General features: G+C 40.6%; 4 protein-coding genes across 4 annotated transcripts; 1 reads left to right on the forward strand and 3 right to left on the reverse strand.

Annotated features, from left to right (window-relative positions):
* Positions 1 to 14,547: 14,547 nt before the first annotated feature.
* Positions 14,548 to 41,472, reverse strand: LOC134500496 (lysosomal acid lipase/cholesteryl ester hydrolase-like). The gene is made up of 9 exons (XM_063307832.1): positions 41,371 to 41,472; positions 40,048 to 40,165; positions 32,144 to 32,342; positions 30,427 to 30,536; positions 27,321 to 27,457; positions 25,798 to 25,944; positions 18,772 to 18,843; positions 18,026 to 18,091; positions 14,548 to 14,781 (listed from the first exon to the last, which is right to left on the reverse strand). Exons 1-9 carry the CDS (start codon positions 41,470 to 41,472, stop codon positions 14,548 to 14,550), a joined length of 1,185 nt encoding a protein of 394 aa, XP_063163902.1.
* Positions 41,473 to 67,735: 26,263 nt separating this feature from the next.
* On the forward strand, positions 67,736 to 77,385 carry LOC134500498 (lipase member M-like). The gene is made up of 6 exons (XM_063307833.1): positions 67,736 to 67,837; positions 68,692 to 68,809; positions 70,425 to 70,623; positions 71,547 to 71,656; positions 73,021 to 73,157; positions 77,194 to 77,385. The coding sequence occupies exons 1-6, from the start codon at positions 67,736 to 67,738 to the stop codon at positions 77,383 to 77,385; spliced, it is 858 nt and encodes a 285-aa protein (XP_063163903.1).
* Positions 77,386 to 84,605: 7,220 nt separating this feature from the next.
* Positions 84,606 to 99,207, reverse strand: LOC134500266 (lipase member M-like). The gene is made up of 9 exons (XM_063307466.1): positions 99,103 to 99,207; positions 97,375 to 97,492; positions 96,555 to 96,753; positions 95,838 to 95,947; positions 94,461 to 94,597; positions 89,887 to 90,036; positions 89,715 to 89,786; positions 85,579 to 85,644; positions 84,606 to 84,839 (listed from the first exon to the last, which is right to left on the reverse strand). Exons 1-9 carry the CDS (start codon positions 99,205 to 99,207, stop codon positions 84,606 to 84,608), a joined length of 1,191 nt encoding a protein of 396 aa, XP_063163536.1.
* A 16,136-nt stretch (positions 99,208 to 115,343) lies between these two features.
* Positions 115,344 to 121,643, reverse strand: LOC134500499 (lipase member M-like). Its single transcript, XM_063307834.1, has 5 exons — positions 121,505 to 121,643; positions 120,509 to 120,707; positions 118,197 to 118,306; positions 116,798 to 116,934; positions 115,344 to 115,355 (listed from the first exon to the last, which is right to left on the reverse strand). The coding sequence occupies exons 1-5, from the start codon at positions 121,641 to 121,643 to the stop codon at positions 115,344 to 115,346; spliced, it is 597 nt and encodes a 198-aa protein (XP_063163904.1).
* Positions 121,644 to 125,925: the final 4,282 nt, after the last annotated feature.

Here is a 125,925-nt window from a genome sequence, read left to right on the forward strand (position 1 = left end):
AATAACAACCTATCCCCTACGAGAGGTCCCCATGGAAGGGGGTGGAATTGGTTATGTAGATGCACCCCTTAATAGTGGAGACATACGAAGTTTTAAAAAGGAAATGAAATCTTTGATAGAAGACCCTATTGGCCTAGCAATACAGTTAGATCAGTTCCTTGGCCCAAATATCTATACTTGGACTGAGATGATGGCCATATTGAATATATTATTTAGTGGAGAAGAAAGGGGAATGATCAGAAGAGCAGCTGTGATGGAATGGGAGAAAAAGCATCCCCCAGCCCCTGGTGTAGCACCAGCTGAGAAAAAGTTTCCCAATGTAAATCCGAATTGGGATCACAATAATGCTGCTCATAGAACTAATATGACTGATTTGAGGGACTTGATCATAGAAGGAATTAGACAGGCTGTACCAAAGTCCCAAAATTTCCAGAAAGCTTTTGAAGTACAGCAGGAAAAAGAGGAAACACCCTCAGCGTTTTTACAACGCCTGAGAGAGCAAATGCGAAAATACTCTGGAATGAATCCAGACGATCCAGTCGCACAAGGACTGTTAAAAGTCCATTTTGTGACTAGAGCTTGGCCAGAAATCCAAAAGAAGTTGCAGAAGGGCCCTATCGTCTGGTACAAGATTTAAGAAGCCTGAATAAAATAGTACAAGTGCGCCACCCAGTGGTACCAAATCCTTACACTTTGATGAGTAAAATACCGCATGAACACGGGTGGTTTAGTGTGATAGATTTGAAGGATGCATTTTGGTCTTGTCCTTCAGATAAAAATGGTAGAGACATGTTTGCTTTCGAGTGGGAGCACCCAGACACCGGACACAAACAGCAGCTAAGATGGACAGTGCTGCCCCAGGGATTTACAGAATCTCCTAATTTGTTTGGGGAAGTGCTGGAACAAGTCCTGGAAAAATTTAAAGTACCACTAGGCACCAAATTATTGTAATATGTAGATAATTTGTTGATTACTGGGGAAGAAGAAAGGAGAAGTGACTCAAGCCACAAACAGTCTATTAAACTTTCTAGGGGCTAAAGGCTTGAGAGTGTCAAAGAATAAGTTACAATATGTAGAAAAGGAAGTGAAATATTTAGGACATCTGATAAGTGAGGGAAAAAGAAGAATAAACCCTGAAAGGATAAAAGGGATAGTTGACTTACCTGTGCCCAGAACTAAGTGACAGCTAAGAAAATTTTTAGGCTTGATGGGATATTGCCACTTATGGATAGAGTCTTATGCCACCAAAACTAAGGAACTATATGCCAAGTTGTTAGATGAAGAACCAGATCACATACAGTGGGGAAGGAGCAGGAATTGATACAGCAGTTAAAACAAGATTTGATAACGGCCCCGGTCCTGGCCCTGCCATCATTGACTAAGCCCTTCCACTTGTTTGTAACAACAGACAAGGGAACTGCTTTGGGGGTATTGACACAAAATTGGGGAGGAAAGACATAGCCCGTAGCCTATTTATCTAAGCTATTGGACCCAGTGTCTAGAGGCTGGCCTGAACGTGTACAGGCAGTTGCTGCTACTGCCCTGCTAGTAGAGGAGACTAGAAAATTAACATTTGGGGAAGCATTAGTAGTTAGTACCCCTCATCAGGTAAGAACCATCCTGATGCAAAAGGCTGGAATATGGTTGACTGACTCTAGGATTTTGAAATATGAGGCCATATTGTTAGAAAAGGATGACTTGGTTCTGACAACCGAAAACTGCTTAAATCCTGCCAGCTTCCTGTGGAAAGGAGAAGAGGCAGGTAGCGATCAGATTGAACATAATTGTTTGGATATAATTAATTATCAAACCAAGATTAGGGAGGATTTGAGCCATGTTCCCCTACACCAAGGGGAAAGCCTGTTTATAGATGGGTCATCAAGTGTAATAGAAGGCAAAAGACACAACAGGTATGCAGTAATAGATGGAAAAACCCTACAAACCTTAAAGGCTGAAAGGCTGCCCAACAACTGGTCAGCCCAAACATGTGAATTGTATGCTTTAAGCCAAGCTCTGAAACTACTACAAAATAAAGAAGGTACAATATATACAGATTCAAAATATACATTTGGAGTGGTGCATACTTTTGGAAAAATCTGGCATGAAAGGGGAATGATAAACAGGGGAAGGAATTAACACATGAAGCATTACTTAAACAAGTGTTGGAGGACTTAATGTTGCCTATAGAAATTGCTGTGGTACATGTGGGTGGACACCAAAGGGGATTTTCTTTTGAAGTAAAAGGTGACCATTTGGCTGATAAGGTGGCCAAGGAAGCTGGGATGCAAAGTGAAGTTAAATGTTTTCATCTAACTCCAAGAGTACCCAGCGTAACAAACTTTCCTGTGTTCACACCAGAGCAGGAAAAAGAGTTAGAGCAAGTGGGAGCTATCAAAATGGAAGAAAGGAGGTGGGTTCTTCCAGATGGAAGGGAAATGGTGAATAAACAAATAATGAGAGAGTTGATGGCTATATTACACCAAGGAAGCCACTGGGGAACTCAAGCAATGTGTGACTTGATACTAAGAAAATAGGGGTGTATAGGAATCTATACTGTAGCCAAGCAAATTTGTGAAAGATGTGTGGTGTGTAAGAAGGTAAACAAGAAAACATTGAAGAAACAACCCTTAGGGGGGAGACCAGTAAGTCTGAGACCATTGCAAAGCATTCAGGCAGACTTTACAGAGTTGCCACCAGTAGGAAAACTGAAATACCTGCTGGTGCTAGTCGATCATTTAACTGGATGGGTGGAGGCCTATCCCATGTACTCAGCCACTGCTGCACTGGTCTCTAAGGTACCCCTAGAACAAATAATTCCTAGATATGGGATGGTGGAACATGTGGACTCAGACCAAGGATCCCAGTTTACCTCTAAAGTATTCCAACATATCATGAGAAGGGTGGGAATAGCTTGGGATTTTCACATGCCATGGCATCCACCTTCATCGGGAAAAGTAGAATGGATGAACCAAACCCTAAAGAAACAACTGTCCAAACTTGTCTTAGAAACTAAGTTATGCTGGGTTAAGTGTCTACCTTTAGCCTTGTTGAGAATTAGGACAAACCCTAGAAAAGATGTGGGTATATCACCATATGAAATGTTGTTTGGCTTGCCTTATCTTGCAGATCCTGGAAAAATGCCACAGCTGAAGAGTAAGGATGTGTTTCTAAAGAAATATATACTGGGGTTGTCCTCTGTTTTGTCTTCTCCCAGGCACAAAGGATTGTTGGCACAAATGCCACCGTTGGAGTTTGCAGTCCATAAAATACAACCAGGAAAGTGGGTCCTGATAAAGTCCTGGAAGGAGTCAAAGCTGCAACCAGAGTGGGAGGGTCCGTTCCAGGTGTTACAACAGAAACCGCTGTACGAACAGCCGAAAAAGGCTGGACTCACTATACCAGGATAAAAGGACCAGTGGATGAACCCACTCCAGAGTGGGAGACAAAGCCATCTGAGGAGCCGCTTAAAATAAAACTATACAAAAAGTAGTGATGTTTATGCTTGAGTGGGGGTTGATAGGAATTTTGGGGTTTTCTCTTTTTGTCCTGTGGGGTCTGTTTATTTCCTGTATTGTGGAACATCAGTTCTTTTGTGGGGAGACGAAACCTGAGTAGGACACTGTTGCCATACCTGATATATTATCAACCAATGTGTAAGTTTTGTGATTGCAATTGCATTATTGAATGTTGCTGTTGTGCTCATTGTATAGATTGTTGTGTAGTACACATAGATTGTAAGAGAAAGTGTGACAGCATAGATTTGAGTACTGTAGTTTTGGAAAGAAATGATAACTGGAATAATGTGGATATGTCTGATATTACTTCTGGGAGAGATGGGAATGAGTCAAGAGTAAGGAGAAGCTTATCATTAACCTTCCAGAAAAGGGAGAGTCGCAAACAGTTAAATTTGATGCATGCCACATCATAAATTGCAGGACCTTAGAAATTCAAAGAAAATATGCAAAGATATCGAAAAATATGTGGATGGTGGGGGGTGACCAGACCCGTGGTGCCCGGTGGACTACTAACCAAAGGGGCCTAGGACCTGCAACCTTTCGGGTATCAGGTTCCCCCTCGTTATTTGGAAGGTCTGGGAGATTATGGAGACCAGCATCCTCCACATTGATGGAAACCAAAATAAGTTTCTTCAGGTTACACTCCAATACCCAGAAATGTAAGGATAAAACTTGTAACCCAGTTCTGATGTCTGTAAAGGCAACCTCTTGGGAGTCAAAGGAAAAGGGACTCCCCTCTAGTGTAAACAACACTAGAATTGGAATAAAAATAGATGAAGAAAAAGGCCCTTCTGGTTGCTGTCTCCTGCTAAGGGTAATCAAAGAGAGGAAAGAACAGCAGGAGACACCGACCCCAACCCAACATCTCTAAAAGAGGAGTGGAAGGGGATTGACAATGAACTAAGGGAGATACAGATCATAGAGGTAACTAATTTACAACAAACTCTTGAGATAGAGACTGGATATGGGGACACCAATACCTGGTTAGAATGGGTGAGATATACAGCAAGTAGTCTAAATAAAAGCAACCGTTATGCCTGCGCTACCAGTCGCCCAACGGCTCAAGTGGTCTCCTTCCCTTTGGGTTGGGACACAGGCTCGGGTGGCACGCAGTGCATGATGGCCTTATTCCAAAATGAGACAGCTTGGGGGAATGAGAGTTGTAAGTCCTTAGCACTCTTATTCCCTCTAAAGAACCATGGTAAACTCCCAGCCTTTTCTATAACTCAGGGAAGTTATTCAGCCTGTAAAGAGAGAAGTGGAACCAGTTTCACCAAAGAAGTAGGGAGAGTGAAAAATTGTGTAAGCCTTCTCAATATTACAGCTAGAGAAGATTCAGGAAACTATTCTAACATTAAAATAGCCAGGGCAGCCTTATGGTGGTATTGTGGAGAGAAGATGATTAGAACTACACTTCCTTCCCTGTGGACAAGTACTTGTGCTTTGGTGCAACTGGCCATTCCATTTACCCTGGCTTTTGAAAAAGGTACCCTAACAACTAGAAAGACTAAGAGGAATGCACCGGGAGGATCGTTTGACAATACAGTGTATATAGATGAGATAGGAGTACCTAGGGGAGTGCCGGATGAATTTAAGGCTAGAAATCAGATTTTAGCAGGATTTGAATCATTTCTATTTTGGTGCGTAACAATCAATAAGAATGTGGATTGGATCAACTACATCTATTATAACCAACAAAGGTTCATAAACTATACCAGAGATGCTGTAAAAGGTATTGCAGAACAATTAGATGCTACTAGTAGAGTAGCCTGGGAAAATAGAATGGCATTGGATATGCTGTTAGCTGAAAAGGGGGGGGGGGTCTGCGTAATGCTAGGAGGAAGTTGTACCTTTATTCCAAGCAACACTGCCCCCGATAGAACCATTACTGTCTGAAGCGTTGGCTGAAAATGCAGGAGTAGACACTTCCCTTACAGGGCTGTTGGATCCTTGGTTCGGTAAATGGAAAGGGGTAATAATATCTCTCCTCACCTCACCGGGCGTGGTGGTGGGAGTATTGGTGGCTCTGGGATGCTGTGTAATTCCTTGTGTTAGGGGATTAATGCAAAGACTAATAGAAACTGCAATCTCTAAACAGATGCCTTTAAAACCTCCACCTTACAGTGAAACTCTGATGTTAATGAAAGAAGAAGGTGAGAGTGGTCTAGGTGATAAAGAGGAATGTGGCAGGAATTGTGAGGACTTACTCCAACAATTAAAAAATTCAGATGAGACCGAATTATAAAGTTGCAAAAAGCAACAGGATGTTAAAAAGAAAAGGGGGGGGGGGTTGTGAGAAAAAGGGGGAGGGTCACAATGTTGTTTTTGCAATAGCTATTTCTATAAGATTGCTTTCCCAGTAGCTTGCAAAACTCAGCTTGCAAAATATTGAGGATGTGGGATATATGTGGTTGGGCAAGCAGGAGACTGTTCCTCCATAAGGGCAGGTATAAAGGAAGTAGGCTGTCTACCCAAGCTGAAAATATGCTCCAAACCAGTACTAGCAAGCTTTGTGGTCAGACAAGACCCTGACCTCGCTCCAAGGGGGTCGGCTGCCTTATAAGGAAAAGAATAAATAGGGGACTAGGGGAGATAAAAAGTGAGGAATGGGAGATACAAACAAAGGCGGGACTTCCTGCAGAATTTTAGGTGTCTCAGATAGGCTGTAAACTCCTAAGTACCTATCCAATGGGGAAAAGGAGGAGGGATTCCACCGGCTGGGATAGAGAAAAAAACTGCATGTTTGGTGTGAAGGGGTGTGCCTATCTTGACTGGGCACCCGTCCTTGCAAGAACGCTAATAGAAATCTTTTTGCTGCTTCTCAAAATTTATTCAGTGAGTACGTTTCTCACAAATGCTTTCCACAGATATGGAATTCAAATTTGGTTGCTGAATGCTATGAGAGCTGTATGTGAGAGAAGTGAAGCGTATCGGGGAATACATGACAAGCTTACTGAATAGTTCAGCCTTGACCAGAGATTAAGACAAGGATTTGTGACATCCCCTTTGTTGTTTAATGCACATATGGATAAATATGTAAGGAATGCTTGTAATGATATGACAAGTGAGTTGGTTGGGGATGTGAATATAAATGTACTTTTGTATGCAGACAATGCCCTGTTGGCTGATTTGCAGTGAATGTTAGATAGATTGCATGATGCAATGAAAAGAATGGTTCTGAAAATTAATGAGTCAATGATTCATTAACCATTGTTGTGTTTGGCAAGGAAAATAGAATGAATGATTGCAACTCATACACAAACAGAATAAAATTAGAGCAAATGGTAGATAAATTTGTGGAACCTGGCAGAATGTTTACTAAAGATGAAAATAGATAGAAATGTTTAAGACATGGATAGAAAAGTATGGAGAGGTCTAATGTAAACTAGAGTTAGGGAGATTTTCTTTTCTTTTATCTCCTGTCTTTGCTTGCTACTTTCTACTCTTTACCTGTGATTTGCAAATAGGACCTATCCCCAAAGGAATATTATGATGGGTATGAACGAATGTGTCCATGTATGTTTCTACTTGGTTGTGAGAATGAATTCTCCAGGGCTTCTAAGCATTTCTCAGAGGAAGAAAAACATATCAAAACTGGAACTGTATTTGTCCTTAACAGTTGAGCTGGTCCTCCCATCCCCAAATCATAGGACCAAGGTAGTACCAATGGGCACCAATTGTGGCCACCAGCGGGCACCAATTGTGTGAACAAAAAAACTAAGATAAAGGTCAAATGCACACTTTCAAATGCAAGAGAAGAATAACTGATTGCTAAACGAGGGATTAATCAGGATTGGATGATCTTTTTTGTAAAGTGATTGATGTCGATTTTCCATATGCAACCACAAAATCAAGGTCAACCAAAGAGGATATCATATATCTGATTTGTGTGGTTACCCACTGTATAATATGCATAATTATTGTGCAAACATATTGTGTTTTCCGGCCTTAGGCTGGTGTGCAATATCTGATCATACAGGTTCAGCTAGTGCTTTGCTCAGTGAATATCAGCATTTACATTTGCCAGGACATTGTATTTCTTTTTAGGATGTGAATTAAAATTAATTGGGCTTTCTTAATTAGTGAATGAATTTTAAAAGGTATAAAGGAAGATAATTAAGTCAAGCCTTGCCAGGAAAATGTAAAGCATATGTATGACTCACATAAAAACAGACGGAGCTTCATTAGCATCACTGTGGCCACCATCTTGACTTCTTTGACTATACCTGCAGACACGCCTGCTGACACCCATATTGGATACTAGGTGAAAAAGAAACATAAGAATTTTCCAAACAATGAATCAGCAATTTATAATGGTCATTAATTCTTGGGGGTTCAAATGCCTTCTGACTATGAATTGTTCTGAAACCATAATGGCTGCATGAATGACCAACCTCATTTCATACCTGTCAGTTTTGGGTGGGGGGGGGGGTTGTTTTTAAATGTTAGTGGCTTTAAATGAAATGGAATATTAGTGGTGTCTGCAAGGGGGTGGAAGTCAAAACGGCAAGATGGCAGATGTATCTTTGCGATCAAGCCCCACTCCATTTATACATGCATGACATCACACAGACTGTACATACGAAAGGGGTAGGGTTGGCATTGCAACACCACATCTGCCATCTTGCCTTTTGGTCCCTCGGTTTTCCCAAAAGCTCTGGGTTTGTGGCCTGACATGCAATTTTGCCCAATACAATATACCAAGGGTGGAGATAATCAAATATTTATTCTGCACAGAAGGTGCAAGGGGAATAATATTCCAAAGCCAAGCACAAAGGCTCTCAGATTAACAAACTTTTTATACATTTCTGCAATGAAATATGAAGTAAAATTCTTGCAACAAAATATGAAGTGAAAAGCAGCTTTTCAGCCCTGAAGCAATAAACTATGCAAACTGTGGAATTCTCAGTCTAGGATCTGCCAGCATTGCTTTACTATCTTAACATGCTTATGTGTTTTGCAAATACCTATGCATACCATCTTGATCAGTTACCTAGCTACTAATCTGCATCAACTAACTCCTGATTCTTGCTCATGCGCATTGTCACATTTTGCACATGTCCCTATTCTTGCTCATGTGTGCTGTTAACTTTTTGCACACATCCCTACTATGCTGAGTCTTCACCTAGGGGTGTTGCAAGCTCTTGAAATTTAGTGAACTCTTTCAGAGGTGTCTTCAATGTGAAGCTGTCAGAAACTGTTTTCTGCTTATTGCCTCATCACCTCCCCCCATGGAAGGTGCTAGGAGGTCATTTGGATTGAACATCTTAGAAAAACAATGAAGAGAAAAATCTTGAGGAAACAAGATGGAAGTTATGAAAGGGATGTACAAGGCTATAGAGATAAAGATGCTTCCACCCCAATCCTAAGCAAAATAGACTGTAAATCCAAATTGCTGATTTGTGGTTTGGAAACTGGGTTATCCATCTCAAACTTCAAGATGATCAGATAATGCTGGACTTAATTCTCTTTTTTAACTATTTAGACAAAGGCTTAGCCACACTGCCCTGTCACCAGAATGGGCCAGCAGCCATTTTTGGAGGGAAGAAATGGTGACCTTTCCTTCAATTAATTCCCCACTCCCCATCAAGGAGACCTTAGGGCATGTTTTTCTACTCCACCTTTGAAGTACAGTATACTTTTCCATGTTATCTCACCTCAGGTGTTCCTGTCTGTTTGGGATGGCATCCTTCAGTTTGTTGCAGGCTAAACTCAGTAATTCATGGACTACTTCACAAAGGCAGAAACACTCTTGTCAGTTGAGTCAGTACTTACCATATGTCTTGTTCTAGGCCAACCATGTGCACACATGCACAACCCTACACCAAAGTTAGGCTGCTAAGGCTTTACTTCTGGTTAAAGCAAGTGCAAGCAATGGCTTGAAGTTGTAAGCAACTTCAGCAAAAGGTAACAACTCCACCCAATCATCCTGATGGTAGTTAATGTATGCTCTAAGAAACTGTTCAAGAGTGGAGTTTAAAATCTCAGTAGAACCTTCAGTCTGTGGATGGGATGATGTGGACAGTGCTTGTTTAGTGCCAATCAATTTTAAAAATGATTTCCAAAATTGGGAAGTAAACTGTGTGCCACGGTCAGAGATTAAATGGGAGGGGCTACCGTGGAGGCGGTAGATGTGGATGAGAAATAGGCATGCTAATTGGGCTGACGGCATGGATGCACATGGAATGAAAAGAGCTTGTTTAGAGAAAAAATCTTTCACAACCCAAATGATAGTTTTCTTCTGACTGGGAGGTAGGTCCACAATAAAATCCATAGAAATCTCATCCCAGGGACGGGATGGGCTGGCCACTGGCTGTAGAAGCCCCTGTGGTTTCCCTCCTTTTCGTTGTGACATGGCACAAACAGGACAGGAAGCAACATAGTCTTTTACATCACGTCTTAAGGTTGGCCACCAAAATTGACGGTGAACCAAATGCAAGGTTTTGACAAAACCAAAGTGTCCAGCAAGTTTATCATCATGGGAACACTGCAAAACATCAACTCTTAAAGTTTCAGGCACATAAAGGCAGTGTTCCACCCACGCCAGACCGTTTTCAAAAGAAACATTGTCTCTATTAGCTAGCAACCTCTTTCAGCACCTGGAGAAAGTCCTTCTGTAACTGACAAGGAACTTGCACTTTCCGCTTCCCAGACTGGGCTGGGGGCGGGGTTGCCTGCACATGGGTCTGGCTCTGAGTGACAGCAACCAAGTCCAGTTGTGGTTCAGTGAGAACAGTCCCAACCACATCTGCCACCTGGTCAAGGTCCTGAGGTAACTGTGATGAAGCATCAGCCAGAAAGTTTTTCTTTCCTGGAATAAATTTTAGCTGGAAGTTAAAGCAACTGAAAAATTGAGCCCAGCGAATCTGTTTAGGACTGAGACGTCATGGGGTGTGGAGGGCTTCCAAATTCCTGTGATCGGTCCAAACATCGAAAGGGCATTTAGCTCTTTCAAGGAGATGGCACCAGGTTTCTAAAGCTGCTTTCACAGCAAACGCCTCCTTTTCCCAAACATGCCAATGGCATTGTTTCAGAAAATTTCCTGGATAGATAAGCACAGGGTTTTAAGTGATTTTCTGAATCCCTTTGTAACAAAATAGCCCGAATAGAGGAGTCAGAAGCATCAACTTGGACCACAAAGGGGCGTTCAGGATCAGGGTGCTGTAGAATAGGCTCAGCAGTGAAGAGGGTTTTTAACTTCTCGAATGCTGCCTGGCATTCAGGCGTCCAATTCAGCACTGCCCCAGGGTTTTTTACTTTGCATGTCTCCCCCAAGCCCTTGGTACGGAGTAAATCAGTGAGGGGAAGAGCAATCTCACTGAACCCCTGGATAAATTGCCGATAGTAATTACTGAACCCTAGGAAACTTTGTAATTGCCTCTGGGTGCAGGGACGTTCCCAATTTAGAATCACCTGAATTTTTGCAGGGTCCATTTCTATACCTCTGTCAGACACTTGATAGTCCAGATAGTCAAGTTGGATTTTGTGAAACTCACATTTGGAAAGTTTGGCATAAAGCTTGGCATCTCTAAGTTTGCGTAACACCTGTCTGAGGAGGTGTTTGTGTTCCTCCTTGGTTTCAGTGTAAATGAGAACATCATCTAAATAAACCAGGACCCCTTTAAACAAATGATCATGTAATACTTCATTAATCAACTGTATGCAGACTCCAGGTGTCCCTGCTAACCCAAAAGGGAGGACTTTGTACTGAAAAGACCCTAGTGGGCAATTAAAAGCACTTTTCCACTCATCCCCAGCTTTTATGTGAATGCGGAAATAGGCCTCGCGAAGATCGAGCTTGGAGAAAATCTCGCCCTTTGACAAATGAGCTAACATGTCCTTCATGAGAGGTAGAGGGTGTTGTTGTTTATACGTTTAGTCGCTTCCGACTCTTCGTGACTTCATGGACCAGCCCACGCCAGAGCTTCCTGTCGGTCGTCAACACTCCCAGCTCCCCCAGGGACGAGTCCGTCACCTCTAGAATATCATCCATCCATCTTGCCCTTGGGCGGCCCTTCTTCCTTTTGCCTTCCACTCTCCCTAGCATCAGCATCTTCTCCAGCGTGTCCTGTCTTCTCATTATGTGGCCAAAGTATTTCAGTTTGGCCTTTAATATCATTCCCTCAAGTGAGCAGTCTGGCTTTATTTCCTGGAGGATGGACTGGTTTGATCTTCTTGCAGTCCAAAGCACTCTCAGAATTTTCCTCCAACACCACAGTTCAAAAGCATCGATCTTCCTTCTCTCAGCCTTCCTTATGGTCCAGCTCTCGCAGCCATATGTTACTACAGGGAACACCATTGCTTTAACTATGCGGGCCTTTGTTGTCAGTGTGATGTCTCTGCTCTTAACTATTTTATCGAGATTTGTCATTGCTCTTCTCCCAAGGATTAAGTGTCTTCTGATTTCCTGACTGCAGTCAGCATCTGCAGTAATCTTTGCACCTAGGAATACAAAGTCTTTCACTGCTTCTACATTTTCTCCCTCTATTTGCCAGTTATCAATCAAGCTGGTTGCCATAATCTTGGTTTTTTTGAGGTTTAGCTGCAAACCAGCTTTTGCACTTTCTTCTTTCACATTCATCATAAGGCTCCTCAGTTCCTCTTCACTTTCAGCCATCAAAGTGGTATCATCTGCATATCTGAGATTGTTAATGTTTCTTCCAGAGATTTTAACTCCAGCCTTGGATTCCTCAAGCCCAGCTTGTCGCATGATGTGTTCTGCATACAAGTTGAATAGGTAGGGTGAGAGTATACAGCCCTGCCATACTCCTTTCCCAATCTTAAACCAGTCCGTTGTTCCGTGGTCTGTCCTTACTGTTGCTACTTGGTCGTTATACAGATTCTTCAGGAGGTATACAAGATGACTTGGTATCCCCATACCACTAAGAACTTGCCACAATTTGTTATGGTCCACACAGTCAAAGGCTTTAGAATAGTCCATAAAACAGAAATAGATGTTTTTCTGAAACTCCCTGGCTTTTTCCATTATCCAGCGGATATTGGCAATTTGGTCTCCAGTTCCTCTGCCTTTTCTAAACCCAGCTTGTACATCTGGCAATTCTCGCTCCATGAACTGCTGAAGTCTACCTTGCAGGATCTTGAGCATTACCTTACTGGCATGTGAAATGAGTGCCACTGTTCGATAGTTTGAACATTCTTTAGTGTTTCCCTTTTTTGGTATGGGGATATAAGTTGATTTTTTCCAATCTGATGGCCATTCTTGTGTTTTCCAAATTTGCTGGCATATAGCATGCATTACCTTGACAGCATCATCTTGCAAGATTTTGAACAGTTCAGCTGGGATGCCGTCGTCTCCTGCTGCCTTGTTATTAGCAATGCTTCTTAAGGCCCACTCAACCTCACTCTTCAGGATGTCTGGCTCTAGCTCACTGACCACACCGTCAAAGCTATCCCCGATATTGTTATCCTTCCTATACAGGTCTTCTGTATATTGCCACCTTTTCTTGATCTCTTCTTCTTCTGTTAGGTCCTTGCCATCTTTGTTTTTGATCATACCCATTTTGGCCTGGAATTTACCTCCAATGTTTCTAATTTTCTGGAAGAGGTCTCTTGTCCTTCCTATTCTATTGTCTTCTTCCACTTCCGCGCATTGCTTGTTTAAAAATAATTCCTTATGTCTTCTGGCTAACCTCTGGAATTCTGCATTTAATTGGGCATATCTCCCCCTATCACTGTTGCCTTTTGCTTTCCTTCTTTCTTGGGCTACTTCTAGTGTCTCAGCAGACAGCCATTTTGCCTTCTTGGTTTTCTCTTTCTTTGGGATGTATTTTGTTGCCGCCTCCTGAACAATGCTGCCAACTTCTGTCCAGAGTTCTTCCAGGACCCTATCTACTAAGTCCAGTCCCTTAAATCTATTCTTCACCTCCACTGCATATTCCTTAGGAATATTAGTGAGCTCATATCTAGCTGATCTGTGGGTCTTCCCTAATCTCTTTAGTCTGATCCTAAATTGTGCAAGAAGAAGTTCGTGATCTGAACTACAGTCAGCTCCAGGCCTTGTTTTTACCGACTGTACAGATGTCCGCCACATTTGGCTGCAAAGGATGTAATCAATCTGATTTCGGTGTTGTCCATCTGGTGAAGTCCATGTATAAAGCCGTCTCTTAGGTTGTTGGAAGACAGTGTTTGTTATGCAGAGTGAATTGTCTTGGCAAAATTCTATCAGCCTATGTCCTGCTTCATTTTGTTCCCTTGACAGGTCTCAGGATTCTGAAGGTTCTAGGGTGAGATTCAGTTCTCTGCTCTTGACCATTGACTCAGGCATCAAGCTAGCCGTCTCCTCGAGTCCCCCGGTCGTGGATTTTGACTCCACCATTGTTAACTATTTTCCCTCACAAGAGACTGATCTTGGTAGGAGCTAATGGTACAACTTTGGGATTCTCAGCTTTATGTAATGGTTGCCTATTCTAAAACACCATCAGACTCATGAGCAGGAATTCAAAGATATCTGATTTATTAAAGAATAGTATGCAGGATCACAGAGAAAGCTGAGAATGATGAAAGCACACCAAATCAAACTAAAAACCCTCAGTGCAAATGAAATCCCTCCCCCCGCAGAGTCTTCTCAAGTTCACAATCCCAGGTGCTCCTAACAGTTTCTGATGGTCTGCGGGAAAAGGCCTTGAACAGATAACATAACCCAAACACATTCCATTGTACTGATTTCACATACTGAGCTTGGTACAAGGTTTCACAGCAGCTCCCTCCCAAACAGAAATGCGCATCAGCGCCAGGGCATGTGAAACGTTACGATGTATAAACTACATTGAATCAGTGAACATGACAATATCATAAACGATATATTAATCTTCAAAGATTAGTTCATATTCTGTAGCAAGAATAAGCAGTCTATCTCTGCAACAACAAAGATGATGATGATGCAGAAACATATGCCAATTAACATAAAGAAACACAAATCAATTACAGAATAGAGCATAAAGACAAATTTGTAAAGACAAAATTTAGAAATGTCCAAAAGCAATTTCTACATTAACATAGAACAGTTAATTATTTATTTATACTTCTGCATCAAATCCAATATTTCAGGGTAGAGTTGCTCTGGGGCATCAAGACCAACAATAAAATCTAGATGTTTCCAGTCGGGAATTTCCTTATGGAACACTAAATTTTTAATTCGAGGAAGCAGCAGTCTTATGTCAGTCCGAGTTACCACCTGGTCGTGTCCAGCATTCCACACAGCTGTTGGCACAACCATGTCTTCTATTCTGTAAAATGGAGGGGATGTCTGTTGAGGCAAAGAATGGAGTTATACCAAAGGTTGTTACCTTCTTGCATGATCAGGGTAGAAAATATTTTGGGATGGTGGGCATGCTTAGAACTTCAGAGGCATATTAGGGACACTCTAAAAATGCCTGCCTTGTGGGGAGCATTCTTAGTCCAAATTCATTGCCACTGTATAGGTGACCACACTAATTTATCATCATTCCTCTATCTCCTCCCCATGGGACTTTCTTATCATTTCTGCTCATCTTTATCTTTTATTTTTCGGAAAAGGTTGACAGCACTGAGCTGCAGCCTCCAATTCTATGTTATGCCTAGAGGCAGTCTTATAAACCAGCACTTTTATATTCAATCCATATTCATTCACCTCCCATTCATTCTTGGCCTTGTCTCTTCTTGTTTCGCCATAGACACTTCTTCAGTAACATGTGAAAGTGAAAGTTCCCCTGTGCAAGCACCAAGTTACATCTGACCCTTTTGGGGGATGCCACTTTCATGACATTTTCTTGGCAGACTATAGGCGGGTTGGTTTGCTATTGCCTTCCCCAGTTGTCACCTTCCCCAGCAATCTGGGTGCTCATTTTACCGACCTCAGAAGGATGGAAGGCTGAGTCAACCTGAGCAGGCTACCCAAGAATCCAGCTTCCGCTGGGATCGAACTCAGGTTGTAAGGAGAGTTTTTGGTTGCAATACTGCTGCCTACCGCTCTGCGCCACATGAGGCTGTGCCTTCAGTAACATATTATGTAATAAAGAGATTTAAGTGACATATTATTCTAGAATCTCTATTGAGAATCCCCTAAAAAGAATAGAACAATTGATGATAACGGTGGGATCCTGCAATGCCACCTAAGCATTGGCCTCTCTGGTCTTCCTGCTCCCTAGCCTCTGAATATACAGAGTATAAGCTGTGGTTGGACACTTTTGCCATATATGAAATCCTATAGAGCCGGACAAGGAGAAAGATGCAATGTGAAGGGTTGTCCTGCTGCACTACTTGGGAGTTCCAGTGCAATGGATTTTAAAAAAAAATTAAGTATCTTTTCACCAGCTAAAGTTGCTTTGGATAAACATTTTGTTCCCTGTAGAAATGTGATGGAATGGTTTAAATTCGGACACAGAGTACAAGCAACTAAGGAATCTATAGGTCCACGTGTTAGGGAATTAACTAAATCATAGAAGTATGGAAACTTCGAAGCAGCCATGATAAAACACCAAGGGGTGGGAAAATGCATGATAAATATCTGCAGCAGGAAGAATTAACATTGGATAAAGTAGTTATCACTGCTAGATTATACAAAAAAGATCAAGAAGTCATCTAATGGGAGTAATGACAAGGTATCTCTATAGATCCAGACTCATTAGCGAAAGATGGTGAAAAGGCCAAGTTCTAAAGATGTTTAGGAACACAGTGTTCCAAGATTCAAATAAGTCACAGGCAAAAATTACTTGTTATCATTGTGGATTATTGCATCATTACAGAGAACAATGTAATGCACTGAACACTACCTATTTATATTACCAAAATATAGGACATTTAGCTCAAATTTGTTATAAGCAAGCCTGTTAACCAAAACATAAAACAACCACATGCAAGAAGAAAGTCTGGAGAGGCTCTTAGGACAACAGAAAGTAAAGATGAGAAGGAGGAAGAGTTTGTTTACTTTGTGAATTCTGAAGAAAAATAAATGATCAGCCACTACAGCTGGTGAATGTTAGTTGGAATCTGCAGTATTTTACTTGCAGCAAAATTTATTATGCAGAATCTTCAAACAAGGAATTAAAGTTGTTACCAACAACTACAATTTTTTTTCTAACATTAGCCCCACCCATTCATGTGTTTGGATTAATTTATAATATAACTTGCTTGGAACAATTAAGTGGCTGATAATTTTATATTTTGTGCTGCGGGTTAAACTGCTGAGCTGCCGATCGGAAGGTCAGCGGTTCGAAACCGCGCAGCGGGGTGAGCTCCCATTGCTAGTCCCAGCTCCTGCACACCAAGCAGTTCAAAAACATGCAAATGTGAGTAGATTAATTGGTACCGCTTCGGCAGGAAGGTAACGGCGTTCCGTGAGTCATGCTGGCCACATGACCCGGAAAGCGTCCTACGGACAACGCCGGCTCTAAGGCTTAGAAACGGAGATGAGCACCGCCCCCTAGAGTTGGACACAACTGGACTTTACGTCAAGGGAAACCTTTACCTTTACTAAAATAGCATTCTCCAACATTTTCTCTAATTCCACATTCATAGGTTTTACCATGGCATAAATATATGCCATAAATATAAAATCTAAAATATTTTATATAAAATATTATATATATATATATATATATATATATATGCATGCATGCATGCATGCATGCATGCCAAATAGCAGTTCTAGATTTGATGTTATCTTGATGTTATCAAGTCTAGAACCACTATTTGGCCAAAAAATATATATATGACCACCATAGCTACCCAGTGTCATTGGGAGTCGGGCAGCATACAAATTTGATAAATATTCTTCAGAAAAAATACCCTGTGAACTATATGTCAAGAATCACTACTCATTCTCAGAATCAAATGATTCTGATTCAATTCAACTGATAAAATGATACAACTTCTTGTTCAAAGTGCTTGGACAAATTACTGAATATTTTCACAAAATTAAAATGGATGATTCCATTATCCTCGTTGTACCTTAGACATATACAGTACCATATGCCGTGGTAAAACCTATGAATGTGGAATTAGAGAAAATGTTGGAGAATGGTATTTTAGAAGTACATGAAAGTACAAACTGGATATCCAACACACTGGCTGTAACAAAGAAAGTTAATAATGAAATCTGTCTTTCTAGCAATCAAGGGTGGCAAATAAGAACCTGATGTGGGGGCAGTAATCCTGTACTAACCACAGACAATTTTTTCCATGCTGTGCAAAGTGCATTTCAGTTGGATATTGTCTTTGAAATTTTGATATTTTCTAATGTTGAAAGAGTTTGTTTGTCATTGCTTGTTTCTATCAAAGCAAAGGAGTGATAATGTGTAGTACATAAGTCTCAGGAGATGTTGCAACAGACAAGAAGAGGAAGGATTTAGGACATGCAGAGAGAGGCAGTGCAAGAGGGAGGGAGAGAACTTGATTGGCCAAGGGCTGTAATCAAAATCAATTCATTCATTTAGTAAGGAGTTTTAAGTTACAACTTATTCTGGAATGTCTGTTAAGAACTTTCTAAGAAAGAATGCAACAGTTTTAATTACCATATTGTATACAGCTTTATTCTTACTTCCATAATCAAAATATTTAAATTCATTTGATTTTGCAATCTAAAAATAAAAACAAAAAATAAAAATATAAGTACTGTGAAATCTAGTGAATGTTAACATTTTTAATTTTGATATATGAATAGGTATGTGGTAATGGGGATTTTAGTGACCAGATCCTTCCATTTCTACAACATTTGCAAAAATTCTTTTTTTTAAATCATACTCTCTCAAAAGAATAGTGTAGTATACTTACTTCTTTGCAAAACAACTAATCCAAGCAGAAATTGCAGTCTATAACCTTAACCATGTAATTTTTTTTGTCATTTGTATAATGCATATTAGACAATTTTATGACATCTAAGAACTATTTCTTCATTGAAGTTTAAAATGCTACTGTGTAAGATGAAATAAACACCTTAAATATTCACAAACATCAGTAGACATTAAAGTCACAGGGAGTCCAAAATACAGCAAGAATAAGAAACCTATTAAAAAGTCACCATGGATTTTGCGGTTCCAACAGGACACAAAAAGCTAAAACAGGAAAAATCAATGTGATATGGAAGACTTGGGAGAAAGTGAATTCAGAGCCATATTTTCTTGATATCATCCATACAGTCTGAATGTACTATTGCTATTGCTGATCTCTGCATTGTATTTCTCCTCCCCGCCTTTCTTGGTGAAACTGCCTATTCTCAATCAATTTCTAGATTATCATTTTTTTTAAAATTAGATTTTACCTGCAACCAATGGATCACTGTTTTTACAGAAGTATAGTCAGGAAATATCCCAAGATATACATCTGCTCGACTCTGGAAAATCAAGAGAGATTAAGAATAAAAATAATTTATTGATTTTTATTTTTAACTGCCTTCATAGGAATACAATTCTAGTCCCCTGATCATCCTTGTGGTTCATCTCTGAAACTGCACCAATTTGTCAGAATCTTTCTTAAAATATGGTGCCCAGAACTTGATACAGTACTCAAGATAGAACCTGACCAATTCAAACTAAAGGAAAACTGTTACCTCCTGTAATTAGGAAGCTATCTTTTTTCATGAAATTTAAAACAGACTTTGCCTTATTTACAGTTCTGTAGCTCTGCATTGGATTTCTGTTTTCTAAGTTAATAATGTTGCATTCATTTCTTTAAACATCTCTGATAAATGTGGTTATAATTTTATAAAAATAATATTTTATAGTAATGTGATAAAAACACCTTTAATTGGATTTTTTAAAAGTTCCTTTATTAGTGATCAATGTCTAATAATTCTTACAATGTATTAAAGTTTTACATTTGAAATATAGCTAAGAAATTTGTTGTCTAAAAAATTATAGATAGATCATCTTGGAAAACAACTTACTGCATATGAAGAAATAGAGAATTCTGAAAACACTGCAAATTGAAAGATGGATGTTGAAACAGAAATTTCAAGAAAACAGAAATCCAATTGTTTTCCCCTAATGCAGTTGAAAATATTGGATTGTTGGAGGAACAGACAGTAGATCATGAACTGATCTCTTTATAAACTTAGTACATAAGAACTAATAATTTTGTTGTTTATTCGTTTAGTCGCTTCCAACTCTTCATGACTTCATGGACCAGCCACGCCAGAGCTTCCTCTCAGTCGCCAACACCCCCAGCTCCCCCAGCGACGAGTCCATCACCTCTAGAATATCATCCATCCACCTTGCCTTTGGTCGGCCCCTCTTCCTTTTGCCCTCCACTCTCCCTAGCACCAGCATCTTCTCCAGGGTGTCCTGTCTTCTCATTATGTGGCCAAAGTATTTCAGTTTTGCCTTCAATATCATTCCCTCAAGTGAGCAGTCTGGCTTTATTTCCAGGAGTATGGACTGGTTTGATCTTCTGGCAGTCCAAGGCACTCTCTGAATTTTCCTCCAACACCACAGTTCAAAAGCATCTATCTTGCTTCTCTCAGCCTGCCTTATTGGGTTAGCAGGGGTGCCCGGAGTCTTCATGCAATTGATTAATGAAGTATTACATGATCATTTGTTTAAAGGGGTCCTGGTTTATTTGGATGATGTGCTCATTTACACTGAATCCGAGGAGGAACACGAACGCCTTCTCAAACAGGTGTTAAGTAAGCTTAGAGATGCCAAGCTTTATGCCAAGCTTTCCAAATGTGAGTTTCACAAAACCCAACTTGACTATCTAGGCTATAGGGTATCTGACAAGGGCATTGAAATGGACCCTGAAAAAATTCAGGCGATTTTAAATTGGGAACATTGCCGCACCCGGAGGCAATTGCAAAGTTTTCTAGGGTTCAGTAATTACTATCGGCAATTTATCCAGGGGTTCACTGAGATTGCTTTGCCCCTTACTGATCTGCTCCGTACCAAGGGTTTGGGGGAGACACGCAAGGTAAAAAACCCTGGGGCAGTGCTGAATTGGACGCCTGAATGCCAGGCAGCATTCGAGAAGTTAAAAACCCTCTTCACTGCTGAGCCTATTTTACAGCACTCCGATCCTGAATGCCCCTTTGTGGTCCAAGTTGATGCTTCTGACTCCTCAGTTGGGGCTATATTGTTACAGAGAGATTCTGAAAATCACTTGAAACCCTGCGCTTATTTGTCCAGAAAATTTTCTGAAACTGAACGCCGGTGGCATGTTTAGGAAAAAGAGGCTTTTGCTGTAAAAGCCGCTTTGGAGGCCTGGCATCACCTCCTAGAAGGTGCTAAATGCCCTTTCGAGGTTTGGACTGATCACAGGAATTTGGAAGCCCTCCGCACCCCCCGGCGTCTCAGTCCTAAACAAATTCGCTGGGCTCAATTTTTCAGTCACTTTAACTTCCAGCTAAAATTTATTCCAGGAAAGAAAAACTTTCTGGCCGATGCTTCGTCACGTTTACCTCAGGACCTTGACCATGTGGCAGATATAGTTGGAACTGTTCTCACTGAACCACAACTGGGCTTGGTTGCCGTCACTTGGAGCCAGACCCATGTGCAGGCAACCCCGCCGCCAGCCCTGTCTGGGAAGCGGAGAGTGCAAGTTCCTTGTCAGTTACAGAAGGACTTTCTCCAGGCGCTGAAATCTGACACTTGGTTGCTAGCTAATAGAGACAATGTTTCTTTTGAAAACGGTCTGGCATGGGTGGAACACCGCCTTTATGTGCCTGAAACTTTAAGAGCTGAAGTTCTGCAGCGTTCCCATGATGATAAACTTGCTGGACACTTTGGTTTTGTCAAAACCTTGCATTTGGTTCACCGTCAATTTTGGTGGCCAACCTTAAGACGTGATGTAAAAGACTATGTTGCTTCCTGTCCTGTTTGTGCCATGTCACAACGAAAAGGAGGGAAACCACAGGGGCTTCTACAGCCAGTGGCCAGCCCATCCCGTCCCTGGGATGAGATTTCTATGGATTTTATTGTGGACCTACCTCCCAGTCAGAAGAAAACTGTCATTTGGATTGTAAAGGATTTTTTCTCCAAACAAGCCCATTTCATTCCATGTGCATCCATCCCGTCGGCCCCGCAATTGGCCCGCCTATTTCTCATCCACATCTACCCTCTCCATGGTAGCCCCTCCCATTTGGTCAGCGACCGCAGGACACAGTTCACTTCCCAGTTTTGGAAATCATTTTTAAAATTGATTGGCATCAAACAGGTGCTGTCCACATCGTTGCATCCTGAGACTGACGGATCTACTGAGGTTTTGAACTCCACCCTTGAACAATTCCTTAGAGCATACATAAACTACCATCAGGACAATTGGGTGGACTTGCTGCCTTTTGCTGAAGTGGCTTACAACAATGCTGTACATCAAAGCACTGGGCAAACCCCTTTTTGTGTGGTTTCTGGTCATGACTTTGTTCCCATCCCTGAGCTGCCACAAACCCCTCCCCAATCCTGTTCTGCCTCTGACTGGGCTGTTAAGCTGGCTGATTCCTGGCCGGTGATTCAACAGGCTTTGGCTGATCCCCAGGGTGCTTACAAGTTTCAAGCCAATAAACGTCATTCTTTGCAACACGATTTCAAAATTGGGGATCAAGGATATCTCTCTACCAAATTCATCAAGTCCCCACAACCCTCTAAAAAACTTGCTCCCAAGTTCATTGGTCCTATCCCTATTATTGCTCTTATCAATCCAGTTACTGTTAAGTTGGACCTGCCTCACAATTTGAAACGCTTGCACCCTGTTTTCCATTGCAGCCTGCTCAAGCCTGTCCACCACTCTTCCCACTGGCATCCCCAACCTCCTCCTCCTGCTCCAATCATGATTGACGGCCAACAGCACTTTGAAGTCAAGGAGGTTGTTGATTCTCGCAAGCTTTGAGGCACCCTCCAGTACCTGATCTGCTGGAAACACTTTCCTCATCCTGAATGGGTGCCTGCTCGCCACATTAACGCTCCTGATTTAGTTAACCATTTCCACTTGGCTTACCCTTTGAAGCCTGCCACTTAATGTTTTCTTTCTTTTGGGGGGGCAGTATGTCATGTTCACTGTTTCAATGTGCACTGTACATCGTAACATTTCACATGCCATGGCGCTGATGCGCATTTCAGTTTGGGAGGGAGCTGCTTGTGAAACCTTGTGCCAAGCTCTGTATCTATGTTCATTTCAATGGAATGTGTTTGGGTTATGTGCTCTGCTCAAGGCCTTTTCCTGCGGACCATCAGAAGCCGTTAGGAGCACCTGGGATTGTGAGCTTGGGAAGATTCTATGGGGGGAGGGATCTCATTTGTACTGAGGGTTTTTAGTTTGCATTTGGCACGCTTTTTCCATTCTCAGCTTTCTCTGTGATCCTGCACACTATTCTTTAATAAATCAGATATCTTTGTGATCCTGCTCATGAGTCTGATGGTGTTTTAGAATAGGCAATCCTTACAGCCTTATGGTCCAGCTCTCGCAGCCATATGTTACTACGGGGAACACCATTGCTTTAACTATGTGGACCTTTGTTGTCAGTGTGATGTCTCTGCTCTTAACTACTTTATTGAGATTGGTCATTGCTCTTCTCCCAAGGATTAAGCGTCTTCTGATTTCCTGACTGCAGTCAGCATCTGCAGTAATCTTCGCACCTAGAAATACAGCCTTTCACTGCTTCTACATTTTCTCCCTCTATTTGCCAGTTATCAATCAAGCTGGTTGCCATAATCTTGGTTTTTTTGAGGTTTAGCTACAAGCCAGCTTTTGCACTTTCTTCTTTCACATTCATCATAAGGCTCCTCAGTTCCTCTTCCCTTTCAGCCATCAAGTGGTATCATCTACATATCTGAGATTGTTAATATTTCTTCCAGAGATTTTAACTCCAGCCTTGGATTCCTCAAGCCCAGCATGTCGCAAGATGTGTTCTGCGTACAAGTTGAATAGGTAGGGTGAGAGTATACAGCCCTGCCGTACTCCTTTCCCAATCTTAAACCAGTCCGTTGTTCCGTGGTCTGTTCTTACTGTTGCTACTTGGTCGTTATACAGATTCTTCAGGAGGCATACAAGATGACTTGGTATCCCCATACCACTAAGAACTTGCCACAATTTGTTATGGTCCATACAGTCAAAGGCTTTAGAATAGTCCATAAAACAGAAATAGATGTTTTTCTGAAACTCCCTGGCTTTTTCCATTATCCAGCAGATATTGGCAATTGGTCCCTAGTTCCTCTGCCTTTTCTAAACCCAGCTTGTACATCTGGCAATTCTCGCTCCATGAATTGCTGTAGTCTACCTTGCAGGATCTTGAGCATCACCTTACTGGCATGTGAGATGAGTGCCACTGTTCGATAGTTTGAGTGTTTCCCTTTTTTGGTATGGGGATACAAGTTGATTTTTTCCAGCCTGATGGCCATTCTTGTGTTTTCCAAATTTGCTGGCATATAGCATGCATTACCTTGACAGCATCATCTTGCAAGATTTTGAACAGTTCAGCTGGGATGCCGTCGTCTCCTGCTGCCTTGTTATTAGCAATGCTTCTTAAGGCCCATTTAACACACTCTTCAGGATGTCTGGCTCTAGCTCACTGACCACACCATCAAAGCTATCCCCGATATTGTTATCCTTCCTATACAGGTCTTCCATATATTGCCACCTTTTCTTGATCTCTTCTTCTTCTGTTAGGTCCTTGCCATCTTTGTTTTTGATCATACCCATTTTGGCCTGGAATTTACCTCCAATGTTTCTAATTTTCTGGAAGAGGTCTCTTGTCCTTCCTATTCTATTGTCTTCTTCCACTTCCGCGCATTGCTTGTTTAAAAATAATTCCTTATCTCTTCTGGCTAACCTCTGGAATTCTGCATTTAATTGGGCATATCTCCCCCTATCACTGTTGCCTTTTGCTTTCCTTCTTTCTTGGGCTACTTCTAGTGTCTCAGCAGACAGCCATTTTGCCTTCTTGGTTTTCTCTTTCTTTGGGATGTATTTTGTTGCCGCCTCCTGAACAATGCTGCCAACTTCTGTCCAGAGTTCTTCCAGGACCCTATCTACTAAGTCCAGTCCCTTAAATCTATTCTTCACCTCCACTGCATATTCCTTAGGAATATTAGTGAGCTCATATCTAGCTGATCTGTGGGTCTTCCCTAATCTCTTTAGTCTGATCCTAAATTGTGCAAGAAGAAGTTCGTGATCTGAACTACAGTCAGCTCCAGGCCTTGTTTTTACCAACTGTATAGATGTCCGCCACCTTTGGCTGCAAAGGATGTAGTCAATCTGATTTTGGTGTTGTCCATCTGGTGAAGTCCATATATAAAGCTGTCTCTTAGGTTGTTGGAAGAGAGTGTTTGTTATGCAGAGTGAATTGTCTTGGCAAAATTCTATCAGCCTATTTCCTGCTTCATTTTGTTCTCCCAGGCCATACTTACCTGTAATTCCAGGTGTCATTTGACTGCCCACCTTAGCATTCCAGTCTCCTGTGATGAAAATAACATCTTTTAGGCGTGTTGTCCAGTAGGTGCTGCAGATCATCATAGAACTGCTCTACTTCAGCTTCTTCAGCATCTGTGGTTGGGGTGTATATTTGGATCACTGTGATGTTCGATGGCTTGCCCTGAATTCGAATTGAGATCATTCTATCATTTTTTGGATTGTATCCAAGCACTGCTTTAGCCACTTTACTATTAATTATGAAGGCTACTCCATTTCTTCTGTGGTCCTCTTGTCCACAGTAGTAGATCTGGTAGTCATTTGATGTGAAGTGGCCCATTCCAGTCCATTTCAGTTCGCTGACACCCAAAATGTCTATCTTTAATCTTGAGATCTCACCAATAACCACATCCAATTTGCCCTGGCTCATAGATCTTACATTCCAGGTTCCAACGGTGTGTTGATCCTTAGAACATCGGATTCGCCGTTCACCACCAGCACCGTCGGCCACTAGCCGTCCTTTCGGCTTTGAGCTAGCTGCGTCATCACGTCTGGGGCTAGTTGAACTCATCCTCTGTTCCTCCCCAGTAGCATTTCGACCATCTTCCGACCTGGGGGTCTCATCTTCCGATGGTATACCGACATATCTCTGGTTGTGCTGATCCATTTAGTTTTCACGGCAAGAATACTGGGGTGGGTTGCCATTACCTTCCCCAGGGATCGCATTTAGTCTGACCTCTCTGTCATGACCTTCCCGTCTTGGGTGGCCCTTCACGGTTTAGCTCATGGCGTCATCAAGGTTCTCAGGCTCCAGCACCACGACAAGGTAATGATCCTTTGCTGAAGAAGAACTAATAATACTGTTATATTATTCCTTTTTTTATTGTTCTTTGAGGGTGTGAAGGGAAGGGTATATATTTTATAGAACAGCATAAAAGATGTGGAATCCACCTACCACATTTAAGTTCTTCTGTTTATATCCTGTAGTATAAGAAAACAACAGGAGACAGAGCTTGTCCACTACTGCAAAACTACATAGCTTGGCATTCAGTATCTTCTGCTTGTAACTAACCAAGCAAAGCTCTTTCTTTCCCCAAATAATCTGCAAAAGAACAATGCATCTCTTTACAACAATGGCCCATATTGGAATGAAACTTTACATAAGAGGATGCCTAAATCTGCAGTTTGCTTTATGTATTCTCTGCTTTTCCATTAGGACATAAAAAAAAAAAATTCTGCAGGGGACAGTAGACAGAAGGGGACTGTGTTGCTGGAGGCCCAGGAAAGCATGAGATAGACTCGCTGCAGAAAGAGTCAGTAAAAATAAGGAAGCAGTTCTGACATTCAAACACCATGCCAGGAGATTGTTGGACTTCAAGGAACTGCACATTGGTAAACCTGTGCCATTCATTTATACTTGCACTGCACATCCATTGATATTTCCCCATTATTCTAATAAAGCTAATAGTAATGCTTTACCGGCAGGTCCAAAGCTTTTCTCTGCCTTGCTATAGCACATTCCTGTACCATCACCATCCTGTCTATAAGCCAACTAAATCAAGAGAACTTGTGGGATAGTCTCCAGGGTTATGCTGATGTTCAGCTGGCCCTAAGCTGCTCTGCATTATAAAGTGTTCTCTTTGAACAAAAAGTGGGTATATCAGTCAATTAAATTAAACTCTTGGACAAGAATATATTTTTCTTAATATAAGGGGGAGCATGTGAGCCACATGCACCAGCTTCTATTAAATGGCCTGTAGAGTAGAAAAATTTGCCCAAGTGAAATTATGCCTAAAGCCTCTGTAACTTTTAAGGCACGTCGTTCAGCATTTTTAGCCCATCCAACCTCTCTGAACCCCCAAACAAGGAAAATAATGAAACAATGTCATTAGTTACAAGTCGGGCAGCCCTTGGAGATATTTTTTAAGTGAAGAGCTCTTGCCATCCCTGCCCTAAAGGACACTACTGGTGGTTTGCCATCAAGGCTTTACTCCCAGGATGAGCAATTCATTCAGCAAGAGACATCAGAGTAAAAACAATGGTTTACCTTCTGGCACAGGATAGGAAATTGCTCCAAATTTGTCTGCAAGGCACCAAAAGCTTGTAGTGGAGGAAGAATAATTATGACTAAGGAGTTTATCTCTACCCAGTCAATACTGAGCATTCCTCGCTGTGCAGAACCAGTTGAAAGCCCCAAAACACTTTCTTCTGGTCACATCTTTCCTCTACAATTGATCAAGCTCATGATTTGAAAGTGCTTTATCTGCATAATCTAAGTCTCTTGAAGATTGCTTGCCAGACCTGTGCCTTCTAAGAACCTATGATCTCGGCCCCATCAAGACTGGATGGGTACAAGGTACTGTACACTCTCTTTTGTCTTCATTCGGGTACGTAACTGATATTAGCTGGGATGAACATTGGAGGTGAGTTATCTATCAATGAAAAAGCAAAAGAGAGCAATGTGAGCAGTAAACTTACTTGAATGAATTCCTTAGATGATAATTGAGAGATTACCGAAAGATTCCAACTGTCTTTTAATGTGTAGGTAGGGGCAAAACACATAAGGAGTTTGATTTGGGGGATCAGCTGTGGCATGAGTGAAAAAGCAGTAAAACCTGCAAAAGAGAAAGATCTTTAAAAGGGTAACTGTACCCATATATAATAGGGCAGTAATACATTCCTTTTTCAGGCATCCCATGATTAATAGCAATGAAAGCAATAACCCACCATCTTGCTCTCTAAGAGTTGGTGTTTTGTGTGCCAGACATTGACTTCTCTTAAGTGAAAAGGTGACGAGAATGTTGTAGAAGATAATTTATAAACTAGGTCTCCAGTCCATTACCAGACCCTTCCTCCAAGCAAAGCAGAACAAATTATGGCAAACCCTGCCAGCCAATGACATCGCTGCATAATGGTCAGCCCTACTAAGTAGACCAAACCAACCTCACAGGAAGGCTAAAACTACTTTTATTGAGATTGGCTATAATAACAGAATGTTGCACATTCTGATCCTCCTCCTCCGCTTCCTCCTCCTCTTCCTCCTCCTGTGAATTAAGAAGGCATCTACCTGAGCCACTTCCAAATATTATCTTGTTGTTCTAGACTTTAAAAATGCTTTAGCCCCTGTTGTCTAGGTAACAATTCTGGCATATCACCAATAAGGTCATCCTCCTTACTCTCTTCAATAACCCTCTGCTTTGGGTGCCTCTATTGTAATGCCACTGTGGGGTGGGGATTGTGTAGTGATGTTACTGCTCATGCTCAGATGCTGCAAAAGTACATCTCATTCTTTGCTTGCTGGCAAAAAACAGGCCAGCCAGCCCAGTTGGCTTGTTTTCTGCTGGTAATTGCCAATTGCTGCTGTCATCTTGGATTTAAAAAATATAGTTATCTAGGAATCAAATAATGCCAATTGACTTCCCTGGCTGTAATGAAGATAAGCCTGTCCCTATGCCATAGATTGCATAACTGATATAACTTTATGGAACAATTTTATTACCAGAAGATCCCAAATTCTATTTCTGGTAAAACATATAAATAACAAAAACAGCCAACCCCCCACACCCCCAGGAAAAAAAAATCTTATTGGATGTGCAAAAGTGTATTGCCCTTCCTCAACAAAACAGAGGTAAGTTTGCTGTATTTTGCAGTAAAATTCTAGCAGGAGAATAGAAACAAACAAACAATCTCAATGTGTAAGCAGTGATTGAAACCCCTAAAACAGATTTTTTAAAAATTAAAAATAGGCATTATAAATGGTAATGATAAGAATAGCAGCAGCAGCAACAAAACCATATATTCCTAGCAGCAGGAAAGTATGAGGTGATTAATGCTTGAGAAGATATAATTGGATGCCACCACTAGTAAGACCCTGTCCCAGCTAATAATTATTACAGTTCACTTGATGGAGGTACCCAAAGTAGATGGTACATATGGATGACTATTTTTTGTTTCTGGTTGGACTCATCTGTAATTTACTTTCTGTGTAAGTTACTGTTTTACAAGCTATCCTAATTCTCCACTGAGGACACTAGTTAGGCTTTCTAAGACCATTTACTGTATTTGTGGCTATCAGATTTCTCTTACATTATTTTCCTGAGCTTTAAGTTTCTGATAAATACATACACCTAATTACAGATAAAAATTGAGGGTTACAATGGTTCATTAAGCTAAGAACTTTAAGGGTTAGATTCTTCCCACCCTTTGAAATGTAAGTAGAACTCCATGCTCTTAGGACTAATCTACACTGCTTGGTTGTCCTCACACCGAAATGGGCCAGCCATTTTTGGAGAGCAGACAGGGACAGTATTGCCCTCTATGAATTGAGGGCACTTATTGGCAAACCAACCTTGGGGCTTGTTTTTACACAAGTTCAAAACTCATCTGTTATATAGCCTCAAGGTTCCTGTCTGTTTGGGATATCACGCATCAGTCTGTTGCAAGCTAACCTTTGTGGTTTATTGACTACTTCTTCAGCTGAGCCAATGGTGATCATGCTCTCTACTACATTTTAGAGCTGCCTTTTACCATGAATGCTGATACTGTAGCTGTATTACAGAACAGGGCAGAAAACAGATGTATGACATTCAGCTAAACATCCCTACTTTTCAAGTCTCACATACATGTACTGTAACTCCATCTCCACAGAGAAGGTGCTTCAAGGTCTTAACAACCTTATCAATCTTTGATATAAAGATGACAGTGTTTGCCATTTTCACAATTCTTTTCTGAGCCTATGAGAATTCAATTTCAAATCATATTAAGCATGCTTTTCAGAGTGCATGCTTGCAATACTATTTTACTTTACAACATATCAATTATGGTCAGCTACCTCTTGATTTCAAGGGACGCAGTGGCGCTGCGGGTTAAACCGCTGAGCTGCTGATCGGAAGGTCGGCGGTTCGAAACCGCGCGGCGGGGTGAGCTCCCGTTGCTCGTCCCAGCTCCTGCTCACCTAGCAGTTCGAAAACATGCAAATGTGAGTAGATCAATAGGTACCGCTTCGGCGGGAAGGTAACGGCGTTCCGAGTTGTCATGCTGGCCACATGACCCGGAAGTGTCTATGACAACGCCGGCTCTAAGGCTTAGAAACGGAGATGAGCACCTCCCCCTAGAGTCGGACACGGCTGGACTTTACATTGAGGGAAACCTTTACCTTTACCTTACCTCTTGATTGGGTACAGATAAAGTGGGGTGGGGGTCAATATTAATCTACTCACACTATTTTCCAACTGAACATTGATCCCAAAGGCACTATTTGTCCCAAAGTACTATTAGCTGCAAATAGTATCTCTGGAGGACAAACAGTGCACAGACTCAAGGATAAAATACTCATTTTCAAAATGTTGGTCTCCATAAGGGGAATGGGCACTGGATAGCTGCAAGTGCTCTTTTTAACATGCAATATCTAGATCCTAAAATTAATTCTCTTTATGGACACTGATTTTTGCCTGCATTTTAATTCTGGCTTTTGGGTTCTGTCATGTAACACTCGTACTGGATGATCACCTTCTCCCCAGGAGGCCAAGTCAAAAAGGATATAAAGATAAAACATTTTTTCTTCTTTTGTTGTTCCTGAGCTTACCAATTGTCCCTCCTTGAGAAAAGCCAATATAATATAAACCTTTCTGCTGGGTTTTCTGCAGGATAAAGTTGATTGTTGCTGGAATATCATGTATAGCCATTTCATGAAAACTGGAACATATAAATTCAAAAATCAGATTGGAAATTCTGAACAGGGGTAGATGAACTATTTTTCTCCCCCTCCCCGCACCATTTTCATTTTCACTGGGTGGACTTTTAAAAATGAATCACAATGTAAAAAACAAAGCAGTAGTATTGGGGTTTCTGCAGGGAGAAGGTCAGAAAAAGTTAAGATCGCAACTTCAACCACACAACCCCCATGTGGATGATGATGACAATGATGATGAAATAAACAAGGAAACAGACTGAGATGAGGGCAAGGATGAACCAGTAGGGGAAAAGGTTGGAGCTAGGAGAAAAGAACCCTAGGAAATAGGAGGGAAAAAAAATGAAAAACCCTATAAGCATCTAAACAAAAAAAAAAAAAATCAAACTTTTAGATTTTATCTAACTCCCTTTTGCACTCTCTCCCTCCCTCTAAAAGCAATCTATCAAAATTATATAACTTCTTTCCATTTTTCCAATGTCTTGATTAAACTTTTAAACAAGGAATTAAACCTAGAGCAAATAGAATGACATTGTCCAGTCCCACCTCTCTTTCAGTACAAAGCTAATTCAAAGGCTGAGAGTTTACTAATTTCATTAAACGAACAATTACAGTTTAGATCAGTGTTTCTCAACCTTGACAACTTTAAGATGTGTGGACTTCAACTCCCAGAATTCTGGGAGTTGAAGTCCACACATCTTACAGTTGACAAGGCTGAGAAACACTGGTCTGGAACATAGGCATTCTTCCGGGAGTTAGCTCCTAATTTAGAAGAACTCTGCTGTAAGAGATTCCCAGTTGTGTAAGAACATACAATATATTGAGCATGAACAGAGAATATAAGTACCAGAGGTATTAATAACTGGAAACAATGCAGCACATACTTAAACAGATACCATTGACATGAAAAGTAATCTAATGCAATATTTTCTAGCCAAGCTTGTCACTTCTTCCTTAGGATGACCTCATGCCTGAGGCTAAAATCCTGTTGCTTGCTTTTATGTACTTTTCCCCCAGTTTGTTATAGGAGGAGTTTTTTCCCCTCTTTATCCAAGGCTGAAGAAATTCCCACAGCCGCCCCCACCACCACCTTCCCCACCTCAGCACACACTTCTTGCTCCTTTCTCAGAGAATTTAGAGAGAATCTCTTTCTGCTATGTGATAATGTAAGCATTCTTCCTGAAGATGATGCTGATTCAAATGTTTGAACTAGCAGCTTACTTTGTTTTCTGGCATAAGACAGACTGGGAGAGTGAATTGGGAGGGGTGAGGTCTTGCCTATTCATTTCACTACAAAGACTTTCAACTAATCTGGTGAAATTTTCTGTCGTTATTTTAAAAAACAAAATGTACCTTTTTTTTCTTTCAATTTTTATATCATACTGTTCTATATAAATGTTGTTAATGTTGAATAAAGCACTCAAAAATCCAAGGTTGCTTTCATCAAAACTTGAGGGAATCCAGTCTTCATAAAAAGTTATTCCTCCAGTCAACCAATTCTTATCCCTAGTTGCTAAAACTAGGAAAAGCATCGTGTAGTGGGTCTCACTTCTTCACATTAATCTCACTAGATGAAATAATGATGATATCTTGGCTTTTCCCAGAAACTTACCTAAAATCCCAAAATTCTTCTTGGCCTATTGTCAAGCTCCTGTGTCTTCTGGACCAAGTGGTCCCTCGGTTATTGATAATCCAGACATCATAGCCAGCATCTGCTAGCACAAATCCCAGACTATTGTTGGGAAGATTTGCAATCCAGGATCTTCCTTCACAAAATAAACCAGGTACAAGTAACACAACTGGATTTGGTCCTGAGAAAGAAATGATAGACATTCAAAAATATAAGGACTGACATTCTACCTAATCCTTTCCTTTTTTTTCTTTTTTTTACTCATCTGCACTGAAATTGATCATTGGGAACAGTCTGTTTTAGACCAGGACAAAACCATATATGGAAAGGATGACATTTTTCTAAACTGGGGCTGTTTATTTCTAATTAAACCTATCTTGGGGCTAACCCACACCTCTTTGTACAAATCCTTTATTTAAACAAAAGCACCCTGAAAAAAGTATAGTAATATCTTGCCAGCAAAACACAAACAAGAAACATTGCTGTGGGAAAATTAAAAATCAAATAGGTGGGTGACAACTAGGGTTCACATTATTGAATGGCATCTATGATTGTTTTGAGGGTTTTTTTGCAGGGACAAAACCTGAAAGAAAAAAACACAGGGTCTGTGTGTGTGTATGTGTATATATACACTACTGCTTTTAGTTACTGTGCATCAAAACACCAGACACAGGTAAGAGTACAGAGATGCCTTTTTTTTTGCCCAGCATATGTCTGAAGGCAAGTGGAAAAAAGAAAAAGAGAAAAAAATATGCCAAATAGTTTGCTTGAGCTTACTGGTTGAGATGGAGTGGTATGCCATACTGCTTGCAATCTGAAGTACACCTCAGAAAAAAATTAAACCAAGAAGATGGCATTCATTCATTCATTCATTCATTCGGGGGAAAGCAATATATTTATGCAATCTCTTTTTTTCAAGTTAACTCATGATGCTTGCAGAAAATAGATTTACCCAGGCAATTCACTCTCTCTTATCTCAGAATCCAGAAACTAGTAGATATGTGGATTAAAAAATCTTTCCCTTTTATTTGGGGATGGGATCTAAAATTATTTTAAGGTAGTTTTCTTAGTTTAGAATTAGTTTTGTCACTTTGCATATTTCGATTCACATCTCAGGAATCTGAGACCCATCCTATATCCTGCTACATATAACTGTAGTATTTTAAATTGGAATAGTATGAAATTGTGAGACCTTCTAGTATTCATTTATATGATTGCCAAATATCATAAGCAAGCAGTCTGCATTTGATAAGTGTTCAGGAATCACACCTGAAATATTTCCCCTTATTTATTGCCTTCTACACCTGAGATTTTCAGACTTTACTACTCCATAGGAATAGAGCCCTGCTGTCATGTTCCCCGTTGCAAAGCATATGTGCATCACAACGGGGAACATGCACATCAGGTAAGAGGAAAGGAGAAACATAATCCCCTAATCACCCAGACATCCCCCAAGCACCCACATCCAGAAGGGAATCCACAACACAATGGATAAGCCCCTCAGACCAGACTGACAATCATCAAGAGATAGGAGAACGCCTCCCCATTTCCCCAGGGGACACATTCACACATCTCTCAGGCACCCATATCCATAGAGGAATCTCCAACGTAATAGGAGCACCCATCAGACAGGACTTAACACCCATAGAAACCATCTTCCCAGGAGACACACCTGGTCTGGACAAAGACAGGGAGACAAAAGAGATCGCCAAAATCGCCCATCAGCTGATGCGCCGCAGTCCCAAGCACCCGTTCGGTCCAGGCTCGAGGGGGGAGAAGCACAACGTCCGCCAGCAAAGTATAAACAGGGCAACCGGTCAACACATAAGGATTCCCATCTTTCTTTGCATGCACTCTGTTCTAATAAAGCCAGAAATCCTTAGACCCTCTAAGTGAGTCTGTGTTTTATTTAGAGCGTGGCTGCCTTGACATAAAGACGGGAATCCAAAAAAAAATTTTTTTCCTAGCACCAATCCAGACCAGTTCTGTGAGGGATCCACGCTAGGATGGAAGACTGCAACTTATGAGAAAGCGGCTACCCGGCAACTGACAATGAAGCTCCCATCCAGATGAACGACAGATGCCTGGAGCCCCGACGGAGCGATGTCCAAGCGGGCTCAGGATCAGGTTCGGAGGGAGAAGATGTGGCGAACGTTACCCGTGAGTCCCAAGGCTCATGGTGCACCCTCGACACCATGGATAAATCCTTACTTGGGCTGCCCAGCACACCAATGGAACCGCGGGTCATCCCGAAAGCAGAGGCGTCGGGAGATGAAGGCAACCACACCAGGGCAAGCTCGAGTACGGCGGAGAGGCTGAGAGCAGTCGAGGAGAAGCTGGAGGTGACGCAGCAGCTGCTCCAGATGTTAGCAGAGGCGTACGAGTCCCACAGCCGGGGAGCGGAGGGACAAGGAACCAGGAGCCCGACACCCCTCACCCCCCCCTTGGAGACGCACCAGCCGGAGAGACGGAGGAGAAGCCGGGAGGATGACGCAACACCAGGCAGAGTCCGGCCACAGGTACCCGCCAGATGTGCGGCGCCCCACCACCCCACCCCACCGCCGAGACGACCCCAACACAACGGAGACCGACACGGGTGGGCACAGACACAACCAGAGGCTAGATGGAGGGAATACCCGCATCCCGACCATGGAGCCCCAACTACCCGAAGTACCCAGCATTGCCCAGCTGTGGCTGGCAGCCCACCGAGAGTGGCGATCAAGGACTTCAGGATCAACTTCGATGGGGACCCCACAAAACTCTCTTCCTCACAAATGCGAGGATATACATGGAGGAATGGGGCGCCTATTTTCGGACTGAGAAGGGCAAAGTAAACGCCCTAGCTGTCAAACTGCAAGGACGAGCAGCCAACTGGTACGTCCAGCTGTGCCAGTCGGGCGCCCCAGAACTCGAAGATTGCCAGAAGTTTCTGTGGGCAGTAGAAATGTATTTCCGGGACCCCCTAGAAAGGGAGAGAGCAAAAAGAGCCTTAAAAGCCCTCAGGCAAGGACAGACCTCCGTGGCGGATTATGCCATGGAGTTCCAAGCCTTGGCAGGCAAAGTCGAGGTTTGGTCCCAATCAACCCTCATCGAGAGATTCAAGGAAGGGTTGAACCTAAATGTACTCAGGTGGGCGCTCTGCAGAAACAACCCCAACACTCTGGTGGAGTGGATCCGACTGGCAGGGGAGGCAGAGGACGCCCAGGAGACTTTCCTCCAGGCACGGAGGGAAGCGCAGCATGCAGAGGTGGTGAGACGACCCCACACAGCTGCAAGACTGGCGAACCCAAGACCCCTACATCGCCTGGACGAACGGGACCGGAGTTTTGCCAATGGTCAGTGTTTCAATTGTGGGGAGGCGAACCACAAGGCGGCAGCTTGCCCAAAGGCAAAGGCAAGAGACAGCCCGGGGAAGGCTCCAAACAAACCAACTCCAACACCAAAAAAAAGGCCAGCCGCGAAAGGGGAAACCTCGACAAGGGAATTCCCTGACGTCAACACTGACGAGGAAAGCGGAAGCGACGAACAGGCGGAAAACGCCAGCCACCTGCCTTGAAGAGCGCCAAAAGACAGGTGAAAAACAACAAAGGGCGCGACGACCTTGGGGTGAGTGAAAACTGTCCTACCCTATATGTGAGAGTCACCCTGGCCCATGGGGGGAAAATAGAAAAGGTTTGGGTGCTGATTGACTTGGGTTGTTCAAAATGCCTCATGCACCCGGACCTGGCAGCCGCGCTTAACCTCCGCTGCTATCCACTTCAGCACCATTTGGTGTTCACACAGTTGGATGGATCAGCGGCAGGAGGGGGCCGGTCAACCAATACACAGAAAGAGTTGCGATGAGGCTCGGCAACCACGAGGAAAGCCTCCCCTTCATCGTGGCACCGGTGGGCCAAGCTCTACTCATATTAGGGATCCCATGGTTGGTGCATCACAACCCCCAAATAGATTGGATGACAAGAGAAATCACCTTTTTGGATGGGCGTTACAAAGCACCCACAGGGGATCGGGTTCCCCGCGCTGCAATGGGGAGGGCAACAATGACCTCAATGCACCTGGAGGCAGCAACTCCGGAGGGCCTGCCAGCCAGATATGCAGACTTTGCTGACGTGTTCAGTGAAAAAGAGGCTGACAAACTCCCCCCCCCCATAGAAAAATAGACTGCACCATCGAACTGATCCCGGGGGCAACTTTACCAAAGCCAAAGATTTATGCTATGACTCAGAGGGAGTTGGAAGCACTAAGGGACTTTATTGATAAGAATTTGGCACGGGGGTTTATTGAACCAGCTAACTCGCCAGTTGGAGCCCCAGTTCTCTTTAGGGAAAAGAAGGACGGGTCCCTCCGGCTCTGTACAGATTACCGCGGGCTCAATGCCACGTCCGTTTCAAATAAATATCCCCTACCCATAATAAAAGACATATTAGCCCACCTCGCAAAGGGCAAAATATTCACAAAATTAGACCTCAGGGAAGCCTACTTCCGCATTCGAATAAAGGAGGGGGATGAATGGAAGACAGCTTTCAATTGCCCATTGGGGTCGTTTCAATACCGGGTTCTGCCTTTGGGGTTGGCTGGGGCACCGGGCGTGTTTATGCAGCTAATCAATGAGGTCTTGCATGACCACTTATTTAAGGGGGTGCTTGTTTACCTTAATGATGTTTTGATTTACTCTGAGAATGAAGCTGAGCATGAACGCCTTGTAAAGTCAGTGCTCACGAAACTCCGCAAGGCAGAGCTATACGCCAAGCTCTCCAAGTGTGAGTTTCACAAGGAGCAAATAGACTACCTTGGCTATAGGATCTCGGCAAGGGGGATAGAAATGGACCCCAGCAAGGTCCAGGCTATACTAGCGTGGGAGCGCCCACGCACGAGGAGACAACTCCAAAGTTTCCTGGGATTCACGAATTTCTACAGGGGTTTCATCCAGGGGCTAGCGGAAATTGTGCTGCCACTGACAAACCTCCTCTGAACAAAGGGCCTGGGTGACACCCAAAAATCACGAAACCCGGGGGCGCTGTTAAACTGGACAGCTGATTGTCAAACGGCTTTCGAACACTTAAAAAGCCTCTTCACGGCAGAACCAGTATTACAGCACCCCGACCCTACCAGACCCTTTGTCGTGCAAGTGGATGCCTCAGATTTCTCTATAGGAGCGCTCCTCCTCCAGCGTGATTTTGACAATCAGCTGAAGCCCTGCGCTTACCTCTCCTGAAAGTTTTCTGAAACAGAAAGGAGATGGCACGTGTGGGAAAAGGAGGCGTTTGTGGTCAAGGCAGCCCTGGAAACATGGAGGCACCTCCTGGAAGGGGCCTCCTGCCCCTTTGAGGTCTGGACTGACCACAAAAACCTGGAGGCTTTCAGCACCCCGAAACACCTCAGCCCAAAGCAAGTACGCTGGGCGCAATTCTTTAGTAGATTCAATTTCAAACTTAAGTTTATCCCAGGGAAAAAGAACTTCCTGGCGGATGCCCTTTCCCGACGACCCCAAGATGCTGGCCAAGCACTGGACATTGTGGGGACTGTGTGGACAGACACACAGCTGGGCTGCCCTGATGTCACACTCAGTCTGACTAAAACCCAACGCGCCTCAGCGCAACCACCGGCAAACGGGGGGAGACACAGGTCAATTTCATAGGACTGGCAACAAAGACTCACTCAAGCCCTCGAGAAAGATACATGGCTACAAAACAACCAACACCATGTATCTATTATGAATGGGCTTGCGTGGAAACAAAAAAACCTATATGTACCAGAATCATTGAGAGCGGAGGTATTAAACTGCTCCCACGATGATAAAACAGCTGGACATTTTGGGTTTGTAAAAACGTTACACTTAATTAGGAGGCAATTCTGGTGGCCAACCCTAAGAAAAGATGTCAAGGACTACGTAACGGCCTGCCCCACATGTGCAAGGTCTAAATGGAAGGTGGGGAAACCCCAAGGACTGCTGCAGAAAGTGGCAAGCCCCTCTCGCCCCTGGGAGGAGATTTCCATGGACTTTATAGTTGACCTGCCACCCAGCCAGAGAAAAACCGTCATTTGGGTGGTAAAAGACTACTTTTCCAAACAGGCACACTTCATACCCTGCACATCCATCCCTTCTGCGCAACAGCTGGCACGCCTGTTCCTCACCCATATCTACAAAATCCACGGTGCCCCCTACCGTTTGGTGACAGATAGGGGCACACAATTTACCTCCAGGTTCTGGAAGGAATTCCTAAACCTCATTGGCATGAAGCAAGCACTGTCAATGGCTTGGCACCCCCACACAGATGGATCTACGGAGATCCTCGACTCCACCCTGGAGCAGTTCCTGCAGGCGTTTATTAATTACCAACAGGATAGCTGGGTGGACCTGCTTCCTTTTGCTGAGGTGGCCTACAACAACGCAGTACACCAAAGCACAGGTCACACCCCCTTCAAGGTAGTTTATGGCAGAGACTTTGTGCCAATCCCAGAACTGCCCCAACCAGACAATCCACCCTGTTCTCCAGATGACTGGGCAGCTCAACTGGGCACGGTTTGGCCCATCACCCAGCTGGCCCTGGCTGATGCACAAGCAACATACAAGAAGTTTGCAGACAATCACAGGGTGGCGCAACCGAACTACAAAGTGGGAGATAGGGTCTACCTCTCCACTAAGTTCATCAAATCCCCACAACCCTCCAAGAAACTAGCACCCAAATTTATTGGACCATTCCCCATCACAGAGATTATTAACCCAGTCACCTTCAAACTGGACTTACCCCACAACCTAAAACGCATACACCCAGTCTTTCACTGTGCCCTCCTGAAACCAGCCACCCCTTCAAAATGGCACACAGAAACCCCACCACCCCCACCCATCATGATAGATGGGCAACAACACTTTGAAATCCAAGAAATACTCGACTCCAGGAGGCAAAGGGGCACACTGCAATACCTTGTCAAATGGAGGCATTTCTCACTCCAGAGTGGGTCCAAGCTCAACATGTCTCTGCTGAACAGTTGGTGAAGAACTTCCACGAAGCATACCCATCTAAACCATCACCCTAAGATTTCCTCATCACCCTAAGATCTCCTTTGGGGGGCGGCATGTCATGTTCCCCGTTGCAAGGCATACGTGCATCACAACGGGGAACATGCACATCAGGTAAGAGGAAAGGAGAAACATAATCCCCTAATCACCCAGACATCCCCCAAGCACCCACATCCAGAAGGGAATCCACAACACAATGGATAAGCCCCTCAGACCAGACTGACAATCATCAAGAGATAGGAGATATCCCCATTTCCCCAGGGGACACATTCACACATCTCTCAGGCACCCATATCCATAGAGGAATCTCCAACATAATAGGAGCACCCGTCAGACAGGACTTAATACCCATCGAAACCATCTTCCCAGGAGACACACCTGGTCTGGACAAAGACAGGGAGACAAAAGAGATCGCCAAAATCACCCATCAGCTGATGCGCTGCAGTCCCAAGCACCCGTCCGGTCCGGGCTCGAGGGGGGAGAAGCACAACGTCCGCCAGCAAAGTATAAACAGGGCAACCGGTCAACACATAAGGATTCCCGTCTTTCTTTGCATGCACTCTGTTCTAATAAAGCCAGAAATCCTTAGACCCTCTAAGTGAGTCTGTGTTTTATTTAGAGCATGGCTGCCTTGACACCTGCCATGTTTCAAAAGAACAATGAGTTAGTTCTTCTGACTTTCATTTTTGGATTACCTTTGAACTGTAGTGGATACATAGCTTTGATGTTTTATGATGGTATGGGATGACATTCACCAAGATTTAGGTACTCCTTCAGAAAACTACTTTCCGAAAAAAGTACATCAGAGTGATCCTATGAACCCTCATTTTTTTTTCAAAAGCTCAAAGTTACATCCTACACTTACCAGTCTTCCTAGAAGTATGCATTCCATAAGGAATTCTATTTGCAATCAAGTAATAACCATCATCTGTCATAATTTCATGCTCTTCACTGGGATATCCCCAGTACTGGATTATTTCACTCTGCAAGAAAAAAAAGTGCTGCGAACAATTAGATTTAGAACCATTGAATCAGAGGAGGAGGAGACTAACCATGACTAAGGCATTTGCTAGAATATACTGTAAGCCACAAATCTCTTGTAATTTATTTATTTATCAAATTTGTCACCACCCATCTCCTCCCACCACTGCACCAAGGACTCCTCCACTTATTGTGGAGCCCTTGTTGCTCTCTGAGCCTTGTTCTTTTCTTGCAGATGTTTCATTGCCAGACTAGGCAACAACTTCAGTGCCCAGCACTGAAGATGTTGCCAAGTCTGGCAATGAAATGTCCACAAGAAAACAACAAGGCTCAGAGAGCACCAAGGACTCCACAGTTCAATCCTGAGCTACAAATATTCTCTTTAATCGGTCTCTTCTTATTGTTAGGCAACAATAACAATGAAATTCAGTAACTTCACTACCTTTTGGCCTAGTGAAATGTGGCATGTGAGCAATAAATTTTGGAATGGCTAATAGCTACATCATTTTAAATTGAATTATTTGTAAAAGTTGGTGCTGTCTAATGGCTCAATTATAGGAACAAGGAAACTCTTTTCAAACCTCCTGTTGAAGATAAATCACTTGATGGATTTAGGTTCAATTTGTTAAATCTCTTTATCATAAATTTCTGACAGCACATGAATCCCGCCAAAATACACCACAAGAGCTCACTTGACTAAAAGAAAAGGGCCTGGGTGCTCTACATTCACACGTCCTCTCCATGTGGACTGAGGTATATGATAGAGGATTTTTACTTTTTCGGATGAGCTGAGACCATCTGATGTGTATTGAGAGCCATGATCTGCTCTGTATCATTCTAGTCCCCAAATGAAATCTGGCCTTATTATTGTCTAACATTTGAGGGCGAGGGGACATGAGCCTAGAAATATTTTTCATCAGAATAAGATGAAATTTGTTGGAATCTTAAACTGTTATGAATGGGTGGTCAAGTATAAATTTTACAGATTTTGTAGCAGGTATTTGAAGCTATGCTGCTTTAGCATCTTCCCCCTCCCCCAAATGTTTGTTGAATATTCGTTTAGACCTTCATCCTGAATATGAAGAGGATGGCAAAGGAAAGAATTGGGATTCAAACCCTTAATCCTCACTTGATCACTGGAGCATGTGAATCAGGGTTTTCTCTTTTATAACATACAAATCCAAATGATTCTGAATAAATAACTTACAACAGTCATAAATGTTTGAGGATTCATATGTCTCTTCTGTAGGAATTCTTCCAACTCTGTGGTCTGTTGAATTAAGCACACTACTGCCATAAAAAGCCACATGTTAGAACTGTGTAAAAAAAAAAAAGACGGGTGTTTCAAAGAAAGACAGTTTCCAGGATCTAAAATATCAGTCATTGAAATGGAAGATTTGGGGAACATCTTTGAAGAAAGTCTGAGTTGGGCATGGGGAAGGGGCTACAGAGAATTGTGTTAAGGACAAGACATAAAAGGGGCCATAACAATACATTCAGAAGTGCTTAAGACCTCAAGGCCGCACTCAATTCTTGAAATCTTTGAGTGAATCTTTTCAGAGTCCTTCAAAAGATATTACTAAATTGTGATTATAAAAGTGTCAGGACATTCATAGGTGTCTGCTCCTAGCTACAATGATGCCAAGTTGATGAAAGGTCTTGTCATGATACAAGCTCTGCTGTTACGTTCTGGTGTCACAGTGTTGTCTGCAAGGACATGAAGGGAGGAGTTTGGAATGTGATAGCATGGCCTGTGTTTTGCCACTTGCCTTTCTTGCCCTCCATCCCCAGCAGTTGCTTGTGGGGACATTGCAAAATATTTAACTGGGGAGTTATATTAATATACTAGCAATACTTAACTTTTATTAGATGAGGTGGATATGGGCGGTGAATAAATCTATAAATAAATAAATGAGTGAAAAATAAATGAAACTAAATGAAAACTAACTTTTAATCTGGCTCCACTCAATATTGATTCCAGAGAGGCCCCACCATGCTAATCAGGCCAAGAAGATAACTTCTACCTCAAACTTTATTTAAAGTTACTCAAATCCTATGGGGAGGAATGTTTAATCCTTAATAATAAGGAATGTCATGATACTGATAAAACTGACCCACACTCACACATTCACTCTTGGGAAAGGCTGCTGTTGGTAATAATGGCTGTTTTCCTTTAAACAGCAGTTTGCAGAGGGTGGACAGGCCATTGCAACAGCATACTATCTTGCTTCCCCCCTTTAAAAAAAAACAGACTTTGAATGACAAGGTTAAGAGTAAAATCTTACCTGCCGCTGTCTTTCATTTGATCTGTTTGATCTTCTTGAAATCTGTTCCTAAGCTGCTATAAAAGCAGAGAAATGAGGTGTGGGTGGGTACATATATGCCTATGTTTGACCTTGAGTCACTAGCACAAAAGGTAGATAATAGTAATAGTGAGAGTACCATTGAAAGACCAGGTTAGGGATAGACTGTCATGTAGAAAAATCTATCTATGTGGGTGCTAGGAGTCAAAAACGACTTGATGGCAAATAATCAAATATCAATAGCAAGAGGCCTAGTTAAAGCTGCAGTTAAAAATAACATTTTGCAGATTTTGGAAAAGGTAAGGAAGGTCATAGGCCTCTTTGTTCTGGAATGAGTAAGAGGCCAAGCAGGTCCAGGGAACAATTTACTACTAATAAGAGTAAAAAAAATGAAGGGGAAATTTAGGACTCTGTAGTCCTAAATATGCAGCAAGCATGGGTCAGCTTTTTATTTGGCTTTATTTTAAAGAAGATTAAAAAAAACAAAAACCTCCATTATGTCTCTTTTCTCTAGCCCAAATCTAGCAGAATTCTGCTCCCTTCCTTTTTATAAGGCTTCCCCTTGGACTTCACTTCCTACCCTTCATAAATCGTATTAAAACCTTAAAATCTTTCAGATTTAATGGGATTTAAACAATTTACCATGCTCTTTAATATTGTTCATTTCATTAGACAAAGTTTTCATAACTTTCTTTTGAGAGTACGTTCTATTATGTTTGGGAAGCCCGTTGTTAAAATAAAGGGCCTTAAAAAGTTATTGCAAGAGAAAAGGGATATTGCTGTCTTCAAATTAAGGAGATCTACTATATGAAAGACAAAAGTTTGCTTACCTGCTTCTCTCTAGCGCGGCTTGTATCTGAAAGAGAAATTGGAAAACATATACTATGAAATGGAATATAATTGCAAGGAAATTTATTTCCATAGATAAATCTTAGAGATTTATGATGATGACGATGACTTTGAAATAGGCCTAATAATATACTGCAATATGCTACACACCCAGTACTTAGGTCATAATGCTTTTTCAAATTTATGTAAAAGTATTGGTTTCTGGCACCTGTTCTACAAGATTGTTAGAAAAGCATACTGAACAATCCAAGCATGAGGCCAATATCAACATTTGGTACCATTCATTTTTTAAAATGAGATTATGATTTATTAGTACCTTATAATAAAGCATAGGATTTCACTGTATAATTTGGCACTAAGGGAGGTTTTATTAGTGCTACAAAATGTTCCATAACAAGAAGACCTTTGATTTATTGAACTGACCTGTGATAAAAGAGGCTTCCCATGATATTTTTTAAGAATTAGTTTATCAGTTCAGTTACCGATGCATTTTATTGGGAAACTGCTAGAGTAGGTATGGAGTGTAGGTTTCTTCCTAAACTGTGCTGTATTCTTATTATAATTTTACTGCTTCAAACAGACTCTCATATTACAAGGAGATAATATATGTATCATGCTATAAAAAGGGAATCTTGGCGATATATGATCTGTGTTCACCATGCTTTTGCTGGTAGCATCAAGACTACAATCCTAATGCCTATTCCTTTTCAAATATTGATAGTTATATTCTGTTGTACAGATCAAATATGACCTGCCTTATTTTTAGCTGCAATTGTGGCTCCACATAGCAGACATTTGAATGCGAGTTTAGCAGACTATTTGGTGTTCCTCTGATTTCTGCACCCTTATTCTGCTCTTCCTCCTGCTGACAATTTAGTTTTATTTCAGTACAGTAAGTTAGTTCAATTCTTAATTTCTTCACTCTGCATTCATCCAGTGTAGCCTCTCAAACCTGACTGCCTCTAGGTTAGCAAGTTTTGAATTACCATCACCAACAGCTTGCAGATTTGCCTTTCTCTTTGGACAACCTTTTTGCATTGATCTGCCACCATCTATATCTCATCATCCATCCTGAGAGATACAGCCAACAGCTCTGTAGGTTCCCTACACTGGAACCTACTCTTATCCTGCCTCTAGACATTGTGTGCGGCCAGTGTAGGGTGCTTTGATGTGCATGGGGGCGCCAGCCTGAAATGATATGTTTGATGTCAGCAAACGTGTAACTCCAATTGATTCTGCTGGTTACCTAGGTGCCCCTCCCCCTGCATCAGATCCCTTAACAGTTCCCCTGCTCCTAAAATCCTCTCTTGGCTATGAGGAAGACTGGAATCACCGAGACATGATCGCGCCCCTCTTCTTCCACCTGCTCTTTGGCGCTTTTTAGAGCAGGTGGCTGGAGTTTTCCGCCGGTTGGGAGGCTTCTTTTTCGTCTTGCCCACCATAAAACAAGTCCACATCCTCCACCAGCTCTGCTACTGTCGCTTTCAGCTTCCTCGGTGCCACTGGTGATTTCCCCCCCGATCTGTCTCTCCGTTCCTCTGGCTTCCTGCGGGGACATGCAGCTGCCAGGTGCCCCTCCTTACCACACCGCAGGCACAATCCTTTGGCAAAACGGCTTTCTTTTTCTTCTTGCCACGACCGTCTCACTGGTTTGCTAGCAGTAGCTGCTGGCCTTGTAGGTTTCCCCATCGCTTGTTGTTTGGGACCTCTTTTAGTTTGAGTATACTTAGCTTGGGCTTGCTCAACCTTCGCAGCCAATTGTATCCACTCATACAGCGTTGCTGGGTCGTCCCGTACAACTGCCCATCGTAGTATATCTGGTCTTAGTCCATCTTTGAACATCTCTACAAGGGTGGTGGCAGACCAATCCTCTACTTTGCCGGAGAGTGCTTGAAACTCCAGCGCATAATCCGAGACTGATCTGGAGCCTTGAACCAACTCCCTTAGGGCTACCTTTGCTTTTTCCTCAGCTAGAGGATCACCAAAATGCATTTTCATTGCCCACATGAAATCATCAAAGCAATCCAACTCCAAAGCGTCCATGTCAACCAGTCTCACGAACCAGTCTGCTGCCCTCTCCTCTAATTGGGTCGCGACAGCATTAATCTTAGCCCGCTCAGAACGAAACACGCTCCCAAACTCTTCCATATAGCTGTGTGCATTCGTCAAAAAAAATGACAGCTTTGTGGGATCCCCATTAAACTTCACATTAAAGTCTCGATATCGGACCCGGGTTGGGCTATCGTGTCTCTTTTTGTGCTTAGCCTTTCGTGGCTGTGGTGGCTCTTCCTCCTGCACCTCTGGCGCTATTTCTTGAGCCTCTGCCAGTCGAAGTTTCACACGTCTCCCCCCCTCCCGGCTCCGTCCTCTCTCCTTCTGCTCCCTACTTGGGGAAGGTAAGGAGGCTTTCTTTGGAGGCCTGCTCAGCGGGGGCCCTCCCCCCCAATATTTCCGTTGCTTTCCCTGTTTGTCTACGGGGGGAGGGGGGTTGGGGACGCAGAGGTGTCAGGAGAGTCACTACCTTCTTCACCTCCCATCTTTTTCTGAGTGTCCCTGGTAAAGGTTAACTTTGCCAACAAATCCTCTATGGATTTCATCCTCGCCTCCAGCTGCTGGGATTTCTCCGTCTCCATCTCCGTTGGTGTCACTGCTCTTGTCCTTTTGGTGATCTGCACGGTCGGAAACAGCGAGGAATACACCGGCTTGGCTGGGGCTGGTGGCGACCCATACAAGGGTCCCTCCGTCTTCTTGACTACCACTGACTTCACTGCCTTCTCCGTATCACAACTGGAATCCGTTGCCTCGGAGAGGTCATCCGACCCTGGCGTGAGAGTCCCCTCTCTCCGTGGTCCCATGGGCTCTTGTTCCCCACCTCTGGAGAGCTGACTTTCCCCCGAGCCGGTGGTTGAGGTTGGGGCAGTTTCAGTCATCGCTAATTAAACTCCTCACAGGAAACTGGATGGATGCTAGCTGACTGATATTAAAGATTCTCAGCTTTATGTAATGATTGCCTATTCCAATAAAAGGAGTCTCATCAGTAATTACTAGAGAAAACTAATTTATTGAATGAATAGTATGCAAAGTACGAAGAAAGCTGAGAATGAGCAAAAGCGCGCCAAACACAACTTAAAAAGCCTTGCTCCCGTTGCGAACCCTCCCCTCAGGCTAGCATAGCAACCACCCACCCCAGATGCCAGCAACCGTTAGAATCGGCCTGAGAAAGTAACCTTGAACAGCAGAGATAACCCAAACATACATTCCAGAAGATCACAAGTCAGCACAAAGGAAATTTACCAGCGTGGCCAGGCAGGCACGCAACTGCAGATATGACATGTGAAACGTTACGAGGAACCATAAACATCGGAACGGGAACATGACACATATACTGTAATATCTTTGCAGTAGTTAATATATACAAAACTAGTTCAGTATATTTTGAAAGGATGTATGGTTTAGTAAAGTCTAATAAATATTGCAGGTTGAAATTGGAATTCAACTTCTAAAATTTGTTTCATTGTTGGATGGATCACTTTCCAAAACTGTTGAACTTTCTCTACTGGGGAGAATTTCCACAATTAAAATGAATGTATTACCCAGAATATTATTTCTATTTCAAACCATACCAATATTAATAACAGATAATACTTTTAACACATGGCAGACTTATCGAAATTCATTTGGCAAGGGAAAAAAACCAAGAATAAAATTTAAATTATCACAAGATGCCAAAGAAAGGGGAGGATTTGGATTGCCAGATTTGAGGTTATATTATGAGGTGTGTTGTTTGATGTAGTTAAAAGAGTGGATTACACCAGAAAACTATAGGCTGTTAAAATTAGAAGGACATGATCTAAAATTCGGTTGGCATGGCTTTCTATGGTATGATAAAATCAAAGCAAACAAAGCATTTAACAATCACTGTATTAGAAGAGTTATTATAAAAATATGGGAAAAATATAAATCTAAATTAACAGCAAATGTGCCCCTATGGATATCTCCCCAGGAAGCATTTGCCAGAAGAGAAAATATACAAAGTCATAAATGGTTGAGATATAGAGATTTATTAAAACTTGAAGGGGATAAATATGTAATGAAAACAAGAGAAGAATTAGAAAAGGAAGGATACCTTTGCCATTGGTTTACCTACATACAACTAAAGGAACAGTTTAAACTAGATGAGAAGAAGTACAAATTCAGAAAAGATCCAACATGGTGGGATAGTCAATTTTGTACTGATGCTGATCATAGTATAGCTAAGATATATAAAATGTTATTACCATTAAAATGGGAAAACAAGCAAGCTAAAGAATGTATGAATAAATGGGCAAACAACTTTGGGTATAACATTATGTATGACCAATGGGAAAGGAGGTGGACTAGAGGATTAAAATTTACATTGAATTATAATCTGAAGGAGAACTTTTACAAAATGATGTATAGATGGTATATAACTCCTGATAAAATATCAGGAATGAAAAGCAGTTAAACTTTATAACATTGGCACCAAATATGAAAAAAAGTGACCCAACTTGCTTCTTTCATTTTCTGCATTTTTAGAGAATGATGAAGATTAATTTACTAATGATAAAACATGTTGTACCAATTTTCTCTGACTATAATATTCAGAGTAAATGCAATGTTCTTCTTGGGTCCCTAGAATATATTTGGCTAAATTAGGTACCTTTTGAGGATGGTGGCTTTAACTTGACAGATTTTCAACTATAGCACTGGGCTTTTGTCTTAACATCTGTATTTTTTTCTGGAATGAGACTTATTATGAATACTTTCCTGCAGGGGCCTATTTGGAGAGGAAACATGTAACACATTTGAAATTTTGGCATACATTAGGGTCTCAGTATATTAAATCAGAAACTTCATTTCCTGCTTTGAAAGGTGCTAGGCATATTTGGTAATATTTGGTACAGTTTGATTCCAAATCACATGAGTTGTTGACATTGTGGTATAATTCAAATCTGAAAATAATGGAAAAGATGTTCTGTTGGAATCAAAGGTTGTTTTAAAGATTCTGAGAGATTGTCTCATGAGATTAATTTGCCTTCAACATACACCTGGCAATATATTCAACTGAAACATGTATTAATTAAAAAAACAGCATTTTGCAATGTCTGAGATACCTGCAATTTTAGTTTCTTTTAAGAGATACTGCGCTTGAAGCAAAACCAACAATTCAGTTTTATAAGGTATTAAAAAGTGAAATGGAAGTTAGTATTAAATATATATTAGAACTATGGAAGGAAGAATTGGAATATCAAATTTTGGAAAATCAATGAGTTTTTAAAACCTGAAACACTTAAAAGGGCAGTCCAAATTTTCCAAATTTACATTGTATTTGCCATTTTGCTCTCTTTGTACTTTTCAATCTGTTTATGAGGCTTGCTGAATTCTAGAATATTAAACTGCATTTTGTTAATAGGACAAACAGTTATGAGTCTCTTTGATGACTAATTGCATTAGGGAATTAGCAGCCCTAGCATAGACATTGACTGATTAAGCTAGTCTGGTGAAGGCTAAAGGATTGCCTCGGTGTTTTGTGGTGTGATGTGATTCTGCTAAGATAGCATATTGGCCTGACTATCTGGCCTTTGCAGCATATTACTCCTGTGAGGAAGTTCAACCCATTGGGTTGTCTTTTCCAGTGGCATATTACAATACATGTTGGCATTTCCTTGATTGTTTTGCAAGGACCAAGCCACTATGTTACTATGGTAACAAATCACTCTGGCAGGGTGAGAAGGTCAAACTTAAGTATCCTCAGTTTGGGTTTGAAAAGAATGACCATATAAGGAAATTGCCTGGAGGGCAGCTTGCCTGGGCTTGTTACTAGTTTCAGTTTCCTTTCTATCTGCCTTCCTCCCAGTCCTCTCTGAGCACGTGTGAATGCACAAGCTTGTAAATATGTCTCTGTGCTTTCTGTAAATACATTAATTTTTATAGAAATGCCTGGTATGTGTTTTTTCTGATCTCTCGGGCCAAACGCTTTCCAGCACTCTGCCACAATACAAGCATCACGTAATAAATAGAACTGAAGGTTGATTCATTAAGGTGATGTCTGAGTGCCTGGAAGTACCTACATTGGGAAAATTCCACAAATTCCTAACAGTGTTAGCTCTGTAGCTTCAGCCCAACTGAATCCCTTCCTACCTTTCTAGCCATGCTTTCAAGCCAGCATTGCAGGCGTCTTGTTTCACCTTCACAATTCACAATAGGGCTTCAACAGCAGAAGAGCAAGAGTCAAAGACCCAGGCAGCATCCCTCAACCAATCTCAATTTTGGAAAGTAACCAATATAAATTATTGGTTATATACTTATTGTTCTGGTGATTATTATGTTGGATTTTAACTGTTGTTAGCCACCTGGAGTCATCATGATCAGATGGGCAGCCATATAAATTGGAATGAATGAATGAATCAATTTTGTTTTAAAAGATCAGTAGCACATTCATGCGCTATTTGACTTTTTTGAAAGAAAGAAAGAAAGAAAGAAAGAAAGAAAAAAAGAAAGAAAAATACAGTCAGATATAGACTTGAACTAGTAGAAGTTTCTGCTTATCAAATGTTGAACTTCACTGTAAACAATGGCTTGAGTTCTTCAGCTTGTGGTGGTTCATTCCTCACATTAAATAATAGTTTACCTTGATGACCAAGAATGCTAATTGTTTCCTGGCATAGATTAATCATAGTTTCAAAAATACTTTTTACCTATAAATGTGGTCACACAAACTTGAGTAATTATACAGAATCCTCATTAAAAGATTAAGAGTTATACTATAGAATTTGACAATGTATAAAGAACTCTGCCTGACTCCAGTGAGTTACTGCTCTTACAGATGAAAAGTCAGGAAAGGCTCCCAGATAAACATCTGCTCAACTCTGGAAAACAGAGGGAATGAAATCTCGGTTAATGAACCCACTAGCACATTTATTTCATCAGATATGTTTGTTTGTTTTGTGTCTTCAAGTCAGTCTTCACTCCTGGCAACTGCCTGGACTAGTTCCTGCAGTTTTCTTGGCAAGATTTCAGAAGTGGTTTACCATTGCCTCCTTACCAGGGCTGAGAGAGAGTGACTGGCCCAAGGTCACCCAGCTGGCTTTGTGCCTAAGGCAGGACTATGACTCATAGTCTCTTGTTTCTAGCCTGGTGCCTTAACTACTACACCAAACTGGCATAACATCAGATATGATCATTAGAATAAAACATAGCTGGGAATCTCTATATATTAAAGTTGGCTTTTGAATTTCATGTGGAAGCAGATAGAAATCTAGTTCTCTGTCTACATGATGCTTACTTAAGCCTCATTGAATAAGCTGCTCGTTGTGGTTGAAGATCTACATTCCCCAAGTGACAACAGATGCAGTATGTCATACAGTGGGACTGGAGGCATAATCTCTTTCAAAACCCTAATACAACAACAATTAAATAAATAAAGAACAGCGGATGTAATAAAGCTGAAATAGTCCTGAGCTTTATTAATTTCAGGCTCAAGGGCATCAGATTATGTATAGGTGCTTGGGTGCCAGCTTTCAGTGAGGCCGTAGTGCACATTGTAGGAAGATTTAACCCTTTGCTTCCCAGCTACAACCTTTAAGAGAATCCTTCTGCATTGCGATTATCTATTTAAGAAAAAACCCAGAGTGTCTATTAGCACCAAGTGTTACATCCATAGAAGGTCAGGATAGTTGGAGGTACTAACACAGAGATGTTAACGCTGATTAATTTTTTTGCTGAACAAGTGAATATCCTTAAAAGTGAAACACCTCAAAAGTGAAATACTTTTTTATCCTCAAAGTTAAATATCACACAGAAATAGATAAAAAAAATCAATTGAGACATCTTTAAATAAATAGTCAGCTCAGTCTTAGGAACAATGAATAATGACAAGTTAATTAAGCTGAAAAAGGTTTGGAAACTGTATGTATAAATAATACTTTTTAAAAGATCTGTGATACAGTATTCTCCCTGTAGAATTCAGAGCATGTTGCTGTTTAGTGTTGAAACTAACATAAGTAGGGTTACCACATATCTGAACAGGCAAAGGAGGACATGGACAATTGGAAACAAGGACAAATGGGAAAAGAGGACACACTAACTTTCTTGGCATCTACAACAAAAATTACAATGAAAAACTGTAAAAAAAAAAGTACCAAAGCCTATATGTATATGGAGTTACTTTTTCCAGCATCAGAAAGACTGGTTTTTCAATTGCAGGAATGTGCTAGAGCTGGTTGGGAGGCAAAACCTTCTGCATGTAAGTGATTAAGGTTATGTCAATTTCAGGCAACCCAAGCACCCCCAGTGGGTACCAACAACTAATTAAGGTCGCAGGGTAGAACTGGTTAACTTGAAGTTAGCACTTATTAAGGAAGCGCTGAGGTGGAGAAAAACTGCTCAGGTAGCTTGTTAGATACTCAAAAAGCCTGACAATGTTTGATTTTAAAGCTATGCCTGCTGCACAGAGGACATGAGGACAAAAAGGAGGACATGTCCTCCTCTTGGCATATGTCTGATAGTGCAAAACACAAGAAAAATTTGGACATAAAGGATACACTGATTTGTTATGGTTCTGAGAGCACTGTTGTTAGTTGTGATATGCACTGTCTGGATTTCTTTTCCTCTCCCTTTTGTTTGCTGTGAGGGTGGTTTGTTTTCTTATTGCGCAAAATAGAATCCACTTACTGTATTTGTGTTTTTTTCACTAAATCCTATCCCAAAAGAAAGAGTTTGGAGTGATAGCCTGTCAAACACTGGATAGCTGCACAAGTTGGCAATCGCAACCTTCAATTTCGGGCTGAAAAGGAAGTATTCTTTAGTACCCCATATAAGCTAGCAATTTTTTAAAAAAGCAGAAATTAATGTGAATCTGTTTAGAAGCTTACTAACAGTGCTTATCTCCTTCCATAGGGACTTGACTGTGTGTTACCTGGAGGTTTTTCTCCATCTGCTGCCAACTATCTAGAATTGCAAGATGTACAAGCTGGGTTTAGAAAAGGCAGAGGAACTAGGGACCAAATTGCCAATATCCGCTGGATAATGGAAAAAGCCAGGGAGTTTCAGAAAAACATCTATTTCTGTTTTATTGACTATTCTAAAGCCTTTGACTGTGTGGACCATAACAAATTGTGGCAAGTTCTTAGTGGTATGGGGATACCAAGTCATCTTGTCTGCCTCCTGAAGAATCTGTATAACGACCAAGTAGCAACAGTAAGAACAGACCACGGAACAATGAACTGATTTAAGATTGGGAAAGGAGTACGGCAGGGCTGTATACTCTCACCCTACCTATTCAACTTGTACGCAGAACACATCATGCGACATGCTGGGCTTGAGGAATCCAAGGCTGGAGTTAAAATCGCTGGAAGAAACATTAACAATCTCAGATATGCAGATGATACCACTTCGATGGCTGAAAGCAAAGAGGAACTGAGGAGCCTTATGATGAAGGTGAAAGAAGAAAGTGCAAAAGCTGGCTTGCAACTAAACCTCAAAAAAACCAAGATTATGGTAACCAGCTTGATCGATAACTGGCAAATAGAGGGAGAAAATGTAGAAGCAGTGAAAGACTTTGTATTTTTAGGTGCGAAGATTACTGCAGATGCTGACTGTAGTCAGGAAATCAGAAGACGCTTAATCCTTGGGAGAAGAGCAATGACAAATCTCGATAAAATAGTTAAGAGCAGAGACATCACACTGACAACAAAGGCCCGCATAGTTAAAGCAATGGTGTTCCCCGTAGTAACATATGGCTGCGAGAGCTGGACCATAAGGAAGGCTGAGAGAAGGAAGATCGATGCTTTTGAACTGTGGTGTTGGAGGAAAATTCTGAGAGTGTCTTGGACTGCAAGAAGATCAAACCAGTCCATCCTCCAGGAAATCAAGTCAGACTGCTCACTGGAGGGAATGATATTCAAGGCAAAACTGAAATACTTTGGCCACACAATGAGAAGACAGGACACCCTGGAAAAGATGCTGATGCTAGGAAGAGTGGAGGGCAAAAGGAAGAGGGGCTGACCAAGGGCAAGGTGGATGGATGATATTCTAGAGGTGACGGACTCGTCCCTGGGGGAGCTGGGGGTGTTGACGACCGACAGGAAGCTCTGGCGTGGGCTGGTCCATGAAGTCATGAAGAGTCGGAAGCGACTGAATGAATAAACAACAACAACAAGGTTTGGGGGAGAAATCTGTTTCATCCTAATTAAACTGAATTTCTCTAATTTTACCCTTTTAAACCAAATCACAAAATGAAACAGGCAATAAGCAAAGCAACCCAGTGAAAGGATGCCCATAAAATACCTATCAACATTAGTAAGTAAGCACATATTTAAATTACTTTTTGTGCAACAATGTTTTATATTTGTTTGTGTATTTATGGCCGCCCATATAAATTTCCTTAATACATAAAAATATATATATTAGGGAAATTGCTTGCAAACGATGCATAGGCTAGGGTTTAAGAAAGTTGGTATATTAAGGAAATGCTCACGAAAACATGCACAACCTATTTTTGTCTCTTTAATAAGACCTTGAAATCATGTGGGTGAAAGATGGTGAGTCAAAAGCAACAGCTAAAAAATGAGAAACTGAAGCAACAACATTTGTAGATCTGACCTGATGGTCTCCCTCATGTGACTTCTTCAACATATAATACCAGGACTTGGTGGTCCCTCAGCTCCCCAACTTCCATGGCAGTTAATGAATTGGAAAATGGGGGACTGACAATCACAAAAGAGATATTAAAAAAGGTATTGAGTCGTACAGAATAAAAATGAGGAATACCTACTTGTCTGAGTCCGTCACAAAGTGCCACAAGCATATAGAAAAGACCCTTGCTATTTACCAATGAATAGGCAGGTGCCACCGAAAAATAGAAACCGACTTTTGGAGCCAGTTCTGGAATGACTGAAAAAGTAATAAAGCCTGCAAAAGACAATTTAAAAAGTGGCACTTTCTTAGAATCTTACTATAGTCTTCGTGTATCTATCGTTCCTGCGTGCTTGGCTTTTGGACATCTCCAGACGAATACTAATAACTTCCTTGATGTTTCTAGCCATTGTTCCTTTGATTGGAAGATTAAACCAAACAATCCTAAACATACCTACTCTTGGGCTTTAATAGGGCTAATTCCCAGGACTGTGGTACAGTGTAGCACTGCAGTGCAGCAGGACAGTATTCTACCTCTCCTCAGATTTCTGATGCTAGGAGAATAACCAAAAGGGTGGAGAAATATTTCTGTCTGTCTCTCACTCTTCCTGGATTTATTAATTATTTGACTGATTTTGCCAGCAATGCAAAGAAATAGGTTTAGACCTCTACAAGGTCTAATCTAACATTTGTCTGAGAATGCTTTTTGCTATATTAACCCACAGATCTTCCTAGAGTTCCAGATTCCTCCATTCCTCCAGCTTTTGCATTCCACTCACCCTGTATCCTTGATTGATGTTGTATTTAGCATCTCTTGCAGTTTGCCATAAATGTCTCAATGCCTTCCAGCCCTAGGGCTGCATACAGTACATTTGTATAACACTGATATTGGTTGTATATGTTAAGGTTTCCCTACTAACAGATTAAGCTACTATTATACCTAATCATTTGGCCGGGTGAAAGGTTGCATTTGATTGTCTCCTCTCACGTGCTTCATGCAAAATAGCCTGGGGGGAGGACCTGCCCGGACTTGTTCTTCACTTCCTCTTTTTCTCTCTGCTGGAAATGTAGCTCAGCAAGGCTTGCTCCAAACGGAGCTAAGTACTTTAAATGTTTTGCTTTTGTTTTTGTTTTCTGTAAATAAATTATTTTTATAGAAATGCTTGGTGTGTGACTTTGTTGACCTCTCCTGGGCTAAAGGCTTTCCCAGCATCTGCAACAGGTTATGTGCCCAGTAAACAACGCAGTAAAACCCAGAGAGAAAAGAGAGGTCAACTCCACACCTCATGCACAATTTAAAGGCAGGTAGCAAAGACCTGTGAAGATTTTCTTTGGAGCCACCTGGAGATTTTCCAGCAACTGCCGGTCTGCAGGACAAAGAAGCTAGCTGAGGTGACTTGCAAAAGAAGGAAGAAGCCATGGCTGCCTCCCAGCCCTCAGCGATGCCTCTGGAGCGCCTATCAGAGACCAACTATTTGAATTGGGCACTGAAGATGGAAATGTATCTTCGCAGAGAGGATCTTTGGCTGCCAATTGGTGAGCAAACCCCCCAAAATCCCAATGCTGAATGGCTGAGACAGGATGAGCGGGCTAGAGCCACCATTATCTTGGGAGTTGAGGACAATCAGCTAGTCCACGTGCGAGGCATGCAGTCTGCAAAGCAACTTTGGGACGCTTTGAGAGACTTATATGTAAAGGCAACAGCAGGGAGTAAAGTTACTCTGACAAAAAAGCTGTACAGAGCCTACCTTGCAGAAGGAGAAAGCCTTCCTGAGCACCTGCATTATATTCAGCAGCTGTTTGTTGAGTTGCAGGAGAGAGGAATGGAATTTACACCTCTCACAAAATCCTATATCCTCCTGTCCTCACTGAATGCAACGTGGGACATGCTGATTTGTACCCTGGAGGCTATGCCTGAAGCAGACCTCACCCCATCGTATGTTACACAGCGCTTACTCGCTGAATGGGAGAAGAGAGAGGAAAGATCCCCCCCCATCTCTTCTGGAAAGCTGCAAGACCAGAAAATGAGGGAAAAGAAGGGAAAGGAACCTGAGGCCACAGCGCTAGCAAGCCAGCGATGCTTCACTTGTGGTTCAGCTGGACATTTGCAAAGAGACTGTGCCATGAGACCCAAGAGTAGAAAGACAGAGCAGAAGAACACAAGGGCAACACAGAAGAAGGCTCTTCAGACAACCCAAATTGCACAGGTTGCTGAGAAGGGTAATTCTGATGTATGGGTGTTAGATTCTGGGGCCAGTTGTCATTTATGTAATTGTAAAAGCTCTTTTGTGTCACTGTCTAAAACTGAAAGACAAAGTGTATCTTTGGCTGATGGGTCTGTGACCAAAATTATGGGACAAGGTGACTTGTATTTATCCTGCTTAGGAGAAACTGTAAAAGGTGTGTTGTATGTGCCAAATTTACAATCAAACCTTTTATCTGTGGCACAATTGGCTGCAACAGGGTATATCATAACATTTAAGAAAAATGGTTGTGAGATATGTAAAAATGGGAAATTGTGTGCTACTGGTATGTTAAAAGACTCCTTGTACATTGTGCAAAATGCAAGTAAGCCAAGCTGCAAGGCTGCAGTTGGCAACACACCATATCATGACCAATGTGTACACCTGATGCACAGGAGATTTGGTCATGCTAATATCAAGTATATAGCACAAATGCCACAGCTGTGTGCTGACCTAAAGATAAAACCCTGTGATAAATACTTAGATTGTGTAGTTTGCAAAGAATGCAAAACACTAAAAGCTCCTGTGAGTAAGCACAGTGACAGAGTTACAACTAGACCTTTGGAAATTGTACACTCTGATATTATTGGTCCTTTTGCTCCAAGTCTTGGACAAGCAAGGTATGCAATGACCATCATTGATGATTTCTCAATTTATCTACATCTTAAAACATAAAGATGAGGCATTTGAGAAATTTAAAAGTTTTGTGACATGGGCAAATGGAAAATTCCCTAGGCCTGTATCTGCACTCCAATGTGATAGAGGAGGAGAATACCTTTCTCACAAATTCAGAAGGTTCCTAGTGGAAAAAGGGATAGAACAAATTCTTTCTAACCCGTACACCCCTCAGCAAAATGGTGTTGCTGAAAGAAAGGGCAGAACCTTGCAAAATGCGATGGAATGCATGTTAAAAGATTCACGCTTATGTTTTAAGTTCTGGGGAGAAGCTTTATCGACTGCTTGTTATGTTCAGAACAGGTTGTATAACTCTATGATTCAGGACACTCCATTCCATTTGTTTTATGGTGTGAAACCAAAGGTAAGCCATCTTAGAGTGTTTGGTAGCACTGCATGGGTTCACATTCCAAAACAGCAGAGAAGGAAAGGAGGCCCCACAACAAAGAAAGCCATCTTTGTTGGCTATGAACAAAGCCAGAGGAGCTACAGGTTCATAATGGGAGAGAAATTAATAATTAGCAAAAGCGCTTCTTTTGCTGAACAAAACTGGGGGAGATTAAATTCTAGCTCTCCAGTTGAACTGACCACCACAAGAGAACAGCAAGGACTTGCTGATGGTGATCTTTTGCCTGATGAGGACATTAAATCAGAAAAGCAAACTGAAGATCTGTCTGATGAGACAGATGCTTCTCAGGAAAGTGATAGGAGTCAAAATTTAAGCCCTGTATTACCTCGCAGATCTCAGAGGAGTAATAAAGGCGTTCCTCCATCACGTTTTCAGGCTGAAACAGTAAAGGCTTTTCACATATTCACAGAACCTGAGTCTTTAGAACAAGTGAATGCTTTACCACCTGAGATTGCACAAAATTGGCATTCTGCCATGCAACAGGAATTAGCATCCTTGAAAGAAAATAAAACATGGAAACTGGTAAATCTACCTCCCAATGAACGCTGTCTGGGTTGTAGGTGGGTTTTCAAACTGAAAAGGGATGCTGATGGCAAAATCCAAAAATATAAAGCAAGGTTGGTTGCAAAAGGGTTCACTCAAAGAAAAGATTTAGACTTTGACAAGACTTTTGCACCAGTTACTAAAGGTGAATCAATTAGATTACTGTTAAAAGTTGCTGCACTCAAGGGAATGTCAGTTAACCACTATGACATTCAAACTGCATTTCTCTATGGTGATTTAGACCACAGATTATACATGCAGCAACCCCCTGGCTATGAAAAAGGGGAGAATCTAGTCTGTGAACTGCAGAAGTCAATCTATGGGTTAAAACAAGCTGCTAGATCCTGGAACCAAAAAGTAGATGAAAAACTGCAGAATTTTGGTTTTGAAAAAGGAAAAGCAGATCCCTGTGTATATATGAAGAAGGACAAACAAGGCTGTATGTATCTGTGCATTTATGTTGATGATTTGCTGCTATTCACATCAACAGAAAAACAAAGGCTTGATTTTGAAGCCTGCATGAAAAGCCATTTCATATTAAAAAAACCTTGGAGTTGTGACCAATTACCTAGGTTTGGAAAAACACAGGAAGAAGAATGGTAGCTTTCTGTTAAACCAAAGGGGAGATAATGGTAATGTGAATGGAAAGACATATAAAGTCAGAGAAGATTGGTTTGCATCTTAATCTGTAGTGTAAAAAGGGGAGTGTTAAGGTTTCCCTACTAACAGATTAAGCTACTATTATACCTAATCATTTGGCCGGGTGAAAGGTTGCATTTGATTGTCTCCTCTCAGGTGCTTCATGCAAAATAGCCTGGGGGGAGGACCTGCCCGGACTTGTTCTTCACTTCCTCTTTTTCTCTCTGCTGGAAATGTAGCTCAGCAAGGCTTGCTCCAAACGGAGCTAAGTACTTTAAATGTTTTGCTTTTGTTTTTGTTTTCTGTAAATAAATTATTTTTATAGAAATGCTTGGTGTGTGACTTTTTTGACCTCTCCTGGGCTAAAGGCTTTCCCAGCATCTGCAACAGTATATACATGAATAGATGCAGTCATTTATTGGCTAATGCCTGAGCACTTAGCAATGCCTGTTTTGAATATTGTTTCCACTTCATTCTCTCTGACAGACTCATATCCAGAATAGCCATATATTTCTGTCATCATTGAGACTGATGACTATGATAATCACATTAAGGCAGTCTTTTTAGAAAGTACAGGAACAGAAGTTCTCATTCAGAATTTAGGAATGTAGTCTGTTTCCATTCAATTTTACTCCAGATGTTTCTGGCAGAGGAATTTAGCTGCTCTAGTGCAACTTCCCTTCTAAGCATCCTGCTAATCAGGACCAAAAGCTTGTTTGCCCTTGACCTTGATAGGTCAAGCTTGTTGAAGACTGTACTTAATTGGGTGTTCCAGGCTGAATTTTTATCTGCATAGTTCCACAAAATGGAAGAAGAACATAAATGTGACATACCATTCATGATCTGGCTTTTCACTTACCTAGTGTCCCACCTTGCAAATGGCCACTGTAATACAGGTTTTCTTGCATAGTCTCATGCAAGATGAAGTCTATTCTTGCCAGAATATCATATATTGCTATTTCATGAATACTGAAAGATATACATAGTATTTGAAGTATGGCCTACCTGAATTTGAATACAGAAACTGAAAAGACAGCATCATTATTTTTGTAAACCCAAATGGCTGTTTTGTCTATGTCAAAGTCCTGCCAATTAAAGGTGTGAAGGAGTGGGAACTTGGTCTGTGAAATTGACAAGACTGTGGTGAATTGATAGAATAAAAGGACTTACACTGGAATCCTCCCTTTTTAAGTGAATATCAGACACAACACGCATTTTATTTTTCATTTATTTAATCAATTTCGATACTATATTCTTACTTCATGCTTTTAAATATAGATTTGTTCTTCCAGAAGACAAAAGTATATGCTAAGTCTGTTGGTTCATCTACATTAATATTGTTTATTATTTTTCCAAGGTTTTTTTTCCCCTAGATTTCAGAAACAGGCTTTATGAACAACTTTTGTTAAAGATGCTGCGAACTGTATCCATGACCTTCTCCATGCAAGGAAGGTACTCTATTATTGAACTGAATATTATTGAATATTGAACATATCTATTGCTACTCATCATTTTCACAGAGCAACCATAATACATTCTCTCATTCTTTATCATGTCCAGTATCAAACTGCATCCCGACTTCAAGTGGGGCATGGTAAGGTAATAATGGTATGGTAATATTCAACAGGATTGTGTACCTGATCAACCTTCTATTTGTCCCAGAACTTACCTGAATTCCCAGAATTCTGGTCAATTGAAAACTTTTGGTGTCTTCTAGACCAGGAACTCCCCCTACTATTAAGTATCCAAACTCATATCCTTTCAGGATTTTATGAAATTATCAGCTCAGGTTAATTCTGTCACTTCTACTATCTGAAGGAACATATTAGCTATAACCAATTTTTATAGATAGGAAGGGGCAAATTACATTCCAGCATCAATTAATTTTTTTATGGCTAAAACAGTTGCCCAACTGTTGTATGGGATAGAGCTTGACCCATTTAGAAACCTGAACCCATTCAATCAAGCTTCCTTAGGACTCAGTGTGGTTCTCCAAAATGTGTCCCTAATGCAATTTTGAGGCTTTAAGCTAATGTTCCAGGCATTAAGGCCCAGGCTTGGATCAGAATTCTAACTGCATGCCTCAGAACCGTGTTTCTTATTGAGCAGTTACCTCTGCTGTTGACAGACAGCTACAAATGTTATTAGTATCAAACTTTCATGGAGGCATTTTGTAGTCTCAGCCTTTCACTCAGGAAGGCCAAATCACTGGTAAAGGAAGGATTTTGGGATGCTGATCATCAGAATATTCTTACCAGTGCTCCTGAATTTTATCACCAAATGTTAGACTGCCACAAGCCTTCTATTGGGGGGTATTTATACAATCTAATCCTGAATGAATATAGATGGGCTTTCTTTGGACCCCGTTTTAATGCTCTTCCTTCCTCACTGTTGGTGGGTAGATTTTATGAGACTCCTTATTCTCAGAGACTTTGCCCTTGTGGACATAGGGAGGTAGAAACCCTTGCCCACATCTTCTTATGGTTTCCCTTATATAATATTGTAAGACATAATTTGCCAGCTAATTCATGGTTCAGTATATCATGTAAACAGAGCTACTGTTTTTCTGGTGAGGTTGCCCTATACAGAATACTGTCATATCCCCTCCAAGGGAATGCAACCCTTGATAAAAGAAAGTTACCATCTCTTGATGCAAATTCATTGTGGTTTTTAAAAATCCTAGTTAGGTTATGCCTACTTTTAAATTCAGACAAGCACAGCACTTCTTTGCTGTTTATTAAAGCAGCCAAACTGTTTTTCAGGCGTAAACAGGATGCAGCTGCTTTAATGAGTCAACTCAATTCATTAAATTTAACACACCTCTTAAAAGTAGCTTATTTTTTCAGACTCACAGAAAAGCTTGAAAAAAGGTGGGCTGCTTTCATGAATAACTGAAAATGGGAGATCATCAGAGTTCAGTTCATGAGAGATCTGAAGGACATCTTTCAAATCATTTTCAAACAGTGCATTACCCTGAATGTTGTCTACACTGATGCATATTTTACAACTTGTTTTTGATTTATAGCAGGAGGATAATTTTATGTACTAGATTGTCCTTTGCTTTAAATAGTTTCTGTAGGATCAGTACACTAAGTAGCTTCAGGGAATCTCTCATCATCAAGCCTTCATCAGCACTAAGCATATAATAAATATGGGCTTATTTCCAAGAGCCATTTCAGTTTGCTGAAAATGCATATATCAAATGCTGTGGAAACCAAAAAATTATGAAAGATGGTTACACGTAAGAGAGTAAACATTCTTTCTGGAGCTAGATGGAAAGATTTAATAGAATTAGAGCATAGATTTAATTTTAAAAAATAGAAGAGACTTTTTATTAACAACAGGAGCTAAAGACTGGAAGTTCTCCTGAGAAATTACAGTATGCTTTTCTCCTCAGAATGGATAATTCTAAAAACAACCTTTCTTGAGAAAATTGTATCTCTGGATTTTCTTCATTGAGCAAAGCACTGAGTGGGGCAGAAAAGGTATTTAATTACTGCAGTCTATATGCCACTCTAATCCAGCAGGATTCTGAATATTTTCCTAAATTAAAAGAGTTAAAATACAAGAACACTATAATAAAAGAATAGAACTGTGACAGAAACAATATCAAATATGACTAAGAAATAAATTAAGTCCATCAGGAACAACAAACCCTTGTGCACATCCAAGTGTTACCTGGAATTTTAGGCCTCATTGTTAGCTTTTTAATAAAGGTGATATTAGCATTTTAGCATGGCATCCATGCCTTCTTTTGAAGTTCAGGAAATCATGTTTTCCTTTTACCCCAAACCATTTCTTTCTTTTAAGTGCAAAAACTAGCCTTTTCAGTAACTAAACAATAAAGTGTGTATTCTGAAAGTCCTTGAATACACTTGCAAGTTTTTAATAAAGATACAAACCCGGCTGGGAAAGGGAGTGACGTAACCCATAAATTTGCCACATGTGGAATGTTATCTGTAAACAATGTTTTCTATTGTTCAATTCTCACATATAATCAGTGTCTTTTTATTGTTTGATTAGTTGCTTTCTGACATATCACATATGCCGAATGTATGTATCATTGGTTTCTGTACCCTATAAAAAGACTTGACCCCTTTAATAAATGCCTTTTGCTTTGCCTGAATTGCTTTGTGATTCATATTTTCAGATAGGCAAAAGGACCAACTTGGCAAAGGTAAAATTGTTTTCTCTCCCACATTCAGGGATCAAGTTCTTATAAGCATCATGCAAAACTCAGGGTGCCTGGGTTTTTAGGCCACAGCAAGAGGTGCTGCACAGGTTTGGGAAGGTGTACAGGGGGATGGCGTGGGTCAGGAAGGGTGTGTGGGGGTGCACAAGAAATCCGCGTGTGTTGGGCAAGGCGCGGGGGGTGGCGCAGGTTGAGTAGGGTGGGCGGGCAGTTTGGGCCGGGAAGGGTGCATGGGGGTTCCTTCTTCCATCTTCCTCCCTCACACCAAGCGTAAGCTAATACAGTAATGTGTCACTCTCTTTAAAAGTTACAAATAAAAAGCTCTTCTCTCCATAGTCCAACTTTTAGCTATACGGAATCCAGAAATCATCATCATTTCAGTTCTAGTTCAGCAAAGAGTCCATTAGGAATTACCAGAAATATCAATCAAATAGTTTGTCCCTGGTCGAATGGTCCAATTTTATATTCTATCTTGCTGTGCACAATCTTGACCTTTAAATCATTCCTGTGGCATCAGGAAAGATGTGGCATTTCATCTTTCATCACTCTTTCACATTTAAAAGTAGTCTTCAAAGCTTTCACCAGCCTACTTTGTTAATCCCTTAAGGAGGCATCATCCAGGATTTCTTGTTGCAACTGTTCCATGTCCAGATCCTTTTCTTGATTGGTCTTTTGTATTCCCATTTTGGCAATCTCAATTTTGTTGTCTTCCATGCCTTCACACTCTAATATCTATGTCAGATAAAAGTTTTTTAAAGTTTTTCTCATCATCTTCTAAAAGTTTATCCATTGAAATCTGTATCCTTTCTGAGATATCAGTTATTGATATCTCAGTCCATGTTTTTTTTTTAAAAATCTTTAAGATAAGAAAAAGTTATAGCTGACTTTGCCATTTTAACTCTTTTCTGCCTGGTCCTTTAATTCCCTCTAGTGTCTATTTGCAACCTTCATCAAGCCTCAGTTCCTAATATGGGTTCTGTTTCAGCCATTTCCCATGAGTATATTTTTTAATTATATGCTTGTTTTTCAAATCTTATAGCAAAAATAACCAACATTCCAAATCTCTCTGGTCCCCCAATCCATTTAAATCAAAATCCTTTTTTTTCTTTTTTTTTTGCTTTTTGCTAATTGTATATTATTTTAAATTCTTAAGTTTCTGTTTCAGATTTCTTAAATCTGAAGAAGGTAAAACTCTCCAGGTGTCAAATTAAGTTTGCCCTTTTGAAGGTCTCTAAGATCCATACAGTGATTATATTGAGCATTTCCAATTAGAAAGTGAGTTTGGCTGGCTTAGTGTCCTCATGAAAGGCTCTGCCGCTGCTGAGAGCAAAGATGGTGTCTCCATCAGCCCCTGGTGCTCAAACCCGTGGGAGACCACTGTTTTACTATCTCCTCACAAGTAGCTGCCATTCAGAGCACTTGAGGGTGATCTCCTGTTATCTTCTTCTCTGGAGAGATTCGAAGGACCGGTCTGCTCATCAGTCTTTCATTCTTCACCCTGGTTGTCATCTCTGTTCATTTGTGGAGACATCTTCAGTCAGCCATGACTCACACCAGAAGTCCACTGTAAAAGTTTCAATATTCCAATTTTATCTGGTGTCATATCCCCCTGATCAAAGGTTTCACAGAAACCCTTATCGGAGCATCTACCATCATTTCCTTCTCCAAGGAATGGAATCCGTGTTGCCAGGGGGTGGGGGTGGGAGGGGGTATGAAGTTGGAGTGTGAAGTGGTTTATCATGGCTATGGTGGACATCAAGGACACGGGGTTGAGATATGCCAGGAATACCATCTGGATGGGAAGGGGGGTGGCATGGTTTCTTGGGAAAGGGGACTAAGAGAATGTAGTTTTTAAGTTAGGCTTGAGCAGGAAATCTTTATTCGCAGCTTGCCTTCTGTACCATTCCTTACACTTCATTAAATTAAAACAGTTAAAGGAATCTCAGCCTCTTAACTGTGATCGTGTGAATGCTTGAATGATCAGGTGCTGACATCTGGACCCTTAGCCTGTTTATAATTTTCTAAGATCAAAATCTTACTTAGCTTTTTCCTGTTCATTTCAGTTTCTTTACATTCTTAATCAAGCTTAAAAGTTTTCTTTCATTCAGGATTAAAGGCCAACTCACCAGGCTGAAAGTCTTTAATAGCTTAGAAGTAGCTAATGAGCAATTTCCGAAAGTGATTAGCGTTTATGAACTGAACTTAGTATGCTTGAAAAGTTTCCACCACAGTTGCAAGCAGGATCTTTTAATAAAAATTATTTTAAAAGAAAAGACAGACAGACAATTACTGTGTATAGCCCTCATGCTAAGACCAGGCACTGCTGCAGCTGGGGAAGTCTTGAGCAGAGAAACAAGCCCATGTGTTATGGTCCCTGTTCTAATGTTCCTGGAAAACATCGTAACATGTTCCCATGCCCTGTTGGTGCTGCACGGGTTGCTGTACAGGAGGGGGCTGCTCCTGTTCCCTTGTACCAGGCTGCGATGCGAGGAGTGAAGAATGCATGTTTGGGTTAACTTGACTGGTCAAGGACATTTCCTGAAGACCGCCAGAAACCGTTAGGGGCACCTTCAGGGAATGGAATTGTACTGACTCTGGGGGGAGGGACTAGATACTGCCTGGGTTTTTACTGTGAGAAATCCTGCACTATCCTCAGCTTTGCTTGTGATCCTGCATACTATTCATTATTAAATCAGATATCCATGAAAGCCTTGTGTGAGTCTGATAGTGATTTTGAATAGGCAATCATTACACTTCTTTGGGTATTTATTACTTTCACTCCTGCTTTGTTATATACATAAGCATTCATTTTAAACTTATTATTTCTATTTCTTATTGCTTCCTTTCTAGCCAAAAACTGTTATTACTGTTCTGACAATTCAAAGTTGATGCAGCAATAATCACACTCTTAAAACAGACCTAGCCTGCCATTTCCTCCTGCTAATGTGGGTTGGTAGATGGTCACACTGACATTTCAGGAAGGAAGGCCAGTGCGTATTAAACAGACCAGTGTTACATGTGCTCCCAGGTTGGCTTATGGTCACTCACTCACTGTCATGGTCCCTGTTCCAATGTTCCTGGAAAACACAAGTTGCTGTACGGGAGGGGGCTGCTCCTGTTCCTTGTACCAGGCTGCAATGTGTGGAGTGAAGAATGCATGTTTGGGTTATCTTGCCTGGTCAAGGATGTTTCCCGCAGACCAGCAGGAACCGTTAGGGGCACCTGCAGGGCATGGAATTGTACTGACTTTGGAGGGAGGGACTGGAAGCCATTTGGAGTTTTACTGGGAGACATCCCATGCTTTTACTATCCTCAGCTTTGCTTGTGATCCTGCATACTATTCATTATTAAATCAGATATCCATGAAAGCCTTGTGTGAATGTGATAGTGATTTTGAACAGGCAATCATTATACCACGAGCTACAAATGACTGAAATGCAGTCACAAAACAGGGAAGACATTTAGATGGCACAGTGCATTTGAAAATTTCCAAAAAGAACTATGCAGGGGAGTTAGTGAATTTAGCAATTCAGAATACAGCTGACATTATAAATGTGGAAATAGGAGCTAAGCTCCATCACCCGAACTGAACAAAATTTGTCAGTAACGTAACGAGCAGCTGTGCAGCAGATTTTGCTTTCCTGGATCCTATTTTTTGTTTTCCTGAGTCAGTTTTAAGCTAATGCTCCAGACAGACTTAAGATGATCTTATTTATGATAAGTGTTGGTGACAGTTGGATTTTTCCCCTGCATAGATATACTACATAGATATACAGTCCTCATAAGCAAGAACTCAGGATAGAATATGAAAAAATTCTAAACGCAGCATCAGTCCCCATTTAGGTGATACTTTGTATACAGCTTACCCTCCAAATAATGCTAGTTCTCTTCTTGCTGCAAACAATAGGGTTTTTTTAAAGAAAAAAGTGGGGGGGGTCTGCCTAAATTGTGGGCCAAACCATTGTGCACAATTGGTTTACCGTGAGAAACAGGCTGGACCCAGACTTAATTGTATTTCAATAATCCTATTGCCATCAATAGGATTTAATTTAAATGTAACTAATGGATCACCTGTTAATTTCAGTGGGTCTTTTATGAGTAAGACTGACTCTAAATCCAAAAGAGCATGTAGGGCAAGCAAAACTCTTCTCACAAATGCACATTTCTTGAAAAAACTTTCTTAGTTCCATAATGCAGGTCCAACTCAAATAACATCAACCAGAACATTAAGTCTGAACATTAATTTAAAGCTGAGTCAGGGAAAACACAACATGTAATTAATTAAATGATGCAGATTTACCTGAGGTCATTCAGACTATCTAAGCAAATTTGTTCAGCTCATCTTAGCTGCTACATCATCATTTAGAATAGTGTAAATTGTTAGATTTGTCTTACTTGTACTTTACTACATTAGGCTAAACTTTATGCAGCATCTGTTCTGTACTCAAGATCTCTTGGACAATAAACGAACAGGTAAGCTTTAGGCCTTTACAACTGAATTTATGTTACTCTTGTTACAAGGACGACTGATTAATGATTCTGGCTAGGGATTATGGAGTTTAAATCATTTAGAGGGCTGGGTTTCAGAATGATAACTATCAATACTTCCAAAGAATAGGACAGTCAAAACACCTCTCCCCCTTTTTCCACAAAGCAAGTGTATGTGAGGATTGGGGTGTGTGTTAGGTTTTCCACATTCTGATGTATTGAAGAGTTTGAAGAATATCAACCATAGGGGACTTAACACTGTTATCAAAACTAAGGTCTTTACTTTGGCTTCTTTTCCATTTATTTTAATAACATTTTCTTAAATACCTTTAAATCATGATTGTACTGTAAATCATTTTTTTAAAAAGAACAGATCGTTTTTTATTATTGTTATTCTTAGTGACAATTGTAGACCAATTCATCTGAAAAGCATACACCTAGGAAATACCAACTAACAAATAAATATGGCCAACTTGTTTTGGGAATGTAGTCTAATGCCTATCTAAAAAGATTCCTGAAGATTTTCAGAGATTAAATTAGAACTTTAAAACATAACTATTTTACTCACCAGTGGGATGTGGCTGTTTCTGGTAATGGCATTCTTAATCCAGCAGACTACAAATTCAGAAGAATCTTTCAGCAGAAGACATTTGAATCCTCAAGGATTCATGACAATCGTAAGTTGTTTACATGAAACAGGTAGATGGACCTCCTCTTCCTCCTCCTCCGATTCTGACCTAGGCATACCAAGAGCATCACATAAACAACAGAAGAACAGAAAAGTGGGCATCCAACCAGCACCATATCCATGTTGTTGCTTCATGTTGTGGTCATTTGAAGGGCAATTTCTACATAATTGTAGCAGTCACTGGGAGGGGAAGCTACCACCTGCTCTTCTGCTGGGAAAGCCAAAGGAGAGCCTGGGGACAAAGCATCTTAAGTCTTCACTGGGAGAGGGGAGAACCTCTGAGCTAGAAACCCATTTGTTCTGAAGCTCTACCATTCAAAATGAGGCTATTTCATTATAACGCAGCAGAGCCAGAAGGTGTTCAGCTCCACTGCCCCCCAGTAGCAATGTCAGTACGTAATTACAAGGTGCAGAGCTATGCTAGAGTAACACAAGTGAGCAGAGCACCCATTCCCCCCTGAGATCTTTCTCAGGATGAATCATTGCTGGGCAATGGCTTACCACACAAATGTTGCCAGTTTGCCTTCAGCCTTCAGCAAATCATCAACAGATCAGCTCCTACACCCACCAAATGCCAGCCATTTGTGCTGAGAGAGTTAACCGAATCAGCCTGTTTGTGGAGGATCTAACATGCAGAGCTGGCATGGCTTTCAACTGTTCTGTATTTATAACTTCTGCATGTTCCATCCTGATTAGTTTTTCCAGAACCGCTATCTCACTGAATCTGAAGACGAAGCCACAAAGGTATATGAGCTAGCAATCTATGCAACCTCCTGAACAGATGATATATCCCACTGGTATACTCCTTAAATGTTGAGCAAGATTTTATTATTTCATTTGCAGCCTGAAATCATCCAATATTGGGGATATCCCAGCGAAGAGTATGAAGTTCTGACTGATGATGGCTATTACCTTCAGGTAAATAGAATTCCTCATGGAAAACACTGTCCGGAGAATGCAGGTAGGTCCGTAATTAACATTTCCGCACTTGGATTGGTTACATACTGTATATACTGTACAGTCATGCAAGTGGTCTTCATGAAATCACTGTGCCTTATGGGGAAGGAAGTATAAATGTGCTCCTGTTTTCAGTTTTGACTGGAAAAGAGCTTCTGCAGGATTGTTCTTTAAGCCATAGATGCTTGGCTTGTATATTCTATTACCTTTCTACAAAAAATTGTGCGGCTATTACTGGTGTACAATGATGGGTGGTTCAGTGCAGGATTCCTTCGAACTTGTGGAACCAAAGGAGTGATAGGTTTCTCTGTAGTGTGAGCTCCGCCTCCAGTGGGCTAGCTCCATGCCCCTTCTTGCTCCTGCAGGTTCCTGGTGGAACATGTGTGGCTGGATTCAGGAGGTAGTTAATGTTTCTCTGTGGGAGAGAGTTATGGCACTTGCCTTGAAAGAAGCTTGGTGACCACTCTTTTAAAGGGGACATTCCTTAATCCAGCAGTACTTGATAAATTTTCCTTAGGTCCAAACTTAGCTTGGCTCCAACTTCAGGAGAAGTAGTTAGGAAAGTGATAGGGAGTCCATTTCAGATGATCCCAGGGGAAGTGAATTATCTTCACAACTTTCAATCTTGGTCATGGGACAGAAGCAGCACTGATGGTTCTAATGAATGGGATGGGAGTAGTGCACCCTCCAGGTCCTCTTAGACTCCTTGGTGGCAATTAATACCACCAACCATGGTATCTTCCTGAACTAGCGTCAAGGACTGGGAGTAGTAAGCATTAATTTATGGTTATTCTGCTCCTGCTTGTTGGGTAGTTCCAGTTGGAAGTAGTCATGAGGGGAGAGCAGTCAAGCCCTTGGTTGCTCCAATTTGGAATATTGCCAGGTTTGACTTGTCTCCTATGTTATTTAATAGCTTTTTTGAAACTGGGAGAGATTGTCTGCTATTTTTGGGTGAGCTGTTCCACTTTGCTGATGATGCCCAGTTGTACATTGTTACACCAGGGTTAGAGTTAGTGAAGTTTTGAATTGGTACCTGGAGGATGTGGGGGACTAGATGGGCAAAACAAGCTCAGATTAAATCCTACCAATATTCAGAACTGCCACCTTATAACTAAAATTTGGCTATCCATTAACTCTGATCCTGGTAGTCGGTCTTGATGGGGTCAAACTCATCCTGAAGAGCTGGTCCATGACTTGTGCATCTTCCTGGTTCTACTTCCCACTGGTATTAAAAGCAAGTGTAAGCCCTGGCCAAGGAGTCTTCTCCCAGCAGCAGCCAGCACAGCCATCACAGCACTACATGGGCCAGGAAACCTTTGTGACAGGGATCATGTTCACCTGACAAATGGAATCCTGTGTGGTGTACATTGGGTTGCTTTGAACACAGCTTGGAAGCTGGAGCTGGTGCAGAATGTAGTAGCCAGACTCCAGCCAGAGTCCCTCTTCTCGGGGGAGATGGGTGGTGGCAAAATGTGAAAAATAAATAAATAAACCTGCGGCTGTAAGATTAGATGGATGATAAGGTTGTTGCAGCAGAGCAGGTTTAGGCTGTTACACGAGTACATCACAGCTCTGTTAATCCTCTTACTTTACTATATTTTTCCCTCTTTCTCTCCTAGGGCCTAGACCAGTCATATTACTCGTACATGGTTTGCTTGGTGAAGGGAGGTGTTGGACTGGAAATCTTCCTAGGAACAGCCTGGGATTTTTTCTAGCAGATGCTGGCTATGATATCTGGATAATAAATAACAGAGGGACCACTTGGTCTAGAAGACACCAGGAGTTTTCAATTCACCAACAAGAATTCTGGGAATTTAGGTAAATTCCAAGGAGAGTTGATAGCGAAATTGTCTGGTCAAAGTCTACCAAATTGTTAGGAAAAGGTGTTGTAGGGGTGTATGTAAATTAAGAATATATATTTCCATATTATAGAAAACAAGATTCTTATGGGTTACTGAAGCTTTTGAATATCAAATTAAGGTTAGACTAAGATTCTTTGATAATCAAGACATGTAAGATAGGGAAAAATTTAATTTGCATATTTCTTGTACATGGCCATTTTATGCTGTTATCACATGACTAAAATAATCTTCTAATATTCCTCCTGCATTCAGTCATATGCTACAAAAAAAGAAGTAGAATTAAAGTCAAATGAGATGTCACTGAACAACATGGAATGGTGGACTTAGAAAACAGGGATGGGCAGAAGGAACTTTCATTTTAGAAAAGAAGTCAGGTAGATGTGCTGATTCCCATGTTGTGAATCTTTGAACTCTAAGTGACAGTTTCTCACAAAGAAACCTGAAGTTTATGGACCCAAAGGAAATCTAGAAATGTTCTGAACACCCTAGCTATGCTTTGCTCTTTGTTCAGCTTATTAGGTTGCACCAGGAAGCTAACAAGTTCCCTTCTGTGAATAATTCAAAGCTATATTATCCCTTAAGGGCCTGCCACCAGGGTCCAGCTATACATTCCTGTTGCAATTTCCAATGTCTAAAATGCCTCACTGTAAGCCACCATCATCATCACCAATGCCTGGTAGACATGTTTCTGAGCAGACCTACTTTGAAATTTGCTTTCAGTGGGGAAAATTACAGCCTCTGTGTGGTAGTTATGGTTTGAAGTACTGCTGAGGCCTTGATCAGTGGACCTTGATCTGGTGCTTCAGTCCTAATATCCAGAGATAGTAACATAGGCAAATAAAATTACAGGTGTGTTTTGCATGCAGTTTTGTGTTACAGTTTTCATGAAATGGCCATATATGATATTCCAGCAACAATAACCTTCATCCTACAGAAAACACAACAAGACTCTTTATATTATATTGGCTATTCCCAAGGAGGATCATTAGGTAAGTTAAGAACACAGTCCTGGCATAATTTTATACGAAAACTCTTTTTCTCTCTCTCTACCAACCAAGGATCCAGCACTCCTTTTTCAACTGGGATGAGCAAATGCAAGAAAATGACTGTACTTTGTTTGTTTTTGTCCACATCACCTTACACCCAGCATGCTACGACTCTGTTGTGAAGCCTTCAAAATCTTTCATGGTTAAGAGCCATTAACAGATATCCTCTATGTGGATGCCTGTCAATAATTTAAAAATGCCAATTCAGCCAGTACAGAGTGGGCCTTGATTTCATGGAGGTGCACCATTTTGCCTTTATGCAGCAAAGCACCTTGCTGAGGTCGGGTCACTTCGCTTCCACTGAAGACGATCAGCTTCAAATGGCCACTTCACTTTCCGAACATCTGCTGAAGCCAATGGTGGCAAGTGTAACACAGCAGCCCGTTTTCAGTTTGAAGAGCTAGCTCCCATCAGATACCTAAGAAAGAATCTCTCCTTTGGGGCTTTGCAATTTACAGTATTATAAGCTGGCTGGCAAGTCTTTCACCAGCGGAGGGGGCTCTAAGGTGGGACCTTTTCAGAGCACTTACCTGGTTCCTTTGCCTCTTTTTCTCAACGTATTTTTTTCCAATCCTAGAACTTCTTATGGGCAAAGAACACAGCAGACGGACAGTTAGCAGGAAAAATGCTGAAACAAGTTTCTATGCTGCTCATCTTCTATAAATGTGCTTAGGTTATAACATGGTTGCTCTCTATGGATGTAGAACTGGTGGAATCAATTTGTGATGCCTTTCTGAGCAAAAAAAATCCTGTTCAAGAGTACTTCATTCAGCCAATTGAACATCCATGTTCTTCCAAGTGTTTCTCCCCCTTATTAAGTATGTCAGGTAGAGGCATTAAATTAAAAGGGGGAGTGAGAGAGTTAGAAAGGGAGAAATTCCTTAAGATTTCACATGGGAAGGGCAGCAGAGTTTGTTTGTTCTGGTAACTGAAGCACAACTCCTTCTCCTTTTCATTAAAAAATGCCCCCTATGTCAGCACTAGGTTCTCTCCCTACAGTTCTATAGTCAGTGTGCTGCATGATCCCAGGAACATTCAAAGCAGGACTGCCAAGAGAGAAGGCTGTATGTGGCAGGTCTGTCACCCATCTCATTCATTTAGTAAATTAACCACCTCTTAAGCCCAGTCTGTGAATTTCTAAAGAAATTCTTTTGCCCCTGTATTGGGGCACCAGGGCAGGGGGGAAGAATTTCTCCAAAGGAGGGATAAGAGTCAGGCCAGCAGTAAAAGTAAGAAGTTAAAATAATAGCTATCATGCAATCCTACAGTTTAAACTCCTCCCTCCCTCCCTCCCTCCCTTTATGCAGGATTCATTGCTTTTTCAATCCTGCCCTACCTCTCTGACAGAGTAAAGCTCTTCATAGGCCTTACACCTGCTTATAGCGTGGAAGATATTCGTGGGACCTTTGGTGTACTTGGAAAAATTCCTGAAAGACTCAGAAGAGTAGGCATTTATTTCTTCATTTGCTCTACTTGTATGTTGTCCATCTCTAGCTCTATTTAACTAACAGTGCACGAGTTTAAACTCCGAAACCCTGTATGTCAGGCTGTATGTCAGGCTTATTGTTAAAAAACAATACTGATTATTAACAGTAAAAAAACAGATTGAATGTTTGGGAAGCATGTGATGGAGGAGCTCTTGTCAGTTGGGAAACAGGTTGCAGAGCTTCAGCATCATAGATGGATTTTTTTTTTCTGAGCATAATCAGCAAGATACATGCCAGACACGTTTCCTGGAAATATTTAGATTGGTCGGAGGACCAGGCAGGATGGTTAGAGATCAGAGATTGAGAAGGACACTCAACCACCTAAGGTAGCTCTCTGTGCCCTGTTTGTTGAGTTTAAGCAGGCCTTTGTTTCCAGGGAAATTCTCTGGAAAAAATTAAAAGCTTCTGCCATCGATAGACAGTGACTCACCCTAATACAGGCACGATATAAAGATACCGCTCTGAGGGCACGATGTACCACAGTTGGGCATCCCCCAGACAGTGATAACCAGCAAGGGGGTTAAACAAGGCCGCATTCTGGCCCCATTCTCTTTACTTGTTATATCAACACAATGGCTAGTAACCCTAGCAATGGAGATGCTCATCCCCCAGACCAGATAGTAGAGCTCCATCTATACTGACTTTTGCAGGTGATGCAGTTCCATGATCAGAAATGCCGATAGGCCTCAGGAGGGCCATGGGAGCTTTGGCCCATTTCTGCAGGGAACACTCACTGCAGATCAATCATGAAAAAACATGCATTTTCCAAGGGGGTTTTAAAAAATTGCATTGTTGAAGGTACAAGGGAAAGACCCTGGGAGACTGGGCAAAGTGACATTCCCAAGGGAACAGTCAGATAAGAGGCAGCATAGCCCACAGAAGGATTGTGAGCGGGGCAAGAGGCTGAGAAGGGACCCTGGAATGAATTACCAGGACTTGGAAAGGGTACATTCAGAATTCCTAAGAAAGCTTTTCCGAGTGGCCAAAGATGTGCCTAATGCTGCCCTGAGTCTAGAGGCAAGACTTACAAAAGGCCAAGCAAGGGCATGGCTTTGTGTTGTGTTGTTGTTTATTCGTTTAGTCTCTTCCGACTCTTCGTGACTTCATGGACCAGCCCACGCCAGAGCTTCCTGTCGGCTGTCAACACCCCCAGCTCCCCCAGGGACGAGTCCGTCACCTCTAGAATATCATCCATCCATCTTGCCCTTGGTCGGCCCCTCTTCCTTTTGCCTTCCACTCTTCCTAGCATCAGCATCTTCTCCAGGGTGTCCTGTCTTCTCATTATGTGGCCAAAGTATTTCAGTTTGGCCTTTAATATCATTCCCTCAAGTGAGCAGTCTGGCTTAATTTCCTGGAGGATGGACTGGTTGGATCTTCTTGCAGTCCAAGGCACTCTCAGAATTTTCCTCCAACACCACAGTTCAAAAGCATCGATCTTCCTTCTCTCAGCCTTCCTTATGGTCCAGCTCTCGCAGCCATACGTTACTAAGGGGAACACCATTGCTTTAACTATGCGGACCTTTGTTGTCAGTGTGATGTCTCTGCTCTTAACTATTTTATCGAGATTTGTCATTGCTCTTCTCCCAAGGATTAAGCGTCTTCTGATTTCCTGACTGCAGTCAGCATCTGCAGTAATCTTCACACCTAGAAATACAAAGTCTTTCACTGCTTCTACATTTTCTCCCTCTATTTGCCAGTTATCAATCAAGCTGGTTGCCATAATCTTGGTTTTTTTGAGGTTTAGCTGCAAGCCAGTTATCAATCAAGCTGGTTGCCATAATCTTGGTTTTTTTGAGGTTTAGCTGCAAGCCAGCTTTTGCACTTTCTTCTTTCACCTTCATCATAAGGCTCCTCAGTTCCTCTTCGCTTTCAGCCATCAAAGTGGTATCATCTGCATATCTGAGATTGTTAATGTTTCTTCCAGAGATTTGAACTCCAGCCTTGGATTCCTCAAGGCCAGCTTGTCGCATGATGTGTTCTGCATACAAGTTGAATAGGTAGGGTGAGAGTATACAGCCCTGCCATACTCCTTTCCCAATCTTAAACCAGTCTGTTGTTCCATGGCCTGTTCTTACTGTTGCTAGGGCATGGCTAGCTGCATTTAAATACGGGCTAAAGGTTCATTTCTAACCTCAAAGTCTGACATAGCTAACGTTAATCAATAAATATGATTCCTCCTGGAAATTCCAAATTGAGGAAGCATATAAAAATTGGGTTTAAGAATCTTTGATATAGAATTACAGTCAGAATATAGTGAACTCTTATGTAGGGTACAATTGGGGCACAGCAATGCACACTTTAAAATTCTGCTCTGTGACCATAATAAAAGATTGATTGATTGATTGATTGAATGCACACTTTAAAGCAGCATTGTACCAAGATCAATTCACAACCAATAAATATCAATTGCACTTAATGTATAATTTCCCAGCTTCATGCATTTCCCTTTTCATAGCATTTCCTTCCACCCAGTGTTTGGCAAATGGTAATTTTTTTCAATTTTGGCTCCTTATGATCAGTGTAGCAGCATTACTGTAAGCCCTCAATTTAAAGGAACTTAATTTAACATACTTTGGAGTCAAAAGACTGAAACTGTGACAGCCCTCTGAAATAATAGACAAAATCCATTAAATCAGAAAAAATCCTTACTTTGAGGTTTTACTGCAGGCAGTCATGGGAAGATGGTGGAAAATTAATAGACATATATTAATAGCACCAGGTAGGTCAGTGGGGGTGGGTAAGTCAGCAAGAAGATTGAAGGAAGAAGTTGTTGAAAAACTGTTGGGTCTAGCAGATTGCGGCAGTTGTGCGAAGACAAGTGTGAAACCCAGTGCAAACCTCTGAGCATGTAGAAAATGGCAGATAGTTTTTTTAAAGAAGAAAAAGTGGAAAAGTACGTTCTGGATTTAACAGTCCCTTTCCTTGAATGGTCCATTAAATTGACAGTTTACTATATTATGCTCATCCACAATCTTGGGTTTAGGAAATCCTTTGCAAAATCCTTTACATTTCTCTGTGCATTATGAAGATAGGTTGGTCTTTAGGTCAGATTTCAGTCTGAGCTTTTATTTATTTATTAAATTTATAGGCCGCCCATCTCATACACAGGTAGTCCCTACTTACTGACCATTGGTTCAGCAACCGTTCAAAGTTATGATGGTGCTGAAAAAATAACTTTACAGCCCTTTTATGTCCTTCGCAGCATCCCTCAGTCATTTGATCACCATTACAGTTAGTACTGTAGTCCTGTGCCTGACCTGTGGTTTTTTCTCCCCCCCACCCACTTGCAGAGCAGAAAGATTGGAAAGAAAGGGATTGCAGGAGAGTAAGCTATTTGCTGTTCTATGCAGCAAAAGCAACATGATCACACCAGCCACCTGGGGCTGGGAGCTGTATGAGCTCTACACCAACAACTTACAGGCATTGGAGCATTCCAAAGGGCAGGGGAGTGGTTAGGAGGCAAACAAAAGCCGAAGCTGTGAAACTGACTAGTCTTGGATCTTTCCAGCCAGAAAGCACAGTCATTATCATGTGATTTCTCACTTAGCAACCGCTTCGCTTAACAGCAGAATTCCTGGTCCTAATTAGTTTCCTTAAGTGAGGACTGCCTATACATGACTCTGGGTGGCTTTCAATTAAAACACAATAAAAACAATAAAAAGCAACCAGAATGAAAAACAACAAAAACAACATAAAACATATCTTCCTGTTTAGAAGTCATTATTCCCAATTTGGTTGCAATGAAATAAAGAATTCCACTGACTGAAATGTGTGCAATTTGTGAATTCTACAATGTGAATTTGTAAAAATGTGTGAAAAAGGATTGGGTGGCGGGAATCTAGAGAGGGACTTCTTTAATGTAGGGAAGGTAAAGTACACATTGTAGGAGGAGTGTGCTTGGAATTGCAAGGTTTATTTGTGATCACTTTAGGCACAATTATGTAACTGCGATTTAAAAATCTTCCATATTCATGGGCCATTTTTATTTTACAGCTAATATGGGGCAGTAAAGAATTTTGCATTCTTAGTGAAAGACTAAAAGCCATCATGATCTATGCATGCAGCTATCCAGTAATTGACCAGCTTTGCCTCCAAAACATTTTCCTTGCAAGAGGATATAATGAGAAAAACCTAAATGTAGTAAGTAAGCTCTATTTTTATTTATACTTTCTACAAAGGAAGTAGGTGTCAGCCTTACGAGGTAGTCCAGATCAGGAAACCACAGTCCACCAGAAGACTAGGACTATTCATTAACAGCAGTGATACTCAACCTTGGTGGCTTTAAGATGTGTGGACTTCAACTCCCAGAATTCAAGGTTGAGAAACACTGCTCTAGCAGAACCTCTTTTCAAATGATTTTTGTGGAAAACAAATGGGTTACCTTGATTTCCATACTGACATGAAGGAACTCTTGTTCACCAGCCACATCTCTCTCATCATTTCCCAAGTAGAGAGGCCACTAAGAGGGGACTAGAGCAAATTTGCATCTATTCTTTCCCAATTTGTTCACCTCCTTTTTCACCCACCTGGCTCTGTAGGGGTGTCCAATCAAACCCTTTTTTAAAAATAATAAAATATAATAGTGAAAATATAATAAACAGGATGATGATGATGATGATGATGATGATGATGATGCAATCAAAGAAGACAGTAATACATACTGGCAATTAAAATATACTGAAAAGGTGAAAATCCATATACTATTATACTGTATATAAAGCTAAGATAAAACTAATATAGAGGGCTCTATTATGTCTGAGGTTTTAAACACTACCCTGTGTTATATGCATGTTTCTTGTTTTTTCTGGTTCTTTTAAGATGTGTTTTTACTGTTTGTGTTTTTATTGAAGGCTGCTCAGAGTCACCTTTGTGAGATGGGCAGCACTATAAATTTGATAAATAAAAATGATTAAATCTAGACCTCATAGAAATATATGGCTTCATCTTCTCAGTTTTACAATAAAAATGAATCTCCAAAATTTAGGAAGAACTCATTTCCTGAAACCATTCTTTCACTATACTTAGCACCCGTATGAAAGTCTGCTCAGTACCAATCTCAGATCTTCCTTGTCTCCCAAGAAGTTTTAGTTTTGATTTTAAGATTTCACATTACATTTGGGTTAGTTCCTTTTATGAGTTTTATATCTTTAATATTTTAAAATTAATTCTCTCTGCTACTTATCTTAGTTAATAAAATAAAACAAAAATAGTAAAATAGTAAATATTTTACTATTTTATTATGTTTACTTTTGTACTCTTTTTAAGAACTTTGTAATCTTTCTATAAAATTCCAGATGAAGAATATTGTGCATACACCTCTACATCTATCCTGTTAATATTTCTTAAAGTTAAGATTTCAAAACTAATTTTTAAATTGTGAATGGTGTTTTCATTTTCATTTAGGTTATACATTCTGGGGAATTTAAATATTATGACTATGGTTATAAGAACATAGACATATACAACATGGTAAGAAAAACTATGATGATGATAGTGATTTGACAGTTTTTTAAAATTGCTAGTTAAATATTGTTGACTTCCTATAATTGAATACTTCCAAACTAAAAATACAAAATTAGTTGACATGTGAATTAATCAAGCTTATATACTGTATGTAAACATGTGGATCTTTGTATCCTTCCATTTTGTGTGTGTGTGTGTATGCGTGTGTGCTATCCATCTTCTGAAAACATAATCGTCTCCTGAGTCTCACAGAGGACACTTGTAACCTCAAGGTGGAGCTTCAAGTAGGCAGAATCCAACTTCTCACTTTGACCCTACAGTGTCTCTAGGAGAAGCTGCCTCAGACACTTGATTAACTCTTCCTTCCTGTATCTCAAAGCCAGTAAAACTTTTCTTATTTTTCTTCCTGCCCTTGTTGGAATTCAAGAAAAGCTATGGAGTGCTCAAGTGCAGTGACCTAAAGCAGTAAATGTGGATGCTTCATATCATCATAGAACTGGAGGAGGACAGAAAGTCCATAGCAAAAGCCATCCATGAAGCAAAAAAAGGTGGTAACTGCCTTTTCCACACACCAGTGGGCCTTCCTGGCTACTTCTCCTTAGTTACAGTACAGGAAGAGAAATTTAAGGTAGTTCCATCCAAACTCCAGTACTATGGATCAACAGGCACCTAGAGTATTGACAGCAGTAGATCCAGCTGCAGTCTTACAATAATACTGTATTTCTAGAGTAGGAATATATAATCCCTGTGTTTGAATTGCATGCTCCAGTTCTTAGAAGGGTTTAATGGGGGGGTAGCCTAAGAAAGAGAATGGACTAGTAGAAAGTAAAATATCTGATTAGGCCTCAGTTAGGCTTGGAACCCAAGATCATCCATTACAAGTAGAACCTGTTTGTCTGATATAATCTAAAAGAGAGATCAGGTCATGAGCCCCCCCCCCCCTGCTTGCCAGTGAGTAGGACAGGTGGGGGCTCAGAAATACACATTCTGCAGGGTCAAAAGGTTGAGAAAGTCTGGCGTAGACAGAGGTGAGCCTTTGATAATCTATCAATCAATCAATCTCACACAGACTTAAAGAAAAAAAAAAGGCTGTTTGTCTAGGACAGCCCGCAGGTCTTCCCTTGTATATGATTTTCCAGTCTGGTTAAACTGCAATATCCTCAAAGAGAGCCAGACACCTGCCCATGGCTCAGGTAATACCAGCACAACATTTACTGTCTTAATTGAGGATCCCTCTCCTTCCGGTATAGTCTTGCAGCCAGATGATGGTGTCTTAATTTTGGATGTTAGCTTTCCCTAAACCTCTGAAATTAAAACACCATCATCTGGCTGCAAGACTATATAGGAAGGAAGTGGAAAGCTATTAGTATTAATTAAGAAAACTACTTGTTAAATCCTCTTTGCATTGCTGCCCTCCTCCTATCTGGATGCCATTAGTTGGCAGTAAGTCACCTACCTGCAATAGCCCTGCTGTGATTGGCAGATCATGTTGACAGATGACTACACTGTGGGTATAACCAGCTGTCAACATTCCATGAATCCATTAGGCACCTTTTCTGCACAGTGGGGGTGATTCCCAAATCACTTTTTTTCTCTTCTTTTCATCCACAGACAACACCTCCATTTTACATAATAGAAGATGTCAGTGTGCCAGTAGCCATGTGGAGTGGAGGAAAAGATATTGCTACAACCAGAAGTAATATTGAATCATTGGTTGCTCGAATCACTCATTTAGCTTTCTATAAGAATATTCCTGACTGGCAACATTTTGATCCTGTCTTGGGTCTGGATGCTCCACAACGCTTCTATCCTGATGTGCTTGAACTGATGCAGAAGTACAAGGATTAATATCAGGGTTGGAGTCTCTGGAAAAAACAACATCTCAGACACTTGCCTGTATCTTGAAATCCTTGAATCTAGTTTTTAAAATTAAGTGAGGTTATTAGAAAACACAATTATACATACCCTTTACATAATTTCGAACGCTAAAGTAAACCTTTGAGCTTTTCTATTATTTGTCTAGTGCCCTGCTTTGCCTGATTGCTTATTTAGACAGAAATCCATGTAAATCAAAGGTTCTTGACTCGGTTAGCTGACGTATATATTGCAGTTTTCTCTCTATGTATAGGTAATAAATGATTCATTCTGCTGTACTCAGTGTGGCTGAGCCAAACCATTTGTTACAGGAGAATAGTTTTATAGACTAGGTTTCTTTTCTTTCATTATGCTATTTAGATTGGCCAGTTTAAGCATGGATAATAACTGGAAGAAGGATGCTTTCGTCTGCTTTACTGGATTTTATTAAGAAAGGTAAAATATGGGTCTGCCAGTATAGATGCTGGACAAGATCAGGCATTTTTTAAATTCAAAATCTCTGCATTAGATGTTTTGCTAATTTTGTTATGCCTTGTAATCCATGACTATGTATTTTCATGATTAATTCTGACACTTTTTAGATTATAATGTTTTGCCGTTTTCAACAGAATTGTTTTGTTTCTGTTTTTATTGTACTGATGCATCCAAATGCGTGTCAGAAATATAGAGGACATCTTCATAAAACCCCTCCTCATACGTTGAACCTTTTGCTGATAACACTGAGATCATCTCCTAATTCTACAAGTAGGAGCAATGATACCCTTACAGCCTAACGTTCTTTCTAATGAGAAATAAGTCTCTGAGTTCAAAATGGCTTATTCCTAAACAAGGAAAGTTTGACTTTTCTTTAATTGAGAGCACTGAGGATGGATATTGCCCTTATAATACCTGCTTTCTTTTTGCAATCGGTCTGCATTTGGAAAAATCCCCATAGACAGGGAGGGATCTCTGATACATATGGAGTTATCTTCTACTAATGGAGGGTGACACAAATAAGGATGGAGGAGGCAAAGATTAAATTCTCACATCTTGTTCCCCTTCCATGGGCCTAGGGCTATAATTCTTGAAGAGGAGTAGAAAAAATAGGGCAAAGGGAAGTCTTGCATGTTTAAGGGATGAATAAGTGATGTGAATGGCTATGGGTAAGAAAGAGAGGTTACTCTGAGGGAGCACCAGCCCTACTGAGTTTTAGCTGCCCTTCCTTTCTACTAAGAGCTTGTATCTTAGCAATTCGTTTCTATCTCATTAGAAATCGCAAAATAGCATTTAAATACTCTATGCAGCCTGTTTTTTCCCCTCACTAAGTTAACTGCTGCATTGACTGGCTGATTATGAGCAAACCTACTAAAGATTTACCCATCTGTTTTTCTTTCATTATTTCTAGTAGCATAATTATATCTTTATGGAACAACCAAGTGGTGTAGAGAACAGCAGAGACATTATCTTCAACCCAACCCAACCCAACCCTAAATTAAATGATGGATTCCATTTTGCAGTAACATTGTGAGAGTTGTTATTATATATAGCCATGGTCGAAGCAAGAATTGTTTTCGGGGATAGAAAGCACTGAAGAGGTGTAGTGAATGGTGTTGGTGTAAACTAATACCAGCTATGTTGCCTTCTGTTGTTCTTATCTCATGGTTTATATTTATTTCACTTACTATTTCTTACTCCTTTTCTGTTTTCTGTATAACATTGTTTACTCAGAAACAGAATAGCATGATGAGAATGGAGGGGTGGATGTGGCTGTTCACAGCCAGGTGTCACCAAACCATGAATTTTGAAGAAAGTGAAAGGGAATACCTCTGAAGAATAAGAAAATGTGGAAAGTGGTTTTTTTTTAAAGTGCTCCACAATTTTATAAAATAGAAGAGATATTTGTGTGAACAGCTGTATGAAGTGGAGGAAATGACATGGAGGACAAAAAAAGATATCCAAGTCTTCATGAATTCCTTACTTACGGGTTTTTTTTATTCCTGAATGGCAACATCTGGATTTTATCCCCTCTTTTGGGGGGGGATGGGGGGTGATAAAATTTGAAAAATAAATAAATAAATAAATAAATTTCCAGCCTTGATGTTCCAAAATGGATCTATCCTGAGGTGCTTCATCTTATGCAGAACTGCAAATAAATTCTAAAGTGCAGTATAACAGTTCAGGTGCTGAATTAGCAAGGGGAGACCCAGGTCCAAGTCCACCCTCAGCATGGAAGTTGACTGGGTGCCTTTGGGCCAGTCATGCTCTCGTAGCCCACATGATTGTTACTGTGGGAGAAATTGGAGGAGGGACCTGCAATGTATTCTGCATTGAGCTCTCAGAGGAAAATCAAGATATAAAGCGAACAAACAAATGCTACAAGGTATACCAAATATCAGGCCCCATAGGCCAGTCACAATCTGTGTTATTAATTTTTTTTTTCAGAGAAAATGTTATTGTACTTAGTGTCCAAAGGTCATGAGCCAAATGAGTAATGAAGGGTTCAGAAGAGAATGGCAAGGCGTTTTAAATACAAGTTCAAGGACTTAATTTTTTTTTCCTGGAATGAACCGCAAATGGGTAATTAAAACTTTGATTTTAGAAACTTACAAATGGACTAAGGGTCCAGATAAATTTGAAATAAGATTTTGGAATAAATTATAAAGAATCCTTCCTGTGGGAAAATGCTTTCATTTTGAATACTTAAAAAAAATAAGGTAAGATTTTAAAAATTGGACACTAGAGGGAACTGGAAGGAACTAAAGATTACAATTAAAGGAGAAGGACACTCAAACTTGATTTACTAATACAGAATGAAGCAAAATATTTTAACATTGGACATATTGAAGGATACTTTTGAACAATGGACCCAGAAGTTAATTTTAAGAGTATCTGCCTCTATAGATAGACTGTGTTTAAAAGATGCTGTGGAAAACAAATTTTACCTGACATGATTGAGACTGATTTGAAAGTGGATTTAAAAATGACAGACTACAAGAAAGACATGGAAAAAGATGTTGCACTGGACATACAAAATAAACAGGCTGATGTCTTAATAATTAAAAGGAATATACATATAACATACCAAGAGAATGACCTAGATAATTTTCCTATACTGGATTTACAAAAGAGGCTTGTTAAAGCTTTGAAGAATTTTGTGAGAAGGAACAAATAAAAAAAATGAAAATAAATCAAATTCTAGGACATTATTTGAGGGGACTAAAGTTCAAGATTGTTAGAAGTAAAAGGAAGGAATATAAAGTTGATCAAGGTTAAAATAGGTATGTTGTTATCTCTGGTAATCCTTAATGGACTTTTGCTGACATCAGGACTGAAATGAAAAGGTTTTATGGGTTTATTTGATAAGAGACGGGATATGGGAAGAGATCTTTAGTTGTGTTTTAAGAGAAGGTGATAAGTTAGTAAATTGTTTACACTTGTGATGAAGGGGGAAGTCATTTCTTTATATACTTTTCTTTTTTTCTTTATTATATTTTTTCTTTCTTTTCTATTTTCTTTCTATTTTTTCTCTCGTTTTCTTTTCTGCACCTTCTTTTTTCTTTTTCTTTTTTAGTTTGTATTCATTTTTATAGTTGTAAATTGTAATCTTTAATAAAATTACTATTAAAAAAAGTCAAGATGGTGGTTGTAGCAACACAATCCAAACCCCGCCCCTTTGTTAATGCATGCAAGGCCAACACACCTACAATGGGGGCAAAGCTTAGATCATATTGCCATGGCTACCATTTTGAGTTTTTCTTAACACCTCCTCCCCAGTGCTGCTTTTTACAACTGAATCTAGGGAAAGGGATAGTTTATTGATTCCTGAGACTCTTCTTTCAGCTCTAACAATTTGGCATCACCATTCTCTTATTACTCAACACTTTGCCCTGTGAGTCTTCCCAATGTTCAAAATTCCCGGTTGCACTGTTTCAGCGCATGTACATTGACTTTGATATGAAAGGTATCCTTTTAAAAATCACTAAATAAAAGAATTAGACACTTTTGCTTTAATGAAGTGTGCATTTCTTCTGTTAAAGAAACATTCTGGAATGCCATTTTTGCTGCTGACTCACTAGATGATCCCCATCTTACGGGAAATTCTGAATTATTTCAACTAGCTTATCATATAGTTCTTGACGTGCATCAAGCCCAAAGAGAAAATCATAATGCATCCAGTGGGGAATTACTTTGTGGGAGTGCAGGTTCCTGAGAACAGGGAGCAAAAGTTCAGTATCCTCTGGTGTTGAAATGAAATCTTTTCCACCACTCCAAATGATGGTTGGGATATACATGCTTCTTATGTCATATAAGGGAGGGGTTGTCTAAAGAGAAGAAAACAAAAACAGAAAAACCCATAATTACAGCAACTAAATATTTGCTATTATTATAATATTGTTCTATAATATCTAGTGGGTTGAATCATTCAGCTTTGCTGCTTCCCAGACTCTAGGCTTAGGATAGCTCTAAGGATGCTGACCTATTGCTTAGGATGGTCCTTAGAATAGTGCCCTTTTGTTGTCCATCTCATCCACCATGGCTACCACTCTTCCCATATCATAACAGATCTTCTATTTTTGAGCAATCTACCTATGTGCCCTTCTACCCCCCACCCCATTCACCCATAACCCCATAAAAATCTGAAAAAATACCTATTAAAATAATTAGCAGAGTAAACTTCATTCATTATCTCTAATTCTCTTAATTCAGTTTCTGCTAATTGACCCTAAAAGAACTTTTCCCTGTAGTGTAAGAAAGTCCTAATTTTTTGTGCCCTAGAAGGAACAACCCTGGTCTGAATCAAATGTGGAAGATCTACTACACAGCTATTCATTTTTTTCTGAATTTCCCAGCAGCTATGCCTGCGTAGATATAACTTGTGCTTGGTAGCACAGCACTTCATTGATACAAAGATGGATACTGCTGCTTTAATCAAAATAAAATCCAGATGAAACTAGGATGACACTTTAAACATTATGGTAACATGTTAAAAATGGCAACAGATAGTAACTTTGTAACAGCTTTATCTTCATTCTTATTTATCTGCAACATTTCTGTGTCTACCTGATTGTATTTCTCCATATTCTTAGAACCATAGTCAAATTCTTTAAACTGCCCAGTTTCATACACCTGAAAAGGACAAGAGAACAGAATCTAAACCCACTTTTGTAAATTATTGTTCTTTTAAATTTTAAAACTTTAATTTTAATGCAATTTTCTAAAGCTTCCTGTTAAAAGAAACCAGGAGACTGTGAGTTCTAGTCCTACCTTAGGCCTGAAAGCCAGCTGGGCGACCTTGGGCCAGCCACTCTCTCTCAGCCCAACTCACCTCACAGGGTGGTTGTTGTAGGGAAAATAGGAGGAGGAAGTATTTGGTATGTTCCCTGTCTTGAGTAATTTGTAAAAGATAATAAAGGTGGGATAAAAATAAATAAATAAATAAATAAATAAATAAATAAATAAATAAATAAATAAAATTATCTACATACTCCTTTAGAAGAAGCTAGAATAAAGGCACACAGAATAGAAAAAATAATTCTGGAACAGAACAACCTTCCATGACCTGGTGTTTTTGGATAGACTGGAATTATAAGTTCCCTAATAACCAGCTAACATGGCTAATGTCTACTTTCCCAAGGCCAAAAGTTTCTTAAACTGGTCACAAATTAAGAGTGTTGCAGCCAATTTTGGCTGTGAATCTGCAAATGATTGTCCAGCAGAGCTGGACAATGGACTGACAGGGCTCCAGCTATGCTCAATCCATTCATATTCCTCCATCCCTTGGTGAAGTATTGTTTGCCCTCAACACCTCATTCAAAACCTTGCCCTCCAAGAAAGTTGGGAGGCCTTCTGTGATCAAGTGGCTAGGGATCATGAGCACAAAGGCAGGTAGACAGCACATCCTTTCTCCCTTAGACCACCATCATCCAGCCTGGCCAGGAGAAGTCACCAGAACAAGGCAGTTAAGGAGGTGATCAAGACAGCAAGTCAGGCTGCCTGGCATCAGTGGCTGGCTGGGGGCTTTGCTTATGTCCCCTGCTGGATGGCTGCACATGGTCTGGTCAGAATAGGGGAGGAGAAAAAGAGAAAGCAGTTGTTATTGTCACCACCAATGCTGCTGTATTCTGTTCCTTAAGCTTGCAGGAGCTGTGGCTGCTACTAACAGCCTGGTTGTCCAAGAGAGACAGAAGTGGTGGTAGCAATTTCCCTATTCAATCCAAGGGGAGGAGCAAGGTGAAGCCATAATGATGCAGCCAGGACTGGAACATCATCCCAGCCCTGGGTTAGCAGCCACACTTTTCCACCTAAGACAGGAGCAAGTTGCCCCTGTGTGCCTTTTTTTAAATTCTCCTCTACTTCTTTCTAGGTGAGGGAAAACTGGGAGAAGAAGCTTAGAATGATGTGTTTAGTTTCCACACTCCACATATTTCACACTTGGCTTTTGGTGGATGAAAGACATCTTCTGAAAGAGTCCCTCATCTTCAAAAGATGGGAAAAAAGAATAACAGAGGAGGTATCTCATAGCACTATCCCAAACAGCCTTCCCTCAACCTGGACCCATGAAAGGTGATTGATGGACCATCTTAATAGAAAAAGACCCCCTTATGGCTTCCCACAGAAGGGCATGGTCAGGTGCACAGGATGCTTCTGCAAGGTAAAAGCTGGGAAGAGCCTCTTGGGGCCACAACTGGAATGAAGGAAGCAGAAGGAATGGGCTGCAACAACTGTGGCTGGGGGACCTGCCAAAGGGAGGAGGGAGAAATCCTGATCTCATACCACATACCACCATAAGCTGCCAGTAACAAAAGGCTTGGAAGCTTAACCACAGACATCTGGGTGGGGTGGGCAGTGGGGAGAGGCAAGAAAAAAATGTGTCTTCTTTGGAAATTGAAGCTTGCCTTTGAAAAACAGTCTATTGGCAACAAACTATCTTCTGCTCAGATTATGGTGTTAAGATGGTCCACTCTATGTACCTAATGAGTCCATGGGTTTTCATAGGGCACTGGGAAACTTTCTTAGAAATCTTGTAAGCAGTTCCGCCATGTGTTTTGCCAATCTCTGGAATATGGAGAGGGTGAATGCATCAGATGAGATCATCCACAAGTAGTCTCCTTCACAGATCCCAGAAAGCTCCTTAGAACACTGAGAAGAAGCAAGTGAAGAGACAGCTAGAGCAAAGGATTCTGGAAACTAAAATAAACTCATCATGACTGTGTATTCATGCTCATACCCTTATTGCTGAATAAGGGTGGTGAAGCACTTGTACTTTGCCATATATTGCATCTAGGAATCACATTCAGCAGCTCTATTCGAGGTTACCTAGTACTTTAAGAAAAATAGGAGCGAAGATCCTCCAGCAGGTTGCTGTATCATGTCTATGAATTTGATCCATCTCCCATCTGGCTCATTCATGCAGCTGGGAGGGTTGTATGCAGGTAGATTTGGGAGATGGTTAATGTTTCATTTAAGGGAGAGGTGATGCCAACTGTCTTGAAGAATGCAATGGCATACCCCCATCTGAAGAAGCTATCTCTTAATCCAGCAACTGTAGACACCTATCAGCCAATTTCAAACCTTCCCTTTTGGGGAAGTTGATGGAGAAAGGGGAAGGGGGAATTTGGATCTTTTGCAATCAGGATTACGTTTATCATGGTTATTACCTTAAATGGAGTGAGTTGTGGCCTTGCAGAGCCTGTGGTGGCCTTCAGTACTACTGCCCTGGTATACTTAAGGATCAACTGCAAGGGTAGAACTTGGAGGCACTGTTCTGCAGTTTTCCACTCCTTCCTAAAGCAAATTCATTTGGTGGAGAAAAGCAGTCACACCCATGTCTGCCCCACTGTGGAGTTCCATTGGACTTAGTTCCCTCTCTCATGCTATTTATATCTCCATGAAGCCACTAGGGGTAGCCATTGCCAGTTTGGGATATGGTATCTTCAATATGCTGATGATACTCAGTTGTGTATTACCAGGCCAAACCAGGGAGGCAACAACATCCTGGCCCAGTGAGTGGAGATTGTAAGAGCTTGGATGTGTCAAAGCAAGCATCTGCTCTTTATTGGTGATTGATCTGGCCTGATCCTAGCTCCAGCCCCGAGTCATACTTTCCCACAGTAGGAAGTCCATGATTTGGGAATCCTTCTAGCTTGTGAGTCCTGCTAGAATAGTAAGTGAAGACCACTACAGAGGTCTGTTGTCCAGCTTTGTCTGGTGTGCCAATTTCACACTTTGATGGACTGGGATGTCCTGGAAATAATGATTCACCCTCTTGTGGACTAGCAGACAGACTATGGAACACACTTTGCCTTTGAAGATGACTCAGAAGTTTCAACTAATCCAGTCTGTATGCTCACTAGAGATAACAGAATTAGCAGGGTAACACCTGTGCTATGCTGCTACATTGCCAACTAATTTGTTTCCAGATCGAAATCCATACGATCTTTGGGAGAAGTGTTCTTACTCAGTGGAGTACAGTGGAGGTTTGACCACAAGTTTTCTCAATGGATGCCCTGCCCTTCAGAACACCCTGCTCCCTGAGATAAGGAGCTTTTGGATGCTTGTAGTTCTTGGGCTGCCCCAGTAGTTAGATTAGATTTGCTGAACGTTTTAATTGTTGTTTCTCCTGTAAACTGCCCTAGTCCTTTTGGGAGTGTGGGTTGTATAAATAATGGTATACATAAGAAATGAATAAATGAATATTCAGGAAGGGTGATGGGGAGAATTAGATTTTCAGTTTATGGGAAACTAATACTTTACTTTTACTTGAAAAAAAATTATTCTGAAAACAGAGATCAAAGAGGGCACTTGCTATCCCAAGGCAGTAAAATTCATTTTTAAGGTAAAGGTAAAGGTTTCCCTTGACGTAAAGTCCAGTCGTGTCCGACTCTAGGGGGCGGTGCTCATCTCCGTTTCTAAGCCTTAGAGCCGGCGTTGTCCCTAGGGACACTTCCGGGTCATGTGGCCAGCATGATGACTCGGAACGCCGTTACCTTCCCGCCGAAGCGGTACCAATTAATCTACTCACATTTTCATGTTTTCGAACTGCTTGGTGTGCAGGAGCTGGGACTAGCAACAGGAGCTCACCCCGCCGCGCGGTTTCGAACCGCCGACCTTCCGATCGATAGCTCAGCGGTTTAACCCGCAGTGCCACCGCGTCACCGAAAATTCATTTTTAGTGAGTCACATTTCAGAATTTTTACCTGCTTCCAGTGTAAGAGAGTTTTTGTCGATGTACATCCAAGTAAATGTGATGCAAAGACATCCAGGCGACTCTAAAGAAGAATATTTTTTTTTAAAAAAATCATTTAATTGGTACATTTATGACACCCTCTGAAATAAGCTAGCTTGTTTAAAAATATACAATAAACATACCATATTTATGTTGTTTTCATTAATTCCACCAGCGGCGAATACAATATTGATACAATATTTTCTCCATAAATCCATGTCACAAAACTTAGTAGCCAATATTCTTGTTCTGTTATTAGGTAGGATACAAATTTCTTTTCTGCCTAATGCAGCCTGTAAATATAACAATCCAAATCAATTTTCAATGCATTTGAACTTGCTCTGTTCTTTCAAATGTGCATATTGCCAAGTTTGCTTTCAAAATGCTATGCTAAAATTATTTCCATGAAAGTGCAAATGGTCTAGAATCTCATCCTGAGCATAAGTATGCCCTCTGCAGAAGACCAATTCGTACACTTTACATACTTGCAAAAGACATTGGGAGAACTTGTTCATCCAGAGCAAAGAGCAAAGGCCCACCCCTGTTGTCATGGACTTACCTGTTGAGGTACTGTGTCTGTACAGATCCTAAAATAGCAACTAATTCCCTCTCCCCAATCTGCCTTCTCCAGAAAACTACTAAAATGCTTCTTCCACCATAAGCTCTGTGAATGAGACTATAAAATCAGTGGCATCTGCATGAACCTACACTGAGGATAAAATCGTTTGTATTTGTGCTAAGCTGGACTCCAGGCATGAGAGGTCTCAGGGGATGCCTCGGGAACGTACTTACCCAGTTATCTGGGAACAGTTTGATCCTGTTGGGCCTGAGGAAGCGACAAGATCCTCCGGACTGTAAATGCCACCACCTGTGAATTAGATCCATGTTCCTCCTGGCTAGTCAAGGCAGCCCGGGAGGTGACGTGTGGTTGGGCCCAGTTGATGGTAAATACATCCTTGTGGGAGGGGGTGTTTCCGGCGGCCTTTAAGGAGGTGCTGGTGTGCCCCCTCCTCAAGAAACCATCACTGGACCCTACTGTACTGGATAATTTTTGTCCAGTCTCCCACCTACCTTTATGGGGAAGGTGGTTGAGAAGGTGGTGGCATTGCAACTCCAGAGGATCTTGGATGAAGCAGATTATCTGGACCCCTTTCAGTCAGGTTTCAGGCCCAGATATGGAACAGAAACAGCTTTGGTCACACTTAGGATGATCTCTGGAGGGAGTGGGATGGAGGCAGTGCATCCATCCTGGCTCTCCTTGACCTCTCAGCAGCTTTCGATACCATTGACCATGGTATCCTTTTGGGTTGGCTCAGGGAGTTGGGGGTGGGTGGCATAGTTTTGTGCTGGTTCACCTCCTTCATCCAGGGTTGATCCCAGTCGGTGTTAATAGGGGAGGAGAGATCGGGCTCATGGCCCCTCCTTTGTGGGGTGCTGCAAGGTTCAGTACTCTCTCCTCTCCTTTTTAATATCTACATGAAACTGCTGGGTGAGATCATCCATCTCCATGGGATGAGGTATCATCAATATGCTGATGATACTCAGCTATACATCTCCATCCCAGGGGAAGTAAGTGGTGCTGTTGCTGCGCTTTTCCAGGTGCCTGGGGGCTGTGGGGGCCTGGATGGGGAACAACAGGCTTCAGCTGAACCCTGGTAAGATGGAGTGGCTGTGGGTTAATGGCTCCTCAGTTCCCAGGAATTTGCCATCTTTACTTCTGGATGGGGTTGCGCTGCCCCAGACAGACCCGGTGTGTATCTTGGGGGTCCTCTTGGACTCATGACTCCTGCTCAAAGAGCAGGTGGTAGTCATGGCCAGAGGGGCCTTTGTGCAACTTTGTGTTGTGTGCCAGTTACACCCCTTCCTGGAGTGAGAGGCCCTTTGAATGGTCGCTCATGCCCTGGTCATCTCCCATATAGACTACTGTAATGTGCTCTACATGGGGCTACCCTTGAAGAGTATCCGGAAGCTACAGCTGGTCCAAAATACGGCTGCATGGATGATTTTAGGTGCTTCAAGATCAGCACATATAACTCCGCTGCTCTGCGAGCTGCATTGGGTGCCAGTTTGCTTCCGGGTCCAATTCAAGGTGTTGGTTATCACCTTTAAAGCTCTACATGGCATGGGTCCAGGTTACCTAAGGGATTGCCTCACCCCCGTCACATCAACCCGTCCCACATGGTCATGCAGAGAGGGCATGCTGCAGATGGTCTGAAAACTCCTCAGCACAGCCCTGTAGAAGATTTTCCAGACCCCCTTTCCCCAACAGGGATCGGGTGATCCTAAACAGGGCCACTGGGCGGCATTCTGAGGATGCAATAAGAGTGGAGAAGTACTGATGTTTCGCCACTCTTACCGGCACAAGGTAGGCCTTAATTGTGGCTCTAGCTTGTGTCCAGTCGGGTTCAGTCTTCGTCTTTCTCCAGCGGCACTCTAAGCATCTCTTAATCCTCTTCAGAACCCTCAGCTCCTCTGTGAACCACAGGGAGTATCGGGTCCGATGGGATAAGAGAGGGCGCACAGGCACGATCTTGTCCAAGGCCCCAGCCACCTCCCTATTCCAGGCGGCGGCCACGGCCTCTGCTGGACCATGCAGCAAGCCCTTGGGTATAACCTCCAGCTCCCTCTGAAACCCCATTGGGTCCATTAGTCACTGGGGGCAGACCAATCGAACAGGTCCTGCCTCCCTGTGGAGGGGGGCGGCATAGGAGAAACTCAGGGCCACCACGGCGTGGTCTGACCATGAATGTGGGGACAGCTGTATCTCTCCCCTCAGATCACATTGCCACTGCTCTGACAAGAAAACTAAGTCTGGTGTGAGGCCACTGTCTCGAGCTGGGTCCCACCATCACCCATATACTCACTCGCTACACCCCCCGTGCCTCTCTCACTGGACACCCGGGGGCATCACAGCCACTACCCTGCACGCCCTGTCTCTCACTCAGGGGGTGAGTGCTCTAACACACCACATTCACACCCAGACTGTTCCCTCATCTCTCACACGTAGGGAAGAAGCCCCCATTCACATTGGAGGGACCTTATTAACCCTTGTATCCAGATATTGTGAGAATTAAGAGGATTAGGAGGGGATAGCCAAGCCTTAATTCGGGTCTCACAACATCCAACTACTTCAAAGATTTTACAGTCCTGGGGTCAAGAGGCTCCAGGAGTCTCCCCTCAACCCAACCTTGTTGGTATAAAATGTTGTTGGTATACAAGTCCCAAGATCTCAAAGGTCCCTCTGTCGAAGTCAGCTGTCTTAGGCAACACCTAGGTTGAGGCAGGTCTATCGATCTGCCACCAAGGGCTGATCCACTGCTTCACCCCTCGCCGCACTAGGGACTCATCCCCCCGCAAGGCCCGTCTGCTGTACTGGGGTTCATGCAGGGCTCGCTCGTGCTGGGGCTGGTCTTCCACGTGGACATCAGTGGGACTCGCCCCCGCGCCACGCCAGGCCCATGTGCCACACTGGAGTTCGTGTGGGACTCGCTCGTGCTGGGGCTGGTCTTCCGCCCAGGCTTCACCGGAACGTGCCCCCGTGTCACACCGGGCCCGTCTGCTGCACTGGGGTGCTGCACTAAAATTAGTGCAGGGTCCGTCTGCTGCATCAGGGTTCGCCTCTGCATCGCTCCAGTCAACCGTCCCACCCCAGCGCCTCCCCACAAAGGAGGAGAGAACTCCGGCAAGGGAGGAGGTCTCAGCACGAAAGTGCAGTTGGAGTTAGCAGCCATCGTTGTAGCCGCCAAGACTCAACCAGGGCTCCTGTTCCCTGCTGCTTACTGCCGTTCACCGCCGCTCTGGAGCAGAAACTGAGGAGCAGTTTCTTCCCAGCCTCGGAATAGGAAGGGCAAGAGTGAGCATGGGAATGTGAACAATGGTGGGGAAAGACCTGGCAGAGCCTCAGACATTTTTCTGTGTGGTGAGTGATGAGGCATTGAGCTGGATCACGAAGTCGTATGAGTGCCAAGCATCTCAGCTCTGCCATCATTCAGGGGATGGTGTTGGAAGGTTTAAGCCCCAGTCCACTGGTGTTTCAGCTGTTGCCCTTGAGTAACATAGCAGCTAATAGTACAAACTTCTGAGATAGACTTGAAATGCATGTGCATTAAAATAAGCTATGGTGACTAAACAACAGATAATATAAGATATAAATGTTTAAACTGACCATAGAAGCTAAGCAATATTTTCATGTGTTCATTTGATTTATATCCTAACTTTCCACCCATAAAAGGTTCTCATGCAACTAACAGTAAGTAAAATAAAAGCCAACAAATTAAAATCATTTAAAAGAAACATTCAATACACTTTAATGATACACTAGATAGCATCCACCCTACTCAGCAATAAACCACATTATTCTTATTCTTATTATTTAGAGTTATTTTATCCATCCAGAATCTTTTGGGGTGAGGCAGCTGTAATAAACAACAACAATAATAATACAAAGGCCTTCCTAACTCTCTCCTGCCAAGAGAGGAATAACAAAAAGGTATCTAGCCTAGGTTCCCTTGACAGGAGTTCCCAGCATATTTGTAAATATTTAAAATATTGTAAACCTGTTGGGAAAAAGCCAGCACAAATGTTAATATGAGTAACTCCTATTGAGAGCAATTCTATTTGACGTGCGATTTGTTACTGCCTTTTTAAGAAGGTATTAGCAATAAAGAAACTAGCATATTCATTCTTTGAAGACCACATCCTCAAAAGTAGTACATACCTTTATGAAATCCTCATCTATATTGATCAGCTTCTTATACCAAGGTTTGAAATAATTCACCAAATATACTGGACCAAGTGCAAAGAAGATTTTTATTTTCTCAGCTAATGCTGGCAGAGCTGAAAATGCAATGAATCCTAAGAATAAAGAAAATTAATGATTATTCAGAACCATTACTAGTCACAGTCTATTTATGATAATTACATTATATTTGCTAAAGCAATACGTGGATAATATATCCACACAATCTGATGAAGATAGATCCCTGTATAAAAAATTATCTTAAAGGAACTCCTACATCTATTCTGCAAAGGAATTCAGGATGTATTTTCACTGACTGATTTCCTATCAATTTTGCCACCCACACACATCCTTAATTAGACATTGATTGTTTTCTTATGTTCTTCTGGGTGGGTTTTTTTTATATCCATCATATTTTGTTAATAGTTATTTTTTAAAGTAATTTATTCTCTTCCTACATGTTGTACTTGGATGACAAATTTAATTTTATCTACCTATTCCCCTTTTTCTCATGTAACTATCCTCCTCATGATTCAAAGATAATGGCATATTATCACATCACACATATGAATTCTACCCTGTAACTGGAGATTTCCTTGCATAGGGAGGGTTCCATAACTGTATTCCAACTTCCATGCATTGAGGATACCCAGGATTGTATTGAAGGCTGCTTGTTTTAAATGCAAATTTAAGTTTTCTTGGTTTTGTTTCAGTGATAGTAAGCCCATTTGGAATGTCACAAGCACAACCTTTCTAAGGATATGGGTCAGTAAAGATTGAGCATATTTGGCTTACAGAAGCCCCCTTATCAAGTCCTAGCGTTTAGGATGGTAGGCTACTCAAAAATCTCTCTTTCCTGACTGTATTTCCTTTAATTGTGTGTAGGAGTGGAACAGCCAGTGCTGGTCAATACTAGCTAGATGAATCAATGGCACGTCTTGGTATAAGGCAGGCTTTTCTGTTTTATGCACTCAATTCACTTCTCTAACTCTTTCCATTTTTTTTAACTCCAACAAATTGTTCAGTTACAGCTTCGTGGTAAGCATGGTTAAGCAAGCCCTTCTCCTATGAATCAAAACAAAAAAATAAATCCTAAAGGATCTAATCAAATATGATCATAGATATGCTGTAAGAAATAATGCTTAGAAGCCTATAGCACTGGCCAGTTTGCATTCCACCAGCAACTACTACAGTTCTACACAGTGTTGTTATCGAAGTTATTGGATAACATGACCTGGTACCAAGTCACCTGCATCATGATCTGACTGCATCATTTGCATGATGACATTATGATGTTTGTCATGTCACTTGCCCCCTCACTTTCCTCTTCGACCCTACAGAAACCCAAGAATATACCTATGGTGGAGCCTTGTGAGTAGCCAACATAAAAAAGTTGTTTCTGTCCAGTTTTAGCTAGGATAAAATGCATAATAGCTGGTAGATCTTCCATTGCCATTTCATGAAAACTGAAACAAAACAAAGTGACAGACAAAGAACAGGATGATGAAATTTATATCACCACAGCAATGCATGGTAGGCTACTCAAAAATCTCTCTTTCCTGACTGTATTTCCTTTAATTGTGTGTATAATTGCTCGTCTGTCATAGAACTATAGGAAGGGAAGATTTTGAAAATCATAATTTAATAGATATGTAAAAGAAAGTCATCAAATATTCAGCTGGGGGAGGGATGTCTATGGGGGGGGGTGAAGAAAACCAGGATGTTGGCCATGACTAGTGGCCATGGCAGTCAAGGCCCTTCCTCTTTTTATGTGCATTGTGACATGCTAAAAAGAGGATAGGGCTTTGATTGCACAATCACAGGTACCACCTTGATCTCTCCTGTGGATGCCCTTGACAGCTGATGAACATGGATACTCCCCTCCAAACAGACCCATGGCATACTCCAAGGCTTTGGGTTTTCCTTTGAACTCATAGATATAGCATGAGGGCATGACGCAAGCTCCATCTTTTGAACTTCTGTCACATTGTATGCCCATATTAAGTAGTGAGGTTTGCATTGTGAGGCATATTTTGTCACTCATTCCCCCAGGACACCCGTGTTTTAGCCTACCTGAAATTCCAGAATTCTTCTTCATTATGTGAAAGGTGCTGGTGTCTTTTACACCATCTGCTACCTCGGTTATTGGCCAACCAAACATCAAAGCCAGCATCTGCCAGTATAAAGCCTAAGCTGCTGTTGGGTTCATTAGCTACCCATATTCCACAATTTGTAAGAACTCCTGGCATCACTAACACAGAAGGTCTTGAAGCTGGAGGAAAAAAAGGAAAGGAAAAAAGATGGACAAGAAAGCAAGATGTTTCAACAAGAAAAAAAGAGAAGTAATTCAGCCAAATTGCCTATGGAAAATAAAACAACTTTTTAATTAGGAATCTGAGCTAATCACAACTGGGCTATCAATATACAAACCATAATCACATTAGAAGGCAAAAGAACAGTAGAAACATTTGCTTTGGCATCATATTCAAATTACATTCTTTCCTGTTTCCTCCTGCTAGTTGTTCATTTAAATTAAATGACCAACATGTAGTTTAGACATCAAGGCAGTCTTGAGATTCCTTTATTGATATCTAGACCTGGGATAATCCCAAAATATTCCTATCACATGATATAATGGAAAATGAAAGAAACTTGGTGCCATGTGTGTTTTGTTTTCTGTGTTCATTTGTTTTCTGTGTCATTTCTGTTTCCCAGTCTACAAACAAATAAAAGTAAATTATTTCAAATGATTGGCCCCTTTAAATGAAGTGGTCCTCCCACTGCAGAATTTCTGTAGAGGATAAGAATATAAATAGGATATTTCATAAGAGCAAATCAGTATTGATAAACTTTGCTTTTGTGAATTTTAAATGCAATTAAAAAACAACAACACCTGTTTTCTCTGAGGTCTTCCTTCCATAAAGAATTCTGTTGATAGTAAGAAAATAACCATCATTTGTCAGGATTTCATGTTCCTCACAAGGATATCCATGATGTTGTAAGATCTCACTCTGCAAACAGATATAAAAAAGATCCTCCAATCAAAAACTTATCTTAAATCTCCAGTGTATTGGAGATTTACCTTTACAGAGATGAGTGTTATTAAGGCAACACTACATTCTTAATAATGGGAGAAATCATACCGCCCCCAACACCCACACACCCACACAATGGTTTAAATGTTTTAACCAAACTTGTTTATATTTTAATCCTTTAATGTTGTTTATTTTGTTTACCTTTTTATCAGATCCACTCTTACAAAACACAATCTTATCTAAGCTAATATAGAAACATGAACTTCAGGTTATTAATCTTATAATCTAGAACTAGTGGGACAGCTAGACTTGCCTGTGAAGTTGATAGGAACCTTTAACTTTTCCTTCAGCTGAGTCTTTTAAAACATTAATAACAGCAATGTCACTAAATATTATAATAAGCCAGTTCCCAAAGTTCTTAGAGGTACTCCTGAAAAGTTTTCTACAGGGTATGGTCAGAGAAGTCAAGATGGCCCCCCCAATGGTGGAATCAGTGGTTGCACCATTGCAAGATTGATGTCAGATGTACAAGGTAGATCAAAAATCACTGAACTCAAAAGAACGTTCCAACCCCAAGTGGGTATGCTAAAGAATGCCAATGGACAGACAGTAACCGATTCAAAGGAGATTTAAAAAATGGAAGGAGTATACTGAAATACTGTACAGTAGAGATCTCAACATCCAAGATACCTTAGAAGATATTCCATACTTACAAGAATCTCTAGTACAAGAAGAGAAAGTTAGATCAGCACTCTGGTTATTACCAAATCAGATGGCTACAGGAACTGATAGAATACCACAGAAATATGGCATCCAACAGAAGAACCAGTAAAAGTTCCAGCTAAGCTATGCCAGCAAATCTGGAGAATAACACAAGGGCCAAGAGATTGGAACAGGTCAACCTACATTCCAACACCAAGGAAAGGAGACTTAACAGAGTGTGCAAGCTATTGTACTATATCACACACTAGCAAAATAATGCTTAGGATCATCAGTGCAGATTAGAGCCCTACATGGAAAAAGAGATGCCAGATATTCAATCTGGCATTTAAAAAGGCCAAGGAACATGAGATATTGTTGCTGATACATGCTGGATAATTGATAAAAGCCAAAGAACACCAAAAAGAAGTCAATATATGCTTCATTGATTATAGAAAGGCCTTTGATTGTGTCAGTCACATCAAGCTATGGAATGTGCTTAGAAAAATGGGAATTCCAGAGCATTTCATGGTCCTCACGAGAAACCTACTGTATATACAGGTCAGGAAGCCACAATATGGACAGAATATGGTGAAACAGACTGGCTCCAGGTTGGCAAAGAAGTGAGACAAAACTATATATTCCCCCCTTATTTAGGTATTGAGGGAGGTGTCCATTGGCTCATCAGTATCCCTAAGGATTGTAACTTGACCATTGTAAACTCTAAAATAACTGCTTCAAATGTAAACTTACTAGTATAAGCTGACTGTCCATAGCACTGTATATATGAAATCTTGATTTGGCAATCAGATTAGAATTGCCAAAGGGGTTCCCACCCTTAATGTATTAAGTATTCTACTTAAGTATATTAACTACATTAAACTTACAACATTCATGAATGTTTCAGGATGAACTTCTCTCTTTTTTCTTGACAATTGTTTGGAATCATTAAATCCGAGAACCACAAGAGATATCATAAGAAACAAAAACATCTTAAGCATCTGTAACATAGCAATGTAATTATACATAAATACAAAATAAAAGAAAAATGTATTATTGCAATTTTGCAAGGCTGCTTTTAAATAGTTAAGAATAGATGTTGAAACCAATGTATGTTTTGAAGTTAATGGAAGTTTCACAATAATAAGTGAGTTCCTTACGTTACTATACAATCTTGAAGGTTTGCGTCATTTCCCACATTTGTTCCATTTCCCATATATTTATACCTTTCTACTTTGTCAGACATTCCACAAGAGTATTTAATCATTTAATCCTCATAATCCTGAAATGATGATCATTTTTACAAATTAAGATAATTTATTTATTTAATTTATTTTCTATCCCACCTTTATTATTTTTTATAAATAACACAAGGTGGTGAGCATATCTAATACTCCTTCCTCCTCCTCTTTTCCCCACAACAACAACCCTGTGAGGTGAGTTGGGCTGAGAGAGAGGGACTGGCCCAAGGTCACCCAGCCGGCTTTCAGGCCTAAGGCAGGACTAGAACTCACAGACTCCTGGTTTCTAGCCCAGAACCTTAACCACTAGACCAAACTGGCCCTAATAAAACTGTAATAAGAAGATAGATTATTGTATTCAATAAAAAACATGCATATCTTAACATCACATGATCTCAGAAATATACTGGAAACAATTTCTTTAAAAAAATAATGAAACAAAACAGTGCAACCATCATTTAGAAGCATATATTGAAAGATAAAGGCACATTTGTAATCAGACGACGAAAAGATTAAATAAAAAGTTACAAAAAGGCAAAAACTACACAGAAGAAAAAAAACCGAAGTGTCTATTTCAAAGGAACTGTGAATCATGAAACCTGATGGGCAGGCAATTCTGATTATACTCAAGAGCTTGAAGGGGAAGGGAATTTTTGTGTAAATCAATGTGTGCCATTTTCCAGGCTTGTATAAATAAAAGAAATATACTGTGAGGAGAAACATCTTATGAACACTCTTGCCATGCACACATTCCTCTTTACTGCTTAGGGTTGGAGAACATCAGTTCTTCACTGATTATATATTCTTGTGGAATGTTTGACTAAGCAGAAAGGTATAAATAGGTGGGAAACAACAAATGTGGGAAATGCTAGAAACCTTCAGGAATGTTATTAAGTACTCAGGCAATTTATTAACAGTCAAGCATACAAAATTCAATTAAATTTGGTCCAAAATAATTTTTGTTATATACAGTAGTATTTAAAGGGAACTTTGGCACACAGCAGAAACCCCTTTGCCTGCATGAAAAGAATAAAAGCTTAAAACACACATTCTTAATATGAATAAGAAACAGTCAGAAAGAAATTCTTACCACTCACTCCAAAGCTCTGCCGTATATGAGGTGTTCCAGATAATCAAGGGTGGAAACATTTGTAGGTACCGTGGCTTGAAGGATATTGAAGTAACATCATGGCATTTACTGTTGCATAACAGTAATTTCCCAGGTTCTTCTTCCGGTCACCATAACATTTATCTGTTTAGACTGAGACAGAAATGTTTAGTGGGGTAAATAATGAATACTTCCACTGTCTTCCCTTGTGCTTATAATATTTTGTTGGTATTCCCATGTGTAGTCTTCCCTACTGCATTTTTTATCCCACCCTTCCTGTATATTAAAGATATGTATGTTTTTAAACATAAATAAGTGGAAACTGCATGCATGCACACTTAGTGAAAAATTGGAGATCCTTATCCCCAAAAAAATCAGTGAAATAGTATGAAAAATTCTCTGATGCCTATGAGATTAAGACTGATCTGCGTAAAGAGATGTACTGAACAAATCCATAGCTGGCCTATGCGAGCACTGCTGACAATTCTATCCGCTTACTTTGCAAGATAGATAGATGATAGAAACATATATAGATGATATAGATGATAGATGATAAAGATAACACAACAAAACACTGATGCTTTTAATAGACATTTTTAATTCCAAAACTGCCTCTAATATATCATTTATTTTTTGATGGTATGCACTTTATCAGAGAGACATATTTGTCTGGGGATGAAGCCTAAATGACAAATTATAGTAAGACCATGTTCCTCCATTATTTGGGCCTGGACAAACAAACAGCCCTGAAACCTGGCTGGGTAAGGAGAGTGTGTGCCTCCACTCGAAATTCCTCCAGGATTTCACTGGTTTCAATAGCTGTGATACCAAAGGCAAGGATAGGGAGTTGCAAGATCTTCCTTGAGACCTTGGCTGTTACCAGAGTTCCTACTCTACAGGTAAGTGGATGTAAGTGTCTCTACCTGAAGTTGGGATGCAGTTAGTTTTTCTTAAAAATGCATTTCCCCTGACTGGCCTTCTCCTCCTTTTTTCTTGGGGCATTTTAGAGGCCACTCTAGCCCTGTGGCTGCCACCAGCCTGGTGAATGCCCAACTATGCAGCTCCTCCCTCCCTCCCTCCTATTAGGAGGAAGGAGCAAAGAGAGAAATTAAATCACCTCATTTAGTTATCTTTGAAATCTGGATTTCTTTTCCATCTCATGAATCAGGATAGTAGTATGAGTGTGTGATGGAGGGGATCCATATGGGCATGGGTTCTCTGAGCAACTTAGCTATAGGAATCAATACAGCCCTTAATAGGCAAAGGTAAGTGCTACACAGAATAACAATTGCTATCTTACAGAAATCTGTTTGATGCTGAGGGTGTGGTAAAATAAATTCCAAGCATTTGTCACTGGGTAACCTAGAAAATTCTGGTTCCCTTCCAAAAGCCAGCCTTTTCTAATCCAGATCGATCACCACCCCAACATTTCCTGATAATTATTCCTGAGTGAAATATTAGAAATATTTTAGAAATCATTTTTTTCAGTTGTAAGTGATAATTTGTTATTCATTTGTTGAAACTGGTCAAAGGACAATTTGCTATTTCCTTTACCACATTATCATTAAAAAAAGATTTAAGTTGAATCCATGTTAACCAAAGTATCTGGTGGCCAATTTTAAATTCAATCGTATCTTCCCCATATAACAAATCATTGTTATAAAAATATCTTATTCCATATAACTGCATTTTCTCTGTGGTTTGAATTGAATTGTCTTAGATGAATTGTAAAAATGGGGAATTGCCCTTTATCAATTCTGCATCTCTTCATCCATACCTGAAACATAGCTTTAGTAGATATTTTCTTTATATTGCATGTTTTTATCAGATCCTCTGGAAAAAAAATTTTTTACTTAAATAACTATCAAATTCTTGAACATCTATCTGAATCCATTGTTTTGTTGTACCTTCCAATATAAACAGATGTGCTACCTGATAATATAATTTTAAAAATGGGTTTCCTCCATCCACCCTGTTCTGCAATCTGTACAAAATTTTCCTCTTACCCCTCAATCTTTTAGTATTTAAAAAAAAGTTTTTTTTTCCTCTGTGATATTATTAAGGTATTTTTCTGGAATTTTGACCATTAAGACTTGAAATAAATAGTTAGTTTTGAAAATTCCATCATTTTAATAGCTGCAATTGGGTTGAGTCAAGAGTGTGTTTAGCCTCTTTAAACCTGTGGCTAAAGCTCAAATTCTACCCCAAAGACCTAGCACCTCTCATTCTTTAGGATAACTTTCAATTCGCATGGACCAAGGCCATTGATTCAAATCTCTTAAAGCTAGGATATTCCCCATCTACAGTCCTTGAGATGGACTTCAACCGAGCCAAACAAGAGCTGAAACAAAGGATGAAGGATACAGAGAGGCAAGCAGATACAGGGAAGGCTCTATTCTTCCTGTCTCCAGCACACTTCCTGTCTCCTGCAGCTAGTTATCTCACACAGCTTGAAATACCCAGCCATGGGAGAGCCTTTTCTTTAGCTCATTGTCATGCTTTCCCCTCTGCGGTACTGGAGGGCAAATATAAAAAAATACCATTAGCCATAAGGCTTTGTCCTTGTGACTCCGGAGAGGTGGAACCCACAGACCATGTTCTTCTGCGTTGCGTTTTTTATAGAGACATTTGTACCAAACTCATCATACCCCTGATTAGTAAACACTCCGGTCGTACAGATTCTGACTACACTCACCTGCTGCTTATAGATGAAAACTCTATCGTCACAGCACAGGTAGCAAGGTCCTGTGCTGCAGCAATGAAGATTCATCAGACCCTGATGGGCTAATTTCTGTAATGTATTGTAAGTCATAGCAAATCATTTAATTTTTGTTTTTATACATATAACATAGTGGTAATTTTAAATACTCATGTTTTTAACGTGAGTATTTAGCACTCACTCCCATTGTGATGAGATGTTTTGAGAGGCTGATAAAGGACTATATTGTTTCCAGACTCCCTCCATCGTTTGATCCACTTCAGTTTGCTTATCGGCAGAACTGCTCTGTAGAGGATGCAATCTCTTCTGTTCTTCATTCAAGTTTGGCACATCTAGAGGAGAAGAACAGTTATGTGCGACTGCTGTTTGTTGATTTCAGCTCAGCATTCAATACAATTGTTCCCCAGCATTTGGTGGACAACCTGGGTTCTCTGTGCTCCAGTACTCCTTTGTGTAATTGGCTACTTGACTTCCTTACGGAGAGGTCTCAGTCGGTGCGAGTTGGAAATAATATCTCTAGCTCTATTTCTCTGAGCATCGGCTCCCCACAGGGCTGTGTCCTGAGCCCATTCTTGTTCATCCTGATGACCCATGCCTGTTGCACCAGGTTTACCACCAGTTCCGTTGTGAAGTATGCGGATGATACAACGGTGGTGGGTCTTATCAGGGATGACAATGAGTGGGCTTATAGGGAGGAGGTGAAGGGTTTGGTGGAGCGGTGCAATAGAAACAGCCTGGTTCTAAATGTGGAAAAAACCAAGGAGATGATTATTGACTTTAGGAAGAACCAGCTTAGCCACACTCCACTCATTATTAATGACATAGCTGTGGAGTCAGTCAGTAGCATTAGATTCCTGGGGGTGCAGCCAACAAATAGTCCAACTTGGTCTCTTAACACCACATTTTTGGTAAAACGAGCACAGCAACGTCTGTATTTTTTGTGTTGGAGGAAGAAAGTGCATCTTCCACCTCCCACCCTCCTTACTTTCTATAGAGGCACTATAGAGAGGGTATTGACCAACTGTATTTCCATCTGGTTTGGAGGCTGCAGTGCCTCAGATAGGAAGTCTGTGCAGAGGGTGGTGAGGGCAGCAGAGAGGATACTTGGGATCTCACTGCCTCTCATCCAGGATATAGCACATACACACGCTGTCTGTCCAGAGCTCGAAATGTCATCAGTGACTCCTCCCATCCTCATTATGGCCTGTTTTCTTTGTTACCCTCTGGGAAAAGGTTCTGCTGCACCCGATGTAGAACAGCCAGATTGGGTAATAGCTTTGTCCCCCGGGCTATCAGACTCCTGAACACTCAGTAAGTTTTTTTAAGTGGAATGTGGAATGTGTAAAGAATGTATATTTTATAGTAATTATGGTATTTTTATTTTAGCGCTTGATTGTGTTTCTGAGCCAACTGCAATGAAATTTCATTTTATTATGCACTTGGTGTGCAGTGTGTAGTGGAATGACAATAAAGTTATTCTATTCTATTCTATTCACACTTTATACTTAATATATTCTTAATGTCTATATTCTCATTTAGTATAGGCTGTATCTTAGGTTGCACTTATAGGTCTAGTCAGATAGTCTATAAATGTATTTTAATTTTATTTTAATTTTTATCTTCCTATTTTATCCTACCTTGTTATCATTTTAAGACAGACTATGTATATTTCACAGAACATTATCCTTGTATTGGTCTAAGACCACAATCAAATTAGGATTGATTAACAGCTGCAACTTGTCTCACTATATTCAAATATTTCTTATGCCACCTTTTATTTTTTTTAATTTTCTTCCAAAAAGGAATAAGGTTATTTTCAAATAATTTATTATTTTAGTAACATTCATTCCTAAGTATTTGAACAGTTTACAAGCCACTGGTATGTTTAATTTACTAGATACCTCTTTCTGCTCTGTATGTGGTGTGAGAAGGAACATTAGGTGAGATTTCTGAAAATTCACTACTAAATCTGATACCTTTGTAAATTCCTTCATCCTAATATATTTTGCAGAATCCCCATGATTTGAGAGAGTTAGAATGAAATCATCAGCAAATATGTTTAACAAATAGCTTACTTCTTCTAGTTCTATCTGCTTAATTTCTTAGTTATCATGCAGTGCTACTGCTGAAATTCTGATGACAAGATAGAAAATTTTGCTGATAATTTTTCCTGGGGTTTTCTTTGACTCTGTCAAAGTTCTGCTCATTTTGGAGAAAGTGGAAATAATCTCCTTTCCTTGAAGTCTGAACATAAATGGAACCTCCCATTTATATCTTATTCCTCATTTTATAAGTTCTTCAGAAATATCTGTCTATACCTGCAAAGATCAGACTCATGCAAGCAATGGTATTCCCTGTGACATTCTATGGAACCAAAAGTTGGACAGAAGAAAGATAAAAAGAGTAGTGACACTTTGGAATGGTGGTATTGGAGAAGACTCTTGAGAATATTGTGGACAGTCAAGAAAACAAACAAATGGTTTATCAAACAAATCAGCCCAGGGTTCTCACTCAAGGCACAAATGACCAGGAGCAAGTTATACTATTTTGAACACATTATGAGAAGACCTAGCTCTCTAGAAACGTCTCTAATGCTGGGAAGGAAAGGGAAGAAGAGGATGACCAGCAGGAAGGTGAATGAACTCAGTTACAGAGGCAATGGGTGCACCATTGAAAGACCTAAAAGACCAGGTTAAGGACAGATCATCATGGAGAAAATCTATCTATGTGGTCACTAAGAGTCAACACAGACTTGATGACACATAAACAATCAAAAACTCTTAAGTGAAAGTTTTTTATGATATCAGTTTCCATCCCTATGTATTGGTGGGAAAACCAATAGCAATGCTATAGGAATATTCATATCCGAACTGGAAAAGGTGCTTCAAAAGCAATACATGTTTGCCGTTCCAGTTGGAGTCTCTTTAAAAATGTGGAACTCTTTTCAGTTTCACTTGGCAGCTGTGTGATCCCAGGAATTGGGAGTGTTCGAATTAAGGAGGCCTGATGCAACATGATGTGATAAGGTTATTGTACTTCTCATCTCCTTAATGCCTCCGTAATTATTTGAATTAAAACAACAAAAACAACAACAAATGTAACTAAAAATAAATGTTAACAATCTAGTTTGTGGCAACCTCTCTTAGCAAATTATACATCTAACTTGACTTTAATGAATCATTTGCACATCTAAAACATTTGAGGTTTTTGTACAGATTTAAATTCACATAGTAGGTCAATGTGATATTAATGCAATCTTGACATGTATTTATAAATCATTCCATCCAGATCAAGGGAGATAGTAATGCCGCTGTTATCTATACTGGTTCAACCATATCTGGAATATGATATTCAGTTCTAGGCACCACACTTTATAAGGGATATAGAGAAAATGGAGTAGGTTCAATAAAAGCCTCCAGATTGACTACAAATCTAGAAATCTATGACAAATGGTTAAAAGATCTGGGCACATTCTATAGCAAGAGTGTCAATGGACCTTAAATTACAACTTAAACAACAAAAAAATAATATTTAGAATTTATTGGACTCCATTACATTTGTATAGAAAAGACAGCATTGTGTCTAAGACAGCATTGTGTTGGAGATGTGATAAGGACAATGCCTTTTTAAAACGTATGTTCTTACAATGTCCTATACTAAGTTTTGGGAGGAAGTAGTGGCTCATATAAATGTAGCTGTGTGACAAAAGCTAAAATTTTCAGAGGACAATATTCTCCCAAATTACATACCTAATACATGGAATTTGACAACTGGACAACGTAAATGGATTCTCCGTGCCTGTACGATGGCTAAAACACTGAAATTGCAGCATTGGAAAGATAAATGTATGGCCCCACTTACTCAATAGATTGAAGATCTGGTTACACTTGCCACCTATGAGTGGATTGCCTATATATATTTGCATCATATTTGCATTAGATAAATATATATAGAATTGTGACTGTTTTCTTTTGTCATGACATATTATGTTGCATATTTTTATTTTATTTTTTCTGTTATTTTTTCACTTTAAAAAAATCACCTGTTATGTATTTCTTTTTTCTTTTGATAATGTATGTATCTTTGTGTGTTGATTCTCTTTGTTTCTGTTTTTTCTTTTTGTTATTCTTTTAAAAAAGCAATAATTAATAAATAAATAAATAAATAAATAGGATCTGGGCACGTTTAGCCTGTAAAAAAATAAGATTAAGAGAAGATACAGTAGAGATCTACAACCATCAAAAGGCTTTGTGTGTTGGAGGGGATAGTCCTGTTCTGCACTGAAACCAAAGACAGAACAAGAACCAATGGGCTGATATTAAAAGAAATATTAGGAGAAATGTCCTGATGGTAAGAGCTGAAAGCCAGTATGGTGGAATGGTAAGGTCCTGAACTAAGAGCAGAGAAATCCAGGTTCTAGTCTTCATTTAAGCATGAAAGCCAGTTGGGTGACCTTGGGCCAGTCGCTCTCTCCAAGCCCTCCAACAAGTTGGTCGAACAATGGTGGGGGGAATCATGTATTGATAAGCTTTGCAGTAAGAACAAGCAGACTGTGTGACCAAGTGGAATGACACTAGGAACAACAACAGCAACAGCAACATCTGATGGTAAAAGCAGTGAAATAGTCTTCCTAGAAGAATACTAGATTCCTCCTCCATTAAGGTTTTCAAACGGGGGCTGGATGGGTCTATTTCAGGAATATTTTAGTGGATTCTTGCACTGAGCAGGGAGTTGGAGCCAATGAACTTGGTTCCAGCTCATATGTTCTATGAAGTCATTGGCTCCATTTCTAAATGTGTAATTATTGTGATGACACTGAGGCTTACAAAGTTAAAGAAGGGATGCAGTATGTTTAATTTACAGCCTATTTTATTTACAGCCTATATAATCATACCTGTTTGTCACTCCAGCCCCTGGGATGAGAGTTGATCCACTTTTCATAGCAGTGTGCCTCTGTGGAAGCCATAATTTGATTTACCAGCAGGCCCCAAAGGTTTCCTTGTTTCTATTATTTATTTATTTATTTATTACAATAATCTGTATGATGCCTACTCACTAGATTCTAAGGAAGCCAAAAGCTGAGATTCACTGTGTGCACGTGATCATATCTAAGTTTAAAAGGTCTCTCTGTGCAGAGATTATTTTCTTCTGAGAAAACAATAACATCCAGCAGTGGCTGCAAAATTCAAACTATTATATGTGTACATATGAAAATATTTCTTATACAAACATAGGGAAGAAAACACTCCCTGTACAGAAGAATTATTATGATGATGATATCAGAGGTATCAGCCATAACAACAAAAGTGCAGATTGGATCTGGAAGTGAGAGGATGGATTGCGAGGTGAATGGTTCTTTCAGTAGAAGAAAAGCTTCTTGGATTTCAGAATCCCACTTAATGGGAGCCCTCTTCTTGGCAAGACAAAACTGACTGGTCTTTAGTAGTCAGTGGACTTGTGCTTGTTCCAAACGTCATGCCTTCAGTTCTGATATGCAGGTGAAGGAAAGAGTTGAGCATGTCAATGTCAATAGTGATGTATTTCCTTCCTGCCCTGGGTCTCCCCCAATCTTTTGAGTCTTCCATCAATGTTCAAGCAAGCCTGGTTTAATGGGGTGCCTTGATGAATCACTCATCTTCTATTTTATCTGACTGTCCCTCGTGAACTGGCCAGTTCAGTCTCTCTCATTCCAGCCCACTTCCTAAGCTACCAACTGAAAGTCTCACATGGAAGCCTATCATGCTGGACGCAGCAAACTTGCCTTGATAGAATCTTCAGAATTAGTGCTCAGGCATGCCACAGTACTCTGCCCTAGGAAAGGCTGACTGTTGGCCTGATTCTCACATGCAAATTCTGAAGTACATCTTCCAAATCATTTTCAAAGTGTTCCCAGCCTTAATACTTTGTGCAACTCTGAATCTCACAGTCCCTTGCATTTACTTTGGTCATATTTAATATTTTGTCATATGAATTCTGGATATATGTAGTTCTAAGCAATGAAAGAAAATCTTGCTAAGCTTCCACAGGGAATGATAACAAGTGAGATCAACTAATCAGCTTGGGGATCCAAATTGCATTGTCTGCAAAGCAAGGCAAAGCAAATTTAAAATAGACTTTCCCTTTCAAATGTATCCCTGATGATGATGATGATGATGATGATGATGATGATGATGAAGAAATATTCCAATCACCAGTTGAAGGGGATAAACAGAAAGTGAAAGAGCTGTTTTGGTGGTGCAGAGAAGTCTTTCTTGAAATAAGCTGAACATCTACATATTTGAAGGGAAATTATAGCTTGTGCTCAATAACTATCTGATGTCCTTGTACTTCCTGGTCAGTACCTGGGAATCAAAGTGTCGGAAAACCCTTGTTCATATAGGATTCTATGCATGTGAGTTCCTCATCTCACTGGTAAGCAACCAATGCCACTTTTAGAGTTAAAATCATTGCCTATTTATGATCTAGTCCTATTTTAAATATGTTCAGGCTTTGTGTTGGGACAGCAACTTCTTTATGGGGTGACTTTTCTTCCCCTTTTTTACATTTCCCAGTTTGTTTTACGTCCATCAGAGAACATGACAGAACTATAAACCTTTAAATGGACCAATATCTATATGTTCAAAGGGGCTTCCAAACTTTAGGTCTTGCACTTCAGAAATACCCAAATATTAATGACTCCCCAACTCAAGAAAAGTATTTGCAGAATGTAGAGTTGGGAGCAAAACATTCATTGCTCATTCCATTCCGAAATAAAACCCACAATCCATCACATTCCTACCTGGTTGTATATAACTTGGTTCTTTGAGCCATAATCATAATATGTGAACTGACCTGATTTACTTATCTAGAAAATAAAAGAAAACAATGTTTGGATAGGTATACAGAGCCTTTAACAAAACACAAACCTACACCTTCAGAACCAAAACAATAATGCATCCATAACTTTCACACCAAGGACAATAGATGAGAGATACAGAGATGCTTACATGTTGGATTCAATTTCTTCAATGATAGGTTTGTTGTATACTATCTACAGTAGCAATACATCCTTGACCTATTTCACTGAACACCCACAAGACGTCAATAGAAAGATGTATTGAATTTTCATTGCCTCCCAACCTTACATCAGAACCCTTCCTTATACTGTCATAAAAACACTACTTTTTAGGGTTCCAAATTAAGATTAGGTCATAGGCCTTTTTATATAGCAGAGTGTTTTGTTAGATTTAGAATTCCAGTTAGTGAAAGGTTGCCAGAAAGGCAGGTCTCAGAGAGCCCTTGATTTAAACTTGCTTTATTGTGTTATTTATGCCTTTGATAATGTAAAGTGTGAAGGACAGTGCTGCTGGATCCGCTGTGCAAATTGGTCCAGATCAGATGTCCCCTGGAATGTCTCCAAGGAAAATATGGATATCCAGGAGGTAAAGAGCATATACAGTGAATGAAAGGGACACTGTCTACTTTTCATTTGTGATCATATTGAAGAATTCAGAAATTATTGTACCGCATGACAATCTGGATCATGAGTTAGCAATGCAGTATATTATCACCTATGGAATTATGAAATTAAATATACATTATTCACAAGAATGGATAAAGGCTGGTGAGATTTCATGAGATTTCAATGTTCTTGCATGAAATCTTCTAAGTTCCTAAGTAAGAATGAGTAAAAATTGCAGCAGTTCTACATGAAGTTGTGTGAAACCTCTAGGAAGGGAAACCCAGATCGCAGATGGCAATTCCACATGTTTCATCCATTTCTCCCCAAAAGTGAATGTTGAATGTTCAGTTCATACACAGGTGTATAAGGTCATGCCCCAGAGACTGAAAACATTGCTGAGACCTGAGCACTTCATTCCCTTAACTTACTTTGAATAAAACTGCAATCAAAAAGCTCTTCCCATCACCAAGCTCAAGAGCAATCCTTCTTGATTCCAGTCTCCATTCCAATTATGACCATAAAGAAATCCTTCCAAGAACCAAACACTCCACTTCAGTATCACTTGGTGCAGGGGAATGCAAAGCAATTGTACTTCCTGTTTTTCCTATGGCAGCCTAATACTGCAACTATCCTAAGTGGCAAGTTTACAGCACTATGTTTATATACTGTCTTGTGCTCTGCCCTTTTTTCTCTGTGCTTACATCCCAAATCTCAATATCTAGTTGCCTTTACTTTTGAAGGAAAACTGGTAACCTGGACCAGAACAATGAAAGGATACATGGAAAGTTCTGTCTGGTATGCAGCAGCTCTTCAGTTCAATTTAGTCACTCTTAAATTCCATAATTGTTCTGTGGTTTTACAACTGCAATACTCTGATGACCTACTACTGGTTGCAGATATGGCAGTTCAATTGTACTGCTATTCCATCTAGCAGATCATAGACACAAAACCAGAAGAGTCTACAGTTCTGCAAATTTCAGATTTTGTGTCTAGGTAATTTCATTTCACACTGTGAGCACAAGTAATGTCTAGAGCAGGGCTTCTCAACCGGGGTTCCGAGGCACCCTAGGGTTCCACGAGAGGTCACTAGGGGTTCCCTGGGAGATCACAATTTATTTAAAAAAATATTTCAAATTTGGGCAGCTTCACATTAAAGAGGTAAGTTTCATTCATTATTTTCAGTTTAAGAATGCTGTGAATGCTTATATACAGGCTTATATACACATAAAACAAATATAATAATTTTGTAACTTCTGGCCTATATCTGAGCCTGAATGTGCAGGGGTTCCCCAAGGCCTAAAAATATTTCAAGGGTTCCTCCAGGGTCAAAAGTTTGAGAAAGGTTGGTCTAGAGAGTGTACAAGCTATTATGCAACTCCCCTTTCCCACCAAAGAGAAAGAACTAAGATCATTCTTAGGGATGGTTAGCTTTTGCAGGCCATGGATTATGGGCTGTATTTCCTCTGCTCAATTGTTCCAACTACTTTTACAGGCATTGGGTAGCAGCAGATGAACCAGTTTTCAAAGCCCTTACATTTGTACTTTCTTCTGCCCCTGCCTTGAGTCTCCTGAATTATACATTGCCTTTCTTCTTTTTCTTCCATAAACACAAGACATGATGGATAGCACATTCTAGGATAGATTACATAATTGTCCATGACTTTGGGGTCTTTTCTTAATGATACATTGGAAGAAAGTAACTAAGCCAGTCAAGAACAGCCAAAACTAAGAAATACCATCACCAAGAAGCTATCAACCATCAACTGGGTAACTGCGCCTAAATTCCTTTTTATCTCCTCCCTGGACAACTGCTTTCTCACCTTATCCTTTTTTTAAGTAGGAGAGTTTTTGGTCACCAAGAACTGTAGCAGGCATGGTAATGATGTTACTGGGATTGATCATTTTGGAAGTTTATTGTATTTTGGGGTTCAGGAAGTGGTTGCAGTAGAATAGATGAATTAATTACTGACAGAGACTTAATATCTCCATTTTAGCCTGTTTCTGTTTGTAGTTTTAAGGGTATAAAACTGTACCATGCATGCACACACACATGCACACACACAGAGATCTAGATTTGCCATTAAAATTCAAATTATTATTAGATTTCTATCCCACCTTTTTGTATATATGTACTGTATGTATGTATGCATGCATACATACCAATTCAAGGTGGTGAACATATCTAATACTCCTGCCTTCTATTTTCCCCCACAATAACATCCTTGTGAGGTGGACTAGGCTGAGATGGGGTGCCTGGCCCACAGTCACCCAGCCGACTTTCATGCCTAAGGGAGAACTAGAACTCACAGTCTCCTGGTTTCTAGGCCAGCACCTTACCTACTGTACCAAACTGGCAAATGGTGATCCTGAGGGTTCTGGAACCCTACAAAAATTTCAACTAGATGCTGCCCCAGAACACCTACTCCTGAGCTAACATTAGACTAGTCCTAATACTCTAGTTTAGTGTTTCTCAACCTTGGAAACTTTAAGATGTGTGGACTTCAACCCCCAGAATTCCCCAGCCAGCCATGTTAAAGTTGTCAAGGTTAAGAAACACTCCTCTAGTTGGCTGAACTTTCTGACACACCACCTCCCAGTCATGGATCAAGCTGGTGTTCTTCCAATCAAGCAAAATTCCACCACACTATTATCAAAGGCATTTAAAACATTTTTAAAAAAAGATTTTTCACTTGCAGTTACTGTACCTGACCCCAATGGATCATATTTTTCACAGAGGTATAATCTGGGAATCGTGATAGGTAAACATCAATCCGACTCTGTAAAGGAATGGTGTATTAATGAGAAGTCCTTCACTCCATAGAAATACCTTGCATTGAGACAGCAGCATGGCCTCATGAGACATCAGTGAGAGTGTCCCATTGGACAGACCAAAAGCACCAATGCAGCAAACACTGACATGCATACATCATAAATGCCTGAAGTTATCAGCTACCTGCCTTCCGCAGTGACTCAAATGTTTGTGTTGCAGCTAAAAATTCAAACGAACTCCCAAAGGAGCAAACATAAATGACAAGGAATCCAACAAAAGCCACCATTGCAACATGGGTGTCATGATGTCATCACACAAATGATGCAAATTATGCAACTGTTGAGCAACCATTTGAGCAATGACCTCATGAAATGCATGATGTCACAAGTCCTCGCTTGTGCCTCCTGCCCACAACAGATCAATTGGCTAGTGCAGATCTGTTTCAGATCCCTTGATGTCTAAGGTCAAATTTTCTCACTAATACAGGCAAATGCAAAGGGTTTTCCTATACAATAACAACATCCACAAACCTCAAGACAGGACTCATAGCTTCTATGAACTGCTACCAGACTCCCCCAACCTAACACCCTCCAGATGTGTTAGGCAGCTCTGATGAATTCCAGGTGTTGTACTACTCACACATCTGGGGCTCCCAGGTGTAGGAAAGATGACACATAGGAACCGTTGAATGTAAGTATTAAATTGCGTTTACACTTACCGTATTCAGACTTCTTTCATGGAAACCACCAATAAGAAAAAGAGCTTGCTTGCAGGTTGGGCTTACTGATTGGGAACTGCACATTAGGGCCAGCACTGCTCTCAGTCTGGGGTTCAGCAAGCAGAATTCTTTCGTGCCAAATATAACCTATACACAAATCACAAAGAAGGTTCACATTTTGAATATTAATTAAGATCATTTTGTTGCCCTGATTCAGGGATGCCAAGTTGCTGAGTATTATTTTGACAGTGCTGTTTGAACTCCACCATGCCTGCAGTGGCCTCTATTTCAGTAGTTTTATGAACACATAACTAAGCACGAGCAATCTTTTTTTTTTTTCGATTATGGTTATATACTTTGTTTTCAGAAAGAGCAAGAGATCAAACTTCACTCCATGCATGAGCATGTTATTTGTGCTTTTCTATTCTGGGACTGTTTTTTTTTTCTTTTTTAAAAATGTTTGGACAGTGCACATATTTGGAGAGCATCAGTTGGGCAAGATCAAAGGAGAAAGAAGTACAAGACTTCAGGAAGTACCTTTAATGCTAGCCTTCGAGTAAATGCAGAATCTTGGAAACTGCAAGAGGAATTTCTAATTCTCATTTATAATGAGTTCATTAAGGTGAAATTGGTTTGAAGGAATTAAATGTTTCTTCCCACTTTTCTTGCCACTGGGGCCCATTAGTTGCTGTGTATAAGATAAGCTACCTACAGACTCTTGACTTCCTATGTCTAATCTCCCTTCCATTACTTCCTCATTTACCCACAATCTCTCACACTGAGCTTATTGTGGGTACACACAGAAAATAGTTGCTGGAAAAACTGGCTATTTACAAAATGATTACTATTACAAATATGACCACTCTCAAAGCACCATTTACTACAAGATAAATTGATGAGTCTGTCCTCCACTGCCTACAACATTAATGTCCCTGGGGTGTATTAAAAAATGGTCAAGACGGAGGCCATGCCCACAAATCGAAGCCCTAATCCTTTGTCTCTACTTATGGCATCTATGAATGTACAAAAGGGGGGGGGCGGTTCAATCACATACTTGCAGCAGCCATCTTGACTTTTTAAATCCCACCTCTGATGCTATATTCTCCCAGAATGCTAACATCCTTCTTAACTTTAGCCACCTTTCTGTGGTAGAGAAAAAAAAACTAACAAACAAAATGGAGGCTGCACCCTTTCCCCCATCATCTTATGGATATGACCAGGGTCAAGCCCTGACCCATAGCTGAATCCTATCAGATCCTGATTGACCCTCACTGCCCCCAGACAAAGCCCCCTGCCATCCCATCTAAATGAAAGAACAGAAGCCTCATCCAGCAGCTCACAGTACAGCCCAAGGGCAACCCTAACAAGGGAATTAGAACATTTAGAAACCCTAACCTTCCATCCTCAATCAGGGACATTCACCTGATTACCCCAATCTTACATCCTCCTTCAGCTGATGGCCTCAACTTTCTACTTCCTTAGAAACCTCTCCAGCTCTGAAAGTCCTGAAAGGGCTGTTTTGCCTAACAATGGAAACTGTCATGAGTGAGGATGGCGAGCAGGGGGCTCCCATCCAGGCTGTAAAGCGCATGCGTAGTACTGAGGAATTAGGTGGCCATTCAAAGAGACACAGATCGGGCCCGCCTTAGTCTTTGGGGTTTATATATCTGGGTTTTTCCCACGCTTCTTCAGTTTGTTAGGATTCTCTGTTATGTAGCAGTAATAAAACACTAGAGACCTATTCCTTGTCTCAGCATGGTTCCTGGCTGTTAGGACAGAAACACTCCAATGGACACAGACAAGGACCTGCCCAGCTTCCCCAAACAGGCCAGCAAATCAGATCCCTAGGATTTCCTACCTTGTAGGCCTCACCTTCTATAAAAATCTTTGTTTTCCCATTATTCGGGGTTCCTCTTTCCTGCAAAGCAAGGTTTCCCAAACTGTGAGGTGTACCTCGCTTGGGCAGGTGGAGACAGAGTCCCAGGGAGGTGTGAAGAACCCTTCAGTTACATTGTTATAATAAATCCACCTTTCCCAAAGTTTCATTGTATTGTTTTCATTGTTCATTTGTTTTCACTTTCCTGTTTGGATTTTTAGTGGAGGTGTGTACAATTAGATTACACTAAAGTGGGGTGTGCTGTAAACTGAGGCCAAACAACCATCGCAATCAATGTGGTTCTTTCTCAGTGCTGTACTCTGTACTTCTGAATTTTCTATGACAGGCCAGCATGTTATAAACACAGCACTGAGTTGCAGCCATTGACCATTTTCATGAGCTTTCTTGTTAATAAAGACAATGTTGGTGACTGGCATTTTGCTTCACCAGGTACGATTTCTTTGAATTAGACCAGTGTTTCTCGAGCTTGACAACTTTGAGATATATGGACTTCAACTCCCATAGTTCCCCAGCCACCATGCTGGTTGGGGAATTCTGGGAGTTGAAGTCCACACATATTAAAATTGCCAAGCTTGAGAAACACTGAATTAGACAAAGTGGAATTAATGTATCAGGCTTGGCATTGCTCATCATTCCCATCACAGTGGTGGCTAAGAAATTTTGAGAAACAATAGGCTTGCAGACATACCTTAAGCAATGGCTCTGGCAAATGTATGATTTTCATTAGAATACTTCTGCTTCCTTGAAATGTATATGCAGGGGCCAAGGCAAAAAGCATCTTAACCTTATCAGCCAGTTGAGGTATTACTGAAAATGCTACAAAGGCTGTGGGTAAAGATTTCAGTTAGCATCCTTTAATTTGACTTTTAATCCAATAATTGTAGGAAGATTGAAGATTAAACTTTGAATTAAGCTCAACTTGTTGGACATCATTTTTTAGCAACAACACAAGAGTGGTTGGCCCTTGATTTGTTCCAGAAAGTGCTTTTCATCTTCTGGATCAAGCTTACATCTCTAGCATTTCTTGGGTCTCCCCATCCTGTTTAACTTTTCAAAATTAGACCAGGTCAGTTAAGTGCTGCCACCTAGCTAGGTCTTATAGGTAGATATTTATTTTAAAAAATCAAGTTAGTAAAGAATCAGAATGGATGTAATAAGCAGAAAACCACTTCTGTAAGAGGAGTGGCTTTCTCATGAGCAACAACTTTGCATGTGAAAGATTTTGTTTTCAACTGGGTAACTGTTGGTTACATATAAATCAAAAGATATTTTGATGTAGAAATTGGAAAGGCTTTACAATTTGCCTTTACAGTTGAATTTACTGAACAAGCATTCAAAGGCGTATCAGTGGTGAGCACCCATTGCAATGATTGGAGAATATAGTCCAATTCAGATATGTTATCAATGCATGGAGGAAGATGAGACAGATTGTGCTCACCTTCCACAAGATCAGCTATTGTCTTAAATGGATCTCTGTGGGTTCTGTTCACCTGCAAGGCATTCTCATTTATGAAACACTTGTCTTCTTTATAAGTGTCTTATATCTGAAGTCAAATATGCACATCTCAAATGTCTTCTCCATGCATTCAAGTAACATATAAAATAGCCAATTATAAGGACTGGGCTTGAATGTTTGACTGATACCATTAGCTATGTAGAAGAAAGGAGAACCAAAGGAGAGAGGAAAGGGGGGCGGGATAGGGATGCAAGGGTAAATATTTCTCCAACCTTTTTTCATTCTTGGGTTGTAATTGCTGATCCATTAGTCAGCTGTTCTACATTGAGCAACAGTTGATGAGATTTGTGGATTAATGTCTTAATTCCACAAACAGGTAGGTAGTATTATAGCAATGAGACAACCCCCAGTAAGCATTAGGAAGGGTTCTGGACTGAATGATCTCAAAGATATTTTCTAATCCTTCTATTCTGTGATTCTATGAAGTTAATTTTGATATCTAGTACAACTTCTTCCCACAGCAATGATTTTCCTCTATTTCTGGACTCTGAACAGTAGAGATTTCAGAAGTCACCAAGAACACACAAATTGTTGCATTGGATAATAGCACCAAACATCATTCTCAACATACCTATACTACAACCTTGTGAATGGCAGACAAAATAGATGGTCCTTGTGTCCATTTTCTGAAGAATAAAGTTTATTGTGGCAGAAATGTCATATATTCCAACTTCATGAAAACTGAAACCAAACACACACAACTGAGAATGAAGAGTATTCTTAGTTCTTAGTTCCATGTATTTGTCCTTTTCCTAAATTACTATTAAGTGTATTTAACTAACAGAACAGAAAAATCAGCAATCTTCAGATATTTATAAATTTGCCCAGGAAAAGAGAAAAAGCAGATATTTTCTAGGACCATTTGGTTCTAGCCTGAAATAAAACTTATAGCTAAAATCATAATTATTAAGATCTAGGAGTGCATGATTTGATCTGATCTAAACTGTAACTTTAATCTGAATCAAAGATTACACTTAGTTTCAATCGTTGATTCCATTCAATTGATTCAAAGATTTCAGTAAACAGAACTGATTTAATACAAAGGAAGCACACATACAGAAGTCCGCTGAATTACCAAAACAATTTAAAGGTACCCAGTTTGAAGAAACCTGATTCAATCTAATGCAAAAAAACAATTTAGTGCTTCCATTCAGGAAGGAGATTATTTTATCAACTCCTCTTCAAACTGAAACTGTGCACAGCCCACTAAGAACCAGATGACTGAATCCTAAGAAAGCCAGTGAATAAAGCATTTCCAGGACCACAATAGAGAATGGCTGTGAAGTGATTGCATGTATGAGGATTTCCTCAGCCCACCAAAAAATGGTGCATAATTTTTAATACTTCAGGAAGCTCAAGTATTAACTCTTTCTTAGCAGAATGTCTGAGTAAGCAAAACAAATCCAGCAAGGTAATATTTGATGAATGTTAATTTATTTTTTATTTTTATTTTACTTTTATCCTGCCTTTGTTATTTTTATAAATATCTCAAGGTGGGGAACATACCTAATACTTCTTCTCCCCCTCTTCCCCACAACAACAACCCTGTGGGGTGAGTTGGGCTGAGAGAGAGTGGCTGGCCCAAGGTCACCCAGCTGGCTTTTGTGCCTAAGGAGGGACTAGAACTCACAGCCTCCTGGTTTCTAGCCTGGAGCCTTAACCATGATTTAGAAGTAAAGTATGTTCTACAAATTCAACAGAATTGTTTGAGAAGTTGCAACTCAGCTGGAGAGCAGCAGTTGAACTTAAACATATGCTGTAATACATTTCTGATTATTAGGCAAGATGGAAGCAAAGGCTATAATTAGCTGTGGATCCTGAGGGAACTTTTCCTGTAATGTTAATTAATTGATTCTTGGACTGATCCCCAGTTACCTCTATTCCCTATCTTTCTCGTTATTCTGCTGTTTTTATGCGTGCTGACAGATTAATGGGTGAGGTTAGGGGAATGGAGGCTAGGAGGCAGCTTTTCATTTGCTCCTCCAGACTTACAGTATTAGAATAACTTACTGGAAGCTGCTAAGATGGAACTTTTCCATAGAGCATTTGGTGGTTACTGTTACTGTTACCTTTTAAACGTTTAAATTGAACTATAATGTTCTCTTATTTTTTCCCTTATATCTTGACTGTGTTATTTTTGTTGAACTGTTTATTGTTTTCTATTGCTATTATTATAGCTGTTATTATTATATGTTGTTTACAATTTTGACTGTAATGATGCTCACCATGGACATTTTAAACAATTGTTTGTTTTTATTGGATTGCTGTAAACCACAGTGAGTTCTTATTGATTCAGTGGTTTATGAATAAAGTAAATGAATAAATAAAAATCATAGAGAAAATCATGTTCAAAACTGAAATTTTGCCTAATCCATCTCCTCAGCATTTTTAAATGGTACAGTGCAGAAACAGGTTTTCAGGGTGGAAAGGCAAAGAAAAAATTTAGCGAATTAACAAATAACTATATACTGTACATCAGTATATTGATTAGTCCCACTGTTTGCACAAGATCTCTTGGACTTAATTATGTATAGCATGCAGCTTCATAGATCCATTCCACTATTTCACATTATTTTAAACCAATGGCAAAATACTTATTAAAGATGCAAATTCAGGTGAATTTGCTCCTCAGGGTGGATGGGCAAACTATCAAGAATGTTCAGGGAACACCTGGAGAGCTGGCAAAACATTGCAAAATTGGCATACAACCAGAATTGCCTAAATATGTACTTGCAAATGCAACATTCTTCAAATCAACTATCAGCATATTTAATAGATAGTGATCAAGACCAAGCCAGGGTATGCGTGCTTTCAATGGCAAAAGAATAAAATTAAAACACCATCCTGCGTAATGAATTCCAGTCACATGCCAACTGAACATACCTGAAATCCCAAAATTCTTCTTGGTCTATTGAAAGGTGTTGGTGTCTTCTAGACCAGGAAGTTCCTCTGTTATTTGCAATCCACACATCATATCCAGCATCCGCTAATTTGAAGCCAAGGCTCTCATGTGGAAGGTTTGCTACCCAAACACTGCCTTCCATAACCAAACAATGCACCAAGAGGACAGGTGATTTGGAACCTCATAAAGTTTTCGAAATAAAATAAACGAAAGTATTAATTGCAAAATGTAACATTAAAAGTACCCTATGATGCTATTTGGTTACTGTATTTGAGCATGAGATTTGAACTGCTGGTGTTTAGCTGTGAGGTTCAGAGAGGAAAGTTACATGGAAATATGAAGAATTAAACCAGCCTTTTTCCTCTTTTGCTGGAACTTTGTTCCCAGGTAAAACAGGCAGCATTGGAAGACCTTCAGAGAGATGAAAAATCTATGTTACAGTATTTACACAGGCATCCATTCATTTTGTCCAAATGATTTTTGAATTGAATAACTCAGTACAGTTAAAAACAAATTCATTCAGATATGTGAATAAGTTCAATTTGATAATCCAAATCACATCAGCACTTCAAACAGGATCTTACCTGATCTGTACACCACAACTCTTTACAACTTGTCTGTATTTCCTAAAGTCTATGTAATATAGACTTTATACCATTCTCAGAACAGAAATCAAACTATTCTCGTAGTTTGATTTCTGTTCTAAAAGCAAACTGATGACATCTCAAAAGAGAATATTTCTTCATTACCCTTGGAGGGTTTGTTTTCCAATAGTCATGTATGTCCAGATGCAAAAAAAAAGAGTAAGCAAAAACATGTTAAAGATGCATCAGTTTTGTGCACTGATGACTTGATTCCATTTCATGTGTATTGGGTTTGGGTGTGTGTATGTCTGTGTGTTTGTGTTTGTGTAAACAACTGATCCAAATCTTGGAAGATCAACACAAATTGAGGTGACTATTTCCTTTTCTTCTTACCTTTTCTATTTCCTGGGATCCTGTTCAGGGTCAAGTAGTAGCCATCCTCTGTAAGGACCTCATATTCTTCTGCTGGATATCCCCAGAACTGAATTATCTCACTCTGTAAGGATACAAAGAGAAAATTGACCACCACCATCTTCCAAAGCACAAATATAAAGTTGCTGACACTGAAGCCAGAGTTCATGAAAAGCTTCATTGCTCAGCCTTACAAACTGTCATATGATGCATTGGATCCAACAGATCAGGAATGCTGAGAGGAAAAATGAAAACTGGAAAAGAAAGAGGATAGAAATAGAAGAATAAAGAGTCTTGCCTTATTATTTGGAAGGATAATTTCTGTAAGTCTAAAACCTCAACACAAGAACAGCTAAAAAGGACCAAGCATTTTCATTGGGTATTCAGTGTTCACTCTTGGATGTGGGGATCCAAGAGAAGAGTGAAGGAATGGGATAGAGACAATTGAAACACCACAACGTTGTGTTAAAGAACCCGCCTTATGCACAAATATCAGAGAGACTGCCCAAATGTTTATTGTCACAAAGTCAAAGCAGCATTAGTCACATGCAACAGGGTGGTATCAGCACAATTTAGGGAACAAAAGCTTTCAAAAGTACATATGGACTTAGGGAAAAAATGCTAAGGGGAAAATAAACCAGCACACTCATTTCTGATCACATTCATGTGGCACAAAGTGCTGTCTGATTGTTGGGGACAGGGATGGAAATCCTGAGAGGAAGTTAGAAATGCATGATTGGAGAAAATAGTACATCTGAATTCCAACGTAGGAGCACTCCCCAATGCAATATTTTATTTCATGAGTGACCTGTAAAAGCCAAGGGCTACTTGATCTGGGCTGCCAACGTTGGGACAACCCCAATGTAGGAGGAAAGGGAAATAGAAATCGTCTTCTGCCATCTGGTGGATCTTCTTGCCATCTGGATTTCTGCAGCCTGGATGTAATGGCCCTAGTATAGGCTGTAACTGTACCTACACATACATAGGAGTAAGCCCCACTGAACGTAATAGGTAAGAATACTTTTTGAGAGCTCAACTTACAATATTCATATATGATTCAGGATTAATTTTTAGGTTGATATCTACTTCTTCTGGCCTCACATGTTCTTGTACGTGAATCATAAGCAGCAATAACCATATCCTGGAGCACCTGCAAGCAGTTAAATATTTTAGGGAAAAGACCCTAAAACTTCATTTGCAAAACAATTGCTTAGATTCAAATAATACTTCATTGTAAACACTGAAAAAAAAGCATTTGGAGTAACTATAATGTATTTAAAGGTAAACTAGTCAATATACCCTTGTGGAGGAGGAAAGCATTTTTTAGAGAAAATATGTTCATAACCCTGCTGGGTTCCCTGGCAGAGTGCCTTTGTTGATTGAATTCAATAATCCAGTCATTACTGAATTCAGCTTATTCCACTTTTTCATTACAAGCTGAATGTTTATATTTTCAAAAGCTCTTTAGCAGATATACATTTACCTTGTAGCCAGGAGCCAAAGGAAACTATCAGTCCCTTTACATATTCAAGGGAACCATGCACACAAACCCCACTTGGCAGTGTAGGACCTTTCCAAAAATAATTTGTGATTTGATACATTTCCATGTTATATTAGCATTAACAGGGTTTTTCATTTACTCATCTAGCAGCTAAAATGATAGTCTTAGGCATTTTAAAGACTAAAGAATTCTGCAAATCATCTTTATTTCTTTTCCCATTATCTTTTCCAGGGTAAAAGGAGGAGTGGGGGGGAAGAGGAACAGGAGGGGTTGGGGGGAAGAGGAACAGGAGGGGGAGGAGGAGGAGAGGGGGAGGGAGGAGAGGAGAGGAGGAGGAGGAGGTTCAAGAATTACATCCACTGTAGTGGCAATGCAGAAGACCATTGTACCATTGTATTTCGAGGAGTTTAAGTGAAATCTTTTAGTTTCTCCTTCATATTAAGAAAATTATAGAAGTTTAGAGTTCATTCTGAGCTATGTTTAACCTGCTTGTTTTTCACTCTTGCTTGAAAGGGGGGGAGAAGAGAAAACCCCAAGATTGTTTACGTTAGCACTAGTTTATCTGTATAGCTTCCCAGGCTCTTGGATCATGTCATAAACAAGCGCTCCAGACCCTGGGAGCTCTTTAGTCAAGGTCGGATCCTGCAGTCTTGGTACCATGGAAACAGGGTCAGGAGGTTTTAGGGCCAGACTTTGATAACAACCTTAGGATTGCCTCTTGAGTTGGGAGCTTGGCCACAGACCCTGGTACCGGGCGCTGTGTGCAAAATTGGCTTGGGGAGCTTCTGCACAAAAGGCTGAATACTCTGGGAATGGAGCTGCCCTGGGGTATCTCCACTGCCATTATTAAGGGGCTCCTGCCAGTCTATAAGAGATTGGGTATCATCTTGTTTGGTACTTAATGACTTTTCTTTATATTATGCTTTTTATGTTTCTATTTAATCTGCATAAACTGTACTTCTATTTAAATCTGTTTGCTTGAATTAATAATAAAACTTAAAATCTTTTTATTCCCTGGTGTGCTTATTGCCTCCAGATCTAAAAGAACCAATTGCCTGGGCATGTGATCACTGCCTGGACACTTGGCAGACCATCCGCATCAAATTAATAGTTCAGTTTCTCAAAATTTATCAGAACTTTTCATCTTTAGGCTTAACATCTTCAATATTCAGAAAACATTGATACAAATATATCCAACTTTCTGTGTTGGGTATACAGAAAAAAAAATGCCTTCTATTTGTCATAATGAAAACAACCAAAAGTTAAATGAGAAAAGTGGGCAAGGAAGGGAAAATTGTTTTTTAAAGAGCTAGAATGAGAGGAAATTTGAATAAAATCACCTCAGTCAATTTCCTTTAGCAGCACCATGTTAGAATAGTCTAATTATTAATAATTACTAGTTATAAATAATTATAATATATTCCATTCCATTCCATTCCATTCCATTCTATTCTATTCTATTCTATTCTATTCTATTCTATTCTATTCTATTCTATTCTATTCTATTCTATTCTAAATAAACAATTAGTAATGGTCTAATTATTAATATATAATAAGTCTAATTATTCTGAATTGTAAAGATATTTTGAATTGGATATGATCAGTAAAACCTTTCATTAAAACAAACCAGAACTCAACCAGAACTCACCTCAGCAATCCCTTAAATTCTTCCATTGTCCTCCTTTTAGATATCAAGCAAAAATATTTCTCTACTGACTCCTTTATCACCTGAAAAACTAGGGAGGGTCTCTTCTGAGCCATTTGCCCTTCCTACTATCCAGCTGTGGGCTCAGCTCTCTCTTCTCTGACTGTTCCCTTGGCAGTGTCTCTTCACCCAGTCTCCCAAGGTCTTTCCTGAACTGGAGAGTATCACCAGCATCAGTTTGGTATTCTATATCCAACAAGTGCTGCTGTTAACAGAGAGCATCTCCTGAGTGTACTGCCTCTAGGAGAAATACATGTGAGTTGGGCCAGATGGCAGACCTTTTCAGTAATAGCTGCTCCCAAATGTGCTTCCGGAGATCCTAGTTTGCTGACAAAAGCATAAAAAACAGGCTGTTTTGCTACATTAAATTGTGGGCAGTAATTCAGGGAGGTTTGAATACATGGATGAGATTAAAACTAAAGTGATGTATTAAATAAGCCTTGGCAATGGAAAATTACAGTTTTTAATTAAGGAATGTGTTGAACAGAAATGACACAGAGCAAAAGATGGAATCCTACATCCTTTCAGCTATCAGAAATCCTGTCTTCTTTTTCTCAAAAATGACGGTGGGGAGGAGCCAAGATGGTGACCAACTAGCAGCCCCTGAACTAAGCTCCTGAACTGAGACTGGCCTCACCCCTTCTGGCTTAGCCCCACAGCCCACAAATGCCATCCAGAGGCAAGAAAGAACCTGGACCAGCCCCAGGAATGACACTGGGACCCATAAATCCAACAAAGCAGAGAAACCGATGAGGATTGACTCCTACCTTCCCACTGCAGAGAAGACAAAAAACATGAGTAACAGCTTCTGGACCCCATTCACCTGCAAAGAATGCAACCATAGCATGATGGGCCTCCTCCCTGACCCCCCAAAGTTTCAGCCCAAGTCACAGGGAGGTAGTGGAGATAACTTCTTGGAGCAAACCTCCTGCACCCCCTACAACTACATTGTTCAACCTTTCCACAAGATCTGCCTTTTGTCTTCAGAAACTCTGATCTTTATACTGCAATGGCTAAATGACATTGCACTTCAGCAAAGGATCGTTACCTTGTCATGGTGCTGGAGCTTGAGCACCTCACTGATGCCATGAGCTAAACCATGAAGGGCCACCCAAGTCGGGAAGGTCATGACAGAGAGGTCAGACTAAATGCGATCCCTGGGGAAGGTAATGGCAACCCACCCCAGTATTCTTGCCG

The sequence above is a fragment of the Candoia aspera genome, chromosome 6 (assembly GCF_035149785.1).
Source record: "Candoia aspera isolate rCanAsp1 chromosome 6, rCanAsp1.hap2, whole genome shotgun sequence".
Taxonomy (NCBI): Eukaryota; Metazoa; Chordata; class Lepidosauria; order Squamata; family Boidae; genus Candoia; species Candoia aspera.

What these genes read in the sequence shown, in the direction of transcription:
- LOC134500498 (XM_063307833.1), top strand. Translation starts at nt 67,736, where the DNA reads ATGTGGCTGTTTCTGGTAATGGCATTCTTAATCCAGCAGACTACAAAT. An exon ending in CTCAAGGATTCATGACAATC is followed by an intron (nt 67,838 to 68,691) that starts GTAAGTTGTTTA and finishes TTTCATTTGCAG; the next exon opens with CCTGAAATCATCCAATATTG. An exon ending in TTCCCAAGGAGGATCATTAG is followed by an intron (nt 71,657 to 73,020) that starts GTAAGTTAAGAA and finishes CCCTTTATGCAG; the next exon opens with GATTCATTGCTTTTTCAATC.
- LOC134500496 (XM_063307832.1), bottom strand. Translation starts at nt 41,472, where the DNA reads ATGTGGCTTTTTATGGCAGTAGTGTGCTTAATTCAACAGACCACAGAG. An exon ending in CTCAAACATTTATGACTGTT is followed by an intron (nt 40,166 to 41,370) that starts GTAAGTTATTTA and finishes TTTTTCTTGCAG; the next exon opens with AGTGAAATAATCCAGTACTG. An exon ending in CATCTAAGGAATTCATTCAA is followed by an intron (nt 25,945 to 27,320) that starts GTAAGTTTACTG and finishes GTTCTTTTGCAG; the next exon opens with ATTATTTGGGGAAAGAAAGA.
- LOC134500499 (XM_063307834.1), bottom strand. Translation starts at nt 121,643, where the DNA reads ATGGTGGTGGTCAATTTTCTCTTTGTATCCTTACAGAGTGAGATAATT. An exon ending in GATCCCAGGAAATAGAAAAG is followed by an intron (nt 120,708 to 121,504) that starts GTAAGAAGAAAA and finishes AAACTTTATGAG; the next exon opens with GTTCCAAATCACCTGTCCTC. An exon ending in TTCACAAGGTTGTAGTATAG is followed by an intron (nt 116,935 to 118,196) that starts GTATGTTGAGAA and finishes CTTTACCCACAG; the next exon opens with CCTTTGTAGCATTTTCAGTA.
- LOC134500266 (XM_063307466.1), bottom strand. Translation starts at nt 99,207, where the DNA reads ATGTTTTTGTTTCTTATGATATCTCTTGTGGTTCTCGGATTTAATGAT. An exon ending in GAAGACCTCAGAGAAAACAG is followed by an intron (nt 96,754 to 97,374) that starts GTGTTGTTGTTT and finishes TTTTTCCTCCAG; the next exon opens with CTTCAAGACCTTCTGTGTTA. An exon ending in CTCACAAGGCTCCACCATAG is followed by an intron (nt 94,598 to 95,837) that starts GTATATTCTTGG and finishes CTTTATTCTTAG; the next exon opens with GATTCATTGCATTTTCAGCT.